At 34.7% G+C, this 134,735-nt stretch overlaps 14 protein-coding genes, 3 long non-coding RNA genes, 1 other non-coding gene and 1 pseudogene across 19 annotated transcripts; 9 read left to right on the plus strand and 10 right to left on the minus strand.

The window, feature by feature from the left end:
- Positions 1-9,231: 9,231 nt before the first annotated feature.
- On the plus strand, positions 9,232-12,797 carry LOC111007766 (Protein kinase superfamily protein). Its single transcript, XM_088123502.1, has 6 exons — positions 9,232-10,015; positions 10,880-10,984; positions 11,083-11,205; positions 11,333-11,633; positions 11,717-11,926; positions 12,378-12,797. The coding sequence occupies exons 1-6, from the start codon at positions 9,444-9,446 to the stop codon at positions 12,486-12,488; spliced, it is 1,422 nt and encodes a 473-aa protein (XP_087979628.1). The 5' UTR covers positions 9,232-9,443; the 3' UTR covers positions 12,489-12,797.
- A 2,804-nt stretch (positions 12,798-15,601) lies between these two features.
- Positions 15,602-19,646, plus strand: LOC111007511 (cyclase-associated protein 1). The gene is made up of 10 exons (XM_022279898.2): positions 15,602-16,072; positions 16,352-16,520; positions 16,608-16,672; positions 17,116-17,419; positions 17,527-17,680; positions 17,763-17,872; positions 18,159-18,214; positions 18,314-18,370; positions 18,522-18,665; positions 19,365-19,646. Exons 1-10 carry the CDS (start codon positions 15,791-15,793, stop codon positions 19,449-19,451), a joined length of 1,428 nt encoding a protein of 475 aa, XP_022135590.1. The 5' UTR covers positions 15,602-15,790; the 3' UTR covers positions 19,452-19,646.
- Positions 19,647-21,297: 1,651 nt separating this feature from the next.
- Positions 21,298-21,369, plus strand: TRNAE-UUC (transfer RNA glutamic acid (anticodon UUC)). Its single transcript has one exon. It is a non-coding gene; the product is annotated as a tRNA-Glu (tRNA).
- Positions 21,370-22,005: 636 nt separating this feature from the next.
- Positions 22,006-25,967, plus strand: AGB1 (GTP binding protein beta 1). The gene is made up of 7 exons (XM_088123503.1): positions 22,006-22,087; positions 22,171-22,348; positions 22,446-22,540; positions 23,091-23,515; positions 23,817-24,174; positions 24,388-24,501; positions 25,645-25,967. The coding sequence occupies exons 2-7, from the start codon at positions 22,243-22,245 to the stop codon at positions 25,678-25,680; spliced, it is 1,134 nt and encodes a 377-aa protein (XP_087979629.1). The 5' UTR covers positions 22,006-22,087; positions 22,171-22,242; the 3' UTR covers positions 25,681-25,967.
- A 949-nt stretch (positions 25,968-26,916) lies between these two features.
- LOC111007649 (coatomer gamma-2 subunit, putative / gamma-2 coat protein, putative / gamma-2 COP) lies at positions 26,917-33,656 on the minus strand. Its single transcript, XM_022280077.2, has 18 exons — positions 33,496-33,656; positions 32,992-33,089; positions 32,828-32,878; positions 32,522-32,635; positions 32,236-32,436; positions 32,043-32,144; positions 30,869-30,976; positions 30,561-30,794; positions 30,220-30,470; positions 29,905-30,076; positions 29,643-29,798; positions 29,497-29,547; positions 29,227-29,367; positions 28,958-29,155; positions 28,731-28,862; positions 28,465-28,638; positions 27,846-28,085; positions 26,917-27,494 (listed from the first exon to the last, which is right to left on the minus strand). The coding sequence occupies exons 1-18, from the start codon at positions 33,539-33,541 to the stop codon at positions 27,300-27,302; spliced, it is 2,664 nt and encodes an 887-aa protein (XP_022135769.1). The 5' UTR covers positions 33,542-33,656; the 3' UTR covers positions 26,917-27,299.
- A 6,818-nt stretch (positions 33,657-40,474) lies between these two features.
- LOC111007902 (ras-related protein Rab7) lies at positions 40,475-43,391 on the plus strand. Its single transcript, XM_022280442.2, has 7 exons — positions 40,475-40,676; positions 41,207-41,233; positions 41,390-41,489; positions 41,992-42,138; positions 42,261-42,341; positions 42,473-42,618; positions 42,996-43,391. The coding sequence occupies exons 1-7, from the start codon at positions 40,624-40,626 to the stop codon at positions 43,060-43,062; spliced, it is 621 nt and encodes a 206-aa protein (XP_022136134.1). The 5' UTR covers positions 40,475-40,623; the 3' UTR covers positions 43,063-43,391.
- Positions 43,392-44,222: 831 nt separating this feature from the next.
- Positions 44,223-58,448, minus strand: CHB3 (DNA-binding family protein). The gene is made up of 8 exons (XM_022280081.2): positions 58,310-58,448; positions 55,010-55,551; positions 53,218-53,738; positions 51,948-52,583; positions 50,954-51,120; positions 50,159-50,880; positions 44,864-45,051; positions 44,223-44,769 (listed from the first exon to the last, which is right to left on the minus strand). Exons 2-8 carry the CDS (start codon positions 55,482-55,484, stop codon positions 44,377-44,379), a joined length of 3,102 nt encoding a protein of 1,033 aa, XP_022135773.2. The 5' UTR covers positions 55,485-55,551; positions 58,310-58,448; the 3' UTR covers positions 44,223-44,376.
- On the minus strand, positions 56,924-58,301 carry LOC148211661 (uncharacterized; annotated as a pseudogene). Its single transcript, XR_015790268.1, has 2 exons — positions 58,098-58,301; positions 56,924-57,780 (listed from the first exon to the last, which is right to left on the minus strand). The product of XR_015790268.1 is annotated as an uncharacterized LOC148211661 (transcript).
- Positions 58,449-66,082: 7,634 nt separating the features above from the next.
- On the minus strand, positions 66,083-67,958 carry LOC148211662 (uncharacterized). Its single transcript, XM_088122436.1, has 2 exons — positions 67,811-67,958; positions 66,083-67,202 (listed from the first exon to the last, which is right to left on the minus strand). Exons 1-2 carry the CDS (start codon positions 67,856-67,858, stop codon positions 66,294-66,296), a joined length of 957 nt encoding a protein of 318 aa, XP_087978562.1. The 5' UTR covers positions 67,859-67,958; the 3' UTR covers positions 66,083-66,293.
- A 7,199-nt stretch (positions 67,959-75,157) lies between these two features.
- LOC111007863 (uncharacterized) lies at positions 75,158-77,543 on the minus strand. Its single transcript, XR_015790510.1, has 2 exons — positions 75,984-77,543; positions 75,158-75,707 (listed from the first exon to the last, which is right to left on the minus strand). It is a non-coding gene; the product is annotated as an uncharacterized LOC111007863 (long non-coding RNA).
- A 1,562-nt stretch (positions 77,544-79,105) lies between these two features.
- On the minus strand, positions 79,106-80,021 carry LOC148211663 (uncharacterized). Its single transcript, XR_015790511.1, has 2 exons — positions 79,836-80,021; positions 79,106-79,615 (listed from the first exon to the last, which is right to left on the minus strand). It is a non-coding gene; the product is annotated as an uncharacterized LOC148211663 (long non-coding RNA).
- Positions 80,022-83,020: 2,999 nt separating this feature from the next.
- LOC148211664 (uncharacterized) lies at positions 83,021-83,938 on the minus strand. Its single transcript, XR_015790509.1, has 2 exons — positions 83,759-83,938; positions 83,021-83,567 (listed from the first exon to the last, which is right to left on the minus strand). It is a non-coding gene; the product is annotated as an uncharacterized LOC148211664 (long non-coding RNA).
- A 6,178-nt stretch (positions 83,939-90,116) lies between these two features.
- On the plus strand, positions 90,117-91,523 carry LOC148211665 (BURP domain protein USPL1-like). Its single transcript, XM_088122338.1, has 2 exons — positions 90,117-90,276; positions 90,409-91,523. The coding sequence occupies exons 1-2, from the start codon at positions 90,220-90,222 to the stop codon at positions 91,231-91,233; spliced, it is 882 nt and encodes a 293-aa protein (XP_087978464.1). The 5' UTR covers positions 90,117-90,219; the 3' UTR covers positions 91,234-91,523.
- Positions 91,524-96,400: 4,877 nt separating this feature from the next.
- On the plus strand, positions 96,401-100,945 carry LOC111007767 (putative mitochondrial protein AtMg00810). The gene is given in 3 exon segments (XM_088122380.1): positions 96,401-97,461; positions 97,637-100,153; positions 100,155-100,945. Coding segments are annotated over 2 exon segments (1,158 nt in total). The 5' UTR covers positions 96,401-97,461; positions 97,637-99,623; the 3' UTR covers positions 100,783-100,945.
- Positions 100,946-103,533: 2,588 nt separating this feature from the next.
- Positions 103,534-104,958, minus strand: LOC111007615 (uncharacterized). Its single transcript, XM_022280031.2, has 2 exons — positions 104,799-104,958; positions 103,534-104,565 (listed from the first exon to the last, which is right to left on the minus strand). Exons 1-2 carry the CDS (start codon positions 104,838-104,840, stop codon positions 103,810-103,812), a joined length of 798 nt encoding a protein of 265 aa, XP_022135723.2. The 5' UTR covers positions 104,841-104,958; the 3' UTR covers positions 103,534-103,809.
- Positions 104,959-107,416: 2,458 nt separating this feature from the next.
- LOC111007856 (BURP domain-containing protein BNM2A) lies at positions 107,417-108,660 on the plus strand. Its single transcript, XM_022280381.2, has 2 exons — positions 107,417-107,572; positions 107,692-108,660. Exons 1-2 carry the CDS (start codon positions 107,519-107,521, stop codon positions 108,544-108,546), a joined length of 909 nt encoding a protein of 302 aa, XP_022136073.1. The 5' UTR covers positions 107,417-107,518; the 3' UTR covers positions 108,547-108,660.
- A 2,970-nt stretch (positions 108,661-111,630) lies between these two features.
- On the minus strand, positions 111,631-113,529 carry LOC111007568 (uncharacterized). The gene is made up of 2 exons (XM_022279976.2): positions 113,380-113,529; positions 111,631-113,147 (listed from the first exon to the last, which is right to left on the minus strand). The coding sequence occupies exons 1-2, from the start codon at positions 113,419-113,421 to the stop codon at positions 112,344-112,346; spliced, it is 846 nt and encodes a 281-aa protein (XP_022135668.2). The 5' UTR covers positions 113,422-113,529; the 3' UTR covers positions 111,631-112,343.
- Positions 113,530-117,976: 4,447 nt separating this feature from the next.
- Positions 117,977-119,452, plus strand: LOC111007610 (BURP domain-containing protein BNM2C). Its single transcript, XM_022280025.2, has 2 exons — positions 117,977-118,136; positions 118,290-119,452. Exons 1-2 carry the CDS (start codon positions 118,083-118,085, stop codon positions 119,115-119,117), a joined length of 882 nt encoding a protein of 293 aa, XP_022135717.1. The 5' UTR covers positions 117,977-118,082; the 3' UTR covers positions 119,118-119,452.
- Positions 119,453-123,090: 3,638 nt separating this feature from the next.
- On the minus strand, positions 123,091-130,149 carry LOC111007806 (uncharacterized). The gene is made up of 3 exons (XM_088123211.1): positions 129,981-130,149; positions 125,611-125,737; positions 123,091-125,422 (listed from the first exon to the last, which is right to left on the minus strand). The coding sequence occupies exons 2-3, from the start codon at positions 125,650-125,652 to the stop codon at positions 123,212-123,214; spliced, it is 2,253 nt and encodes a 750-aa protein (XP_087979337.1). The 5' UTR covers positions 125,653-125,737; positions 129,981-130,149; the 3' UTR covers positions 123,091-123,211.
- Positions 130,150-134,735: the final 4,586 nt, after the last annotated feature.

Consider the following 134,735-nt stretch of genomic DNA (forward strand, 5'->3'; position numbering starts at 1 on the left):
AACGAGATGATACTAGCTGCAGGCGCAGGGTCCCGATCTGAAAATCGAATGACGCGCATTGACATACGCGAGCAAAGGGGTTCCCACCTCGGCCCAGTCGAGGAGGAACATCCCGAAGACAACGAGAGCGAGGGACACACTCGCCGGAGGGGAGACCTCCGTGAGCATCTCAACAGAAAGAGAGGCTCATCTCTCCGAAAAGGACAGTCACCATCCCGCTCACACCGGAGCTCCAACCAGCAGGCTGAATCCTCTCACAACCCAGCAACTCCCGCAGGAGTGATTACAAGGGAGGAGTTCGACCGACTGAGGGGCCAGCTCGACGCTCAGGTGGAGGCCTTAAAGGCCAAATGTGAGCAGAAAGAAGGTTCACTGAACGATGGCGACTTGGGGGAATCGCCCTTCACCTCAGACGTTTTGGAAGCACCGATCCCTCCGAAGTTCAAAGCTCCTACCGTGAAGCCTTATGATGGGTCGAAGGACCCCAAGGATTATGTTGAGGTCTTTGAAGGCCTCATGGATTTCCAAGCGGCATCAGACGCAATCAAATGCCGCGCCTTTCAGATAGCGCTTACTGGCAGCGCGTGATTGTGGTATCGGAGACTGCCAGCCAGGTCGATGTCGGCCTACTCTCAGCTGAGAAGGGAGTTCCTCGCCCAGTTCTCTTCTCGGCATTATGACAAAAAGACAGCGACCCATCTCGCCACCATCAGACAGAAGGAGGGTGAGACGCTGCGAGAATATGTCACCAGATTCCAGGAGGAGCAATTGAAGGTCGCACACTGCTCCGATGACTCGGCCATGTGCTATTTTCTCACCGGTCTAGCCGACGAAGCCCTCAGGTGAAACTTGGAGAGGAGGCCCCGGCCACCTTCGCCGAGGTGCTTCAGAAGGCGAAGAAAGTCATCGATGGACAGGAGCTCCTCCGAACCAAAACCGACCGACCAGAACGAAAGATCGGCCGGGGCAAAAGTGGAAAATATATAGAAAAGGCAGATCCCAAGTCCAAGGACAAGGGATCCTTTTCCAGCGGCCGAGCTGAGTATCGAAAGGCGGAGAACGGACCTACCAGGAGCCGACCTTACGAACGCTTCACCCCGACCACGATTCCAATTTCCGAGATCCTAACGAACATCGAGGAGTCTGGAATGGAAAAACTACTCAAGCGTCCTGAGAAGCTTCAGGGAGCCCCGGAGAGGCGCAACAAGGACAAGTATTGCCGCTTCCATCGGGAGCACGACCATAACACGTCGGACTGCTGGGAGTTGAAGCGCCAAGTTGAGGATCTTATTCAAGATGGCTACTTCAAGAAATTTGTGGGAAAGCCCAGGACCAGGTGTCCCGCATCTTGTGTTAAGATCTTCAGCGACTCCCAGCTGGTTGTGAGCCAGATCACGGAAGAGTACCAAGCCAGGGACTCCCGAATGGAGAAGTATTTGGGCAAGGTCAGATCGTACCTCGTCCAATTTCGAACTTACGAAGTAAGCCGGGTTCCCCGAGCAGAAAATTCTAATGTCGACGCCTTGGCCAAGTTAGCATCAGCATACGAGACCGACCTGGCCAGGTCGGTCCCCGTCGAGATCTTAGATAATCCCTCGATCTCAGAGCCAGATCTGATGGAGATCGGCGCTCCAGAGTCTTCATGGATGGACCCGATTGCAGACTTCATTAGGGGCAATTCACCACAAGACCCCAAGGAGCGCAGAAAGTTGGCAAGGTGAGCAGCTCGGTTCGTGGTCCGAGGTGGAGCATTGTACCGACGTGGCTTTTTCCTGCCTCTATTGAGATGCCTAACCCCTGAAGAGGGCCTGTACGTCCTCAGAGAAATCCACGAAGGAGTGTGCGGCAATCACTCAGGCGCCCGGTCGCTGTCAGCCAAAGTGATCCGACAAGGATACTATTGGCCGACCCTCAGCCAGGACGCCAAAAAGTTCGTTAGAACTTGCGACAATTGCCAACGCTACGGAAACATAATCCACCAACCTCCCGAGCTACTCACCCCCATCTCGGCCCCGTGGCCATTCGCGCAGTAGGGGGTAGATATCATTGGTCCTTTCCCTTTGGGCAAATGCCAGACCAAATTCGCTGTGGTTGCTGTGGATTACTTCACAAAGTGGGCCGAGGCCGAGGCGCTCTCCCACATAACGGAATCCAGAGTCACGTCCTTCGTATGGACAAATATCATATGTCGCTTTGGTATACCGCAGGCCATTGTGACAGACAATGGGAAACAGTTTGACAACGCCAAGTTTAAAGACTTTTGCAGCAAGCTTGGCATAAGTCACCTTAGCTCGTCCCCCGCACATCCGCAAGCAAATGGGCAGGTGGAGGCAGTGAACAAGATCATCAAGCGAGGCATCAAACTTAGACTGGACTCCAAGAAAGGCAGGTGAGCCGAGGAGCTACCAGAGGTTCTATGGTCGTACCTGACCACCCAAAGAGAATCGACGGGTGAGACCCCGTTCTCCCTGGCCTTCGGCTCCGAAGCTGTAGTCCCGGTTGAGATCGGCATGCCATCTGACAGAGTAGAGCATTACGAGCCTACAGCAAATGAGGAAGAGCTCCTCCTCAACCTCGACTTGTTGGAAAAAAGAAGAGCAATGGCCCAGCTACGCCTGGCGGAATATCAGGGCAGAATGGCCAGACATTACAACGCCCGCGTTCGACCTCGGACCTTCCAGGTCGGACATCTGGTCTTAAGGAGGCTCCAAACCCATGTGGGTGCCCTTGACCCGACCTGGAAGGGGCCGTTTGAGGTCAAGGGCATAGTCCGACCTGGGACGTACATATTGGCCGATCTGAAAGGAGACGTCCTCGCGCACACATGGAACGCGGAGCACCTGAAGCGTTATTATCCTTGAAATGCCGAAATGGTTTTCAATGGATTTGTAAAAACTGTTTCAATCGGAAATGTGATGATTTAATTTCATGATTCCGAGTTCGACCAGAAATTAAATGGGGGCCACGGACTCCCACACGGTCACATTCCAGCAGTCGGTTAAAATCCAATCCTCCAAAACCTAAGGGTACGAGGTGCGATGCCAAAACCACTGACGAACTTAACATTCAAACCTTCAAGGTAAAGGGGCGATGTGAAAAGTTCAAAATGATCAAGCCTTTGAACTTGAGGGTACGAGGTGCGATATGAAGAACAGCTACGAACTTAGGATTTTAGCCTTTTAACGTTTTTTAAGTTGAGGGTGCGATGTTAAAAAATCCAGAGTTGGTACAATGTATTGAATACTAGACAGAGATTCGAATTCAAAATTTCAAGTATTTTTGAAGGCGTGACCTCAAAAGTACGAGGTACGAGGTGACATTGGCTTTAGCTTAAAGAAAAAGCAAAGAAAGGAAGGCAATAAAGTAAAAACAAATGGGAGCTTCTTTATTGAATGGAGAGCAGAGCCAAGGCTTATAGATCTTGCAGCTCTGCCCTGACACTTACAAACAAAGGAGAAGAGAAGAAAGACAGAGAAAGGTCTCATGAAGGATGATCGCCTAAGAGCCTGCCTGAGGAGCGCCCTCCTGAGTGGTGCCGACCTGGTCCTCTTCGAGATCGGAGTAGTCAGAGTCCAGATCTCTGACATACTTATCCACCAACGCTTGGGGGCCAGGGGTGCCGCCAGGCCCAGACGCCCACTGCTCGGCATACCTCTTTTTCAGACCACTGAGATCGATCTGAAGGTCAGGCATGTCGGAAGCAATGCCCTTCATGAGGAACTTGACGCCCGCGTCAGAGAAGTCTTTGGCAAATCCATCGAAGTCAGAATGTTGCCTAAGCGATTCCTCCAATAGGACTCCATTGCTGAGACGCTCCTTCGCCGTCTCCAGCTCGACAGTCGCATGCTTCAGCTCCTCGTCCTTCGCTTCAAGCGCCTGGAGCATGTCGTCCTTCTCCTTTAGGAGTTGGAACTTCTCCTTCTCCAAGCCCCTGGTGATAGCATGGGCAGCTCGGAGCTGGACCTTGCGTCTGTCCTCTTCCTTTTTCAGCAGCTCGGCCTTGGTCTCCACCTCGGCCTTCAAAATTTCCACCTCAGAGTGAGCCTTCAGCAGCTCATCCTTCATGGTGGAGGAAGCAGCCTCCAAGGCAGCAGAGAACTCCTCTTTCTCCCTCGCTGCCAGAACTTCCCTCCCATCCAGCTCGGCCTTTACAGCCAGAGCCGATTGAATGGAAGCAACAAACGCCTGAGGAAAAACACCAAGAAGAAAATTAGACCGAGCTACCTGTTAGGTAAATTGAGCAAAAATGGAGACACCAATCTTACCTCAGCGGCGTAGTCGATGGTCCTCTGCAGAACGGACCCTGGGTCACTTACAAATTTGGACGCCCTCCTTAGGCAGCGGTCCAAACTTGCAGCCGAGATACGGGACACCTGGTCCCTCACCCCAGAACTTGACGGCTCAACTCTGAACCGTGCCGTCACGTCGGACGTCCCGCCCATCCTGGCTTCAGGATCGTCCACCCGATCTGCGAAGCTCGCAGGCAGGACCCCACGAGCTCTGACCTCCAAGGGGGAGGTGGTCTTCTTCTTCTTCCTCCTTCGCTTCAGAGGGACTTCCTCCCTTACCTCCTCGCCCAAGGGCGAGACGTCCACCGCCTCGGTCTGATCCCTGGGGCGCTTCTCCCTCGAAGGACCCCCAGAAGACTCCAGCTCGATCACTGGGGCTGGATCTTCTGAGGCTGGCCCTACCACAGCAGGAGTGGGAGGTTTCGAACTCTGGGCGGCCTCAAGAGCATGGGCTCGGCCCTTGGACTTGCGTTTCACGTTACTCGCGAACCCGCAAACCATGGCTGCAAAACAAAGGGAAAAAAAATCAGCACAAAGTTAGAGGAAAGGGAGGGGGCAGCAAGCTCGGCATACCTAATTCGGAGTTCGGCCTTGAGGATTCAATAGGACGAACTGCAGGGTTGTAATCTAGCAGCCCGGACTCAAGCAGCAGCTTGTCGGTCACCAAGGTTCCGACCTTCCTACCCCTCGGAAAATGTTCCTTGTAATATTTCAACGTGTCGAAGGAGGCTTGCGTAAGCTCGGGGACTGGTCGGATTGAAACTGCGCGAAGACAAAATCCGAGTTAGACCTGAATGACAAGAAAGAAGATCACAAAAAGTAAGAACTACTCCGTACCTAGGTTCCCAAACCTAGTGGGAACGTCAAAGAAGGAACGACCTGACTCGTCCTTTGCAAGCCATTCCCCAGAAGCGTAGAACCACTTCCTCACCCATCCCTTGATGGAGGTCGGCCCCTTAACTATACCGCCTGCGCCTTTCCTTGCGCACATATAGAACCGACCGGGCTTCTTAGCTATCCTTTTCGCTTCGAAGCACACGAGGAGCTGGTCTACGTCCAACAGCTCGGCCTCTTCACTATCCCGAGCTCGTAGCCAAAAAAGGATGGCCAAAGCGAAAATGACACCCCACCAATTGGGGGCCATTTGAGCTGGAGCCAACCCAGTCCGGAAGAGAAATTCTTGGACAAAAGGGTGAAGGGGAAGCCTGAGGCCGTACTCAAACATTTTGAAGTAGAGAGTGACCCATCCCTCTAGAGGATTGTCAGCTCTCTCCCCCTCCTCCAGAATCCTAAGGAGGATGTTCTCAGGGATAGCGAACCCCCTACGAAGGGATCCGAGGTAGTGCTAAGGTATCCTAGAAGGGTATTCCAGACCCTGACCCGAGGTGGAGGCATCACTATCATCCCCGTCATCGGAGAACCTAAAGTTTTCTATCTCCTCGAGCTCGGACTCTAACCTACGAGCTAAATCCTCATCGGACCCTAAGTCGCTACTAAAAGAGGACGACATGGCAACTACGTTCGAAAGAGAAAGTGAGGGAAGAGACCGACCTACCAAGGGTTCGAGCTGCCTTTAGATCGAACTCCAAGAATTCAGGGAACGTAAGGTATGACCTGAAGGATTGGAGGTATTTATAGCTCGTCGGAAAAATTTTCCTACCGTACATGTGTAATCAACGAGCGGCTAGGATCCTCCCTAAGATCCGAAGCGTCGGAATATTTGAATATTCCGACGATAAATCCACCACAACGGTTATATTTTCCCACGAATAGAAAGTCGCCACGCGTCCAAAGCAAGTCGAATGAACTTTTCTGCCAGGTCGAGATCGGACCAGACAGAGAGGGGGCCAATGTTTGGGGGAAAGAATACCCTGGACACGTGGAGGACAGCCATTGGTGCCCCAAGGTGACCCATGAGTCATGCCCCAGCTCGGACCGCCGAGATCACCACCACTAGCGTTGACAGATACTAAGTATGAGGGCCGAGGTGAACCTGGCCGAGGTCCGACCTACCGGGAAGCTCGGTGGGGGCCGATGTGAGGTACTGTCAGCGGCGTGATTATCGGGTGTAACCGTCGGTCCCGAGATTACCGGGTGTAACCGACGGTCCCGAGATTACCGGGTGTAACCGTCGCGAGATTAGCGGGACTACCACCCATAAGTAGAGGACCTCACTCCGCGATCAGGTACAATGATTTCTGACCTCGAACTAAACTGGGAATCCGATCTATACTGATTTGATCGTCGGAGTGCTCACCTTTTTGTGCAGGTCCGCCCAAGTATTCAGATCGGTCCGGAGGCCGAGTTCGAGCTGCAATCTAAAATACACTGTTGTGCATATCCTTGTATAAACAAGGTTAATCAATTTTATGATCTGGATCGCACCTGAACATAAAATAGGTAAGTAAGGTAAAAAAATAATAATGAACAAGTATGCTCGGAAGATTTAACTAAACCATATATAAACTATAATATAATAAGACTTTTTTATAGAATTCAAATTGAAAGAGAGGTTGAATTATATAAAGATTAAAATGATCATTTAAGCTACAAGTACAGACACATTATTGTCTATGCTACACACATAAGTTATAAGTATTTAGTAGGCTCATTGAAATTTTTTCTACACTACCAATGTAATTTTTAGATTATAATTTGAACAATTTCTCAAATCCCAATTAAAATTTCTGCCCCTAAATTATTTTGCGTAAAAAAGTTCAAGGATGAGAAAAGAATTATCAACTTTATTTACTGTAATATGAAATTAATATAGTGCTGATTGGGGGTGCATATCGATTGGTCGATATAAATTTTGCACTTAAATCAACGTTGACTATATCGACAAGTTTATTTTTTTCGGTTGGAATGTGACGGTTTTAGAAGATTCTACAACACCAACCAATCGATCACACTGACGGTGGGTTTAGTTTTGACTAAAACTAAGGCAAGATCGAATTTATGTGAGATAAAAGGAAAAAATAAAGAAAAAAGATGAAGACACAAGAAGGAGAGACGGAAGAGAAGTGAGGAAAGGAGACGAAAAAGAGAATGAAAGAAGAAAAGAGAGAAAAGATATGAAAGAAAGAAGGGAAGAGGTAAAAAATGGAGAAGGGATATAACAAAATAAAAAAGAAAAGAAGTAATGGAGAGGATGGAAGAGGAAAGAAAATGTTTTTTTTTTTTTAAAGAGAATTTAATCCATCAGTTGAGAAAATTAGTGGTACAGTTGATGTTTTCAAGTTACTTTGCAAATTATAAATGTTGTCGCAGATGGTGTTCTTTTTTAGTTATAAATTAATCTCGATCGATTCATCGATTTTCATTTGTAGAAAATCGACGTCACTCGAACCTTTTATTAAATCAACCAACTGATGTTGACTCGATCAATTTTTTCAAAATTATTTATTTACCACTAGCTTTAATATGTACTGAATGTCGAACATAAGATTTATATATCATTTTAATGATAATAAATTTTCACTTATTAATATCAAAATCACTATAACTAGTCAATTGAAGTAGAGAGATGCATTAAAACTTTTGTCATAGGGATGAAAATTAAATAGGCGTTTTATATTGGGCTTGTTAGCAATTATTCCTTTCTTGATTGAAAAAAAAAAAGACCCACCAAAAATATTTCATAGCCAAAAACCTCATAATTGAACAACAAAAGTTTAAATTTCACAAAAACAGTAAAAAAGAATATAATGAACAAAGGAAAATTATAACATAAGGTAATCACAATTCTTATGCTTTATTTTGAAAATCCAACCATAGGGTAACATGATTAGAATCTTTACTTTATACCATAGGAGATATATTTTTTTGATGGGCATATTGGGAACAATCATAATCATTTTTTTTTTTATAAAAGTTGAAGGTAGGGGAAAACTTTAAATATATTGTGATGGTGAGTATATATATATAAAACTATATTTCTTTTTGTTTATTCAATGGCATTTCTTACTTTATTTTCCATGGTGCCACATTTTTCCACTCAATTGGAAGGGAAACTTTCATAATCTGATCTATCCCTTCAATTCTACATTTTCAATATTTCCCGCAAGAACCCTAAATCAGAAATATAATATTTGGGTTTTCAATTTGTTGTTTAATATGGTTTTAAAAAGTTTTATTATAGCCTTATAATTGGATTAAATCTATACATATATAACAAAGGTGTAAATGAGGATTTGAATATTTAATCGAGATCAGAACGAGTAGATGACTTAAATTGATTTGCTTTCAAAATATTTATGTCATTAAATATTAATAATATTACATGACACGCCTTTTTTTTTTTTTAATGTGATGGAGAGACAATGAATTGTGGTTAGTATAAAATATGCAACTTTAAATTGAAAGACCTTGTTAGGGTTTGGGTTGGACTACTAATTGAAAAACAAGCAACTTTTTGAAGGCAAAGATAAAATGAATTACCTACAATATAGATGTTTAAGAGATTTTTAGCGGTAATTGGTATATATCTCCAACCAATATGTTGTAAGTTCGATCCTCACCTCTGTATGTTGTGCTAGAATAGTAAATTAAGAATTGACTCTTCAAATAAAGCTAAGAGATTTATTAGATACACCAAAGCTAAGATTTATTAGATACACCAAAACTTTACGATTAATGAGACAGCTTCGAAATTTCAGGGATAAAATTGTAATTTAATATAATTTAATGGAATATCTAATATTTATGAGGTAAATTTGATTGGATTATTTTACAATTTATTTATTAAAAAAAAAACGAAGGGCGTTTGAAAGTAAGTTATATAGGGTGGTCAATCCATGTCCCACAGTCCTCTTAATGGCCGTTGCCACCGTCACTATTCAGTGGCAATTTCGTAATAACACACTTTCACGAACCCCAAAATTTAACCAACGTTCGCTCTCTTTTCCCCGTCGCTTTGTTTCTTTGTTTTTTTTTTTTTTTTTTTTAACTTTGTATCCGTTGAATCCCCACTCCTTTTCACTCGTCCCTCCGTCCCAGAGAAATACAAATCTCTTAAATTTTCCCGATTCTGAGAAATTTTCCTGTCAATTTTCCCGGAATCCAAACACCCCAGAACGTATCTCTTTCCCACGTCGGAGTCGGAGGTACTGCTTCCTGCTTTGCTCCAAATTGCTCGTCGTCTCGCCGGAAACAATGGCGGTTTCCGGGAACAGTTCGACGGAGATTCGAGGAGCTTCCGACGACTCTCCTTCCACTGCTTCCAAGGCTTCCTTATCCAACTTGAAAATCTACGCCGCGATCGGCATCGTGGCTGCATGTGTGATTGCGGCCCTCGCTCTGATATTCCTCTGTGTGCGCAGGAGTAGAGACTCGCGGAAGCATAAAATGCGAGTGAAGCACAGTTCCGGATTGATTCCGTTGGTGTCAAAGGAGATCGCGGAGATCAAAGAGCCCGATCGTACCGGGGATTGCGAGAAAGGGGAGGTCAGGGTTGAGAATGTGGTTGCGAAGAAGGAGATTCATTTCGAGAGTGGAGTAGGGCAAAAGAGCCAAGAGAGTGACGTGTCCGCCGGCGGCCGGAGCGACGTGTCAGTGGAGGAGCACAACTTGGGGTGGGGCCGGTGGTACAGCTTGAAGGAACTGGAGATGGCGACGGATGGATTTCTGGAACAAAATGTGATCGGAGAAGGAGGCTACGGCATCGTGTATAGAGGAGTTTCGCCGGACGGCTCTGTCGTAGCCGTGAAGAATCTTCTGAACAATAAGTATGTTAAAAATTATCGAAATATGACATTCGCTGGCAACTACTAGCATTTCAGAAAAATCCTGCCCTATTTTGGCCATTACTTGCTCTATACTTTATTTGAAATGGAAGAATTTCACGGCACTTATCCTTTCCAAACTTTTTTTTTTTTTGGTTACCATCTTGGTGGGTGGATAGTGGATACAAATTCAACCATTTCTTAATTGTTTATTTAATTTCATGTTCTTGGAAAGCCGCGTTGAATATCATATCATATCATTCTATTGTTTATTTTATTTCCTGTTCTGCAACTGGGTTCACTCTTCTTCATTTTCTTTTTTAAAAAATCCCCATGAAATTCTAAGTTTGACTGCTGAAACTTCGATCCGAACTTAGTGGTTCTTTGTCGGTAGTAGGCTTCCTTTGTTGTTGAACACTGGCTAAAGCTAAACTGTCACTTTGTTCTTTACTGCTTTAGCTCGTTCTGATGCATTATCACCAATTTTTTCAAATTCATATTACACAACTTTACCTTATCTTGTAATTATTACCTTATTTCTTTTCCGGGTTCAGTGTAGATTCTCCCTCAGAAACTAATATGGCCTACAGGATGGTGCATGCTATATTTAAAGTTAATTATTTCCACTTTTTCTGTTAATTTGGCGTTTTTTTATTAGAATTTAGTAAAACAATTGGTGGGAATGTGACATCTGTCCTTTTTAGTACCAAATTCCTTTTTTCCATTCTAGGCTTAAATCAGCAAGGATTTGATTGTTTTGTATTTGAAAAAAAAAATCTCTATTATATGCTCCTGATCTGCTATAATAGATTTAGCACATATCCCGTGAGAATATAGTTCACCTCTGTCTTCATAATTTTCTTACAGGGGTCAGGCAGAGAAAGAGTTCAAGGTTGAAGTAGAGGCCATTGGAAAAGTGAGGCACAAGAACTTGGTGGGTCTGATAGGTTATTGTGCAGATGGAGTACAGAGGTACATTATTTTGAATTCCCTTAAAATTTTAATACATGAACAATCTCGTTGGACTTTACTGTAATAAATTTAACTCTGGGATTTTATGGCAATTTTAGGATGCTTGTGTATGAATTTGTTGATAATGGTAACTTGGAGCAATGGCTACATGGTGATGTTGGACCTGTTAGTCCTCTAACATGGGATATTAGGATGAAGATTGCTCTTGGGACTGCAAAGGGGTAAACTGTTCAATACTTGTTCTATATATGAGATTTCATCTTTTACTGTGACATATAACATCTGGCTATAAATGAATTTGACTGTAAATATGTTATTTTGTTGCTGATTGCCTCATTTCAATTACAGTTTGGCCTATTTGCATGAGGGTTTAGAACCTAAAGTTGTGCACCGTGATGTAAAGTCGAGCAACATTCTCTTAGATAGAAAATGGAATGCAAAAGTGTCCGACTTTGGACTTGCAAAGCTCTTACAACCTGAAGCCACTTACGTAACTACTCGTGTAATGGGGACCTTTGGATACGTCTCGCCCGAGTATGCAAGTACTGGCATGCTTAACGAGGGAAGTGATGTATATAGTTTTGGAGTTCTACTTATGGAGATCATTACTGGCAGAAGCCCAATTGACTATTCCAGACCCCCTGGAGAGGTAAGATTGTTCAACTCTTAGCACCATGTTCAGTGTCTCACTGGCTTCATACATAATTTTGTTTTCTGATGGGCATGTTTCAGATGAACTTGGTGGACTGGTTTAAAGGAATGGTGGCAAATCGACGTGGTGAAGAGGTTGTAGATCCGTTGATTGAGGTTCCGCCCTCTCCAAGAGCTTTAAAGCGAGTTTTGCTTGTTTGTCTACGCTGCATCGATTTGGATGCCAATAAAAGGCCAAAGATGGGGCAGATAGTCCATATGCTGGAGGCAGACGACTTCCCTTATCGTTCGGTAAGCACTGGTGTTCACCTATGCTCTTTAAATTTTGACTCGAAATTCGCTGATAGTGTCATCCTAGTTCATCTGCCCCAGCTGTTCTGTTTACCCCCCCCCCCCCCCCCCCCCCCCCCCCCCCATTTTCCAAAGTTTCAATAAAATGAGGACTATGCTTGAAAATTTTGAATAAATTATCAGTTCTCGTCATCTCCACAATTCATGCAATATCAAATTCGATAACGAGTTATTTATTTAGACCATTCTGTAATATGAGCGAATTCTATCATACTATGGCAACTCTGATGTACTTGGACAGCAATCACTCTTCCATAAAAGAAATGTTTGGATGAGTTTCAAATTCAAACAATATGATCAATTAAAAGTGAGTGTGTCATAAACTCCTCTCTCTTTAATTCTCCATTCTTCTGCATAACTTATCTTCTCTTATCTCTGGCTGATCTTCCAGGAGCTTCGATCCGTGCGGGAGAAAGATAACCAACCATCTCGTTTAGAAGTGCCCAGTAAACTTCCATTGAAGCATGCTGGTATGGATGACATGGAATCAAGCAAGAGATAAATCTCCCTGCTGTAAGAAAAGAAGCCATTTCCTAGAGGTCAGATTATTTTGTACTATATAATTTTTATCTATCAGTTTTCGAAGATCTAATACGAGGCAGCGTGTATATCGATTATTTCCATTACGTTTATGTCGTTGTATTGGTGTTTATGGTTCCCTACAAACATAAGAAGTGAGCTCTGTGTATAGAATATCCCATTTTTGATATGTGAAATTTGTAGTTCTTGCAATAATTCAGTCTGTGTCTGTCTCTGTACTTGTGAAATTTTGAAAGTTTATTCAAGAATCCTTAGGTTCAGTTAAATTCAATCAGATGTGAGCTTCTCCAACAGTTTGTAATTTTTGGTGTTAGGTTTTCCTATTTCTTGTCAAATGATTTGTGAATGCATTGCTTTGCTTCATACGTGAAAGTTTTAGCTTACTTAGGATAGATTTGTGGGTTATCGGTGATTTAACATATTTAAGATGGTATTAGAGTCGGAGGTCCTATGTTCGAACTCATGTCTTGTTAAAAAGAGTAAACTAGATGGGCAAGAAAATCGAGTTTCTGATGTATTTCGCCTACTCATCTCATTGAATTATTTTAGCCCACCCGTCTTTATTTTATATAATTGTTCTGTTTTCTTAAATCATATTCTGTTAAATCATCTCATCAATTTAATCAATATATCACGTCAATATTTACGCAATCGCATCGGTCAAAATTCAAAAACTAGGGATGAAATTGTTAACTAGAAGATGATACTTCCACCAACAAAATCCACTTCCCAACAAAACAATGGGCCATCCAACTTTTGGAAGAACTTCTAGGAGTCAGTTTGATGTTGTTTTCACTCAAGTTGGAAAATTCATCACCATTTTGTTAAGTAGTCTTTGTTTGTTGCTTTCCATCTTTTCCTTTGACATCATCATTCATCACACAAATTTGTTTGTTGCTTTCCCTCTATTTGTCCTTTGCTTCATCTCACTTTTTTTAAACCTCCATCACTCAAGCTTGGCTCATATTTGATTACTACGCACAATTTATTTCATCATCTTTGTCCTAACAAATTCAGTTACGTTCAAATTCAGTTACGTTCGGATTGGTGATCTTCAAATTTTTCTGTGTGCTTACAATTCATAAATTACGTGATGTCTTTTTCATTTTCATATTAATGTTAATTAATAACAGGATGTCTAATAATTAATGTTAATCTAATTTTTGTATGGAAACTTCCAAGCTTACTCTAAAGTCTCTAAACGATATATATATATCCAAGCTTACTTTAAAGTCTTTAAATGTTTTTCATATATAATTAGCACCCGAGAAGTAGAACTAGATGCATCGATCTTCATACTTTGCAAAAATAATAAAGTATTTAGAACTTTTAAATTTGATTCAAAAGCACTAAAAAAGAACAATTAAATTCATTTTCCCATTTGTTTTAATGAAAAATATTAATTTATTTTTTGTTTTTGAAAAAATACGATGTGATAGTTGAAATATAAAATACCCTATGGTTTTCTTTTCTTTCTTTTTTTTTTTAACTACAAATGCCCTTTGGTTATACCACGGCTTGGATGTCTAATTGTCCAGACGGTAATTATAATATATTGTACCTGAATCGGTGGCTCACTTTTTCTAAGTAATGGGGAAGATGACCGAAACATGCCACTGAAAGACTCTACTAAGACGAAGATGAGCTGTCGAGAAGGTAGGAAGTTGACCCTTGCGAACAGTTTGATGCACTATCTCCTTTCAACCCTTTGAGCGAAATGCAGCAAAAGGAAGGAAAATCCTTGGACTGACCCCATTGTCTCCACCCCGTAGGAACTACGAGATCACCCCAAGGATGCCTTCGGTATCTAGGGGTCGTGGACCGACCATAGAACCGTGTTCAATAAGTGGAACGCATTAGCTGTCCATTCTCCGGTTGGACAGTAAGGGTCGGAAAAGGACAATCAATCATTCTTAAAACCAACATTCTTAAGACCAAAGAGGGGAGCGGAAAAGGGGGCTTGCATGGTATTTTAATTTAAGGGGCAGTTGCAAATATGACAAATTTTTTTTTTAGTAAAATTAGCAAAATAACAACTATATTTAGTTTTTTCAAATATAAAACTTTTTTAGAAAAGGAAATGGACGTCCAATTTTTTAAAATGACAATTTTACCCAAATGATATATCTCTAATATATATGACTACTGATATATGTATGTGATATATATCTGATATACTACTGATATGATTATTTAATATATTTGCAATATGTATGTGATATATATCTAATATACTACTGATATGACTTATGAGTGTGTATGTGCAATATGTATATGATATACATATAATATACTATTGATAGAACTTTTTTGTTATATTTGAAAATTTTAAAAACATGTGACATATTTTGAAATACATAAAAGATTTTTGTCTTAATTTAAATTGAATAGAGGCAAGTTGCATTAATATTTATCATAAAAAAAGGTAGGCTAAATTACCAAAAAAAAACCCCTTTAAAAAATATCAATACTACCTTTTGATCTTTCTAAAATACTTTTGTACAAATATTCATTAAAATTAACGTCTCAATTTTACCCTATAAATTTTATTCTCTATCGTCGAGAGAACTTACTTTTCCTCTGTCTACTCAAGTTAGCCTTAATCCCCTTTCTAAAAACGATAGTTTATTTCGTATTTTCTCTTTTTCCATATTTAATCTCGATAACATTTCACGTTAATTGTGATGCTGCTCAATATTATGTTATGTCGACTACTTTCTACTTAAAATATCAACCGTTGTGCTTAGTATTTTTAAAACTTCTATAAAAATTAAAGAGTAGTATTGAAACTTTTGAAAGGATAATATTATTTTTTAAATGAAAGATAAAGTTTAAGGATATTTTTTATAATTTAGTCAAATATTAGTTTTAATAATTACACTCTCGAGAGATTGACCAATGGACTTTAACACGGTAATAAATTTCTTAGTTTGAAAACTGAAAATGTTGTGTAAATTAATGAATTAAACAATCACACGTGGCAAGCAACCATTCGAGAGAGTCAGAATAATCGTGCTTAAAAAATTGCAGAATTGACACGTGTAATTTCAGGCTTCTGAAACCAAACCAACGACCCCGCGCATGGTTGCAGGCTCTTCATCATTGGAACCGCCAAAAAGAAAATCAAGGAAGAAGAAAGAACAACAACAAAATCCGAAGCGAACGCGATGATTCGGAATCATTGAAATGGAATAGCCACTTCTCCACTACATTTCTCCGTAGAGATCTGATCTGAGAGTGAGCGTTACGGTTGCTGTTCTGGATATGGAGGAGAAATTGGTGCAACGCCTTGAATTCGCTGTGTCTCGGCTCGAGGCATTGTCGGTAGGGTTCACCACTGGCGGTGGCGGCGTCTCCTCGAGAAGTGTTGACAATGCGGCGTCGGACCCTTCGATTTTGGCTTTCCAGGATCTGATGAGGAATTACGTTCAGAAGGTTTCGGATGCTGCGGAGAAGATTGGAGGTCAGGTCCTGGAGGCCTCGAGGATTGTGGAAGAAGCTTTTTCCGTTCAGAAGGAGCTTCTTGTCAAGATCAAGCAAACGCAGGTAATCGGTTTGAAATATCTTTAAGGAAGGCTTCATGAGTTCGTTGATCGATATCATCATTTCCATGTAATTTTAATCGTCGTCGTAGGTTTTATTGAGATTCATCGAAATGTAATGTACTTCTGCGATTGGAGGTCGCGTAGTCTATGAATTTACAGATTAGAGAGTAATGCTGATGTTAATTGTTTGGTGGAAAAAATAGCGTCTCTGTCGTTAGTTTGAAATTTCTCTCTGAACGAATTGCTTTGTTTTGTTGAATGCGTTCACTGTGATTTGTAGAAACCTGATATGGCGGGGTTGGCTGAATTTCTCAAGCCGTTGAACGAAGTGATTCTGAAGGCAAACACATTGACTGCAGGGAGAAGATCTGAGTTTTTTAACCATTTGAAGACTATTGCTGATGCTCTCTCAGCCCTAGCCTGGATTGCATATACGGGCAAAGGGTGTGGTATGGAGATATTTTTAGTTATTTCTTCTGATAGAAATGTGTAGCTTCACTCCAAGACTTATAATTCCCTTTTAATACTATTTGAAGGTATGAGCATGCCCATAGCTCATGTAGAGGAAAGCTGGCAAACGGCTGAGTTTTACGGCAACAAGGTACGTTAAATTTGGCATAAGAGTTGATATACTCATGATTCGAGCAAGAACACTAACTAATATCTATATAAACATGTAAAAAAGAACTTTTAAGAAGCAATGTAATAATGTTTAAAACGAACCTGTGGCCTGTGGACAATGCTACTTTAGTCCTGTCTGTGAATTTGTGAACACTTAATTTATCAGCTTCTTTTAATGTTTTTGCTTGCGTAATTTTAGCCAATCAATGATTCAACATAAAGAAATAGATTGGGGAATAGGAAAAATGTTAAACTTTAAAGTATGATTTTGAAGCATGCTACTTTATGAAGATCGGATGTTGGATATCCTACACGTAGACTTGTCGAAATATGATGCTTGTGCTTGTTTATAGTTGATATTGGTGCTGATTAGCTGGACAGAGTAAATTAAGGCTGTGTTCATCTTTTGCTTTCTAATTTTAGATTCTTGTGGAGTTCAAAAACAAAGATCAAAACCATGTTGAGTGGGCCAAGGCTGTGAAGGAACTATTCTCTCAAGGTTTGAGGGATTATATTAAAAATTTTTATCCTTTGGGACCAGTTTGGAACCCTGCTTGCAAAAGAACTCCAGATACTTCAACGAAATCTTCTGCCCCAAGTGCTCCCGCTCCCCCACCTCCCTCAGCTCCCCTCTTTAGCACTGATTCTTCTCAAGCATCACCACGACCAAAAGAAGGGATGGCTGCTGTGTTTCAGGAAATTAGCTCAGGGAAATCTGTAACTCAAGGTACAATTGATTCTGTTTATAAAATTTTTTTCTTTATCTAAGGGCTAATTGATCTGTATCCAATTAGTTATGTTGCGTTAGTTTTTACATTTTTTTATGCTTTTTAGGCTTGAGGAAAGTTACTGATGATATGAAGACGAAAAACCGTGCCGAGAGAACTGGCATTGTCAATGCCACTGAAATAAGTCATAGAAATTTGCGTTCTCCATCGAAGTCAGTTGCTGCTCCCAAACCCAAATTCGAGCTTCAAATGGGTCGGAAGTATGTCTGCTTAATTATTGTCCCTAATGAAGGTAACGATATCCATGTGATTCATACACATTTTCCCCCTGTATCCTTGCAGGTGGGCCGTTGAGAACCAAATTGGAAAAAAGGACTTGGTTATATCAGACTGTGATGCAAAACAGTCGGTGTACATTTTTGGATGTAAAGATTCTGTTTTGCAGGTTCAAGGTGATTTGGTTTCAACTCTGTCTTCTCTAAATCGAATCATTTACATCACTAGCATGATATTGTGCTGCTATTTAACTCAATAACCTGAAATTCTTGTTGTGTTCCGGAGCTGATTTGGGGTAAGCAAAGCTTGCACATGGATTAGTGGGGATAAGTCATAATTATGATGCAAGGAGTGGGTCCCTAATTCCCGGTTACCAAAAAATATGTTGTGCTGCATTTAAAAAATATTCGTATGTTAAGCTTATTCCGTGAGCTACTTATCATCCCTTTCAACTATGTGCAGGAAAGGTCAATAACATAACAGTTGACAAATGCACTAAGACCGGGGTTGTATTCACTGTAAGTGCAAAATAAGGAAGAAGCACACCATTTCAGTTCATTTAAGTCAAGCTCATGTGAAATAATTTTGTCTTGTTTGTTTGTGGCAAACAATAACAGGATGTTGTGGCTGCATGTGAGGTTGTAAACTGCAACGGCATTGAGATTCAATGTCAGGTAACTTTTACGAACGATATGCTCCCATTACACGTGCCCTATGATAATGTTTTATAGGACATAAAGGATATAATAAGAAGACAGAATTATAATCTCCATGGTTAAGTTGTTTTGATTTCTGCTGTAATATAGTAGTTTCTGGTTATTCTAGGGATCGGCCCCAACTATTTCGGTGGATAATACGGCTGGCTGTCAATTGTATTTAAGCAACAATTCTCTGAAGTCATCTATAACGACTGCCAAATCAAGTGAAACCAATGTTTTGGTGCGAGGAAATGATCCAGATGGTGATTGGGTATATCTCTATCTTATAGATACATTATGCATTGTTTTTAGTTGGATCTTCCAGATTTCTTTTTCTTCATTTAGGCAAGTTGGCGTTAGTGGTACATACAAAAAGATAAGGGCTAAGGCTTCATCTGATAATATTTTTACATTCTTAGCCCAAATTTGAAAACTTTGTCTGAGGATTTAGAAATGGTTTTGAAAATAGGTTACAAAAGAAACAAGATTGTTTGTGACTGTATAAAAACATTATTTTTAAAAGAACAGAAAACAAACAACAAAAACATTATAAAATGCATGACATTTCATCTAAACAATAATTTAGAACTCATAAAAAATGTTCAGGCGTATAAATTTTTAAAGATACTTGATGATAGAGAGACCTATTAAAAAGAAAAATTCATTATGCGAAAAATATTACCATTACAGAATCTCTCCTACCCTAATTACACAAACAAATTACACAAACAACAATCGCTCAAAACTTTATACCACATACACAACTAGAGTTAGTATACCAAATAGGATGAATAAAACTCAAAAGTCACGGGCCTCGTTTACAATACTTGGAGCTCAAAACTTACCGTAACTTTCAGATGTGGAATTGTTTATCTTCTTATATTTTGCAAAAGACCCAACACTTGGTTGTGATAAAGATTGAAGAGTCCATTAATTTTTTCTGGATGACCTCCATGGTTTATATTCACAGGTGGAGCATGCGTTACCCCAGCAGTACATTCACATAGTAAAGGATGGTCATATTGAAACAACTCCAGTTTCTCACTCTGGTGCCTAATTTAGTTTGACTTCTGGTGATCAACACATATCTGAGCCATTAATTTTTGCTTCATAATCATTATTTAATTTTTTATACAGTTGATTGAGATGGCAATGGCATTTCTTTCAATTTCTTCTTTTGACACTTGATTGTGACTTCTAGATATCTTCTACCTTTCTTTTATAAAATATTTCTGCTGCAGTTTGACAACTAGTTCTTTGTATATGAATTTTGACAACTTCCCTTTAAACTTTTTCATTAATTTATTATTCATTTTTTATAATGTTATGACCATCTCATATAGTTCTTCAACATTTGGTTGGGATTTCAATATCGCAGGGTAGGTGACTGATATTGCCGTTCTTTTGTTTTGTTTTTTCATGTTATAATGGAACAAGTGAGATGAGGAATTTTATTCATGTTTGGTTAGTGAAAGAATTGAACAAAAAATTTCATGTTTGGTTTATAGATAAAAAAAAAATTGAGGTTGAAAAATTCATTTGGGTGCTGTAATTTTATCAAAGTAAAATTTTAGTTTGTAACGATAATTTATGTAGTTTCAAATTGGTATAAACTTAGCACATGATCAGTATGTAATAATTTAGTCTTCATAATTTAAAATTTATAACAATTTGGTCCATACAATGAAAGATCTTAAAAGTTGGTTTTTATAATATAATAATTAGTCTTTGTAGTTTATACACACGTTTGATCCCTCGTCATTTTATCGAACTACATATGTAAGAAATCTTAACAAAAATTTTTACGATAGAGATTAAATAGGTACAAACTTTAAATTAAGAGGTTATATTGTTACATATTAAAATTCATATACTAAATTGTTGTCAATGTGAAAATAGAGAGATTAAATTGTTATAAACTAAAGTTAAAAGACTAAATCGTTACTTCAACTACAGTTTAGGTCAAAAAATATTTTTTTTAAATGATATTTAAATAAGAACTAAGAAATAGTATTCTATGCATGGTTGGATTTGACGCCTGTTTTGATTAAAATACAATGTTATTTTGTTTCTATTTAGAAGTCACGTTTAAGAACAATCGTCATTGTTAAAAGTTTTAAAAGATTAAAATATAAACCGCTTTAAAATAGAGTTTTTATAAAATATACCTAATAATCATCTTGAGCATAACTCAACTCTATCTGCGATCAAGAGGTCGTAAGTTCGAATCCTCACCCTACATGTTGTAGGTTAAAAAAAACAAAATACACTTACTACTTTTTGGTGCATATAGTTAGTTTAGATACACAAGGTAAAATAGTATAATTTTAAATCAATAAATAGATAAAAATATTTAACAACATAAATTATATATTTTTTTGAACGACAACATAAATTATATCAATTAATATTAAGCCAACAATAAAGATATTGTTGGAATAATCGACCACTTTAACATATTTTAGACAAATACTTTAAATGAACAACGATGTGTAATGTTGGAAAGAAAAATATTACCCTAAACAATTTTTCTTTTTTGATAAATTAAAAAATACAAATATAATTTATTTTTATGCATTAAAATTCAGTATAATAACTTCTAGTAATTTGTTTATATTTTTAGTGCAAAAAATAAGGAATATGAGAGATTGAACTTCCAATCTCAAGAAAAAGAATAGATATCAATGACTATTGAGTAATGTTCGTGTTGGAACTTGTAAGCAATTTGCCGATGTTACTAAATACATAGTGTGTTCATATAAACATGATTTAATTAAAGAGTTAAAAAATAAATATTTATGAAAAATTTTCAATTGAAACAAAATAAATTAGGATATTAAAAAGTTGTATGGAATATATTATAAGATGTACTTATATTTACAAGTTAGATTACTAAATAAAAATCCGTTGTCGTCCAGCGGTTAGGATATCTGGCTTTCACCCAGGAGACCCGGGTTCGATTCCCGGCAACGGAAATTTTTTATCTTTTTTTCATTTGTTTTATTTACTTTTAATTCTCTCCTTTTTTTAATCTTCTTTTATTTTGAAATTTCTCCTTTTCTCCTTTATTTCATTTTTAAATTTTTCATTATTTTATTTTTAAATTTCTCCTTTTTATTATTTTTATTTTTAAATTTTACTGTAAAAATCATTATTATTTTTAATTTATCGACTTAAATCACCATCATTACTAACCGTTTTAATTGAAAATTTTCCTCCAAGTGTGGGGTCTCATAGGATTCCAACTTTAATGGAGTGGAGAATTCTCCATTTAATTATAGGTGAAAAGAAAAATCTTTAATTTGAATTAAAAACTTATAAGATAAGGATAACGACCAAGACTAAAGAAGAGGATAATTATTATTTTTTCTATTAAAAAAATGAGGATAATTATTTTGCGGCCAATTAATTAATCAGCACAATTATTATAACAATAAAAAAAAGTAGAAAAAATTAACTAATTATTACTTGTTAGAGCCTGAAAATTGATGACCGGTGGGCCCCACATGACACGGTGTCCAGCACCCATCATCAGCTCAACACGTGGTACAGTGTGGGCCCCGGCGGCTTCAGGAGAAGAAAAAGAAAAAAAATTATAAAAATAATTCTCCATTTTTCGGCTTCGCTTCGTCTCTTTCGTCCCGATCGGGCCAAAATCAATATTTTTCTTCTTCAGAGAGACGATCTTCGACGGTTCCTGCTTCTGCAAACCCTAGTTAAACCCTAGATTTTGCGTCGATTTCGCCCTAATTTCTCCCCTCATTGTGCTGTTTCAGTGTTTAGGAGTTGAGTGAAGTTCCAGTTGGGCGTGTGGATGGCGTTTCTTGGTTGAAATTTCTGTAGTAAAAATGTCTGTTTCCGAGCTCAAGGAGCGGCATGTGGCGGCCATTGAAACGGTCAACTCTCTCAGAGAGCGATTGAAGGAGAAGAGGCGTTCGTTGCTAGACACCGATGGTGAGCTTCTTGATCACTCTTGAGGTTTTTTCTGATTAATGTTTTCGGTTGTGCTCCTTGGTCTAGATCTCATCAGTTTTGGTGGTTGCTTCCGCAGTAGCTGGGTTTGCGAGGTCTCTGGGGAAGAATCCCGTCTGCTTCGGAGCCACGGATCTCGTGTGCTGTAGAACTCTGCAGGGTCATACTGGAAAGGTATGTTTTGTTGGATATCTGCGAGGACGGCCTTGTTCTCTGTACTAGGCTGCGAAGAAGATTTGAGATTGTCGCTTTAGCGTAAACGAAGGTTGGAAATTTTAGTTAAGATTTTAAATTACTCTACGAGATCAGTTGACTTACAAATAATTTTGGGTTCTCTAGTTGAGAGGACACGATTTGGAAGCCAAGTCCTTCGAGAGATTTTAAGAACTTGACTAACAAACGTACGTGGTGGTGGGGAAAGGTCTAGTGTAGGGAGGCCTATAAGCAAAATGATAAAAAGACAGTATCTTCAAGAGATAGCTTACTGTGGTCTGGTTTATGCTATGGTATATGTTTTATTCTCATCAAACTATTTATCTCATTTACTGGTACTTGATTTGACTCATTGTTGGAACACAGAGCCTGGATATCAAAAATAATTTCCAATCCTGTGATCGAGTGTTTCTTATTCAGTGGTCATGCTCTGAAGCAAGTCACTGTTTCTCTACAACTTGACCCTCGATTCTTAACTGGGGTTGGAAAATAATTGTTGAAACTACTGCAGGTGTATTCCTTGGATTGGACTTCAGAGAGAAATCGAATTGTCAGTGCATCTCAAGATGGGCGTTTGATAGTGTGGAATGCTCTAACAAGCCAGAAGACTCATGCCATAAAGCTACCCTGTCCTTGGGTCATGACTTGTGCTTTCTCACCTTCTGGTCAATCTGTAGCGTGTGGTGGTCTTGACAGCGTTTGTTCTATCTTCAACCTCAACTCTCCAACTGACAAGGATGGGACCCTACCAGTGTCCAGAACGCTTAGCGGGCATAAAGGGTATGTTTCCTCTTGTCAGTATGTTCCAGATGAGGATACTCACCTCATTACTGGCTCTGGGGATCAGACGTGTGTCTTATGGGATATTACTACTGGACTTCGGACGTCTGTTTTTGGAGGTGAATTTCAGTCAGGACATGCAGCGGATGTATTGAGGTATAACTGATTGCTGGTTTTTGTTCTCATTACATTTGTAAGGATTTGGTTTACAGATGAACAATCCAGTTCATTGGAGTTCCATTGCGTGATCTAATTATGATCTAAACTTTCAATATGAATATGCAATTTGTTTCATTAACTCGTTTTCTTGCTTATATTACATTTTCCCTTCTGTAAGCCCTTCTGACTTATAACGTGAAGATGGATGATTTTTAATTGTCTAATGCTACATGGATATTTTATTTATTAATATTGCCTTTGTAAGTGTTTGACTATTTTGTTATTCTGCATGTTTTAGTGTCTCTATTAGTGGATCCAATTCCAGAACGTTTATTTCTGGTTCGTGTGATGCAACTGCTCGCTTGTGGGACACTCGGGTTGCTAGTCGAGCAGTGCGGACGTTTCATGGGCATGAAGGGGATGTTAATGCTGTGAAGTTCTTTCCAGATGGTAATCGATTTGGAACTGGTTCTGATGACGGCACTTGCAGATTATTTGATATCAGAACTGGGCATGAACTCCAAGTTTATCATCAGCTGCACAATGATAATACCACCCCGCATGTAACTTCCATTGCATTCTCCATATCCGGAAGGCTTCTGTTTGCTGGATACAAAAATGGCGATTGCTATGTGTGGGACACTTTACTTGCAAAGGTATTGCATGTTCTAATGTCAAGAAGAATACGTGGATATCCAGTTTGTTCAAAATAAGTCCTTTCATTAAGACAGAGATGTTGTCCAATAATACTTTTGATAGCATACTTCAGTAGAAGTAGAACAAAATTTTCCATGCGTATATAACTGGATCCTTTAGCAGACTATCTTTTTGGGTGAAATGAGACGTGTTGTTAATTTTTATGACTGCAGATGGTTTTGAACTTGGGATCACTTCAGAACTCACATGAAGGGCGGATTAGTTGCTTGGGTTTGTCTGCTGATGGAAGTGCTTTATGTACAGGAAGTTCGGATTCAAACCTGAAGGTAAGTGTGCTTTTTAACCTGGTATTTCTACTTCATTTTCACATGCTCCTGCATCCTCCTCGAACATCTTTGAGATTTGTGGGACCGTTTATATTGCATAAGCATTGAAAAACAATAAATAAGGTGTGATAGGGTGGTAGAGGAATAAGATCATCTTCTTTTGATGGTTATATAATATCATTTTATTCATTATAACCATAGCGAAGAGATTTTTTAACATTCCATGATTCCATTTTTGTTCTAAAAATTGTTTGGGAAAAATTCTCAGTTTGTCAATTTTAACATTGAACTTTCAAGTTTATCAAATTAAATGTGATACAATTATACCTCCTTGATACTAAATTAAAAAATTACTCACTAACCAACCTATAAATCACACAATATTCAACCAACAAAACACTCAAGATGAAGCCACATAAATGCCTAACCTAAACCATGAAAATACCCAAACCTTGAACAAATTGTCCAAACCAAGCTAAAAAGCATTTAGCATGATCAAAAGTATCAATTTCTACAAACATAGTCTTGTTTAGCTATAAGAGTGTTCACAAGTAGCCACAAATCTTTAAAAAAATATATGCAAACTTAACTAATCAATCGATATTAATTGCATCCATTATTCAAGGTTAGAATTTAATTTGATAAATTTAATTTAAGGGGTTAAATTGACAAATTAAGTGAAGCATGCCTGAAAAATGAATAATTCCTTGAAATTTTTTTTAAGAACTATGATCGAGTGGCTTGTAAAGATTAATATTATTGTACATATTGAGACCACTGTTCACAACTCGTGATCTTGGATGGAAGAACAAATTAATTTGGTTTAAAAGAAAAATTAGAATTTTTTTTAAAGGAGTGTTTTTTAAACACGTAGCAAAACAGTTCCTAAAGAACCTGTAAAGCTCCTAGTTTCCACTGAGGATTGAGAACTTAATTATTGTTTGAGGCTCAAACTACATGTTAATTATACTTTGTGGCATTGGAACTATATTTGTATCGTGATTAGAAGCATTTGAGTTTTGCTGCTGATTGTGATGAATGACAAACAATAGGCTGTGGATAAGTGCTCAAAATATAGTTTGGGTAATATGTAGCTACTTCTTAACCCAAAAAGTCATGGAATTTATTTTTGTTTGCATGTAGATATGGGCTTTCGGAGGTCACCGGAAGGTAAACTAAGCATGGGAAGGGAAGGGAAGGGGAAGAGTTTTAAAGGGATGTGTGTGGGGTGTATTCATTCTCTGTAATGCCTTCAGTTTCACTGCAAGCCGCCTGTGTTTTGTGTATGCATGCCATTGCCAGCCAAACCCATTGTTCTTGCTTCTTAAAATCCTTCATATTCTTGGTAAGTAAAATCCATGCTCTGTTCTTGTCTTGTAAGTTGTAGTCTTGAAAATAGACAATCTGAACATTTCCAAAAGGAAAAAATGGAAAATGGCTTTCTTGATCTGGACAGCTTTTCGTTATCTGTTGTCTGTTTCTTTTCTTTCTTTTTGTTAATCTAATATATTTTTTCACTTATGATAAATGTGACATTGTCAAGCCTTGTTTGTAATTTTGCATTCTGTTACTTTTTGTATTTTTTAAAATGAGCGCCAAATATATATGTTAGTTTTAGTCTCTAATGCTTGGCTTTTTTTTTTCTTTTTCTCCTTTTAGTTCTTATTGTTTAAAAATTTTTAATTTTCATACTTTACATGTTAACATTTTATGATTATATCATTTTTGTTAGAAAATGTTTAAAGTGGCTAATAATAAATTTACAAGGCATGATAATTTAATTGAGAAATTAGGCTATCTAAGAGAGTATAAGTCAAAGTTTTTATCTTTGATAAAGTAAAAAATTGGAAGGCAAATTAGAAACAGCATTAGTGACTTTTCATCCTCCAAAATTTTGTCAACTCACAAAATGTGTAAGTTTGTTGTACTTGTACTAAAAAAAAAAATTATGTTTTAACATTTACAATTGGAAAATGTTAAACAATAAAAGGCTAAATTGAAACTTTTAAAGCTATTAATCAAACATCACAAATTATAACATGTATTAGACATTTTAGTTAGTCTACAAATTTTTGTCATTTTCAGTATTATTTATTTAACATCTAAGCTTAGCTTTTAATTACATTTTTAGTTTTAGATTATGCTTTGATTGATTTACTTATTTCATAAATTTTGACTGAAATGTTGAAGTGTTTCATTAATGATGTCAATAACATGTTACTAAGCAGGCTAGTCATAACCTACTTTTTTTTATTTAATCTTCATATCAATTCTAATAAAAGAGAATTCTTTTATCACCTGCAACCGTCATCATTAATATTACACCACAAAAACATGCACTGGTTTGCCAACAGCTACAAATTAGACCCCTTTAGCCACAACCACTCATCAATCAACTGGCAGCAAAATCCATCCTAAGCCCTCACTCGGAATCAATATTCCGAGAAAAACGCATCACATTCACATATTAATAGGCAGAGTGAGTAATGAGGACAACCATTTCAGTCTTTTTTCCCGAAGGGCGGGATGAGACGGGAGGCACCAAACAGCTATGAGGAAACCACTCTCCAAATTAACCATTTAAAAAGGGACGAGCAAATAGAGACTTAAACTAATGAAACAAACTCTCCTCAACATGATGCCCCATCCCACTACTACTAGTCCCGAATGAAGCTTGGTTCAAACTTCAAAATTCTTTCTACAAAGATTCCTGTTTTTGTAGCCCATCCCACCACCTGTGACCTAATTTTTTGCTCACAAACAAAAATCAATAACATTAAATTTCCTTACAATTCGGACTAGCCGCTGGCAACTATCTCATGGATCGCATCGCTAACGACTTCATCATCTGATCTAACGGCCAGCTTCATTGCAACCTCTCTTGAAGAATCGATTCCAAACGATAATCGCACAAGTACCTTCACGTTGCCAATGTATACGCCAGATAATATGCAGGTGTGTGACCTTGAGTTGCTTGGGACAACCTCTGTACCCTGAAATGGACAGCAAAAATGTCTTGAATGGGAAGAAAGACCAATGTGATTTAGTAAAAAGTTGCTAATCCATGAATCAAATATATCTAAACTAAACTACATAAACGCAAATTTCTAGAAACCAACTCACACAATAAACACTTTTTTTTACTATTCACAAATCTATCCAACCATAAATCTGAGTTTCTTTAACTCGTTCTGTTGCACAATGCAAATAAAGACTATACCAAGCCTTTGAATCCCAAACTACAGAAATTTAAGCTTTTGATAAAACCGCAAGTCAACCATTATTTTCCCTTAATGATATTCCCTTAATGATATGCAAGATCGATCACACTATAAACGACTAACCTCACAGGGCTGCATGCCGAGAAGATTTATGACAGCACCTACAGCTTCAGCCAAGCTCTCCCTTGGTCCGAGGCCATATTCGTCGACTCGCTCACAATCTGGACCCAAGCTTTCCCAGGCGTTTTTAAAGTTAGAGACCCCCACTTTCAACATGTAATCAGCTGCAACAACCTCCATGTCCTCCAGTTGATATTCATCTTCCACACCATCTTCTTCTGCCTCCCCAGTGCTTGTGTCAACCTGGTATAACCAAAGAAGTGAAATGTGAAATCAAAATCAAGCATTTGGATGCTAAGCAATGAGCTTGTATGAGAAATGTATGGGATCCTCGTAAACCAATTTTAGCTTCTAAATAGAATTTTCTAGGAGGCCAAATTTAATGAGAATTTCTGTTAGAATTAGACCAATGAGTAACTATAGAACTAGATCAGAAATTGTCAATTCCTCACGCTGGCCCATGTTCTTCCTGTTCTATCAAATCTCTAATCCCAAGTTTTCTCACTAAATGATAATATGGAGCCGAGATATGCTGCCATAAAATTGTGACACTCGCAAACTCAATGATTAACACTTCAGATCCAATTCACCATCCTTGTCTAGTAAAATTTTGCCGAATTACCTCTTTGACAATAAATCTCAACATGTTTGAAAATTTCCCAACGGCAGGGACCCCTTCAGGCTTCTCAAATGCCACAAAGGTTTGTCCGGGTGAATCATAGGGAAGTGATCGGAGAGGCCTGGATGTCACTTCAGAGAATTCCTCTGCTTCAGAGGCATCAACAACAACAGTGACCTGGCAGTAGGCAGAAATAATTATAACATGCTTGATGCAGTTTAAAATAAAAAACAAAAAAAATAGGTCATTTTCCTTGAATCGGTCAATACATTTTCAAGCAGTTGCTCTGGAATTGTATTCGTGCAGTTGTACTGAAACACAACATGGCTATCAAAAATATGCTTAACAACATTAACTGCATATTCCGTTTCTGCTTCCGTAAGCTCCACAGGTGCTGAAGACTGAGAAGATGAATACAATCAAAATTTTAACATTGAAGTATTATTAAAACACAAAATACACCACCATGCATGATTAAAAATAGTAACAATAGAACCTTGAAAAGCTTCCCAAAGTCTGCAAATTCTGGAATCGAGGAAAGTAGCTTTTCATATGCATCAACAGTGGCTATCGGGCCACTTGGAGGAGCACCAAGGCCAGCTGGCTTTTTACCTGCTGCTTTCTTCTCAGCAAGTGGCTGAGACTTGATTTCCTTGGGCACGGAATCAATGTCAAAAGGTTCCTCGGAAGGCTCCTACAACCGTATGCAGAACACATGAGAGACGATCTCTACCGGTACATAATAAACTCACTCAGAAAACTTACATAATTCCTCAAACTTGTTTCTAGATTGATCAGTGGGACATCCAGAGACCCAAAGAGAAAGTCACGGGCATCCTTCTCAGTTTCAGTAACTGTATCATCACCTCCAAGTGTTTTCAAGTATAGGGTGGCCCTATCTCGAACCTGGACAATAAATTCAGCACACAATTTCAAACTGGAACCATTACAAAAAGGCATCAAATTTAAATCACTTCCAGAATTCTTAAAACAATCTAGGCATGGAAAGATCAACAAGTGTAACTAATAAAATACCTCATCGTCATTGTCAAAAAGACATCGTCTCAACAGAACAAATATTCGGGGCTGTAACAGATACTCATAATAACACCACCGTTAGTTGAGTGATAAAAAACAATTTGAGTTTATCCAACTTCAATAAAGGAGAAAGGAATTGGCACCTGCAATGAATCAACTGTAGCACCAAATTTTGCTAATGTGCTCACAGCACTGGCACGAACAGTTGCATTTTCAAGATGTACTCGGTTGTATATGTATCGTATATATTTGCTAGGGTCAGAGGTTTTGGGACCCTCAATCCCCAGAAAATGAAGTATCTACGTTATGTGAAATAAAACAACTAAGTAAAGGTTATGTAACATGAAGATAATAAGATATTAGAGCTTAACAGATGCTAGAATTATTTTAAAATGCATAAATAACCTGTGTCGAAAGATAGGTGAATTCACAGTCTTCAATAAACTCACACAAATGAAGCAACCCGCTCTCTTTTGCATCAGGAATATCTCTGATCAGAATCACAATTGAATCCACAATAGCTTTTTTATAATCAAAGCCCCCTTCTTCTCTGAGAATGTTGCTGAGGAAATTCATCCTGAAAAAGTGACAAAAAATGTGTCCCACACTTGTAATCTAATATATATTGCCCAAAATAATGCAACAAATAAATGTCGAATAATCACAAAATCTTGTACGATATTGTTTTAGATAAGAAATAAATTGTAAGAAATCACTTACAGAGATCTATATTTCAATGGGAACTTCAAACACAAAGATCTTATAGCTTCTACCACAACAATTTTAAACTCATCCGCAATATCTGACATAAAATTTGTTATCTGCTTCATTAGACGATCCACACTTGATTCATTTCCTGTTTTTAAAAGCGTGGTTATTGCAAGAGTTGCAATGCTTCTGTTTTGATCAGATATCAAGCTCTCCATATCAATATTGCAGTTCGTGACAGCCATTGGATGAGTCATTGCCACCTGCAAGATTTTCAAATATATTTTCAAAATATCAAAGGGAAAGTCAAGAGAAAGAATCATGTTTGCAAAAATGAATAGTTGAGATGAAACCTTATTCAAAGTGCGGACGGCAGCAAATCTTAGCACTGGTTTTGAAGAGCTTAGAAACAGCTGAAGAACAGTTATGGCTGGAGTCAATTCTCTACTTGTCACACCATTCAGCTCAGTGATTGCTTTGGCAGCCTCAAAGATCACCATCTCTGCTTTGTGGCGTAGACAACCCTCAAGAAAATCATAGAAGGGCCGATCACCAGTTTGAGTACTAGTAGCTGATTCACGAATGACCTGCTTGAACAACCCTAAGATAACGAACAAGACGCAAAGCCTGGTCGTGTGTATGAACAAGGAAATATACATACCTGACTGGTATAGCGAATCAAGAGGCATTGGGCCAATGGAGACCTAACAGTACCCCTTGTCAGGCTGGTAACCAGTTTGCTAACAGCTAGACGATCATTTTGGCGTATCTGCAAGTAGAAAACAAATTATAATTTAATCGGATTTTGCATAAGCATAATCTTTCTTTTATAAAAGAGACAAAATTCCACTGACATGGGAAGGAAAAAAAAAGTGTGTGTGCAGGGGGCCACACAAGTGCAAAGGAGCTCATAAAAAAGTACTCCAGTTGGCATTAATAAAAAAGGAGTGAGAACAAACATGTATGCTTAAGAAGATAACTACAGAGGCAGAAATATTGAACCACATTGGCAAATGGTAGGGATGGATGGATTCCCAAAGGGAAGCCCAGTTGACAAGGACTTGGGGTCTCTTGGTCATACTGGTTTAGAGGTCTCAAGTTCGAATATTTCAGTGAGCTTAATACCAAAAACCTTGATATCTCCTGGGTCCCAGTTATAAAAAGAATGGTAGGGATGGATGGAAAATGATAATAACATCAAATATGTCAATGATTGGATTACGACCATCAACATTGAATATTAAGGATGGAAAATGATAATGACACCAAATATGTCAATGACTGGATCATCCACACTGAAAATTACTAGTAGTCAGTAGAAACTTTTGAAATTTGGAATACAAAATTCTATATTATACACTAATCATCTTTATTTACTTGGTATGATATCTCTTCCCATGTATTAGATAAAATTAGTTAAAAAGATAATAATTTAAAAGGTTAAAATTAAATCAATATTGGAAATGACTACTTTTATCTATTGATATCACCACTGAACCCTGAGATTACAAAATTTATCAAGGAAATATTATAGAAATCTATAAATACTCCAGTAGAAACATAATGGTTAGTATTTGCTGTTTTTATAAATTAAAAAAACAAAGAAAAAACCCTACCGACTTCCTCTTTCCATTAGAAAAGTCACAAAATATAAAATGCACGTTTCTCAGAACTTGATTGCACAAATTAAGTCAGATTCAATAGACAGAACATCTAACCTTTTAGATTGCTATATAATAGAATGCAACCATAAAATGAGAGAGTTCAATTCAATGATCTCCTCCAGCATTCAACATAACACCAAAAGACTGACACAAAAGGATAATCTAACATACTTGATGAAGCAAGGCAAGAGCATGAAATTGAACAAGTGCTGCCCTCGACTGAACAGCTTCCTGAACCTCATTACTCCACCGCTTGACAATTTCTGGATTTGTCTGATTAAAAGTTGCAAGGAGAAAAGGTAAGAGGAAAATGACAGAAAAAGTTGCTCAATGATGCATATTGTTAAGTATATATAATAAGTACCTGGAGCAAATGAACACCACTAACTAGGGCAGCACTAGCTACCACAGGATTCTTATCTACAATTGCTTGTTTCAGATACCTCTCAATCTGGGTGAGAAGGGTTCCATCTGTAATCCGACAAAGCACACGAATAGCATTTGCCCGATACATATCAGTCTTACTATTCATGTCCTTCATTAGGGAGCTAGTCACAATAATAACCTTAAAAAATGAAATTAGATGTGTCAGTCCATATTTTTTAATGTTTAACCACAGAAATTCAAGTTAACCTGATTATGGTGTTAACCTCATCAGCAGATGGAGACAGCTCCTTTATCATCAAATAAACCATTCTTCTCAACCCTATATCTCTTGACTGGAAAAGCTTTGTCACAGCAAAGAAAACTTCGGTGGCTTCAATCTATAAAAAAAGAGTATTGTACATTGTCAACATTTGAACAAACCATGCAAACATACATCAGCATGCCCAATGTCCCTGTAACCCCATACGTAGAAAATTCTTTGGCTAGTACAGTAAAACTAATGCCTATGATGGGTGGAGTATTAAATGGAAAAGGAAAAACTGAGACAACAAGATAAAGTTAAACTTGACCTTTGTGAAGATTTCACCCTGGTTCAGAAGGTATAAAAGCTTCGTGATAACCTAAACGTAAGACATGCACCAGGCAGAAATATTAATTACCGAACAATTAAGTATGAGGGGCAGTTCAGGTGGGGGAGCAATCACAAATAATTCCATAACACAAAAGCCCATACCTGAGAGCATCTTCTAGAATCTAACTGAGGATCATTAAAAACCCTAGCTTCCTGAAGAACAGCACCCTTCTCAATCCCCAAAAACGGCGAATACTCAGCTGTCAATGCCACAAACCAAAAGTTAACATCATACTGCCTCCATAAAATGAGCCAATAAAAAATTGTAATTTGCAAACAGAACACAAGATCCAAATGGCTGCACTATCCATCCCAGTCATCAAATCAACAAAAGCATGGCGGAACTGGAAAATGTAATCCGTTGGATTGGATCAAAGAGAAATTAGAGAGTAATCCCTTCCTAGTTAGAACATAACCCAACAACGCTACACATCAACAACTGAATCCAAACGACGAAGACAAATAGATCTAGCATCTTGGAGACTGATCCAGCAATCCGGAAAGACGAAATCGAGGAATTAAGTAAAATTGAAACGAGAAGAGAAGAAATTGAGTAGTTGTGGGCGTAAATGAAAGGCATTCGAGGCAGTGGGAAGAGTAGCGGACCTTCGTCATCGCGGTCGTCGTCCTTCTTTATGAGAGGCTGAGCCATGGCCGAAGAATTCGAATCTCAGAGATCTAGAGAGGAGCAGCAGAGCGAGGTTCCACTGCCGGTGTACGAAAACGAGATGCTCGAAGTTCGATCTTGAAAAAAACTGAAGTCTCATCAGAAATTGAAATGGGCCCCGCTTCTTCAACTAACACATTGGGCTTCAATTAGGCCTGGCCCATATTCCAGAAGGCCTGTTAGGGCTAAAACGGTAAATTTCATCTCTAAACTCTTTATTTATTTCTTTTTTGTTTTTATATACTTAGAAAAAGTGAGGGTAAATACTTTGACCTGTCAGAGCTATGTTCATTTCAGTATTTAATCTCTAAATTTTGATTATTGTGTCTCTTTTATTCTCAAAACTTTTAATTTGAACGTTGTTATTTATATGTTGTAGTGACACATCATTTTTACGTGATGTGGGATAAACAAGTAGGGCAATGAGATAAACGTGTTAGAAACTTTTGTGGGAATTGGTGAGTAGTACACATTTTAAGCATTTTTTTTTCGTTTACTCATTTTTAGTTTATTGAGCTATTTGATCAATGACTTGTCACTTAAAAAGAGTAGGTCAACTTCATTCGCCACTTATGCATGATGTTGACTTTCGTGCGACAGTCACTAAACTATTTCAGTTGGGTTAAGTTTCGAGAGGTCCTATCATTTAAGAAAATACAATGTATTGTGATTATCCATATACGCGACAAAATTGTTTGAATTTTATTTAATACATTAGTAAAAACTTTATCTAGATTAAATAATTGATGTTCTAGTGTTTCAAAAAGTTATATCATGCCCTTCATATTTGAGGAAAAGCTTTTAAATTGTTAATTTGTGGGTAACCTTAATTATTCTATCCAAACATTAATTTAGCTTCTTTTTAATATTACAATCCAAATAAACGATGCCAACAAAAATTTAGTTTAAAGCACCTATTTCATCGAAATTCAAATATATCAATCTAAAGGTGTCTTCTCATTCGATGAAATATAGTTCACTTTATTTATTCAGTTTTTAATTTTATATTTTATTCATCATAATTAATTTTTATATTTTTTTCGCACCCCTTAAAAGGTATATATGGTTATATATATATATATATATTTTTTTTTTTCTTAGACAAATTTCGAAAACAAAAATGAATTAGCCCCCTCGAGTTGTCTACCATACAACAAAGAAAAAAAGATCTGTTAACTTTTGGAGGAATATTTCAAATTCCATGGCAACTACATAACATATATAAAAAAGAAAAAAAAATTAATTAAATACTAGGAGAAAAAAAATTTGAATTTAAAAATTTTTCAACAACGAAGCCTAAGATAAAAAATTACGCGAACATTAAAACTAAACTGTTGAAGTATATATAATCAACTAACTAAATTAAAAATTCGAATTCGAATTTAAAAAAAGAAACTTAATGGGTAGAAAATATAAAAAAAAAAACAGTCTCCATCATAGTCACTTGCCAGCCAAGAAGTCCATACAAATAATAATAATAATAATAATTATTATTATTATTTACAATTATTTGTATTTTTGGAAAGTAAAATAAAAATAAAACGGCAAATAAATTAGAAATATTTCGGGAAAATGACTCATATGACCCTCTTAAGTTTCCAATGTGCTCAAATAACCCACCCCTCAAAAATTGTTTTGAATGACCCAAATATGCTTTTTCAGAATTGTCAGTGGAAGTAAATGTACCCAACTACCCCTCAATTATAGCGTCAATTCTCGGGCTTAAACGTGATTTTCCCGGCCGTAAGCGTGATAATGATAACTAATTCTCGGGCAGAATCGCATGTTTCCCGCCCGAGAATTGGCCAAAATGCTAATTTTGGGTTGTTTATGGGCGAGAATTGGCGAGAAGTTAGGTTGACTTACAATGAATTCTCGGCCATTAACTGGTATTATTTCGCCCGAGAATTTAAGGTTTTCCAATTAATCAAACAACCACTTCTCATCTGTGCACTTCAGCAAACCAGTCTTCTTCATCTGTGCACTTCGTACTCAGCTTTGCAGATAACAAAAAGAATATTGTACATTGAAAGTAACTCTTCCATCTGACCACATAGTTTGTTTGTAGCTGAGTAAGATTTCTACACAAATGAGGTAGGTGAAATGTCATTTACAAAGAATGGTCTTTTTTTGTGTTTTTCGTCTCTGAAGTCTCACATTTATATGTCTACCCTTTTGTTTTTTGTTTATTTGGAAACGTTTGAGTGCATCTTTGTGGTTTTTATTCTTCCTTAGAGAACGACATGTTTGGGGCATGTACTCTGTATTTTTCCATGATTCTCGGGCGAAGTTAGGGTTATTCATGGTCGAAAATGACAATATAATATGAGTTTCTCGGGCGAGAATCATATTGTATACGGGCGTGAATTCTCGCCCGAAAGACAATAACTTCCGCCCGAGAACGTCGAAAATTTCGAATTTCGAATTTCGAATTTTGAATTCTTCTCTTTCCACATGCAGGATGCCTCACCTATTTGTTAGCTATGGTGGTAGTTGGAATGAGTCACAATTTCTATATGAAGGTGGAATTATGGGAGGTTTGGATGTGGACGATTCTATAACTTATGAGGAGCTCCTTAGTGCTATGTTCAGCCTTACCCGAATAGATCCGGATCGGTTCAAAATCTTGATACACTGTGTATATAAGTTCAATCTGCAGTACCAGGTTCCGAAGTATTACATCTTTGATGACCATAGCCTTAGATTTTTTTTAAGAGGCCCTCCACATCCCTCCGAAGTTCCATTGTATGTATCTGTCGTACCGAAGGAAATACATGGCAGTGGAAGCAGTTCAATGAATCATAACATTCCAGAAGCAGAAACATTCCAATCATTTCCCCACCAGTTAGGGCAGACCGTTCCGTATTATGCTCCATCGTTTCCTTTTGATTCCATGCTCCCAGGCCCATCATGTTTTGTCCCATCAATGACGCCGCTGACGGACAATGTAATCTCATGTAACTTGGGTGACGATGAAACAAACTATTGCGGTCAATGGGACGATAACGATGAGAACGACGTGGAGTACGAGTACGAGGCCGAGGATGATGACAACCACGATACTGAATTCGAGGATGATGTTGATTTTGACAACGAGGATGAAGTAGACCCAGTGGATGTAGCCGGTCCATCATCGGACCCCTCGACCGAAGTGCACGTGGTCAGTACGAATGCACCGTGCGCAATCGGTCAAGCTTCTTGCTCAAGGGAAATTGTTAGGACAGGTGATAAAGTTTGTTTGTCAACGGAGGACATTGCGGTAGGGAATACTTTTCGATCGAAAGAAGATTTGCAGTTCAAACTCTCGGTGTACGCAATGAAGATGAATTTTGAATATCGCGTGAAGAAGTCGACAAAAAGTTTGTACACTGTCGGATGCACCGAGGATGGGTGCAAATGGAGCCTACGTTCAAGGAAAATTAAAGGTTCAGATACTTTTCTTATCTCTACATTCTATGAGGTTCACAGTTGCACTCGTGAGGTAATGAAACATGACCACCGGCAAGCTCGAAGTCGTGTGGTGGGTCAGATTATAAAGTCCACATTTGAGGATGTAAGTCGACGTTATAGACCGAAGGATATTGTTAATGACATGAGGAAAAATTACGGTGTTAACATTCGATATGAAAAGGTGTGGCGTGCGAGAGAGAGGGCTTTGGAACTACTAATGGGATCGCCAAAAAAGTCGTACACTCTTTTGCGTAAATACGGTGAGGCATTGAAATCGGTGAACCCGGGCACGGTATTTTCATTGAAGTTGGAGGACGATAAATATTTCCAATATGCATTCATGGCCCTAGACTGCTCTATCCGGGGTTTTAGAAGTTGCATTCGCGCCGTACTTGTCATCGACGGTGTACATCTGAAGGGAAAATATAAAGGTGTGATATTGATAGCCTCCTCTGTTGATGGTAATAATCAGATATATCTACTTGCATTTGGAATCGTAGACAGGGAAACGGACGAGTCTTGGACTTGGTTCTTGGAGCGAGTGAAGAGTTGTATTGGAGATGTTGAAGGATTGGTGTTCGTGTCTGACCGGCACCGAACCATTAATAACTCTGTAACTTCTGTTTTCCCCACTGCTGAACACGTCAGTTGCATGCATCACGTGCAGATGAACTTGAATGATAAGTTCAAGATTCAGAGCGAAGGCGTGGAATGACTATACCTCCTAGCAGCTAAGGCATTCAAGAAGTCTACCTTCAGGTATTATTGGAATCAGCTTGCGGGATTCCCAGAACTGCACCAGTACTTGGAGGAACTCGGGTTCGATAAATGGTCACGCACATATCAACCTGGATTGAGGTACAATCAGATGACAACTAACATTGCAGAGTCCATGAATGCAGTTCTAGTTCACGCACGATATTTGCCGGTCACTACACTATTAGAACATTGTAGGGCTCTTCTGCAAAGATGGTATTACGAACGACGGACGTACGCATCGACCAGAGCATCCATTCTAACTGATTATGCTGAGGGGATTGATCCGTTTCTCAACTTTCCTCAGACGCACACTAGACATGCGTACCTTCTTACCACGTCCATTCTCCTCTTTCTCCTCAGCCTCTTCATGGACGTCTTCTTTGACACCTTCGTCGACATTCCCTCCTTGTCTCCCGTCGTCCTTCTCTGGTCCTGCACATGCACTTGATGGTTCAGTAGCATTGTTCTCGCGCGGGACTTCGTCCTCATCTTCGGGCTCCGGTGGTTCGAACGTCCTATCTAGGAAGGTCGTCTCAGCATCCGTTGCTTCTATTGATCGAGTTCTTCCCTACGCCAAAGGTAATGAATGTGTCCGCATAAATATGGAAATTAAAGAAACTTATAAGTATAAACAAGATTGAACTTACTGTGCTAGATCGAAAAATCTCTCTGTCAAGCACATGTCATGCAGTTGAATGGTCGCACCTCCACCGAAGAATCCGTGGCACGGCGTCCGGATTTACCTTATTGGCCACACGTCCAGATAAGGAAGATATAGTCTCGTAGGCCCATACCTGTAAGTATATAAGTGCTCGACGTTATTGATTGGTTAAAAGGAACGAAAACTGTAAACAAGTATATAGGCTCATACCTGGAACGCCCAAGGGAAACCGTAGAGACTGTACGATTTCCTGAACCCGCCATCCTTCGACCTTTTTGTCGGGCCGCGCTTCAGACTATATATAGTCTTATCAAAGGACAACATCCCCCAGTCGTGGTTGCAGCACGTTTCCCAATCATCGACTATTCCCAGCAATGTATAGTCGTACTTCAGGGTCCTCTCCCTCCCCAACAGAACTAGCTCTACTAAGTATACAATAGACACCTTGACCGCGTTAGAGTCATCCTCGAACCGTGCGGCTAAATAAATCTTCTCAAATTCACTCAACAGAACGTCGTTGCTATCATTAAAGTAAAGAGCCCTAAGTCTATGGGGAGATGTGTCTTTTCTAACTAGACCCCTATCATACTTAAGCCCAGAAATAATGTCGAACTCCCTCCGCCCAAATGACACCTTACTCCCAAATAGGTTGAAGCTAATGGTGTCAGGTGTACTATCCTCGATCTCCCTAAGTAGGATGTTGTGTATCAGTGGCCCGTTAAATACGAGGTCTAAGTCAAGGAGATGGCCGAATATAGTTTTCCTAAACATCCTAAGCTGTGGTGGGGTCAATTTACTCTTAATGGCTGCGGTAGTCTTCACTAAGTGCGATAGACATGTCAAATTGGCGGAGGCATAGGATGAGGAAGGGATTTTAGCTACCATTTCCATTTTGAATTAACTTGTAGATGAGTAAATAAATGATCCTATGATCAGAGAAAATTACAAACCATACATATAAATATATACCAATAACCAACCAATCCTTAAACGAAACCGAAAAAAAAAACTATTTCTGTCAACTTTCTCGGGGTAATTTTCGGGCGAGGTCGTGCACGAGAATTTTGGCAGTATTAATGAACTCGAACCTTTCGCTCAGGAATCATTAATCCTGTAAAAATTCTCGTGGACTTTCACGGGCGAGAACGGGCCCCGAGAAAGTTGACAGATCCTACATCTCCAACAATTTCAATTTATTTCGCCCGAAATGCCCCGGGAATTTAGAGTGTTATTTATCGTCTGTAAAAATTCTCGGGGCATTTCGGGCGAAATAAATAAAAGAGGATTTCCAACACACCATGGCCGAAATGCCCCGAGAATTTATCCAACCGATAACTAATACTCCAACTGCATATCCACCACGCCTGAAAGACCCCAAGAATTCATAAATTCCCAAATCCGTAACCTAATTTGCCCGAAAACCACCGAGAAATCATCAAATTCCTAAGAACAAACTCCAAAACCTTGGCAATCCTAAACTATTTCGCACGAAACCCACCGAGAATTCTCCAGATTCTAAACAATCGAAGCCCTAACCCACTTCCTACGAAATAACCCCGAGAATACCTCCCATTCGAAAAACCAACAACGACAGTCATCTTCAACCTCCCATACACCTCAAACAACCAGAATACTCGCCGGAAACTAAAACCCCTAAAAATATAAGATGAAATCGATGGAAAAAGACGAGATCGAAAAGGAAAACAAGAAATAAACAAAATGAAATCGAACCTTCAATGTCCACGCTACTTTCAAAACGAAATGGAACGTCTAATCGAAGCTTTCTGTGTTGAAGGAAACGGAGGGAATCGAAGAGGATAAGAAGAAGAAGACGAAGGAAAAACGAATGGGAAAAGAAAGAGGGGGAAAGACCAACGGTTGGTTTTTTTGACTTCAGGGGTACAAATGTAATTTTATTCTTTTTTAAATTAATTAAAATAATAAAGTAGGTCATTGAAAATAATTTTAAAGGACAGGGTTATTTGAGCAAAATAGAAACCGGGAGGGTTATATGAGTCATTTTCCCAAATATTTCATAGTTTTCCCATTCACAGATCACTCCAGCTTGGCCTTCGTCTGACCAGAGAGAGAGAGACCAGAAACCTCTCTTCTTCGACAATTCTCTCTCTCTCTTCCTCTTTCTCTCTCTCTCTCTCTCTCTCCTTCTGTAGATTGAATTGATCCCACTTCCCATACGATGCCTTCCCGAAGAAGGACGCTCTTGAAGGTCATCATCCTTGGGGATAGCGGGTGAGAATCACTGTCGCTCCTCTCTGTTTCTGTTTGGGGTTATTGGGTTTTCTTTCCAATAATCGACGGATCGAGACAGATCGTTGGTTTCGGAACTTTGGGAATTTTATTGTGTGGGTTCTTGAATTTGGTGGCCTTTGATCTGGGAAGGGGATTCAAATGGGGTTTAAAGATCGGTGTAGTCGGATTTTAGATTTTTTTTTTATGCTTTGGGTTTTTGGGTTATTGTCAGGAGTGATTCTTAGTTTGTTGAGGAGCACTTGTTTTGTGAGTGATCTTTTTTCGCCTTTCTTTCTTTCTATTTTTGGGCTCTGTTGGTTTACTTTTTGGGATGTGAATTTGTCTTGTTTGGTCAATAGTACTCGATAAAACTGAAACGAAGGAGTTTGTTTCAATCAATGCGGCATTTCTTTGGCTGTTATTGAAGGTTCTGATGCGGGGAACTGAAATGTTTGGATCAGTTTGTTATATTTTGCTTAGCTTGTTTCATTTCTAATGTAGTAATTTGAAACTTGTCTGTGAATTTGCAGGGTGGGGAAGACCTCTTTGATGAACCAGTATCCTGTTTGATTGTTAAATTAACAATGTTAAAATGCACCATTTTGCCATCGAAGATTCCAATTCCAGTTTCTCTTTTTGATACAGTTCTTACATTTCACAGAGTATCTGTTACTTGATTCTCCGTATGGTTTTACTTTAACATTGAAAAATAGATATGTGAATAAGAAGTTTAGTAATCAATACAAGGCCACCATTGGAGCTGACTTTTTGACTAAGGAGGTGCAATTCGAAGATAGACTTTTCACTTTGCAGGTAAGTGATGCGGATACTTCTTGTTGCCACGTGTTTTTTATTAGTTTAATTAGGTGAATTGGCTTGAATATGAATTGAAGTGATCGAAAAGTACTTTAGCACTTCACCTCAATCGACTGTGTGGTGTTTCAAACTTGCATAATTTGAAAACTCAAACTATGCAATTTCCTACGCCCGGTCTGTTATAGGGAAAATGATATAACTCAATCAATGGATCAGGGACAATAAAAATTTATTTGATGATCTTTTGAAAATAATTATCATTTCTTAAATATTTGTGTTGCATTGCATCTTATCATGTAACTATGTAAGGGACGCAGTTGAACCTTGAACTTTTAGATCCCATTTAGTTACATCCCATTGCTGTCTGTCATCAACATCCCTTCGTACCTGGGATCTATGGGTTTAATGTAAACCCACGAAGCCAACAAACAACAATGAGAGTCGGTACATCCTGTTGCTCAATGGCTAGAAATATAATTTATTATTTTATGACTTACAGATATGGGATACAGCAGGCCAGGAGCGATTCCAAAGTCTTGGTGTTGCTTTTTACAGAGGTGCTGATTGCTGTGTTCTGGTGTATGATGTCAATTCAATGAAATCATTTGACAACCTTAACAACTGGCGGGAAGAATTCCTTATTCAGGTTCTATCATCAGTGTTTATGAACTATAATTTTGTTACCAGGAAGGCATTTACAAAGAATCCAAATAAGTTGAAAAGATAAAACCCTTAACTCCTTTCATGCTTTGGCAAAACCATCTGCAGGCAAGCCCTTCGGATCCGGAAAATTTTCCCTTCGTCGTTTTAGGAAACAAAGTTGATGTTGATGGTGGAAACAGTAGAGTTGTAAGTATTACCTAAACTTCTATATTGTATCTTTCCCTCTTTGTATCTATTCCTTTAGTTAAAATACAAACTCTTCATGGCGTAACATTAGAAGATAGTAAATTGAACATTTCTGTGTCTGAATACTTCAGGTTTCAGAGAAAAAGGCACGAGCTTGGTGTGCATCAAAAGGAAATATCCCATACTTCGAGACTTCTGCCAAAGAAGGCATTAACGTAGAAGAAGCATTCCAGTGCATCGCAAAAAACGCCCTCAAGAGTGGGGAAGAGGAAGAAATGTAAGTTCATATCTTAAACCATCATTACTGAGGATCAAATATATAATTAAATCTCAGTCTCTCAGAACTCTATTCTCAACTATTTGATGTACGTATACATAAAATATGAAGCAACCCTGGATACCTTATCATGCAGTTGACCAAGTAATAATTTCTCAATTTTCTTCTTCATACTGACAACACAATTTGATATGGGTGTTGGTTAGGGAAACTTGACCTAGTTTTGTTGTTCCCGAGGTTAGCATGTCATGTTGCTCGATGTAGAAGTGCAACACGTGCGGAGAATCTGGACCCAATATGAATTATAGTTTAGCTATACCTGGCTATGAATTTTCTCTTTCATAAAACCTTTATTGATGGTTGCCATGGTATTGCAGATACTTACCCGACACCATTGATGTCGGGAGCAACAATCAGCCAAGATCATCTGGATGCGACTGCTGAGTTCAATACACCAAATCACTTTTTATTCTATTCCATTCTCCAGTAAAGCATAAGGCATCTATAAAGGTCCCCACAGACTCGGCTTTTTTATGCGTTCCTATTTGTACATTTGGCTTTGCATTCGAACGAGTCCCGTCATTATCAGTTCAGTTGTGTTTGGTCTATGCAAGTTGTGTTTACTGTCTTAGGTTATATTCATTATCCGTCTGGTGATTGATTGACTGTGACTGAGCCTCATTTGCTCAGTTTGTCGCATAAGTTTGTAATTCTTCTTAGTGAACGTTTATGTGATTCTTGTTTATTTGATAGGATGTTGGTTCTTCTGTTCATATGCTTTGATCCTTGCTTCAGTGTATCTTAAATCTGGCAAGGATTGGTTACCATTACCATGGTTGCAATTTTAATTCTTTATGTTAAATTATTGTCATTTGTGAGAAAGAAATGACCAGAAAAGCAATGGAAAAAGCTATACAAAACAACACAAATTTGTTTTTGTATGGTATGCTAATGGAAACTAGTAAAATTAATTCAATAATTAAGGGTAGATTACAATAATACTCCATTAACTGCTTCAAATAATTGTTTTTCACTTATGGTGGGAAAAGTATGATTTCAAAGAATTGGTTGGTAAAAGAAGGATGGTTTCCATTTAAAGGATTTAATTCGATCCTTAAAAGGTTTAAAAGGTAGAAACAAAGTAGTTTAGGACTAGTTTAAATCTAAGAATTTTACTTAAACTTTGGTTCTTGGTTTTCCTTTTTTTTTGGGAACATTTTCACAATTGTATGTAAATATTATTTTATTGAATTCTTGGAAATTGGAACTGTGCAATATATTTTTTTTCGTTAAAAATAAAAAAAACTAAAAAATAAAAATGTTACCAGACGAGTCTTTAGATAACAATTTTTGGAATTTCATTCTCCCTTTGGTGTGAAAATATGAATGATATTTTTTAAAAGAGCATAGATTAGTAGCCATCTATTACCATCTATGATTCAATTTCAAACTTTTCTAAATAGATATGTTAACCATAATTATAATGAGAATTAAGAAATACAATTTAATTAAAAGATCCCCATTGAAACCCATTAAAGTAAGGCCAGGGAAGCAATAAACTTTCAAAATAGAGACCAAGAAGCCTGCAGTGAATACGAAAAGACTAGCAGCTGAAGTAGATATTTTCATTTCTCAGAATTCGAAATCTGCTTGTTGGATATAATACAACATTAAAAATAAACAGGTTACACAGTAAACTTGAAGTGAATTCTACTGTATTAAAAGGGTTGCAATCTCTACCAGCAAGCTAATAATGATTTACTTGGTCCCAACAGAAGAAATTGTGTCCTGATTTGCTGGGCGAAATGAGCTCCCAGAAATTGTGGTACTGGTGGTTGCATATTGGGGTTGGGGTTGGAGGTTAGGATTAGTAGCAGCCATACCCACCGGTCCCGATGTCGGTGGCCTTTGGGAAGTCATGCCCATTGGAGGCCTTGGAACTGAGTTTGCAAAGTTCATGGCCATTCTGTTAGCAGGCAACGATGGTGCCATGACTCGTGACGATGTAGCGGGTAAGCCGAGTCGAGCAGCAATTATCTGAGCACGTTCCTGGAAAAGCCTCTGCTTTGACCTGTCTAGTTGCTCCCTCACTCTCATTGTCACGTTATCCATCTCGTTGAAAAATGCCAACTTGCTTTCCAACTTATGGAGCTGCAAAAACAGAGGGTAGTTTAACGAAAATGTCAGTCAAAAGCGTGGACGGAGAACAATGGTGAAAACTGAAGACCAACTTCGATTGAGATACCTGTTTTTCAATTAATATCATGGCAAGTTGACGGATTTGGTCCTCTTCCTGATTAGCCAGAACTTTTGCCTTCACAGCTGCTGCTGAGAGTGTTGTAACTGCAGCACGCTTCAACTTATCGATTTTATCCTCTTTTTTACTTGTACAACTGGATTTTTCTTCTTTATTGTCCTTGCTTTGATTATCACCTGTTAAGAACAAATACATAGGTAAAATAAAGAATACAGACAGTCAGTTTATAAAGATAAAATAACTCAACAGTTCTAGATCTCCAATAACTTCTCGCCCAACGGTTCCTAATCACATAAATGAAAGAAGATTCATTATATAACATATAACTGAGTGTTCTCAGGACTCCTAAAGTTCAGCAAATCACAATATGACTACTGTTTCCCACACGTTTAAAGATTCAGCAAAGCAGATCAAACATGGTTTGCACGGGACATAATATAATGATTACGAGAAACAAAGGATGAGAAATCCTCTAAAAACGAAAGCAAGAAAGAAAACCACAAGAAATCATACCATCTCGTGCACAAGAACCAGACGTAGTTCCAATGGTCAAATAGTTTGTCCTTTCTATAAAGACTAAGCCATAAAACTGATCGTCTAGAAGTCCTTCACTCTGCCAAAATTTTCTTTCTTGGGAGTAGGTAGATGAAGATCTTATTCATAGTAGGATCATCAATAGTACTTCTTTCAAAGAAGTCTACACCTTTATAAAATCGAAATTTAATAGTCTCCAAACACTCTTGAAACAAGGTCATCAAGTCTTAATTGGGCCCCAACGACCATTAAAACTAAACACTACCTGCTTAATAAAAATAAAGGGCCTTTCTAAACTATGCCTTCTCTGTATTACTTTTATAGGACGCCAATCTAACCCATCCACAAAATGCCTAGAAACTTGAGGTGGTGCAAACAAAAGGTTAAAAAATTAATCACCTCTCTTTCCACCTCCCTGCCCCTTGAGTGGTTACTCCATTATCATTCACGAGAGACAAAACTAAGTTTTTGCATCTCCTGAAAGTGGCAATTCTATGAAAGAAATGAAGGGTTACAATCTGGTTTCTTCCCACGAAACTCTTGATATCTGGCTCTAACTTGTTTCCTCTATCTGCACTAGCAACTCATACACATTTAGAAGTTTACTTCTCTCCTCCCTCTGAATTTAGGCTATTGCTTTCTTCAAGAGAATTCAAGTCCTTTTATGTATCAAATTTCCTGTTTCTTTATCACTAAAGACAGAGACACATTCCAATCCCAGAATAACGACCCAAGGGAAGAAAGGCTTTGTTGTATGTTTCAGGATTACCATGGATTTTTCATCATGCACTAAAAAGGAAATGTGGAACAATTATTAGGGGGATTGTTTTTTTTTCAAGGGAAGAGCTAAAAGGTTGTGGAGTAATGCGGTGAAGTCAATATTATGAGAACTAGCAGGATATCTGAGGCTTGGTGGTGGTGGTGGTGGGGTGTTACAGAACTTGGGTTGTTCAAAACTTAGCAGTTCGTTTGTTTGGAAAGCTATGATTCAGCTTACCTTTGGTTCTTAAAAGTGTTTGAATTTGAAATTTTTAGGACTTATATTGCATTTTAACGTGTTTAATTAGGGGAGGGTCATTTCATCTTTGTATCAAGAAGTAGGGGGCTTTCTCATCCTGCCTCTAGGCTGTTCTTTTGTTTCTTGTATTAATACAAATCGTCTTTTGTCTAAAGAAAGATTGTCCGAGATGAATATCTCTAGATAAAGATTCAAGGTTGCTATTTTCCTTCCCTATTTTGAATGTTTCCTGTAGGGAGTATTTAGGATTGTGTGATTACAAATGGGGGTTCGAGGGGTTTGAGTTTTGGGTTAGGGTGGTTTGTGTGACTAGTATTCAGGGAGGTTTCTGTAATTCTTTTGTTGTTTCACTTTGATGTCATCTTTAGCAACTATTGTAACTTTTTACTTGTCTGTCCCGAGGGGAAAAAGTCTTCCCACTTTCCTCTCACATCACTTAACCACCACTGAGGAATAGAATATTAACCACAATTTTTTGTCTAAGAGGACAAGGATCCCACCTGATATACACGCAGAAGAAAGGGAAATAGACTAACGATCAGAATTAATTCTGGGATAGATAGATTGCCTAAACCACTGAAAGAACTCCACTCACCCTTTGATAACAGGGGCATGTCCAACTACAGCAGACTGCAATGAAACGCATGATAAAACACGTGAAATTCTCATTTACAAAAGGGGGATCCAACAAGCCAAACTCGTCAATCGAAGTATTTAAAGCCTAGGTAGATCTAGAGAATCTGCCTTCATTGGACTTTTCAGTGGGGAACCTTGGTCACAGAACAAGGAGACACATGTAATCCAATTCGACTGATTATCCCGATTATGAAAGTGAATGGATAAAGTAAATGATCCAGATCCATGCACCACTCCCAGGCTAGAAAGGCTACCATTTCTGCACAATCAAGATGCCTCCAGAAGACCCTATTGAGTTGAGGGACTATCACTCCAAAAGAAACAAGCTTTCCAAATACTATGAATCAGATTTCCAAGAAACCTAGGACACTTCGTCTATTAAAGAAGTCATGCTTCTCTTGAGACAATTTCTCAAACAAGTCTCCGCTACACTTTCCCCCCTCAACTTCTCACATCCCATGAATTCGAAGAAGGATTTGAAAGAAAAAATATTGGATGACTCAGAGCACCAAAAACACCTATCCTGAAACACGAAGTTAAGTTAACATCATGGATGAGGAAAAGATGTCAAGCAGGTTTTTTCCATTTGATCCATTTAATTTCTCAAGAGTCACAATAATCTTATGCTAGAAGGCAAATCAAGCTGCAAGGAAAAATGTCATAACCCCATAGAAAAGAGCACAATGTTCTTCAGCTCTGAATTTCCAACCCCTAGACCCAACTCTCCCCACCCCCTCCCAACAAGAAATCTGTCATAATTTTCTCTAGACAGGGTATTTTCAAGGACAAGAAATAAAGCGAGATCTTCACTTAAAACTGATTGGTTTTGTGGATTGTGGTAAGCTTCCCCCTAGAAAATTACACTTTCTTCCAAGAAGAAAAATGCTGCTTCTAAACCTTTTTTACCGCTTGATCAACAATTTATATCTCATTATAATAGCTGATAGATTCTTTGAAATAGTCACTAATTACCTTCTAAAATCTAGTTGCAAGTACCTTAACGTCGAACACTAAGGTACAAGAGAATCCCCTAGAAGGGTTGGGAGCCCAAAAACGAATATCCCTCCTCCCCGAACACACCTGAACATTACCCTGAAGAGAAAGAAGGGTAGACACTTCCACGATCTCCCTGTCCAATAAAGGATGATGGAAGCCTAACGATAAAGAAAAGTTAGAACTTCTATTTTAATTATTTTTTTATTTTCAATAAGAAAAGTGTGTATGCATTACTCACAAAAAAGAGGTACAGCAGTAGGGGCAGGGGCAGAGGGAGCCCCCTCCCGCACAAAAAACTAATTCAAGAAAGAACTCCAGTGCAAGAAAGAAAAGTTAGGACTTGAGGAAGGCATAACTGAGGCCATCAGCAACTTCTTATCAGAAAGATGATATTAACGAGGGAACAAAGCACAAAGAGGCTTATCTCCCACCCAACAATCCTCTCAAAAAATAATGATCTGTACCATCCCAAGAAAGCATTTTAAAAATTGAGAGAACAAGTGGAAACCAGAATGCTGAACGGCCTTACACCCACAAGTTGAGACCCACTCAAAAGGGTGCCCACCGTATTTACTCACGATGATCAAGCCATAAAGCATCTGGTTCCTTAAAGAAACATCACAACTATTTGGCCAACAGGGCCCCATTATGCAACCTTAGGTTACCAATACTCGAACCCAGTGAGCCAGAGGACGTGAGATGATCTCCCACCTAATCAAATGCGAGCCACCCCTTCATTAACCCTTTCCCATAAGAAGTCCCTCATGGATTCCCTGATGCCTTTTACTCACCAAAATGGGAACTCGAAACAGGAAAATGGAGTAAGTTGGAAAATGGTTGGGTCTTATTAAGTTGCTGGATGTGGTTCACTTAGGGGAAGGGAAAGACAAAGTCTACTGGTTGTTAGGATAAGGTGTTTTCTCCACATGGTCTGTTTTTTTGAAGCTGTCAAAGTCGACTCCATGCTGAAATACTCCCTCATCCCTGCTATTTGGAAGTTCAGAGATCTGAAGAAAGTTAAAGTCTTCTTATGGTCCTTGGCTCATAAGAGTTTAAACACTCAGGACATCCTTCAAAATATGTGTAATTCTTGGGCCATTTCCCCTTCGCTGTGCAGCCTCTGCCTAAAAAGTAATGAGTCCATTAACCATATCTTTATTCACTGCCCATTTGCTGCTCAAGGTTGGTCATTTCTGATGTAGTTGTTTAGTTGTTTGGTCTTTCCATTTGCTTACCCAAGCAAATCGATGACTGGTTGCAAGAGGTCTTAGTGATCTGGTCGCTTCCTTTAAAGGCAAAGTTTCTTTGGCATTGTGCTGCTAGAACTCTCCTTTGCCACATTTGGTTGAAAAAAAACCGCCGCAACTTTGAAGATAAGTTTTCTTCTTTCGAGATTTTTTTCTTTTGTAGGAGTGTGACGCACCTCCTCCGGGTGCTGTCTTAATTATAGGAAATTCTTTTGTAACTACGGCAGTTCCATGTTTATGAACAGCTGGAAAGTCATCTTATAGCTCCAGCCGGGTGGGGGATCACTCTTCCCCCAGCCCTTAGGTTGTTTTGTTTGCCTTTTTGTGATTAATATACCTTCAGGTTTCTTATCAATAAAAAAAAAAAAGTCAGAATCGCACTTCGGACTGATTGGATGAGAGTAAATCACAACTAGCAGACAATGATCAAATATAGCTTAACCTCTTGTCTAATTTGAAGGAAAGAATTTTCCTATTTGCAGGTGAAAAGAAATTTATCGAACCATTAAGAAACAAGATTTTCTCTAAGATTAGGCATTTTATCATTGGACAATCCCAAGTTCAAAATTCATAGCAAACTTAACAACGAAGTCCTTCATTCCTTTTGCGGTTCTTTTCTTGATGATTCCTTCTTTACAGAAACATACACCACAGTACACGAGAAACTTCCTAAAAACAAGTCAAAGTCAATATTATTCAAAAGAAAATAACTTGTATTCTCCATCCCCGTAAAACATGCAAAGCTTTGGAAAGCATTGAACAAATTTCTTCACAAAACAGCAAAATGTAACTGAAACTGGTGGGAAGTCCAAAAACTACAATGTTACATCTAGAGGGAAAGAAAACACGTACCTGCTCCACTTTCAATCACCGAATTCGGGTTAACTGGTTGTGGCATTGCATTGTCTGCTGAGAGCAAAGAATCAGAGACCGTGCTTGCTCCCTGGTCAACCACAGAATTAGATGTTTCAGTTTGTGAAGTTTCATATTTTTTGTGAGAATCAAGCACCACAGCTCCATCATTCGAGGCTTCTTTCACTGAATTGGCAGCAATTAGTGGCTGAGGCTCATTCACAGAGGGTAAAGGATTTGGTACATCATCTAAATCTTTTGAAGTTTTGGCAGAATGAGATGGAACTTGTTTCTGATCAGTTCTTTCAGCATGCTCCAAATCTGACATATGTACATCCTCTGACGACAATATTGGTTGTGATGGCTTTTCAACATGAGTTCCTTCTCCCAACTTTTCAACCGGATTTGTAGTTAAATTTGATTCTAGATTTTCAGATTCCTTCACAATGCCTGTTCTTTCATCCTTCAGCAATTCTGGTTCTCTCAATTCATTCAAATTACTTGTTCCATCTGAACCGTGAATAATGACTGGATCATGTTCTCTAATAGCATCTGAAGAATTTCCATTATCCACTGTTGTTTCTTTTGTCACAGATTCACCATTTTTGTTATTACTTTTATTAGTTGATAAGGCTCTGTCATCTAAGACTGAAGTAGAATCGTCTTGTCTCTGTTTTTCACACTGTTCATTGTCATTTTTCTGAGCTTCCACATTTACAACACTGCAAAAGTATTGGTGTGATCAAAGAATAGAACCAATCTGAAACAAACATGTCAAGTCTTAACGTCAAGTACCTCTCTGAATTAGATTGTGCATTCTTGTCATCTGGTGGATCTTCTAAAATAAAGCAGTGCCTTGTAGCCAGTTCTAAACTGGGAGATTTCTGAGATATGCTTTTCAAAGAAAAATGCGCTGATGCACTAGCAACATCTGATCCAACTAAGCGTGCAAGGAATGCAGCCTGCAAAAGAAATATTTAAATAGTTAAACAATCAGAACTGAAATTTATGGTTATAAGGAGTGCTTATTCCTGGGAAGGGACAAAGAGTATAAGCTTCAGCATTGCACTCCATCTATAAATATGATAAACATGATAATAACTAAACTGAAGGTAAGTCTGAGTGATGTTAACAGCCACTGAATGAGAACTTGTAAAGATAACTGCCAGAACTTGGATAGTGTACAAACACAGATCACTTAGCAAAATTCTAGAAGGCTAAGGCAGGTTCAAGATAAACCTATGTTTTATAGCGTAGAGAGTTATTTGAACTGAAATATATAATGATTAAAGGAAAGGGAAAATATTGCAAGAAGCTTGCAAAAGCTACGTAGTTGACATACATCTCCAAGCAAAGTAGTAAAGTTCATACAAAGTGAACATCAAACTGCTCCATCTTATAGGCTAACAAGAATTAAGATGCCTGCCATGTCATCCAAAGTATCCATCTTTGGGACTAAGAATATTGATGAAAATTCCAGAAACCAAGTTCAACAGACACAAGTAACCAACTTAAGGGATGACTCTAAGTTTTGGTTCACTGCACAAATCTAAATAGTGGTTTTAATTTTAGATGCTTTTAATGAAAAACAAGGAAATTCAAAATCAAGAGACCTAGTCCTAACCTGACTCGGAATAACAATGAAATCACCCTATATTGATCTGACAAATGACAAATCTACTATAGTTGATTTGGGATCTACTAATGAATAGAAAGTTATTCAAGATTGATAAAAAAATTAGGAGGACTACCTATTTAATTAGTTCTTATGTTCAAACTTTCAACTTACCAATGCCACGACGGGGTTCCCTACATCAGCAAATGACAGTCGGCGCTCAGGTGTTGATACATAACCAATGGCTTCGAATGCCTCCCTCAAAGCATTCAAGGCAATGTCTTCAGAAACCTTCTGACCACCATCATCTGATTTGGACTTATCTAAAGCAGCCTTATCTCCAACATCCTCTGATTTTGAATTCTCCTGCCCAACTTTTACCTCACCTGTATCGTCTTTGTTCGCATTTTCTACATTCAAAGCCTCTTTTCCAGTGGGCTTATTATCCATTGGTTCAGTGATATCAGCAGGAACTGACGAATCATTTTCGCTTGAAGGTGGAACAGCAGTTTCTTTTGGACTGACCTCAACATTGTCCTCAGATTCAAGAAAGGTATCCTCAATTGGCATTTGAATGAAGTGCAATATACATTGAGCTTTAGTTTTGGTGGCCACATGTTCTGCAATCTCATTCCAGTTTTCCTTGTAAAGCTCTAAAGCCTCAAGGAGGAGGAGAGTCTCCTGATCTGTCCACTTACCTCCACTAGCACCAGGAACCTCAGCAGGCTCCATGAGAATAAAATCTGATGAAGACATATCAGAATCGAATTTCCCATTGTTAAAGCACTCCATACACAAATCAAAATCTGCCTGTCAAAGATGAATATTATCAGTTGATATGGAATTGTGTGTGTGTGTATATATATATATTATGTAACTTCTGACTTGACAACTCATGATATTTAAATATCCCTAGTAGCATTAGAGCTATTTTTTAAATAGCATCAAATAGTGCACCAATCTTGTTATTCAAAAAGAAAATTGGTTTGAACTTCAATTCAAATCTTGCTTTTTCCAAAGCTACATTCAGGCATGTATCAAAAGATGGACTAAAAGTTCAGCCTAATGAAACACAGCCAATAACTACACAGATTCTAGATAACTCCAAGTAATTTAAACATTCATCCTCAACAATATTGACATAGTCATTTCAACTCAAACTCGGAAAGTATTTAGTATTTAATAATATGGTTTACAAATGCAAGTGACATGAGTGGTGAAGAAAAAACACTAAGATACAAAATTTTGTTTCCATTTCCTCACCTCACGCCCCTCTCTTATAGCCCAGAGTAAACTAAAGAACCTAGCCCCCTAAGTAAGTAAAAAGTATATAAATACACACAAATTTAACCAAATGACATGGTTTTGCAGCCACGTTATCTAAAATACAAGTTTGATATTCCAACAATAAACTGTTTAAGGGAGTTTTGAATTGAAAACCAACCTGCTTCTGGCAGTGGTACCGTTTCCTAGAGCAATCAGCAGAGCACGAGTTACAGTGGTACTCAACAGATGGACCCTCAGGCCTCACCATCTCCTCAGGAATTGCAGATTCTCGGAGCAATCTAGGTGGGGCTGTGGTGGTAACATTAGTCTTTGGAACAATAGATGGGCAGGATTCTAATGTTTCAAACTGAAATAACTTCTCAACCAAAGATTCCTTCAGATTTTCATCGTCAACGTCACTTGTTGAAGTGGAATCGGTGGGTATGAAAGGATGAAAATTAATCAAACCCCAGTGGTCTAGAAACTCCATCACCTCCTGTCTAGCTTCCAGTTCTCCAACTTCCAGCTCTGATAAATCTTTTGATTCAATTTGCATACTAGGATTTGCATGGAATTTCTTCATAATCCAATTACGTATGTCAATATACATATCAGGACTTCGAGTGCCAGACTTTCCACTGAAAAAAGAAGACATCGTGCGTTCCTCAATAGGATGGACTTTTGTCCATGAAAACCAACCTGAAAACAAATATCAAGCAACAATTAATAAACTTGTGGATCTCTCTTTACTAATAAAGGAAAGAAAACCTCAGATTAAGCTTGATCTAGGGATCAGAAAGGAAAAACTTGTCAAGCATGGAAGGATTAAATTTATTGCAGGGTTAAATTCTAAGGTAGCAAGCAATCCGCTAACTAGGTCAATTTAAACTCACTACATATTCTAGCTAATTGAGAAGCTGTAAGAGGCAAACCATGCACACAAGAAATAGAGGCCAAAAAAGGGAACAGAAACTATTGATCGAAACTCCTTCATGTCCATGAAACATACAACAGACACCTATTGCTTACTACCTTAGAATGTCCAATCCAAGACAGCATAGATCATCCTTCATAAAAGTAGCCAGATAAAGAAGATTTGGTGCACTGCCATGAACCTTTTATTTTAGGCTGCTGCTGATGCAGAAATCACTCACTCACGACCAAAAAATTAACCAGGTTTAGAGTTTACATCTTGAGGCCAATTCAAAAATGCATTGAACTTCAATGGAAATAGACAATTGAAGCCTAATCCAATTCGTCATTGAGTCACAAAATAAAATCACACACACATGCACACAATAAAAAAGATTAAATAATTGGAGAGTTTTTCTGTTTAGGTATTGACACAAGGCCCCAAACCCCGAATTTTCTCCAACCTACAATGCGATAATCTACAAGATGACAAGATAATATTTTCACTTACTCATTAGAAGTGCCCTGTATTTTTGAAACCCTTTGAGGTTTTCTACAAAATGAAGCATGGAACAAAGCCACAACAAATAAGCTAGAAAGTTATGAAGGGGATCCAATTTCCTGTTGCTTAAACCATCCTTATTCACAATTCACCCGAACACCATTAACTTTAAAGAGGGCTAAAAAATTTTCTCATTTTCTTGCATTCTACCACAGTTTTAGAAAAGCAAACGGAGCCCAACATGTAACTACTCTTTCTTCCACCATTTCCTTATACACATTTTCTCTTTAAACTACTCTCGTTCGTGCATTGAACTTCCATTGAAACAGACAAACGAAGCCAAAAATGTACATTCTAGATATTCGCCATTGAGATGCTGAATTTATAATCACAAGAAAGAAAATTGGGGAGCTTTTCTTCACGGTACTTAAACACCAAGGTCTCACTTCTAAATTTCTCCTTTACCCCCCATTTCTCAACAGGGAGGTCATTTTGACAAACCCCTATCATAAATTGCATAAATCAGGATCTCGCACAACAATACACCAAAACTCACCGCAGTGATTCGGAACGGCATGAACATCCGCACCCCGAGATTTAATAGCTTCAAAATCAGCTTCGAACGACGCCTCCAAATTCGCCAATCTACTCACCTTGTTCAATTCCTCCGCCGCGGCGACTATCGCCTCTCCACGCTGAACTTCCGAATGAAGAACAGAGCCCTCCAGCTTAACCGATCCCGCGGCGGCGGCGGCCAGACCTCCAGCCGCATTACCCGATGCTGTTCCAGCGACATTGTTAGGGCCCAGTCGAGCTCGGGTGAAGGGGCCGCTATGATTTTGAGGATGCGAGAGCGCAGACTTGTCCCGAGTAACACGTTTGGAGGGCGCGGAGGAGGTGTTAGAGACGCCAAGAGCGCTGGCCTTCCGCTTCTGAGCTCCGGCTCGACGACGCGACGAAGGCGGCTCCGATGAGGGAGAATCGGTGCTGTTCACCGGCAAATTTGCGGCGTCGCGGCGCTTCTCCTCCATCTAAGGACGCTCCTTCGATGTTGGATTCAGCCGTAGACGATAGTGTTTGCTTTTGAGAACTCCATTGCTGATTCATTATATTGTTATTCAGAACCATCATTGAAGTTACAATTCTAATTTTTTGCTTCCAAAGACAGAGGGAAAAGAGAAAAAAAAAATCTAATTTTTACAAAGCTCTATTCATTTATATTTATTTTTTTGACATGTTATTTATATTGATTTGGTATTTATTATATTAACAAATTAATACAACCAGTGAAAAAAACAAGTTTTGAATTTCACTTCAAATTTATGTTGCAATTTTTATGTTAGAAGAATTATTTAAAAAGACAATTTTGATGGCTAAATGCTTCGTTGATTTGTTTTTTGTTTTTTTTTAATATACAGTAATTGAGAATTCGAACTCACAATTTTTTTTTTATCAAAAATTAGTGGTTTAATCAAATTGTTAATAATTTTATAGATAATTTTATGATGTGATGTTATATTACCGATTGATTTTAGATTGTCTTTTATGCAATATTTTGATCGAACAAACTCTTAGTTTTAAAAAAAAAAAGTCTATTTTGGAGTTAGTAGTGTATGAAGGGTGGGAATGGGTCATTCACCTCTCCTAGGAAATTTCTCATTTAAATTTGTAGGGTTTGGAGCAAGGATTCCAAACTCACATGGTTCGGGTCGGTTCTGGTCTTGAGAATGCTTTATCGTCTACTTCTATTTTTTTTTTCTTTAGATACTATCATTTTAAAAGGTTGATTAATTATCCGCTAGCATCCTCATTTAAATAGACAATTTTTAGATATTCTCTATCTTATATGTGTATATATATAATGGAAAAAATATTTCGACCAACTCTAATGGGAAATTCTGACCTACTGATTTGTGGCGAGTCTTCATCAGGGAAAGCGACACCCTGATACCCTAACTACTTTTGGAGTGCTCAAGTCCTTATATAGACTTGGTTGGGTCAAGTAACAAAAAATATCTAATAAGAATTGTTATGTAATTTTCCTACTTCTGGATTCTTTTAATGAATAAAATAAAACTTGACAACTATTTCTTATTTATTATTATTTTTTTATTGAAAAAGAAACGGAGCAGGTTTTGGTAACTATTTCTTATTTTTGGTTTTCTAAAATTTTAAATTAAATATTAATTTTTTAAAAATATTTATCATACATTTTATAAGTTGAAAATGATAAAATAACGATTTTATTTATGTTTTGAAGAAAACTAAGAAACGGGAACCAAAAAACAAGAATTTTGGAAACATTCTATAAAGAAATGAAAAATAAAAGCAGTTACCAAACATTTATGTTTTTAAAAAACTGAAAATGAAAAACAAGAAATGAATAATGTTACCGATGTCAATTTTGATTTTGTGTAAAATCATTAACCAATTCCATATTTTATAAAGATTAAAACTACATGCATAAAATTGAATTTTATGTTTAAAAGGATCACAACGTTCAATTTTGTGTCAATTTTAAAAATGTCTATAAATTTCATAATTACATAAAATTTTCTGTTAAAAATGAATTTCCATAATTCAAACAATTTTCATAAAAGAATTAAAAATGAATTTTAAAAAATCACTAACAATTGTTTTTTTTTAAAAAAAAAGGAGCAAACAAATATTGGGTAATATAATATTCTTTTTAAAATTTATTAAACATGAAATTTCTCACGAAGATCTATCGATGGAGATTATAAAGTGACTTGCCTTTTGACATCATTAGGATAAAATGCGGCACTTGTTCGTGGCTGATCTATATTTTGACAAAAAGTTTTGTCTTGACATCATTTGGATAAAACGTGAAAATTGGTCGTGACTCTATATCTTTGATGAAAAGCTTTGTTTTGACATCATTGGAATAAAATGTGGCACTTGGTTGTGGCTCTATATCTTTGTCAAAATGCTCTGTCTTGATATCATCGTATAAAATGTGACACTTGGTCGTGGTTCTATATCTTTGACAACAAATTTTATCTTCTCATCATTTGGATAAATTGTGACACTTGGTCGTGGCTCTACATCTTTTTTGACGAAAAATTTTGTTTTGACAATATCGGGATAAAGCATGGCACTTGGTGGTGGTTCTATATCTTTCATGAAAAACTTTATTTTGACGTCATTGGGATAAAACATGACACTCGGCCGTGGCTCGATATCCCTAACGAAAGACTTTTTATTTTCAAGCTGTGTATGATCAAGGCAATCTTTCTTCGCTGGTAATGGCTCGTCTTCCATCACCTTTCTCCAGTGTTCATATCTTGATTCTATGCTGCTGACAAGCTAATTAAATGCCCCACCATGAAATGAAAGAAATAAGAAAAGAGTAAATGATCGAGATATCACCATTTACAAGCTTAGGTTCTCGTAATAATGCCCAATTTCTTTTGAAAACTTCAAAGGTTTCTCAATGGAGAATGAAATTAAAAGTTTAAGAAGAAAAAGAAAGTGGGGTTTAACGACAAATATTGTAGGAACTCGGACAAAAAAAGCCCTAAAATTATCTTCAAAAATCACACAAAGGTTGAAATTGTTTAGTTTAAAACTCCTAAACCCTACATCTGGTGGATAAAAAAAAAAATTATCTTTGAGAAACACACCAAGAAGGGAGGTGATTGGGTTGGAAACGGAATGTCTTCCCCATCCTCGTCGTCCATGCGGGGACGTTTAGGTCCCCATTCCTGCTATTTGAGAGAGGGGTAGGGAACGAGAAGTCCCTAGTAAGGGATGGGTTACTCGCGAGGAATCCGTCCCCGATCGACGACGAACTTAACAAGCAGCAAAAAGGAGTAAGAGTAAAGAAATTGCATACCAAAAGAAGCAAAAAGAGAGTGATGCCAAAGGTTGGACTGATCTTCATATCTTTCAACACTGAGCCTCTCCTTGCTTTTTAAGTTTCTCTATGTATAGAATGCTCAAAACCTTTACTATATATTTATACACAATTTTCAACGAGGAATCAAATCATAAAATCTTAAAAATTTTTGGATAAAATAAATTTTTAATCCATGAGAGTTGAGTTTGGTGTCTATTTGATTATATTGTTCTTGGTGTCTATTTATAAAATAAGTGGTTGAGATTTAAAAAATGATTCTAAATAATTATGCCCTTAAGTGGACCTTTAATTGACTAATAAAAAAGTGACTTGGCATTTTTAAGCCACAATTTTAATAATTTGACAACTTTTATTAATTTTAGTTTACATAACATTTTCTCTTTCATTATTTTTTCAAATAATATTTAGGTGGTTTGTTTTTCAAAAAAAAAAAACAAAAAAAAGTTTAGGTGGTTTAAATATTTCCTACTACCACTATTAAAAAATTAACAGCCAAGAGATAAATATATATAAAGGAAGATATAGAAAATAGATTTTTTTTCCTCTAAAAAAAATAAATAGAATTAGAAGATACCTATTTACGAAAGCACCCACAAATCAACCTTGGAGTTGCAGTAGGTCCAAAGACACGAACCTTGGAGATTCATATATCTTCAACCATTTGCATCCGCAAGCACACACATGGAATGGTAGAGAGAAATGGGAGAATATTGTGATGGAAACTCTGAATCTGATCATGTCTTAGAATACCCAAAAATCAAGAAGAGAGATTGTCAAAGCGAACATAGTTCACAAAAAAGAGTCCCCTTCTTCGATGGTATAATTGACGTATACCTTTAATCAAAAGGGTGTGAGTTCGATCTCCCACTCTCACATGATGTACTAAAAAAATAAAAAAGGAAGAGAGAGTAGCACGATGAATGAGAAGGAGGACAGGTTGGCCAAGTGGCTACTGGGAGATCGACGATGGACACTTGACAGAGAAGTTTTCTACATTTCCCTCCTCTACTTGTAAAAAATTTAATGATGGTGAACAAAAGATGAGTGCTGGCAATTAATATTTATGGAGTTCATTTCAAAACATGTTAGCAATAAGATGAGTAATTCATGTCTATTACAAATCTTTGTTAAATCTCTTATCTTTTTAATATGAGATCTTTAACATATTTACTCAATATGATGATTATTTTTTGACTCACCAATCTCGTCGGATTCTATCTTTTGAACTTTGATACCATAAAACAAATGACGTAACTATGGAAAGAAATTGAATGAATTGCTCTAGACTTGATTGATTTGAAAAGATGTTACATGGCTAGTTTATACTAAAAACACAAAAGACATGAAAAAGGAGAAAAAAATGACAGCAAAGTATTTGCAAAAGATAGGCTCTTAAGGAAAAGTATTGGATATCAAAACTTTCCTAACTGAGCCCAAAAGATATGCTGTCATATGGAAAAGTTTTGGATATCAAAACTTTCCTAAATAAGCTCAAAATAAAAGACTAGTTGTTGGACCAGCTGTGGAAAAGGAAAGAAAGCCAGCTGGGCTTTTAATGAATTTCTTGGTCTAGGATAGTTCGACACCATTTGATGTTTTTCATCATCCTTCAACTTGGAGTGGGGGCAAAGATTGAACTCCAAGTTTGTCTCGAATATGAAAAAGTTTGCCTAGGCTAAAGGCTCGGTAATTATGTCTGCAATTTGGTTAGTAGAAGGAATAAATGGGAGAACCAAAGATTAAGATCAGTATGACAAACCTATGACAAACCTAGAAAGAGTGAGTAAGATTTAATGAAACTTTATAAATTTTTTAATACGATAAGTAAACTTTTTTTACAAAAATAATTTTAACATAAATTAATAAAAATACATTTCGAGCACTTTAATTATCCTGTATAACGATTGGCCATAAATATGAAGAATAAATTATAACAACTAATTTCATGCAAATTATGATAAAGAAAATTAATGGTAAAAATTAAGTAGGGGATGATTAAAGAAATTTGATACTAAAATCAGCTTTCTTGAAAGTCATTGCATTGATAAACCTTCATTTTTTGGGTAGAAAATATGCTATAATTCTTCTCCATATTGCCAAAATATATACTTTTTCCTTATTTTTATAAGGTTGTAAAGAAGAAATCTGACCTCTTTCAAAAGGATAAAAAAAAGGGAAGAAATCTTACCAGGATCTCTTAAGACATGTGCGGTACACCTTAAAGAGATTCGAGAATAATTGATTTTCCAAAATCGCCTTCTAAGTGATACCTTAAAAATCAATTTTAATAGATTTTATATTTTTCTAAAATCAAAATTTTAATTTGTTAAGCACGATGAATGACAAAGTGATTTTGACAATGACAAAAGTGATTTTGTCATACCAAAATCACTCCCAAACATACTCCGAGCCTACATAAATTGAGGTCTCATCTTTCAATGAGAGTTAGAGAAGGAATGGCAGCATCAAATACCAGTGTGATTTTATTTTCCACATATTTATCACATAATTTCTGGTTTGGGGTTTGAATTGTAGTTGGAGTTTTAAGTGACTTGATGTACTGCATGCTGTGAATGGATCTATCACTTGCATCATATTTGAGCTAAAATTGTGACTCGGATTGGCGGGAGTTTGAGGTCTGTTGGAGTAAAATCCTCTGTCTGTTCACGAGCCTTGAAAGAGCAAGCAAAAATTGATTGTAAGTAGGATAAGGTGGTTTGGACAACATGGCTGTCCTAAATTCCTCGTATTTTATACCTAGACCACAAGCTAAATTGAAAACTTTGGTAATGTCATATGAAGGCTTTTTCATCGAGGCAGTGAGTTTATCACTCAAGCCCTTTGAATCTTTTGACACATTCATCGTCTATAAAGACATACCTCTATTTTTTAAGAGATAATAGGAACTTACGAAAAGAAATTCATATAATTTGTGATTTCTTTCAAAATTTCTTCAGACGGCCAAGATTGAAACTACAATTACTATTCAAAATTTTCATCAAGCTTCTAGTTTGATTTCATAAAGCTAAAACTCAACAAACCATATTCTGTGGGAATTCCCAAATTCTTCCTCAAATTCGAAGTATGGGATTGAGCATCACATAATTGAGATTATCTTCTTGCAGAAGACCTCACTAATCAAGATTACAGTATCATATATATTAATATTTATAGAGTTCCATATCAAAATCAAGTGACAATGAGATGAGTAATTCATATCTATTATAAAATTTATGTTAAGTCTCTTTATCTTTTTAACGTGGGGTCGTTAACACTCGTTGATAAATACTTAAGCATTGTTAAAAAAATTAAGGCAGAAGAAAAATACTTAGGCGTAAGGTGCTTACTAGTTAGCACTTATCTTTGTGCTGATCACCAATAAAAATGTAATTGCTTATCTTTTAGTTGCCACATAAGCTAATAATTAATAAAAGTTGTCACATCAATTTGTTTACTTTCACTTTTTTAAATGGTTAAGGCAACGATGTTAACGTGAGCTGATATATATTTTCAACTAAAAGATCGTGTATTTGAAGTCCACTCGCACGTATTGTTATACTTAATACTAAAAAAACTCAAATTTCAAACACCAAAAAGGATATTTTACTAAAAATATTTTGTCTTTGTGTCTTGTGACCCTAATTGGGAATCTCTATTATTAACCCCAATAAAAGATATTTGTACTTCTTACGTCATAACATGAATAAAAAACTATCAAAATCTTTAAAAAGATAAAAGATTTTGTTGTCTATTTTTGTTTTTAGAGGGTGACCTAACAAGATCTTCGTCTATATATCATATTATTGCCACACCCCACATAAAAAGATAAGTCACTATTAATTCTTTCATAATTGCTCCTTTATATATTGTTATATGAATGAGATAATCAAAATCTTAAGACAACTTACGTTGTTTGTTTTATATTTTAAAAATTGGCACAAAACTTTAATTTACATCACAATTTTGATGCTTAGTTTGATATTATGGGATTATATCTTCATCAATTCACTTCTTTTTAATTACTATTTGAAATCCAACGCATCACAAAAAAGAGAGAAAGTAATGGTATAGAGTATATCAATCATACGATAATGATTTAATTTAGGCGTAGTTGAAAATATGACAAAAAAAAATTTAGTAAAATTAGAAAATAGTAACTACATTTAGTTTTTTCAAATATAACACTTAAAAAAAGGGAGGTCCAATTTTAAATAACAACTTTACTCAAGATACACATCTGTATTATATCTGTAATATATCTGACTACTGATATATCTATGTAATATACATTTGAAATACTGCTGATATGAGTGTTTGATATATTTGTAATATGTATGTGATATACCTATGGTATATTGCTAATATGAGTGTTTGTGCAATATATATATATCTAATATACTACTGATACGAGTGTTTGATGTACTACTGATATGAGTGTTTGATATAAATGAAAATTTTAAACGCAGGTGACATATTTTGAAATACGTAAAAGATTTTTGTTATCCATTATAATTTTCCTTTAATTTAGTGGTATACACACTATGGGTTACACCAAAGTATGGAGTTTAGACCTATGTTTGTATATGTTTATATCTTGGTTTTAGACAATATTAAAAAAAAAAAAACCTACTGTGGTAATTAATTACCAGTTAGCATATTATTATTATTATTTTTTAGAAATTGTGGTGTCCATACTCCATAGTAGAGCTTTATATATCTATGGTTAACATGAACGCCCTATATTTATTGTACCAAAAAGAGCTTTATATTTAATTAATGGTGGAAAAATGTAATTTTGCCTCTAATATCTATGTTATTTTTCATTTACATCCTTGATTTTTGAAAAATTTTAAATTTATCCCATGTGTGTTGATTTTTCATTAAGTGAGTTTAAAATACCTAATATTTTAATAAAATAAACACTCCACTTGTAAAATAAAAGATCTATCCACTTTTGGCCAAATCTATCTAACATGTAATAACTATATCCAAGATGGTCTATAAATATAGAAAAAAGGACGAATAATATATATTTTTATATAGCAATAGATTTAAAATTTTATAAAAAGTAGGTAAATGGCAAACTTGTACATGAGACCTTTTGTGACATTTAAGGAAAAAAGGGGCAAAAAGTAATGAAATTTTTGTAAATACATATTTGTTTTATGTCATTTATTATAGTTTTTCTTTAAAAATTATGCTAGCTAGCCAGACGCACACTTTACTAAAAAAATTTATGTTTCACTAAAAACATCTATGTTTCTTAATTTGTCTTGGCACTATTCTTGTAATATTTATCAACTTTAAATACTTCATACGATAATATTGAATCTTACAAAATTAGTAACAAAATTGAAAAACTTTATATTAAAGAATAAATTATATATTCAACCAAAAAGATTGATCAGTCATTTGGTTGTAGCAACGAGAAGACACCAAATTTCTTAGCTGATCTTTTAGGGCTGGTTTAGTAACATTTCTATTTCTTGTTTCTGTTTCTTCATTTTTAATAAAGAAAAATGGATTGCATGATCGCAACATCCATGAATTCAAGTATGATAAAATAATCTTTCTATTTGTGTTTTGGAACAAATTAGAAATTGGAACAGAAGAATTTGTTTTAATTGTTTCCAAAATTTCTATACAATTTTGAGAATGTTTCTAAAACTGAGGAATAAGAAACGTATATTAGTTACAAAATGCTTAGATTTCTTAAGAAAATTAGAAACGAGAAACGAGAAACGAGAACGTTACCAAATGAGCCCTTAATGTTTTTGTTTCAAGTATTTGTGATTCACCCTCCCAAAATTTTCTTTTAAAATCCTTAGCTGATCTTTTAATGTTTTTCTTTCAAATATTTGTGATTCACACTACCAAATTTTCTTTTAAAACATTACATTATAAAATGGATAAAAAATTCGAATCTACGATCTATGAGGAGAGGTATTGGTGTATGACCACCCAAGTTATATAGTACTGAAAAGAAAAAAAAAATCATTAATTAAGCTCCTCCATTTTGATAACAATAACATTTTTGTTTTTAAAATTTTATATTTTTTTTAGTACAATATTTGAGAATGGAGATTCAAACTCACGACTTTTTAATCATAAATAAATATTTTAACTAGTTGAACTATGCTCATATTGATTTAAAATTTTATACTTATCTCAGCCATTTTTTTACTCATGTGAGGCAAAAAGACACCCTTACGAAAACAAAGCAAAAGCACCATTAGAACAAAACATTTTTCACTTTTACCGTATTGAAAAAATATATATTAATATGAGTACGGCTAAGTGGTAAATGGCGTATCTGGTTTCATCGTAGTAAAATATAAATATATATTTTCATTTACTTACCTAAAAGAGGAATGATAAGACTGATAATATTTGAATATTACAAAAGGCAATATTTTTTTGCCAGATCCTGTCTGCTACTTAATCCAATGAACTCTTTTGGAACTTATGAATTCAAATAAAAATTATTGAAGCAATAAATACAAGTATGGATTATCTAATAAAGAAAGGATGGATTTTAGCTTTTTATATAAATTTTTTTTTCCCAAATTTAGTAAAGAGAATCTAATTTATTAAAAACGAGGGAATTACAGAAAAATAGCACAAAAGGGAAATATGAGTTCATATATTATAAAAATTACATAAATTGCGCTCTTATATACAATTACATGAGACGGCCAACCAAAATTTACTTTTTTGACCCTTTTGAAAATAAAATAATACTTTTGCATAAATGCAATATATATTTTTCCTGTTATTTAGTGTAATTTTCATATTAAGAATAATTATGAATTATTATTAATATTCATGATTCTATCGACTTAAAGTTAATTGGAAATTGAAAATGAGAGAAGTGGTCCATGTATATTACAAATCGTGGCTTTTTGTTGGGTCTTGTTTTACTAAACTTAAATATTCAAAATAACCAAAAATCTATAGTACACATAATGTAAATTTAAAGAAAAAACGTACTTTAGACAATTAATTTTCAAATTATCGATTTTTTTTTATTTTGTTAAAATTAAATTAAAAATTATATAAAAGAAAAACCATTGATCCAAAAAATCTGATAATTTATTAGATAAGAAAAAAAAAAGTTACCAGTACAAAAATTTAAAGGAAAAAAATCTTTATATAATGAGAACGTATAAATTAAAAAGAAAATAAACTTTGAAATTGCTGTCGAGAATTAGATTAAAGAGCCGAAAAAATGTGTATATATAAATTAAAAAGAATTCTCTTTTGAGTTAAAATCAGCAGGATAGTGGCACCATTTAAAACTGTTAGAAGAAAAATATTATACTCAGAAAATTATAATTTGAATACCCCACCAATATATATACATATACATATATATATATATATATTAATTTTTAATTTTTAATTTATTGGCAATGACTCGAATAATTTATTTATGCAAACTTTAGAAAGTAGAATAAAACTATTGAAAGTCGAGGAATTAAAATAGAAAATAATTTCTTAGAATTACATTTAAAACGAGAGAGTTAGAATTCAACTGTACGACCATTAAGAAAGGCTATTAAAATTTTAATAAGATGAATTATGTTCCAGTGGGATAAATGGTTTGCAGATTTTTATATTTTTTTTTATATGTTTTATATAGAGTAGGATCACCATATTACTATTTAATTTTGATTATTATCCGTGTTTGTTTTACCCCAATTAAAGAGTGTCTTGCATTTGATTTGAAAAGGAAAGTTCAAACAGAGATTCACTATCCCAACCAGACAGCAGCTTCCTCATAATCATTCATAAACACAACTTATTTTTTTCACAAGTTACACCATAAATTACAAACCATAACTAGCTAGTTGGATCATAGCTTAATTAGGGATTTCTTAATAGACTCCATAAATTTTCTTGTCATCATAACCTTCACTCTCTTCTTCTTCTGCTTCCTCTGGCTGTTCTTGACGTAACATTAAGCTTGTGCAATCTGTATGTCAGCTTCTTCTCCATGGTGAGCATCAGCAAATGACTCTTTCGTTTTGAGAGCATTGGGATAAGACGTGACATTGGGTCGTGGTTCAATATCTTTAGTGAGTGTGGCTTGGACATCATCCGGGTAAAATGTGGTACTTGGTCGTGGTTCAATATATTTTGCAAGTTCGGCTTTGACATCATTCGGGTAAAATGTGACACTTGGTCGTGGATCAATATCTTTGGTGAAAAGTTTGGCTTTCACATCATCTGGGTAAAATGTGGTACTTGGTCGTGGTTCAATATATTTTGCAAGTTCGGCTTTCACATCATCTGGGTAAAATGTGGTACTTGGTCGTGGTTCAATATCTTTGACAAGTTGGACTTTGACATCATCTGGATAAAATGTGGTACTTGGTCGTGGTTTAATATCTTTGACAAGTTGGACTTTGACATCATTTGGGTAAAATGTGACACTTGGTCGTGGATCAATATCTTTGGTGAAAAGTTTGGCTTTCACATCATCAGGATAAAACGTGACACTTGGTCTTGGTTCAATATCTTCGGCAAGTTTGGCCTTGGCATGATCATTTGGGTAAATTGTTACACTGGGTCGTGGATCAATATCTTGGGTGAAAATTTTGGTTTTGACATCATCGGGGTAAAATGTGGCACTTGTTTGTGGCTCAATATCTACCACAAAATTAGAACCCTTTTTAGCATTATTCGGATAAAACGAAATACTTGGTCGTGGTTCTATATCTTTGACAAAAGACTTCTCATTTTCAAGCTCGGTATGTTGTTCAAGGCAATCTTCCTTCTCTTTAGTTGCTTCTGGTAATGGCTTATCTTCCATCCCATTTCTCCAGTGTCCTCCTGGTTCATATCTTGATTCTATACAGCTGACAAGCTACAATGCCCCACCAGGAAAGAAAGAAAGAAAGAAAAAAAAGAATAAGAGAATGTATAGTTACTATTTACTTTCTCATATATATTGGAGAAGAGGGTTTTAACAACTCTAAATCTAAATCTAGTACATTAAAAGAAAAAAAAAGCCATAAAATTATCTTTAAAACACATACAAAGTAGGGGGTTTCAAGTGGTTGTAAACGTTAAACCCTAAATCTCATAGATTTAGGAAAAAAAAAATCCTAAGATTATCTTTCAACACAGGAGAATGAGATTCTTTAACATGTCCCTCAAGATGACGACTCTTTGATTGTGGCACTTTTGGACTAACTAATTTTGATCCGATCCCATTTTTGAACTAGAAGCTCGTTTGACTGATATCGTATCAATATTTATGGTATTCTATTTTTAAATCACTTGGTAATTAGAAGGGTAGCACCACCCTTTATATTATAAATCATTTGTTAGGTTCTTTATCTTTTTATTGTCGTGCGATCCCGATTGAAATTGTTCAGTTGATTTCTAAGAGCAAAGTTGCAAAAAGAGTGAAAGAAAATGAATTGCATACCAAAAAGAAGCAAAAAGAGTGAAGGAAAATGAATTGCATACCAAAAGAAGCAAAAAGAGAGCGATTTCAAAGATTGGACTGATCTTCATGTCTGTCAACACTAAGCTGATCTTGTTTTTCTCTATACATGAAATGCTCAAAACCTTCACTATTTATAGATAATTTTCAACGAGGAACCAAATAGAAAATCATAAAAAACTCTACTCTTTTTGTTCTTAAAATGGTGGCCTAATCGAGACCCTCTATTATTTGTTTTCATGAATGAAACAATCAAATTTAAAGAAAAAAAAAAAGAACTTTGTCTTTTTATTCTTAAAGGATGATATAATTGAGATCCTTTATTATATTATATTGTCACCTTGGGAAAGATGGTCAATCTTGTTCATAACCACTCCCAATTTACGTGGTAACGTAGGGTTTTCGAGAAATCGTGGTTTGTATTAATATTTATGGGTTACACCTCAAAATTAATTGGCAATGAGAGGAGTAGCCTACTTTGTTAGGTCCATTTTCCTTTCAACTTGAGATCCTTAACTTGTCCCTTCAACATGGTGGTTTTTTTGGCTCATCGATCTTGGTCGGATCCCATTTTTGGACCGGATGTCCGTTTGAGCTTTTAGGCTCTGATACCATATTAATTTTCAATGTGAGATCCTTAACATGACTCCTCAAGATCGTGGCTCTTTTGGCTCATTGATCTTGGTCGGATCCAATTTTTGGACCGGATGCTCGTTTGAGCTTTTGGTCTCTAATACATACCATGTTAATATTCATTCATGGGATTCCATCTCAAAACCAATTGGTTCGTTTGAGTCGAGTGGCGGTTTATTCTTCGTATTTTTTTAAATAAGTTAAAAATTAATAATAATAATATCAAATCCATATCAGTGATATTTTAATTTATATATTTTGTACAATTTTTTATACAATTACTTCTTGTTCCAATATTGAATCCATAGACATATGAAAACGTCAATAGAAATGTCTACGGATGGACTCAAAGTTAATAGCTTGATGTTCATGTTCCCTTATAAAATAAAAATCTATTCACGTTTGCCCCTAATACTTATTACCTGATCCAAGGCGGACTATCATTAACATAGAAAGTATATTTGGTCCACTAATATATAAATAGATTTATATTTAATAAGACACTATTACGAGCAACTTCACCCTTCATTTCCAACCTAAATTTAGTTCAACTATTTAAGACATCTATTTCCAACCATTAAATCATGAGTTTAAATTTCCACCCTCATAGGTTGTATTAAAAAAACAGACACTTCTCATTAAAAAAACTATTATTTCATAAATGTCGCAACATTAGTTTTTAACATTTATTAACTATAAATACTTGATTGGAAATAGTCAATTTGAATGTGCTCAAGTGGTTAAGATACGGCTTATTCTCCGACTAAAATATTGTGAGCTCGAATCTTCACTCCACAGGATATACTAAAAAAAATTTGATCGGAAATATATAATACATAAGGATAAAATTTACCTCACTATATATATATGGGCATAAGATTTTTGTTTTTTTTTTTGTTTTTGTTTTTAATTATTCTATTTATCTTATAGCTCCGAATCAGAATGGGCTTTCTTTTTTAGACAGAATTTTTTTTTTATTTTTTTAGAATATTACATTAAAAAATATGGAGAAAAGATTTAAACTTACAGCTCATGGGAAGAGATTTCAAAACTTGTCTAGAAAAACAAAGCAAAAGCACCATTAAAAACAATGCACTTTCTTTTACTTTCTTTGTCACAAAATTTTTTTCCATTAAAAACCTACTGATTTAATTAAGTTTATTTACTACCTAAAACGACCTGAATGATAAGACTTTAATATTTGAATAACAAAAGGCAATATTTTTGCCAGATCTTGTCTGCCAAAATAATCCAATCAACTCTTTGGGAGCATATGAATTAAATTGCAAATTAATGTACCATTTTATAAAACAAAAAGAAGATACGATCAACTACACCAAAAATTTACAAAAGTTTAATCAACATACAAAAATTCTAATAGGAAAAAGTTGAATATGACCTTTTGAACCAAAAAAATTGCTTTAAGATGCTCTTATCCAGCGAGGGACCAAGGGCACGTACCTAAATTTTTGTTAAGTATTATATTTTACATTTCTTATTTTCAAATTACCCTTTGGCTTGCTAGTTCTTATTCTTTAAAAATTTGAAAGTGATACTGTAGTATATAAAAATTACAAAAAGGTGTTTTTTTAAGACAAGTTTTTAGTTAGTGATGTTTAAAAAATATTTAAATCTTATTTTAATTAGTTTTGTTTAGAAAATGTTTAAATCTTATTTTAGTTTTGTTCTTTAGAAAATATTTTGGCCTATTTTAGTTTTTTAAAATATATTTTTGTGATAAGTAATTTTAAGTTTGATTAACTTTTCTTTTGACAAAATATGTGTAATTAAGTTTGTACCTTAAACCAAATTTCTTTTAATAAATTTAAATTCATAACTTTGTGATAATTTTTTATCCATTGCTATATAATTTCATTATATATAAAAAAAATCCACAAAAAATTCACTAATTTAATTAAAATATAGTTTCTCAAAATCTCAAATTAAGTGGATTAATCAGGAAAATCCATAATTAACTAACTCTGCCAAAAACTTTTTTTTTTTTTTAAAACCAACTTTAGTGCCATTTTTGTCTAAACCATATCAATTTCATACCAAAATAGTTTTCTATCTCACTTGATACGTAGAATATTTTTTCAACCAAATTTCAAATGAAGATATATTGAAGGGTAAATTTTGCAACATTTTTTAACTTTAAGATGAAGATTACAACAGTTATCCAAGTGTAAGATGCAACTTGATACGCATTTGTTTATAGTTGATATTTCATTTGTTTATAGGCATTTATGCCTTCTTCATGCAAAATCATAGATCCGTCACTGTTTAGTAGATGGATGGCGCAATGGTGCAGGAAATGGCTGAAACTTTAGTCAATTATGTTGTAGAGGAAAACAAACACACGAGTGTTGCCTACTTTGTTCAAAATGTTGGCGGGAATTGCTTGGTGCAAGAAGAAGAAAAAATAAAGGAAAATAAATGTATGGGAACTACATTTTTTTTTGAAAGTGATTAAAACAGGTAGGTAAGGAACATAAAAAAAAACGCTCAAATGAATGCACTCCAGTTGAGAAATGTACGACCGTTGCTTGGTCTATGGAGAAGAAAAAAGAATGAGGAAAGAGAGAGTTAGGGTTTTATTTTACCTTCCCTTAAAATATATATATTTTTTAAATTTATTATTAGTAGAATGTTATGTAGCCCAATGCTATTTGGGAAGATAGAAACAGGAAAAATCACTTCCCTATAAAGTTTGCCTTTTTTTTTCCCACTCACTCGCTTCTATTATTTTTCTTCAACATTTTATACTCAATTTAGTTAGTTTTTGTTTGTTTATTTATTGTTTTTTCAATCAATTAAATAAATATAGATTTTTAAAATGAAATAAAATATAATTGCTTCAACATTTTATACTTTATCAATTTTATTTTTTAAGATTATTTATTTTTTGAGTTCAATAATTACGGACTAAGAGATCAAACTATCGGTCTCTAGAATGATAATGGGTATCTTACCATTATTCCGTTTACAAAATTACAAGCTAGTTTTTAAAATAAATATGTTTACATATTTCAATTTTTTTAAAAAAATAATTTTTTAATAGCTTCATCAACAAAAATGAATAGTGTTTTATTTGTTCAATACAATCATAAAATAAATTGCATTAAATTTATTATTGCAATACTTTTAAACAATGAAAAACATGATGTTATTAATAAGAATTTAGTATATAATATTAAACTCTAGCTTTTGATAATTAATACGTAAACTATCATATTTTTAATATAAAAAATGCAAATTAAATTCAAGTTTTTTAAGACCTTTTCACAACCCACACATGTTTACCTCAAATTAAATTAATCTTTATATATATATATATATATTTCAGTTGTTAGAAAATTTATTTGGTAAAAAAACCAAATGCACATACAATTAATTATTAATAAATAAAGGAAATATAAAATGGTACAGTATGAATAGTCTGACTTCATTTATAAAAATTTAAAGTCATGGAATTTAAAAATGGGTTGGAATACCAAAAATAATGGAACTCCTCCCTTTCTTAGACTATAAAAGTGATTGATTTTCCATTCATTTATAATACAACATAAAGTTTATCTTCTTTCTTTGAAAATTTGTTAATCTTAATTTTGTCATATTTTGAAAACACATATTTATTTTATGTTATTTATATAAATGCTTCATTTTTTTTATTTGGTAAACAAATTGACAAATTTCACGTGCATGTGTTAATTAGCAATTAGTATGGTTAAAGTATCTTTTAAATTTTTTAAAAACACTATTGTTGATTTTGATTTATAGGTGTACTCCACGTAGGCGTCATGCAGGTGACACGTATGTCTTCGTCTCCAAGCTCTTGTTGTCTGCACGTAGAAATTTAGTACCATTGTGGTGGTTTGTTGAATGCAACTCCGATGCTCAAGTTGGGAGCAAACGGGTATGAAGCAAAAAGAGTAAGAGGGCAGTTATCTCGAGGATGAGAATCTGAAATGTGTGTCGAATCTTAATTGTGTAGGGAGAGATGATTAACCTTAGTTAGGGATGTTATTTCCTTATATATGGAGGGTGCGCAAATCGAATGGAACAGAATGGACAATCCATTGGGAGTGTATAAGGATCCTTCCTAACATTCAGTGTCCTTTTATCCTACCATTGCATAATGGTGTGGCAGCATTGGGAGTACGCACTTGACACTATGCTAGATGCTTTCTAGGTGAGTTTGTCGGTACCTCTAACTGCGTTTGAGGTGCTCATACGGTGTGGCTCGACTTCCCTTTCCATTACGCTCAACATTCCTCTTTTGGTGTGCTCGGCATGCTCACTTTGCGAGTTATGAAGAAGGTATGACGTGTTTCAGTGAGACATTCACACGTGGCACCTAACTAGTGGCTTCCCCTCAATAACTATAATTTTAGAAGAAACATTATTTATTATGATCAACTTATAGAAAAAATGTTTCACTCACTATTTAAAAAAAGAAAATTATGAAAAAGAAAACAAATTTAAAATAGATTTATGATTTTCAAAATCTCGCTTTAATTTGTTAATAAACATATAGAGTCTGAGAAATCGACTTGGAGACTCTGAGAAAAAAGATTCAAATTTCATGGTGGCTCACCTACATAGTTAAAATTCGATTGTTTCTCGGGGGAGTTTGTTACTAATATTTCTATTGATATTTAGGGGACATTAATTAAAAAAACATGATTTATCTTACTTATTCATTTATTTTTTATAATCTTAGTATATTTAGTCCATTCGATTATAGCTCCACTAGATAAATACCAAATCAGCCTACTATAACGGTTAAAAGGATCGATCCTCTACCTCAAAATGGTTGAACTAAAAAAACGTAGCAATATTTTTTAACAACTATCTTTGGTAAACAACATAAAATTGAAGATTCACGTGATAAAGTATCAACTCATCTTTTTAAGAACGAAAAGTTAGGTACTTTTAGAACTAATATAAATATTATTTTAAATTCGTCATAATATTTGGCTACATAGCCACAAAATAAGAGACTTAATTTGTACTAATTTCCAAAAATAGTGGGAGTTCGACTTCCAACCTAGGAAAGAGATTTACCAATGTCATTTTTATTTTATTTATTTTCTTTTCTGTCTCTGTCTTTTCTAAAACAGACACCACTTCATTGATAGGTATGTGAGGAATCTACAGAAAGAAGAAGCTAAGGCTAAGTAAGAGTAGGGATTTGGATGAACTATGAAGCATTGATTTTGAATGTCATCCCAAAGATGAAGCTGATGTCTGGATACTTGACGATGCGTTGTTTCTTTTGAGCCAAATATTTCAAATGGTATAGCAAACAAATTGCACCTGAGGATATTTCTGCTACTGGAAAGAGGGAATGAACATATTTTCCTTTATAAAATCTTCGATATGTCTCGGTAGCGAGAGCGAAATGTTGAAAGCGCTGAAGGGACCATGTAATAAAAATGGTCCAAAAATTCCCTCAGACTTATTACATAAAACGCACCAGTTGGGATTATTTTGCATTGCGTGGGAAGTCTAGCCTGTAATTTGTCAAGGATATTTATGCCTCGATGCAAAAATACACCAAACGAAGAACTTACATTTTTTTGGAAGCTCCATATCTCATAATTTTGCCAAAAAGTCTAGAGAGGTTGTATCGCTAAATTGATTTATCAGTTCAGATTTCATGGATTTAAAGGTGAAATTACCATAACTGGATGAGTGCGCGCCAAATTAAACCCCGAGTTCCTCTTATCTTCAAAGGAGGTAGGGATTGCAAGGGGTGCAAACAAAATCTCATTTATTAGTTAGGGAAAAGAGAGTGAATCTATGGTATATAGATGAACACAATTATTTCCACTGGTACGAGGCATTTTAGGTGGAACAAAAAATAAAGTCGTGGAGTTATGTCCATTATATTTGAGAGTACATGAGATAGCGTTGTCTCTAACAAATGATCGATATCGAAGAGATAATGAAGTAATATTTTGTTTTATGATGAAAAAGATCCCATTATCTTTCGTTTACTTCCTTGCTTGGTGTTGCGAAAAAAATGCACCCGACACTTAAAAGGATTAGATAAAATAATCTAAAACTTCTAAATAACAAGAAAGATAAATAAATGTTAGGAGGAAGAAAATTAAATGCCTGATTTATACTGGTTCACTCGGTGTGGGCTACGTCCAGTTCTCTAAGTTGGAGATTCTACTAAAATATCAGGAAGAATCTCCTAAGAGTTTAATTATAAACCCCTTCTCTCAATTTTCGCTCACACAGAAAACATTCATCAATCACTCTACAAGTTTTTCAAACTCTCAAATAGGTACAACAAGTTTTTCAAACTCTCAAATAGGTACATAAGTATTTAGCTCTCAAACTCTCTGAAGAATTTCTCACAACTCTTTATTTGTGCATCCCAATCAAATGACTCATCTATCTCTATTTATAATAGATGGTACGATAAAAACTAAAAGGGAAAGAGAAAATAAAAAAGGCGCAAATTAAATAGGACAAGTAAAAATTTAAATGAATATTTTTCTATAGGAAAAAATTAATTTTCTTCTCTTTGGCTCCATAATCCCAATAATTCTCTGTTTAAATAGAGTTCTCCAAATCTCAATCCTTTAAAATTTAGAAAAACTTCCCCTATTTTATAGTCTTTATAATGTTCGTAAGTTAGAAAAGCTGCCAGTTAAAAGTATATATTTTCGACAAAAACAGCATAAATTATAACGGCATGAAATAGTAATGGAGGAATGAAATTCACAGAGAGTTCCCTTTATTCTGCATGAACTTGGAAGACAATCATACAAACATCTCAAAAGCTGCACTAAATAAGAGATAGATTTCCCATCTCCCTTGACCAAACTCACTATACACACAACTTATTATCCATAGCAATCCAGAAACAGATATTACATCTCACACACAAGAGAAAGATAAACATTACAAAGCAAGAACTCTCCAAGCAACACAGGCTATAAATTAATTATCTTATTTTGGCTTCCATTATAATTAGTTGTTGTAGATAGACAGATTAGATCTTGGCTCAAAATCTTCAGCAAATGGCTTCTCATTTCTGCCAGACTCTTTTGTTTTGATGTCGTTTGGATAAAACGTGGCTTGCGGTCGAGGCTCGATATCCTTAACGAAAAGCTTTTCATCTTCAGGCTTCAAAGTTTCATTACAATCCATGTTCTTCTCAGAATGACTAAGAAGACCTTTAATTGCTTCGAGCAATGCCTCGTCTTTGATCAGATTTCTCCCTTGCTGATCTCCTGGCTCGGGTCTTGATTCTATTCTACTTGCAAACTAATTAAATACCCCACAGAGCAAGAAAGAAAATAAATTAGAGAATTGCATGGTTTTTTACTTAATCGACGGTTAAGGATCTACGTCAAAAAGAAAATAGACTTTAAAAAGGTTTATAATCGACATAAACTACTCATCTCTTACCAATTAATTTTGAGATGGAACTTCATGAATATTATAATGGTATCAGAACCCCAAAAACATCGAATAGTCATGATATCGATTTCGTATCATTTGGCACCATGAATATTTAAGGAGGGGAATGGAATTGCTTACCAACAGAAGTGAGAAAAAAGTGATGAAGATCACAAAGCCTTTCATATCTCTCAATCTGACCAAAAAACCAAGTTCCTGATCCTTTGATTGATGAGTTTGCTCACAGAACTCTTACATTTATAGACAGCCAGTAACCAAAGGACGAATTTTTTTTTTACAGTTCTCAAACTTAAATTAATCTTTTGTGAAATATTTAATCTTTACCAGCTTCTTCTAAAAGGAATCTTCCTATTTTTGAAATAATAGCTTATCTTAAAATCAACTCAGTGAATGTCCCACAAACATGCATTAAGGAAGAAGTTTGCTTTAATATATGTCACGTTCACCCAGCTCAATTGCCTCAGATTTAAAGTACGTGATGGTGATTTCTCAAAAATAGAGAAAAAAAATTGGTCGATGATGTTTAATTAACGCCAAAGCGAGCATAACTTAGTAGTAATAGACATACGTGTCCAATCAAGAGGTTGTGAGTTCCATCCCCACCCCACATTTTGTACTAAAAAAAATCATGGTGACTAATGTAACTTTGAAAAAAAATACTTTTAATTTATGCATAACTTAGCAGTAATTGACATATACCTTTAAACTGAGAGGTCGTGAGTTCGATCTCTCACCCCACATGTTGTAATAAAAAAAGATTATGCATTTGCTAAGCCTAATCATAGTTATATTTTTTTTTTCTTACCACTGATTTCAATGAAACCATTTTAAATTGACTTTTTGAACAACCATCGCTAGAGTACCGTTTCTTCCCAAAAAAAAAAAAAAAAAGAAGTTTTGAAATCCATTTGATTCCATAGAATATTTTAAAGTTTTAAATACTTTTTATGAGATTGTGCTCAAGGCAGGTGATCAGTTAGTATGCAGTCACACGACATAAAATTCGAAATATATATATATATATAATGAAACATTTTTAATGATCTAAACGTTAAGGATCCCAACCACTAAAAAGAGAAGAGACCGTTTATAATAGACATAACTACTTCTCTTATGGCCGAATGTATCAGGTCCAATAAGGTCAAACCATTTTTTGTTCTGAGATGGAACATGAATATTAATACTGAAATTATTTAAAAAGCTATACTAAACATAATTTACTAAGGAATTATTTCCAAAAGGTCCTTATAGATCTTTTATTTAAAATGTTTTTTCTTTTTCTTTTTTCAAAAGTCATACCAAGAAAAGAGCAATAGAGAATCTCACTTAAGTAAAGCTCTAATACTACTCTCTAAAACTGCTTTTCATTGCTCACACACTTAGAGAGAGAATTAAAAAATTATTGCTTAGAAGACATCAATGGCTAAGTTTGAAATTGAGTCCCCACACCTCACATATGTTAAAAAGGAAAAATAAACCTATTTGAATTATGATTTGAGATTATGTTAGATAAAGTTATTGGAATTATATTTAGATTTGGATTAAGATATAGTTTAAAATTAGATTTTCTATTTGAATTATGATTTGAGATTATATTAATATAAACAACCTTTAAATTTGTATCGATAATTAAATGAAATCCTATTTGTTATTTTCTCTATTTTACCTCCTCCTCTAAGATTAACCGTACATAAAAGTTGTTACCCATCACGTATGCCCTAAAATAATAGAGAGCATCTGCAAACAAACAAACAAAAAACTTTATTTTTTATTTTTTTTTTTTTTTAACTTTTCTAGAAAATGAAAAAAAAAAATTTCTTTCTTTAACCTCATTTTCTTAGAATAAAAAATTTACAACCTCAATTTATTTTTCTTTCTTAAAACTAAATTTTACATATAAAAATATAAAAGAAATTGAAAGGGAATAAGGTTGATTATATTGTAATTTACAAAATTATAAGTCAAATCTAAAATTTTTGATCCAGATTAGTTATGAAATCGAGATTTATTGATCTCAATTTTATTCAGCAACTCGAAATAAAAAAAAATTACGGCTAAACTCGATTGTCGATTGGAGGTATATGCCGTTGAGCTATACTCATTTTGACAGGGAAAGAAATCTGATCAGAGGTAAGTTATAAAGATTTGTCAATAAATCTAGAACGAATTAAAAACATAAATTCTCATAAATTTGAGTTTAATTAATAAATCATAGATTTGAATAAATAAAAATGAAAAATTTATGTTAAGGAACTTATTTTTATTACCTTGGAGTTCATTATGTTCCTACCCTGAGTTCATTTGGTGAAAGTTGCGTTCCATATTGTTTGAATCTTCAAGGTCAAAAAATTGAATTAAAAAAATATAGTAACAAAGAAACAAAGACAAGGAGAGGAAATAATTTAATAAAACTGAAGTTTTTATTTATTATTTATTTATTTAATAGAGTTTTTTAAATTCGGCTGAGATTTCGACTAAACTAGACCCCACAAAACTACGATTGTTTGGGGTGAAAATCATGATGCCAATGGGAGTGACACCAAGGGAAGGACTCAGACAGGTCCACCTGGACTAACTTGCATCCAGGTCTACCTTGAACCTGTCCGAGGTGACATACTTAATAAAAATGGAGTGACTTCCACCATTATGTGATATGACCTACTTTAGGCCCGACAATCAATATGAAACATGTCTGACCTGACCTCCAACATCGATAATTGCATGTCAGATCTCCAACCTATAAATAGATGGCACCATCTCTCAAGAAAGGTATTGCATTCTATCTCGAACTTGATATTGAGTCTGAACTTATTACTGACATGAGCGTCACGTCGGAGAGCTTGCCTTCTTGTACAAGTCATCCCTCGACGAAACAAGTCAACTATTTCTATGTGGTTCGACCTTGATCAGATCAGACCTCGTCTAATTTTTTCAATTATAAACTTAGTAAGGCCCCTTGCTCCTTCCGAGATTGGACACTAATTTGAAGAAAAATCCAGTTGTCCTAACTTGGCTATAATAGGCTGATTATCTCTCTAAATAGGCTTCTGTCTCCATCCAATTATTGAAACTTCAAAAAACTTTTCCCCATTTCATCGTCCTTTGTAATGCTCAAGAGCTGATTGCATCATATAATTAATAAATGAGCATAAATATTATAATTGCATGATCAAATAGTTATGGAGAAATGAAATTCATAGATAATTCCCTTTATTTTGCATGAAGAAGAAACACAATAATCATACAAACATCACAAAAGCTAGCATTAAATAAGAGTTTTATTTCTTTGACCAAACTCACTACACAACTTATTATCCAAAGCAAGAGCATGAAAAAAACATCACACACAAGAGAGAGAAAACATTACAAGCAAGAACTTGGAAGCACCAGGCTACACATTATATATATATTCTTTTGGCTTCCATTATAATTAATTGTTGTAGATAGAGGCATTAGGTCTTGGCTCAAAATCTTCAGCAAATGGCTTTTCAATGGTGGCAGCTGACTCTTGGGTTTTGATGTCATTTGGATAAAATGTGGCTTGTGGTCGGGGCTCGATATCTTTAACGAAAAGCTTTTCATCTTTCGATTTCAAAGTTTCGTTACAATCCATTTCTTTCTCAGAATGGAGTGAGTTTGGATCCGAATGCATAAAAAGGATTTTAATTGCTTCGGGTAATGACTCTTCTTTTGTTACATTTCTCGAATGATGATCTCTTGGCTCGGTGTCTTGATTCTATAATACTTACAAACTAAATATAACCCCACAAAGAGCGCAAGAAAAGAAAAAAATGGATTAGTGATAAATTGCATGATCTTTTACTTAATCGACTTGATAATCTAGTTTTATCAATGTACAATAATCTTCCATATATCAATTTCGAATAATTTCACCATAAAATGATCAAACAAATGCTTCTCAAAATGAAAATATGTGCTTAAGCAATGCAAGAGAGCAATAGCATTGCGTACCGATAGAAGTAATAAGATAGCGATGAAGACAAATCCCTTCATAACTTTCAATTAATTCACTAAAAATTGAGTTCCTCCTTTGATGAGTTTGCTCAGAACATCCACAAACTCATACTCTATATACCCAGCTTATAAGTAACAATTAAAAGGATGAAATTTTACAGTTCTCAAAATAATCTTTTGTGATTTTAATCTTCACCCTTCTCTTAATTAATGGAATCTTTCATTCTTTCCATTTTTTGCAGTAAAAGCAAACTCATTATTGCCCCACATCCCCCAAATGTACAAGTTTGTTTTAAATACTTCTGTAATTTCATTCAGTTCAATTATTGAGTGCCTTATTTGCCTCATATCCAAAATGAGTGATGGTGTTTAATTCTGTGCAAGCTGACAATAATTTTAATTGTCATTACTGATTCAGTTTCAATGGTGTAATCTAGAATGAGCTATTTGCTCTAAGATTTGAAAAAATTACTAAATGAAGTCATCACAATACGAATCTGATTATCATTTGAGGTAAACTATGCCCTTTAATTAATCATTGGGATATAAATTTGAAATACATTTTATATTTTTTGTCTCATACATCCAACGGTGGAGAACTATCAATCACATTGTGACGGTCTCTTCAAATAAGTTGTTCATTTGTTTATCAATTATTGCCTTCCAATTGTCCGAATTTCTTACCTTATCAAAAGTTAGGTAAATAAATGAATGATACATCAGAGACCGTTTAAAATTTTTAAACGCGAATTTTCACCCCATTTTGTTAAACTCATAAAAGAAAAAGAAAAGAGCGTCCAAATTGAACTACAAACTTACTACAAGTGTTGGTGTTGCAAGAAGTGCAAATAAAGATCTCACATTAACTAATAAAGAGAATGTCCATAGCATATAGATGAGAATAATTATCTTCATCAGTATCAGATATTTTAGGTGAAACAAAAAACAAATCCGTTACGTCCAAAACGGAAAATATCATAACAATTGTTGGAGATACTTGGGAGCACTGTTTTGATCCTTAACAAATAGTATCACACTCATGAATCATTTCAATTGTTTATTCGAACCTCTGACCTTTAGAAAAAAATAAGTAATTCTTTGACTAATCGAGCTATGTTTACGTCGATTAAGACTCCATAAATATATAAAAAACCTAATTATATTCATAATGTTATTTAAATTTGAGGAAACCCCAATTTCCTTCCTAATATTATTTAAAGATGAAGAAGGTTAATATCCAATAACGATGACACAACCGAGAAGGAAAACTAGCTGAACTCAAAAAAAAAAAGGAAAGGTTAGTTAATTATTTGAAATTTTCATCCAACATTCAAACTTCCTAAAAGAGAGCTATGTAACTTTTAACCTTAGATGATCATGTCAGTTGTCCCTATCTGAAAAGCAAATCTTTTAAAGATATTGATTCCCAAACAGTACCTGTCAGCTCTATAAACGCAACCAATTATATGAGCAATGGCCTCCAGTACAAATTATATGAGCAATGGCCTCCAGTACAAAAGCTAAATGCCCAAAACCTGATTGAATACAAAACTTTCTTTCATTCTACTTTTCATTTTCATGCGACCATACTTGGCCATTTAAACATACCAAAGAATTAAAAGGAAACAGATGGAAGTTGCCAGATCAGATTCACAAGGGTGTGATCAGCTTACGAGTTACGACGATACAAACGAATGAACTCTCGCTCTCGAAAAAGAAATACATCTAAAGTTCATTTAGCATTTATCGAAGATTGTGGGCCTATTGGGGGGCGTCAATTTTAATCCCATAACTTTTAATTTGACGTTTTACTTTTGGTTTCACCGAAAAAACTTCATATCAACGAAGATAATGGTTTCCATCTATATGCCATGATCTTCCCTTTATTTAGGGAGCGAGAGGTCTTTGATTGCATTCCCAAACACTATATACTTTTTTCTGTGAGTTTGCTTTTAACTCTAGCATAGAATATTTTTAAATGTTTAAATAACACCGGCTTAAAATCTGCGAATGTGAGTATTGCTCACGAACTTATTAAAACATGTATCGCTAAGTAAAATATTGAGTGCTCGGACCTCGATCCCAACGTGAGAGTTCGACTACCAACTAAGAAAGATTTATTAATGTCTTACCTAAAATGTTGTATGTTCGAACCTCGACTCCCACGTGAGAGTTCGACTACCAACTAGGAAAGATTTATTAATGTCTTACCTAAAAGATATGCAGTAGGCGATTGTATACTTCACTCTAGAATAGTCTTGAATAGACACACACAAACCACCTTAACTCAAATTGCAGTATTTTTGTAATTTGAGTTACATTTAGAAAGTATCGAACTATTATAACTTTGGTTAGGTTATTATATTTTCAATGTGAGATATCTCTAAAATGTTCCTCAACATTGTGCCTCTTGGATTTAATAATCTTGGTCAAATTCCATTTTTGGACTGAATGCTTGTTTGAGCTCAGTCTCTAATACAACCAAGTTTGGTCTTATCTTTAAATGTGGGATCCTTAACATGCCATTTAAAGATGGTTGCTATTTTGAGTTCATCAATGTTAGAATCCATATAAATGAATTAAATTTACCCAGCCCATCAGCTTAAGCTTTTGGGTTGAGTGGTGGTTTATTCATCCTTAACATCGAGTAATCGATCCAAAAATGAGATTCGGTCAAGATCGATGAGCCAAAAGAGCCACACAATTGGTTTTGAATATTAATATGGTAACAAAGCCCAAAACGCTCAAACGAGCAACCGATCCAAAAATGAGATCCGGCCAAGATCGATGAGCCAAAAGAGCCACGATATCTTGAGGGGGCATGTCAAAGATCCCACATTGAAAAGAGGAGGGATCTTACAATGGTTTATAATAAACATGGACTACTCCTCTCATTGCTAATTGGTTTTGAGATGAAACCCCATAAATATTAATAATCAATATTAAACAGATTCCATTTTTTCGACTTGAGGTGAGATCCTTGACAAAAAGATTCCACTATCTTTATTTACTTCCCTACTTGGGTGTAAGCTGGATTTAGAAAAAGGTTCTCTCTTTCTCTAAATCCAATCATTTAAAACTTTAGAAATTTTTTTTTCCATTTTTATCCTCTTTGTTCCTAAGCTATGCATCATAAAAGAGCATACATTATAGCTGCATCAAATAGTAATGGAGGAATAAAATTTACACACAGAATTTCCTTTTACTCTGCAGGAAGAAGAAACAACAATATCCCAAAAGCTGCATTAAACAAGAGCTAGATCTCTTTGGCCAAACTCACCATACACACAACTTATTATCCATAGCATCTGCAAACCAGAAATAAGTTACATCTCACACACAAGATAAAGATAAACATTACAAGAAAGAACTCCAAGCAACGCAGGCTATAAATTAATTATCTTATTTTGGCTTCCATTATAATTAGTTGTTATAGATAGACAGATTAGGTCTTGGCTCAAAATCTTCAGCAAATGGCTTCTCATTGGTGTCACTGCCAGACTCTTTCGTTTTGATGTCGTTTGGATAAAATGAGGCTTGCGGTCGAGGCTCGATATCCTTAACGAAAGGCTTTTCATCTTTAGGCTTTAAAGTTTCATTACAATCCATTTCCTTTTCAGAATGAATAGGAAGTAGGCTTTTAATTGCTTCAGGTAATGACTCGTCTTCGATCACATTTCTCCATTGACGATCTCCTGGCTCATGTCTTGATTCTATAGTACTTGCAAACTAAATGCCACACAAAGAGCGCAAAGCAAGAAAAAACAAATTAAAGAATTGCATGATGTAGTTTTATCAATATACAATAATCTCGATATCGATCGTTTCATATTATTTCACAATAAAATGGCCACATAAATGCTACTCAAAATTAAAACATGAGTTGAATTGTAGTGTAGGAGTGGAATAGAATTGCGTACCAACAGAAGTGTGATGAAAGTGAGGAAGAGAAGCCCCTTCATATCTTTCAATATCTTTCCTAAAATTCAAGTCCCTCCTTTGATGAGTTTGCTGAGAATAAGCACAAATTGTTACTATAAATAGACAGCTAGTAACCACAGGATGGAATTTTTTACAGTCCTCAAATAACCTTTAGTGATTTAAATCTTTACCTGCTTGGCAATGGAATCTTTCATTCTTTCTATTTTTGCAATAATAGCTTATCTAACGTTCATTTCATATCAATTATTGAGTGCCTTATTACCTTAGATTCCAAATGTGTGATGGTGCTTAATTGTAAGCAAGTAGACAAGAACTTCAACTTAATTAATTGCAGGAAGATATCATTACGAGATGTTTAGGCCATGACTCTGATACCATTTGTTAAGGATGACGGTACCCCAAGTACCTCACTTATCTCCACAATGATATGATATTGTTTGTTTTGGACATAACTTTCAGGACTTTGCTTTTGGTTTCACCCATAATGCCTCGTACCAATAGAGATGATTATCTTTTCTATACCCACGATGATTCTTCCTTCTCCTAACCAATGTGGGATATTGTTTGCATCGACCTTCCAAATCCAATAGGTCTCTTCTGATTAAGTCTCCATATATTCGTTTACATATCAATATTATTGCCTTCTAGTAATCCAAATTTCTTACTGAACAAAGGGGTGAAGGCAAATGAATGATTGATTGAGACCTGGTTGTACTATTAAACATCTATTCTCGAAATATAGAATCTTTGAATTTTCATCCCATATTGTTAAACTAAAAAAAAAAAGAGAAAAAAAAAAGAAAGAAAGAAGGATGGATAGAAAAGAGTGTCCTGATTGGAACGGAGACTTGTTACAAGAAAACGGGGTGAGGAACAATAAATAATAATAGAAAACCATTAATACATAGATTTGTGTGAGAAACAACCATTAATACATAGATTTGTGTGAGTGGACAAGAAGAGATCCACGATATTAACCATCATGAATGATTCATTTGTCAAAATAATGTAGGGTCAGACGACTGCCCCTAAGATTAATCGTGCACGTAAGTTGACATGGACACTCACGGATATCAAAAAAGAAAGAGAAGAAAGAAGATCCACGATATTCAAATTGATAATGAAAGACTTTCTAGATCAGCTTATGAAAATTCAAAAGGAACCAAACATCGGACTATTGGATTGTAAGGAAAATACAAATAAAGTCTCACATTGATTAGGGAAGAGCATGATCCTTGATCTATGAGAGGACAGACAAGTAAAGATATAAGCAACAAAATAACAAAAATAATTACTCCATTTATTTTCTTCAATAAAAATAAAATGAGGAAAATCTGTGGTTTTATTCATTCGACCAACTTGCCATTTAAACATACCAAAGAATGCACGGTACATTATTAGAGTTTTTTCTGCGTATTTTCTTCCCTCTCTAACTCTCCATCGCTCTTTCAAATGTAATTGAGAACATTAATAGATTCAACAACGGTACCATGAGGTCCTCATCCCGTTCTTTTCCTTATTTAGTTAATGTGAGACTTTGGTCGCATTACCAACACTAATATACGTTTTTTTTGTGAGTTTTATTTTAACTTTAACATATGATATTTTTAAATGGTTAAATTATTAATATTCGTGGGTTCCATCTTTTCAGCAATGAGATAAAAGAGCCACAATGAGTGAAGGGAGTGTTAGATATCATATGTATTGAATTAAATTTTCCCAACCCATAAGCTTAAGCTTTTGAGTTGAGTGGTGGTTTATTTAATATCCTATTAAAGTGGGAGACCATGTGTTTGAGCTCATGCATTGTTATTTCCTCTCGATTTATAATGATTTCCACAAATGAGGAGTGTTAGATCCAACCAATAACTTAACCTTTTAGGTTGAATGATGGACATAATAAGAGTTTATAAAATAAAAATATACCAATTTAAACCTAGCTCGACTTGTTAAGGCATATGTATCGCTAACCAAAAGATCGTGTGTTCAAGCTCCGCTCCATGTGGGAGTTCGATTGCCAACCTAGCTTGGAAAGATTTATTAATGTCTTACATGCAAGCTATGAAGTAGGCGATTGTATACTTCACTTTAGAATAGTCTTGAAAGAGACAATTTTCCTATTGAATCAAGTGTACTAAACATGCATTTATTTCTTCTCCATATACAGATAAACCACCCTATTTTTGTCCTAATGGCAATATTCTTCTAATTTTAGGTACACCAGAAAGTATCAATTTATTACAAATCTGGGTTAGATTCTTATCTTTTCAAGGTGGGACCATCCTTAACATGATTGTATCTCTTGGATTCACTAATCTTAGTCGGATCCCATTTTTGGACCGGATGTCATTTGAGCTTTTGAGCTCTCATATAAATAAGTTGTTTTATATTCTTCAATGTAGGATCCTTAACTTGCTACGTACTTTAAGACTGTGGCTTTTTGAGCTCACCAATTTTGACTAGATCCTATTTTTGGACCGAATGTTCATTGATGTTGTTGGGCTCTATTACCTATATCAATATTCATCCAATTTCATTTCAAAATCAATTAGTAAAGAGAGGACTAACCCACTTATATTAAAATTCATGGTTGGTCTCTCATCTTTTCAAGGGATGAGATCCTCGACAAAAATATCTCATTATCTTTCTTTACTTTCCCTACTTGGGTGTAAGCTGTATTTAGAAAAACTTCTATCTTTAAATAGAGTTCTCTAAATCCCAACCATTAAAATTTAGAAAATTTTCACATTTTTATTCCCTTTCTAAATGTTTCTTTCTGAGCCTAGAAAAACTTTGCATCATAAATGAGTATAAATGATAACGGCATGAAATAGTAATAATAAAATTTACAGAGAATTTCCTTTTATTCTGCAGGAAGAAGAAACAACAATCATACAAACATCCCAAAAGCTGCATTAAACAAGAGCTACATTTCTTTGACCAAGCTCACGAGACACACAACTTATTATCCATAGCAAGAGAAGATCAAAGAAACATCACACACAACAGAAAATATAAACATTACAAGCCAAGAACTGGAAACAACTGGCTAATATACACATTATTTCTTCTTTTGGCTTCCATTATAATTAGTTGTTGTAGATAGAGATATTAGGTCTTGGCTCAAAATCTTCAGCAAATGGCTTCTCATTGGTGCCACTGCCAGACTCTTTCGTTTTGATGTCGTTTGGATAAAATGAGATTTGTGGTCGAGGCTCGATATCCTTAGCGAAAAGCTTTTCATGATCTTCAGGCTTCAAAGTTTCATTACAATCCATTTCCTTCTCGGAAGGAATAAGAAGGCTTTTAATTGCTTCAGGAAATGACTCGTCTTTCATCACATTTCTCCATTGACGATCTCCTGGCTCGTGTCTCGACTCTATTGTACTTGCAAACTAAATACCAAATAAAGAGGACAAAACAAGAAAAAAAAAAAATCAAAGAATTGCCTGATCTAGTTTTATCAATGTACAACAATCTCGACATCGATCTTGATATCGATCGTTTCATATTATTTCACAATAGAATGATCAAACAAATGTTACTCAAAATTAAAACATGAGTTGAAGTAGTGTATGAGAGGAATAGAATTGCGTGTTAAGAAAGTGAGGAAGAGAAGCCCCTTCATATCTTTCAATATCTTTCCTAAAATTCAAGTCCCTCCTTTGATGAGTTTGCTGAGAATAAGCACAAATTTTGGCTATAAATAGAAAGCTAGTAACCAAAGGATGGAATTTTTTACAGTCATCAAAATATATTTTTTGTGATTTTAATCTTCACCTTCTCTTAATGGAATCTTTCAGTCTTTTCAGTTTTGCAAATAATACCTTATCTCAAAACTCAATGCCCCATGTTCCACAAAGGTACAAGTTTGCTTTAATATGTCACTGTGTAAATTCAATTATTGAGTGCCTTATTGCCTTAGATGGTGTTTAATTGTATGCAAGCAGACAAGAATTTTAGTAGCAGGAAGATATCATTACGCTGATCTTGAATTTCAATGGCACAATCGAAAATCTGTACTGAATTATTGAATGAAGTCACCACAATATCATTAGACATAAGTTATGGCCCTTTATAGTCTTTGGATATATGAATTTTAAATACGTTTTATAATTTCGTTCTTATACATCCAATAATGTAAAACTATCAACTACATTGTGGCGGTCTCTTCCTATGTATCTCCATATTGGGTTATATATTAATTATACTGCCTTCTGATGATCCAAATTTCTTACTGAACCAGGACCAATGACTGATTGGGCACCTGGTTACAGTATTAAGCATACAAATGAAAGTTCCTAAAGGAAAATAACACAAGAGGCTTTTGGATCAGCTTTTGAAAATTTCAAGATGATCCAGACAACGGACTATTAAAGATATAAACAATGTCTAAACCAATTCAACTGTACAAATGATATCCCTCAGGAATTCATAGATTTGATATAAATTTGATAATAGTAGTGAAAGGTGCTTTAAGCTTAAAAGAAATACTTTTTAAATTTATCATAAAATTTGGCTACATATCCAAAAATAAGAAACTTAATTAGTACTAATTTTCCAAAAGTACTTACTACCTTTGTTTTAATATAAGTAGTACTAAAACGCTTTTTATAGATTTGATATAAATTTTATAATAGTAGTGAAAGGTGATTTAGCTTTAAAGAGATATTTTTTAAATCTATCATAATATTTGGCCACATGGCCGAAAATAAGAAACTTAATTAGTAGTAATTTAAAAAAAATACTTACTATACTTGTCTTAATATAAGTATTATAAATGTCAACCAACCTAAATATAACTCAATTAGTTAAGACACTAATCATGAATTTTAAGAAAAAAAAGTATTATAAATATGATGAAATTCAGATTTATCAATTATTGCCCAAAAGACTTTGAAGAAGTAGATGGAAGAATAAATAATAATAAAGAACAATTAATAAATATATTTACGTGGAAAACTCCTTAACTAATTGAGCTAACTGAGTATATTCATGACAATTATCAGAAGTAAATAATTCTTTGACCCATTGATTTATGGATGTTGTTAGAGTTTACAAACTTAAATGGCATAGAAAAAAAACCTAAATTTATTCATAATATTATTTTAAAATGATGAAAACCTAATTTAATTCCTAATATTATTTAAAGATGAAGAAGGTTATCTTCTATCAGCGATGACTCAACCAAGCAAGACTAGTTGAAATAAAAGAAAAATAAACAGGATGTCTAGTTATTTGAACCTTTTGTCCAAAACCAAATTCTTCATTCAATAATTATACCACCAAAGTTTTAAACCTTAATGTCAATAAAAATATCAACGTCCCAATTTTTGTTAATGTCAATGAAAATGTTAAGGTCTCAATTTAAAAAAAAAGTCAGGTATTTATAAAACTAAAAAATTCGTTAAAATTATTAATATATTAGTATATTATTATATGTCTATATTAGTGATATTTTGGTTAATTATATATATATATATATATATATATATTTTTTTTTTTTCTCTCTATATTTTATCACTTTTCTTTTTGCAACACTTTATTCGATCTCTCGAACTCATGTGTACATATGGAAATATTAACCTATAGTCGGAAATTTAATACTTTGGTTATAAAAGAGAGCTATATCATTAATACATATGGATCCATTGTCCCTATCCGAAAAGCAAATCTTTTAAAGATCTTCATTCCTAAATCATACGTGATCTGGCTCTTTGGAAGCATATAAACGCAATCAATAAAGAGGAGACATAAGCAAATGGCCTACACATAAAACCATAGATGAAATAATAATAATAAAACAAAATAATATATCATCAACTACTCCTAATTTTTTTTTGACATTTTTTTTTGTCAAACCGAACATAGCTCAAGTAGTTAAGGCACATATCATATTATACTAAAAAAAACTACTCCTAATTTTTTTTGAAAGAAAAACACAATTAATTCAAAAAGGGTGCGTGAGAAATATACAATAAAGAGACACTAAACAAATGTACTTCAATTTAAAGAAATAATGGAGATGACATAATTATGAAAGAACTTAGATTTAGATGACTAAGAAGAAGCCGTTGTTCGCTTATATCCATTTCATAGAAGAGTTGCAGGTCTATATTTATCTGAAAAAATACGGTTGTTTTGCAGTATAAAGCCAAAACTGCCCCTAGTTTTAAAAATCTTGCCATACCACTTTTTATATCCCATCCAATTTGAATAAAGACGAAACGTAAGCAATTATTTATGGCCTACACAAAAGCATAGACAAAAAAATAATTACAATAATTATAATAAAAAAACAAAATAATATATCATCAACTACTCCCAATTTTAAAAATTTTACCACACCACTTTTTATATATCCCATCCCATTTTATTGCACTGAGTAGAGGAAGTTGAAGAAAAAAAAACTTGAATCTGTTTCAACCAAGGAAAAACCATGGGTGGCAGAGTGGCTTCTTCCCTAATAATCTTGCTTCATCTACTCCTTCTCATGGTGAAGTTCAACCAAAAAAATAAAAATTGCTTCTAATTCTTCAAACTCAAGATCTCATTCTAAATTATTTCTAAAATTTTAATGTCTATTTTTGAAGTTGTCCTTACTTGGTAAATTTTGTGTGTTTTTCAGTTTGCAGAAGCCCTGGCTGCGGTTGGTGAAAAGAGCAAGCAAATGGAGAACTTGAATGACCATATTGAAGCTTCAGTCATAAAAATGGTGACCCAAATGGAAGATAATTTTCACAGCTCTCATATGGAGCACACAAACCCTCAACTCATAGTTTTTTTCACCATAAATGACCTGAAACAAGGCCAAAAACTGCCCATTTACTTCCCCAAAAGAGACCCTTCAAAATCTCCTCCATTTTTGCCCAAAGAAAAGGCAGATCCAATCCCATTTTCACTGAAAAAACTCCCCCAAATCCTCTCTTTCTTCTCCTTCCCCTTGAACTCCCCACAATCCCAAGCTGTGAAAGAGACACTGCAACAGTGCGAGCTCAAACCCATCAAAGGGGAGACCAAATTCTGCGCCACGTCCATGGAATCCATGGTGGATTTTGTAGGCACTGCATTGGGCACAAAACCCTCCTCTTTCCAGCTTCTGACCACTTCCCATCTCACAAAATCCCTTGTCCATTTCCAGAACTACACCATCTCCGGCGCCCCCGAGGTGATCGCGGCGCCGAAGCTCGTAGCCTGCCACGCCATGCCCTATCCCTACGCGGTTTACTATTGCCATTACCAAGAGGGGGACAACAGCGTGTTGAAGATTCCGTTGGAAGGCGACAACAGCGACCGAGTCCAGGCTATGGCGGTCTGCCATATGGATACGTCGCAATGGAGCCCGAGCCATCCCGCGTTTCGGGTGCTCAAGACCGAGCCAGGAGCGAACCCGGTTTGCCATTTCTTCCCTGCGGATGATTTTGTGTGGATTCCAACTCCGATGCCTGCTTGAGTTTGGATTAGGAAAATACTTACCTGCGAGTAGAAGCGCTCCTACTGACTTTTTGATGTAACGTATTATTATTGGTTCAAAAGGTTTTATCGAGTTTTAGAAGTTAATCAATAAAAATACCGCAATATTAGAAAGTTAGTAGGAACTTTTATAGCCAGCTTAGGTTAAAGTATTGTTGGGATTGGAGCAAGGAAATATTAGGACTCATTTGGATTCTAATAAATGTAACCTATTTCGTACAAAAATAACTTAATGATAAAAGTATGCTAGGGTTTGGTTGGGTGTTCGAATCTCGTATCTTTTATTTATAATGTAAAATTTCGTTTTTGTCTTTGAATTATTATATTTTATTTTATTTCAATTTTTGAACTTTCAAGATGTCTATTGTAGTTCAAGAATTTTTAAATTTATGCTATTTTACTCCTTCAAAATAGAAAAGAGTTTAAGCTGGGTTTAGGTAGTTTAAGTTTTAGGAAAATTGAGAAACTTCCTCCTTAATACTATTAAATATTTGACAACTTATTATTTTTTGGAAAATATTTGGTTCTTTAACGGTGAAGACCAAATCTTTTACCCACTTTACAACTCATTAATTTTTAATAAAAATGTGTATTTTTACATTTATCTCTCTTAGTTGTCAAAGGTAGTGAGGGCAAGATAATTTCTCAGGAGCTAAGTATTTTCCTTATTTTTTTAATTAATTTTTTTTTATTTGCATTAATTGTCAAAGGGTATTAATTAGGAAGTTCCTCCATAATTTTAAGGAATTTTTTTGTTTAGCGGGAGTTTGAATTTGAGGGGCAAGTTTAGAAAAGCATGAGTTTATGAGATATATATCTAATTGTATCAAGTACAATATTGCATTTTAGATTTATTTAAGTTATTTAATTTTGTTAATTTAAAATACTTTAAGTTAAAAGATAAAACAGCTATTATTTAACTAATTTAAATTTATTTTATACTTTTTGTTATTTTAATTTGATTAATTAAGAAAATGAAATACTGATGATTTTAAAATTGCTAAGTTGAAATTAAACTACTATATGTTTATGTTATATTAATATGACTGTCAAAAAATGTGATACATATGTTACTTTATTTAATGTCCATTGATAATTGGTATGTACCTCAAACTAAGAGGGTGTGAGTTTCGAATTCTCTCCCCAACATATTGTACTAAAAAAAGAAAAAATGTTATCATACATATATTCTTGTTATATTATATTACCTCCCAATTATCCCAATGCTGCTGCCAATAATCGAGCGTACGTCTGCAATTGCAATTTGCCACACGACAATCACAACAATGCCACAATGTCGTCCCTAGCGCCACGACGCTGTCTCCTCGACCCCATAGCCTGCAGCCCACTTCTTCAACTCTTTTTCATTCCTTCTTTGTCCTGGTTTGATTCCGACTCGTCCCTTACTCATTCCGACGTGGATTTGACTCTACCAATCCTAACGAGATGTCTTTAACTGTACTATGTTTAACGTATTTGTGTGTCTTAGAAATAGCACCATACTATTAAACCCGTGGCAAATCAAAGTCAAATTGTATAAAACTAAAAATATATATTTGATTACTGACATTTTTTTTTATTTGTCTGACATCTAAAAACAATTTTAAGGTTCTTGTCAAAATTTTAAAAATAGTGTTTGGCCTTTTCAAAATAATAATAATCAGGATGAAATACACATCTAGCCATTTAAGAGTAAGTTTCTATTTGATCTCTAAATTAATTTGTCCCTAACCTTTAAGAAATTGTTCTAAAAAAATCCTTAAGAGTCAAACTTAAACTAGTATCCAAAAATGTTGATGTGGCAATGACAATTTTCAAGTGATGTAGAAATAGTTATTAATTTTATATTATTTTTCTCTTACTTTCACGATCTTTTAGAAACATTTCTTAAAGCGAGTGACCAATAGCTTTGAGACTTTTTTCGACTCCCAAAAATCATGTCTTCAAATTAGGATATCAAGGTATTGAGTTGGTCTGATCATCAAAATCAAACCTCTTTTGTAACTATGATATCTCTACCATTTCTGATTTCAATTGGAGCTTTTTCCTCTAACCTCCCTTTTGTAATCTTTATGTTGCTCACGTACCTTTTTTGAAATGAAATGGTTCCAATATCTTTTACCAAAAAAAATAAAGCCAATGACAAATACTATAAGTTTCTATTTAAGTTTTTTAACTTATGGACCAAATAAAAACTTACTCTCAAACTCATAGACCAAAAGTCTATTTTATCCTAATAATAATCTCTTGTTAATTTAATATGCCAGCATTACAACTATGCCCCTTAGAAAATTTTGATACACCCATTTGGGTCCTTAGTGCTACTAACCCTCGTGTTGCCTAACAATATGTAAACATGTGTTCGCTTTTTGAATTTTTTTTTTAAACTTAATATCTCATCAAAGTAATTAAATTAATCGTTTATCCTCGATTATGAAATGTCTTTCTCGGGATGTTGCTCTGGACCTCCCAATCTAATTAAACAGTTGAAAATAGATGGCAGTAGAAGATGAGATGATAAATGGTAAGGAAGAAATAAAAAGCAACAAATGTTGTTGTACCTTTAAATTGTGGAGAGGTATTTGTGGTGATGTAAACTTGAGTACAAGTTATAGGGAGGAGAGAAAACCAAAATATTGATGAGATATTGAGTCTTAATTAAATAAAACAAAAAACAAAAAACCAACACACATATTTATGTGTCGATTGAGCTGTGAGAGTCAAGAGCACAATGCTCCGAGCAAAGTTTTTTCCTCAATAAAATGTATTTCTTCCAATAACATGCTCACAAGTCTAACCATACGAATAAAATAATTATTTTGTGATGCATAAATTTTATGGTAAAAAAATTTCATGGTCAACAGTACTCTAATTTATATAAATCTAAGTGCACTTGGCACTATAAGTAATTTGAGGGCACTACAAAAATTTTGAGAGCACTGACCGTATAAAATAAGTGTTTTTAGCTTTTTACTCATTTTAAATTTAGGGTGAGATCAATTCAAACTTTGGACCTAAGGAACTAATTAATAATGTATTATACTAATGAAAAGATTTTAATTATAAACAATTTAGTAAAAAATACTTAATAAAAATAACTTAGGTTTGGTTTCACACTCTTAAGAAGCCTTCACATGCATGTGTTTCCAAAATGCTTGAGCAATAATTACTATACAAAAGCATTTTCTATAACCACTTTAAGTATTTTGAATTTTCTTTTAAAAAAATCCCATTTAAACGAGTGAAAGTTTTTTTTTATAATAATTCACTAATCAAATAAAACAACAGTCTTTATTGGCCAAAGAGACCAGCCATGGCACCAGGGATACTAAGCTCCCAATTCTCACTTTCCTACCTTACGGGCAACTGAGGGGACGCCCACCTATACAAACGAAATCACCCCATAAGATTCTTTCAGAATCTGAATATCGTTAATTACCTAAATGATTTCGGAAAGATCGAGATTTTCTCCATGCAAAAGTATGAACACTTCTATCAAATCGTTTCCACTCTAATCGGACAGGCCACCCTGTGAAGATAGCTCACTGAAGATTAATGACGTGGCTTGTCTATGTGGATTTATTGACTTAGTCTCTTTGTTAATCTGTTATTAGTATCTTTAACTGTTTTATTATTCTGATATAGTTTTTCCATTCAAATTAAATGTTGAGGAGTTTTTATGCCTTTTATATAAACTAGTGTATTACCACGTGCAATGCACGTATAAATTTTTTTAATTATAAGGTAACTTAAATTTTATATAATTTCACGTAAAATATTTTAAGTATAATTATTTTAAAAAATAATTAAGATTAATTTTTATATATATTTATTATTATTGACAGCTAATTACTAATAATAAAATGTACTATTTATAATTATTTTTAAAATATACTATTATATAGTTAATTGTTAATCATATATTTTGTAAATAAAGGAAAAAATTATATATTAATAAAAAAGTAAATAGGTATTTTAATATTTTTATTTTAAAATTATTTCAACCTAATATGGGTCCTTTATTTTATTTTTTTTAATATTTTGTTTGTTTATTAAATATTTGTTTAGGGCTGACGTTTTGTTGTATATGTTGAAAACTAAAACTAAATTATTTTATTGATTTAATTTTATATTATAATTAAAATTATTAAAGAAAAATTCTTCAAATTATATTATTAGAAAATAAAATGACCAAAAGTTTTATATTCCACATTTTACGATTCTATACAAGTTATTGTTTATAATTAATTTATTAATTAAACATTTTTTTATATACTGACTTCTATGATTGTTTTTTTTCAACAATAAGAACATGAGTTTGTAATTATCTATATTTTAAACAAATATTCTAAATAAAATTGCTAAAAAAATACACTAAACAATAAAAAACATTAGTAACAAAAAAAAAAGTCCAAATCCTAAACTAAATCAAATTGCTAAAAAAAGAAACATTCCAAATAAAAAACACACTAATTAGAAAAATAACAATAGTAACAAAAAAAATCCAAGTACTCACTATACACTCATCTTTTAGAGTAAATATGTTCATTCTTGAAGATTGCTTGACAGATACTATTATTCAACTTTGTAAAATTGTGGAATAGTAATGTTACAAACTTAGTAATTCGAGATATGTAGATTCAACATATGCCTCTCTTGCAACTTGATGAATATGTCACAAATATCTCGAGATGTTCTCAAGATTGAATCATGTTTGAGAGATGTTTCAAGGAACTAATAATAAAAAAGTATTGAAACTTGTGAAAAACATTTAGAAGAAAACCTATTTTTATAGTAGTAGAGGATAAAACGTTACAAAAACTTTTCAAATTCTAAAACTCTTTAAAATTCTAGTATGAATTTTAATTAAAGAAAAAATTAATTTTATGTTGTTGGAAAACTTTTTGCATTCTAACCTTTTATATTCCATGCAGTATTGATCATTAATAATTAATAATTAATTTAATATTTGTAATAATATATTAATGACGTAATTTGTAAATTTGTAAATTTAGTAAAGGGTAAAAGTGTCCAAAAATGTTTTTCCTACTTCCTATCTTTTTAATATAGTATAGATAAGGCAGAAGGTTTCTCTGTTACCAATGAGAAGTTGGCTATTCCCCTGGAATTAGGACTTTAACTTGGTATTAGAGCTCAAGTCTTACGACAGAGGTGATATTGATTGACACTTCTTTTCCTTGATTTTTCAATGGAAACTTCGACAAACATGGAAGCTGATTCCACCGACACCGATGCAATGTCCGTCAGTCAATTAATTAATCCAGGAAACAAGATTTCGATCGTGAAGCTTACGGATGATTATTTCCTTTCGTGGAAATTTCAAGTACTCACTACTTTGGAAGGTCACGGATTAGAGTCGTACATTGAAGATGAAATTGATCCTCCTCTGCAATTTATTCAGGTCATTAATGGAACCTCTACTAGTTCGAAATTGAACCCGATTTTTACTAAGTGGAAACGACAGGATAAATTGATTTCATCTTGGTTGCTCGGCTCCATGTCTGAGGATTTTCTTGAACAAATGCTACATTGCAAGTCTGCTAGAGAAATTTGGACCTGTTTATTACAGATTTTTATTTCTCGCAATCTTGCACAAGTAATGAAAATTAAATCGAAGTTGCATAATCTCCAAAAAAGGTAGTTCTTCTCTGAAAGAATATTTCTCGCAAGTTAAGAAGTGTATTGATGCTTTAGCGGCGTTTCAATCTATGATACCAGTGCAAAATTCGGTCCTCAAACCGTTCAAGAGGTTATGGCTCTACTCTTGACACTTGACACAAGAAAATAGGAATGACAGCAAAAAGGTTGTGGTGAATTCGGATGGCACTCCTCCATCGGCTAATCTCCTTACTCATGCTCCTACTATGGGAAAGGAGAATGAGAATCCTATATATTCTAATGTTCCTCAGTATACTTCTGGTTCTAATAATAGGACTCGCGGTCGACATAATAGAGGCGGAAAACAGTGGAATAATTGAGGTCGTGTTCAATGTCAGTTATGTGGTCGGTTTAGACATACATTTTTCCAGTGGCTCCTCTCAAATGTCTGCTTTACTTACTGCCAATCAGGATATGAATTGGTATCCGGATTCAGGTGCTACTAATCATTTGAGGAACAATCTTACCAATCTGTCTATTGGTACAGAATACACTGGAGGAAACCAGGTGCAAGTCGAGAATGGTGCAGGTCTGAAAATTTTTCACTTTGGCCATACATCTTTTCAAACTTCAAATAATCATATCCTTCATCTCAATAACTTACTTCATGTCCCTCATATTACCAAAAACTTGATAAGTGTTAATCAGTTTGTTAGAGATAACTTAGTCTTTTTTGAATTTCTCCTATTTTTTGCTATGTGAAGGACCACCGTACTACCATTCTTCTCCAAGGGACTCTGCATGATGGACTGTACCGGTTTCATCTTTCTCCTCTTTCTTCTGCTCCTATGTCTACCGCTAGCCCTTCTTCTCAAGTCTTGTCTCCAACACCAGCTGCTCTGTTTTCGTCTTCTACCTCCTTGTCCCCTGCTGTGTCTCCTTCTCCTATTGATTTGTGGCATAGGCAACTTGGGTACCCTGCCTTTCCTATTGTTAGAAAAATAATAAATGTGTTCAAACGATTTAAATCTTCTTCTATGGCATTTCATTTTTGTAATGTTTGTGCTATGTGTAAATCTCATGCTCTTCCGTTCCGTTTACTCCTACTGCGGTTTATACTGCTCCATTGCAATTAATTGTCTTTGATTTGTGGGGTCTTGCATTTACACCCTCTAATGGCTTTAAATATTACATTAGTTTTGTTGATGCTTTTTCACGTTATACTTAGATTTATTTTCTTCGATCCAAGTCGGATGCCTTCTCTGTTTTTCTTCAATTTAAAACTATTGGTTGAGAAACATCTGAGATGCTCTATTATTTGTTCTCAATCTGACGGGGGTGGTGAATTTAAGCTCTTTACTTATTTTCTTCAAAAACATGGCATTATTCATCACCTTACATGTCCTCACACGTCTAAACAAAATGGGATTCTTGAGCGCAAGAATCGTCACATTGTTGATACTTGGTTAACTTTGTTATCTCAGTCTTCTATGGATGATGCCTTTTCTACATCTGTCTATCTCATTAACCAGTTACCTTCCACAATCCTTGGTGATGTGATTTCTTTGGAGAAGCTATTATGTCACAAACCTAACCATGCTTGGTTAAAGGTTTTTAGATGTCAACGTTTTCCTTGTTTGCGTTCTTTTAATGCTCACAAGCTCGATTTTCGTTCTCAACCTTGCACTTTTAATTTATTGGTTATAGTAACACATATAAAGGCTATAAGTTTGTCGTCTACCGGTAAGGTCTTTGTGTTTCGAAATGTTATTTTTTATGAGCATTCTTTCCCTTTTGCTAACCTTTCTATTCAGTCTATTCAGACTTATTTTTCTCCTCCTTTTTCGAACATCTCTTCGACTGCCTCTACAGATTTCCCTATTCCTCTGTTGTCCAACTCACCATCACCTACTTTAGCTGTTTCTTTCCCCCAATCGCTGCACCTATCCCCTCTGTATCTGGTTCTTCTCCAGCTATTCCTGTATCAGCTGACAATCGTCCGACTTTTGCCGTTCGTACTGTTGCTTGTTCTATACCTGCTGCTGTCAGTTCTATTTCGGCTCCTCGTGTACCGTCTATGCCTCTTGATGGGTCACATCTGGTGCCTAGTGATTCTCCATCTTTGCCTGTTGGTTCTTTGACTGTTGGTACCGAGGCCGTTGTCCCCACTGGTTCTTTAAATGTGTCCTTATCTGATGGTTCTCTCACTGTGCCTGTCCATGAAGTTGGCACTTCGTCTCAGCGGTTTGTTCTGATCTTCCTCCTTCGGCTCCCACTGTTTCGGTTCCCTCTTCTTCTTATGTACAAAATTCTCATTCGATGGTGACACGAGGCAAGAATTGAATTTTTAAGCCTAAGACCTTTGTTATTGATTATCAAGAGGTTGATGTTAAAGAGGCTTATGTCATGATCATTGGCAACGGGCAATGTCTGAGGAGTATGATACTCTTATGCAAAATCATACTTGGGATCTTATTCCTCAACCCTTACATCCAGAAAATAGTAAGATGTAAGTGGATATTCAAGATCAAGAGGAACTCTAATGGCTCAATTTCTCGATAAAAAGCTCATTTGGTGGTAAAGGGGTTTCATCAGTCCCCTGATATTAATTACTCAGAGACATTTAGTCCCGTTGTTAAACCCACTACTATTCGTGTTCTCTTGACATTAGCCTTAGCTCATAGTTGGCCAATTCGTCAGATTGATATAAATAATGCCTTTCTTCATGACCTTCTTTTTTAGACTGTTTATATGGAGCAGCCTGCTGGTTTTTCTTCCTCGAGCTCTCATCCTCTTGTTTGTCATTTACGTAAGGCTCCCCATGCCTGGTTTGATCGGTTAGGTGTATTTTTACACTCTATGGGTTTTGTGCACTCTAAAGCAGACTCTTCTTTACTCCTTCGGCATAAATCTTCGCATTGTTGCTATATTTTGATGTATGTTGATGATATTCTGAGTACAAGCAGTTCAATGACTATGATTTCTCGGTTGATTTCTATGCTTCATCGTCAGTTTTCGTTAAAAGATTTGGAGCGCCTCAACTATTTTCTTGGCATTGAGGTTTCATATCCTCCTCAAGGTGGTCTGTTTTTGTTGCTGTCGAAATATATTATGGATCTTCTTTTTAAAGCTCGTATGGGTGAGGCTCGTGCTATTGCCACTTTGATGGTTAGTGGTCCTCTGTTGTATGCTAGACAGAGTAAAACGTTTTCTGATGTTCATAATTATAGGAATATTGTCGGTGCTTTGCAATATGCCACTTCGACTCGTCCTGAGATATCGTCTAGTTAACAAAGCATGTCAATTCATGCACTCTCCTACATTAGTCCATTGGCAATTGGTGAAGCGGATTCTTCGGTATCTCAAGGGTACGGTGGATCATGGTCTTTTGTTATCTAAAGCATCTCATTTTTCTTTTCATGGTTATGTTGATGCTGGTTGGGCATCGGATCCGGATGACCGGAAGTCTACGTCTGGATTTTGTGTGTTTTTTGGTGGGAATCTTGTTACCTGGGGTTCCAAGAAACAGTCTATTATATCTCGTTCGAGTATGGAGGTTGAATATCGTTGTCTAGCCACTGCTGCTACTGAGTTGATTTGGTTGTCTTCTCTGTTTTTTGATTTGCATATTTCTGTACCACTGCCTATTTTGTGGTGTGATAATCTTAGTGCAGTCCATCTTAGTGCGAATCTGATTTTGCATACGAAGACTAAGCGTGTGGAGTTTGACATATATTTTGTTCGTGATTTGGTTCTTAATAAGAAGTCTTTGGTTTATCATCTTCCTACTACTGCTCAAGTTGCTGATGTTCTTACTAAACCTTTAGTTGCTGTGAATTTTACTCGTTTGAAGCTCAAGCTCAATGTTCGAGATCCATACTCCATTGACTTGCGGGATATGAAGATATAGCTCACTGAAGATTAATGACGTGGCTTGCCTCTGTGGATTTATTGACTTAGTCTCTTTGTTAATATGTTATTAGTATCTTTTAACTGTTTTATTATTCCGATATAGTTTTTCCATTCAAATGTTCAGGAGTTTTTATGACTTTTATATAAATAAGGCTTCTCTATACTTTTGAAGTTGGCTTTTCTCCTAAAAATTAGGACTTTTAAGTCACTCCAATGAAAGTTATAATAATATATGCAGAGTATATTTGCAATATTTCCCCTACATTTTTAAGAAATTTGAGGTGACCCAACTAGAAATCTAAGCTCATCCTGCTTAACGAGGATAATAATGGGAGAAGAGTTGAAAGGAAAAAGATGGAAATAAAAGATTGTAGAATTCAAATAAAAAATTTTAAATTACAGTTCATTTATGCTGCTTATTAATATAATTAGATCAAAGTTAAATTAATAAGGAGTTCACAACAAAATTCGAGAGAAAAAAAAAAACCAAAGAATTGCAAAACTTTTTAAAAGATTCTAAATATCTTTTATACCCTCCATTTTACTCAATGTTTCTACTTTCACTCTTGCTTTTCTCAAAGCTCGATGCATGTCCCTCAATCTTAATTATGTTAATTAGGCAATATATTATATTTGTGGTCACATCCCTGCAATATCATTTTCGCATAAAATAAAGTCCTTCCTATCATAATCTCTATTCAGCCTCTAGATCTTCGGTTTGAATCTCATGAATCAAATTTGTATCTTTAATTCTTGTCCACCTAAGTTAGTTTTTAGGTCAGATAGTAATTTAACATGCCTTTGTATTGGTCAATGATGAGACTTGATTTAGTTGACTTATTTGAGATGAAAAATGTATGTTAATGCATATAATTTAGGAAAAATGTACATATTTTGTGATTAAGGACTTTGAAATTCAGTTATAGATAAATGAAAAGACTAATTTGTGTAAATATTCTTATTTTGTAAGGAGAAGTGAAGATTGATGATCACAATGCGTGAGTCACATCGCAGGACCATAATTTCTCAGGTTACTTAGAGAATGAGTAGCCAAGTTACTTTGAAAGTTTTAGCTTCACAATGCTTCCGCTATATTCGATGTTTAAGATTTGTTATTAGTTCCTAAAATCTCTACAACCTCATTTGGTTCCAGCCTTTCATGCATTTCTCACATCTTGTTACCTTCATGGCCTATAAAAGGAGCTTCCAAGCATCACTTAAAAGACATCTCATTTTTCCATGCTTTTGTTCTCCTTTCTACTTCGTTATCAACTTTAGTTTTTTAAGTTTTGTTCTTCAATTAATTTTACTGCGATTACTCTTGTTTATTTTATTGCAGTTCAATTTGTTCCATTTTGTACTTTCTTTCTACCTTAAATTAAAATGCATTCTTTTGTTATCTTCTCTTGCATTTTCATTACTTTCACTTCCATGAGTAGCTAAATTACTTCTTCAACGATCCTATGAATGGTTTAGTTTATTTATTTAAAATTACATCATCAGTGAGCACGACGTATTACGCTCCCTTTGCTTATCTTGATTGATACAATTTATCCAATTGATTTTCTTATTGGCCACTTGTTTAAATCACATTAGTTTGAATTTAATTCTGAGAAAGTTAGAGTCAAACGGATCTCATCCATGTAATTTAACAGGTCCACTGTTCTACCTTCCGCTTTCAAATGCTCTTTCTAGAGAGCCTCTCAAAGCCTCTCAATTGCAAGATTAATATTAGATGGAGCAATGTCATTAGCTCAATTCTGTAGGATGTGTGGATGGAAAGGAACAATTGTATTTTTTTTTTTCAGGTTTCTAGATCTCGCTCTTCACTTTGGGAGGACATTGTCAATGCCTCTACTTGCTCTTCTGAATCCAATCCCTTTTGTAATTACGATATACCTACCATTTCTCTCAATTGGAATGCTTTCATCCAGGTATCTCCGTTTTTATGTACGTTCTCACATTCTTTTAAATGAATGGTACCTTTTCTACTATTGTATTGCCTTAAATATTATTAGGGATAATTTCTTTTTTGAGAATATTATTAGGGATAATTAGAGTTATGCAAGTAGACAGAAAAATATCATTGCATGAAGACCTTATATTGATCTTCTTCATTATCAGGTTGATTAAGCTGTCAAATGAGATCCCTCGAAGCATGCCTATCACCAATCTTTGAAATATTAGAAAACTTTCCCCTGTTTTATGCCATGTGTAATAATGTTCAAAAGCTAGAAAAAAGAATGCATTATCATAAATGATTGTTTTAGCCAGAAAAATTGATTTAACCAATACGATCTTCGAGAACACTCGAAGAATCTTGCAAAAATGAGTTTGCACTCTGAAAGTCTTGTCTTGTCAGTACATGATATAATTTGCTCAAGAAATCTCAATATCAAGGTTTGCGTATACCTTTCCCTTTTAATTTGAGGGTATTTATAGAGAGTCAAGATAACCATCATTGTAAAGAATTCAAATTGACAGTTATTTTCGAGATTTTAGGTGTGAGATACGTATTAAAGACGAGATACGGTTGCACGGTTATTCATTTGAATGTTGGAACCAAGTTCACAAAGTCCTGTAAATAAACAATTGAGTTCGGCAATTCTATTGCACAAGTTTTCCGAACTCTTGCCTAGTTTCGTACATGTGTGCGGCTTCCTATTGAAATGTCGATGACGTGTCCTTTTGGCGAAATTTTATCTTTATCAATATCAATGAGCATAAATCATAACCGAAAGATAAGCAGTGGAAAGTGAAACTTTGAGAGAGTTCTTTTATTATAATTCTACATGGATTTGGAAGAAAAACATATCATACAAACATCACACAAGTTGCGTAATTAAGATCGGCTAGGAACATCACACACAAGATAAAACGAACATTATGCAAGCCTAGATGTACAATGTACTATTCCACCAATCTCACGGTTAAATCTTCTTCATTTGCTTGCAGCATTTAAGGTACTCTTCACTCAATGTGTCTTCAGGCTTCACTTTGAAGATTCTCATTCCCATCCTTATCCTTAAATGACTTGTTTTGGTAAATTTGGTTGAGGCTTTATATCCAGCTTAAAGAGAGGTTTTTGTTGATCACGGGAGGACGACTCTTCTGGTTTAACATCATGTGTGAACCAGAAGTTTGGTTGAGGTTTTACATCTTCAAAGAGAGGCTCTCCACTTTCACGAGTGTACCAGAAGTTTGGTTGAGGCTTTACATCTTTAAAGAGAGGCTCTATACTTTCATGAGTATTCCAGAAGTTTGGTTGAGGCTTTACATCTTTAAAGAAAAGCTCTTGATTTTCATGAGTATTCCATAAGTTTGGTTGAGGCTTTACATATTTAAAGAGAGGCTCTCCACTGACACGAATGTTCCAAAAGTTTGGTTGAGACTTTACATCTTTAAAGAGAGGCTCTCTAAGGGCACGAGTGTACCAGAAGTTTGGTTGAAGCTTTACATCTTTAAAGAGAGACTCTCCACTTTCACGAGTGTTCCAGAAGTTTGGTTGAGGCTTTACATCTTTAAAGAGTGGCTCTCTACTTTCACGAGTATACCAGAAATTTGGTTGAGACTTTACATCCTTAAAGAGAGGCTCCCCACTTTCACGAGTGTTCCAGAAGTTTGATTGAAGTTTTACATCTTTAAAAAGAGGCTCTCCACTCTCCAGATGAGGCTTTGAATCATCATAGTTATTTGCTTGAGGCAATATCGACTCATCTTTTATCACATTTCTCCACTTACGATCTCCTGGCTCACGTCTTGACTCTATGGTACTTCCAATCTAAATACCCCATAAAGAGAGCAACAGAGAAAGGGATGAGAAGATTTTGCACTGTAAAATATGTTTCTAAATCCATTATATCATGGTCTAGATTCACATATGTTTCAATGTACAATAATTTTCATATCATTCCACATAAAAATGGTGAATTAGAACATATCAAGCAAATGCCCTTCAAAAATCAAAATGTGTTTTTAGCTCAATGCATGCAAGAGATTAATGGAATTGCTCACCAATAGAAGTGAGAGGAAAGCGATGAAGACAAGCCCCTTCATGTCTTTGAATATCTTCACTAAAATTCAAGTCCCTCCTTTGATGTGTTTTCTTAGAACAACCACAAATTGTTACTATGTATAAATAGACATCGGAGGATGGAATTTACTTTTTTACGTACAGTCCTCAAATAACCTTTTGTGATTTTAATCTTTACCCTGCTTCAAAATGGAATCATCCAATTATTGCAATAAACGTTATCTTTCCCTCCTTTTAAACTGGATGCACGTTTGAACTTTCGAGCTCTGTCAATATTCATGGAGTTACATCTTAAAACTAATTGACAATGAGAGAGGTAGCTCACTTGTATTATGTTGATGCAGATATCCGCCGAGCTAAGGTCAGTCACACGAGATAACCAGAGCGAGTTGCCAAAGTGCGACCTCAAACCACCGTGGGACTTGTACAGGGAACAAACATTCCAACGCCCAAGTTAGAGTGAGTTCGAGCTGTAGTAAGTCGGTCTCGAACAAAATTGCGTACTTGATTTGTGGCACGGAATGTCCCTTTTATAGGCAGGCAGAGGAGACAAGACCATTGGAACTGTTCCGACCAACGATTATAGTTGTGGAGCCCGAGGTCGGTGGTCGGACTTTAGGTCGGATGATATTATTTATTCATCTCAGCTCAGTGCGAATCAGCGGTCGGTGGGTATGAAGGGTTTGTTTTGTGACTTCTAGTGACTCCGAACTGAGTTGGAACGTAAACGTGTCGATTTTTGAATTTGACCACCATCATATTATAAATTATTAGGTCCTTTCACTCAGATGCCTCAGATTCAAAATGTGTGGTGGTGTTTAATTGTATGCAAATGCAAACAGATGAATTATTTATTAGTCTCGAAATATCTTATGAGGAGTCTGAGTTTCAATGGCCCAATCGATGAATTATTAAAGCAATGGTTGGTGCTGTACACTACAAGAGTGAATTATATCGGCATTTGTCGACTATTGCCTTCCCAGTGCCTCAAATTTAAACGTGCAGGAAAATGATTGAATGTTTGGAGACCCACAAATAATTGACTGGCCAGAAATAAGTGTCCCTCAAGTCTCTAAATGACCCCTGATTTTACCTTCCTCTTCATCAGGACAACATTCCTATTTACTAATTCCTATTTAACTCATACATTTGCGGTAAGTAATTTTTGCTACTACAGTATTTAAAAGAAAGTCTCACAATAAGCTCTTAAAACAACTAAAAGAGAGCATCTACTAATTTACGACCTACCTGCTCGGTGCCATAAAATGTTGTAGCACTAGTACTCTCGAGTTTGCATGCATGGTCGAGAATAACTTTTACGCCTTTGATGTTGAGGTACCCTTAAAACTTCACGATTCCTCCTAATTTATTGATTTATCTACGAGTGTCTAGGCAGCTTGCACGCATGCACCTCAACTATACACTTGAAACCAACCTTCTATAGAACATTATTTTTGTTGCCAAATAATTACATAAGATATATTAAATTTTAGACAGGTGGCCACCATGTTTCTTTATTATTATTATTATTATTATTATTATCATCATCATCATCGAGAGGTCGGTCGCCCTTTGGCCTTTACGCCAGGATATTCCTTGATGTCCCAAGCCCCTCAAGCTATCCCTTGGAGATAAGTGGATACCATACTTTGAACTCATTTCCTTCAGGTCATTTACTTTTTCTCGTAATCCCAATGACCATTATTATATATAGGTCAACTTAGTACCTCTAGAATTTTTATAATTAGACTCCACAAACTATGATTATAAATTTGTAATTATAGTTTGTGAAGCCAACTGAGGCCAAACTGGTGGATTCTTTGCAAAAAGGAGCGCTATGAATCATTGGACCATCTTCTACTTCATTGCCCTTTTTCATCTTCCATCTGGCATTCTCTTTGACACTTTATCTCCTTCCTTTCCAGGATATGTTGAAGATTTTATAAAGGAAAGCTTTTGTACTTCTAGATCAAATGGCAGGAACATTTTATAGTGTAATGCAGTTGGTTGAATTCTTTAAAATATTTGGTAGTTGGAGAGAAATAATCGATCCTCTTCTGTGGGGAGTTCACAGATCCAACTCGCGGCTCTAAGACAATATCAGAACAAAGGTCTCCTTGTGGTCGAACAAAATCCCCCTTTTTTTTAAAAAAAAAAATGATGATATCTCTACCATTTCTTTTAATTGGAAAACTTTTCTTTAGCTTTAGTTTTTTCTATTTTGTGTGTATATTCCTCACCTACTTCGTTCTTTTTTTTGAATGAAACGGCTTCGATTTCTCTTTTAATTCAAAAACAAACTATGATTATAAATTTCAAGAAAAATGATATAATATAGAGTAAAGTGACCTAAGTTTATTTATAATTTTATTTAAAAAATGAGAGAAACCCAAATTCATTAATAACACTAATTAAAAGCTTAGGAAGGTTTATCCACTAATGATAACTCAACCAATTATAAGAATAGATATTGAATATTTTCATCCAATAACATCAAAGTTCCTTCAATTGTAATAATACAAAGGAAAACATAAGCAAGGGCCCACATGAAAGCATAGACAAATGAAAAATCAACACATCATCAATTACTTCCAAGAGTAAAAGTTAACCACACCACTTTTTTTTTAATCTCAATGTCATCTTATATTGCAGTCAGCAGAAATTGAAGAAAACTTGAATCTGTTTCAACCAAGCAAGAGAGATGGGTGGCAGAGTGGCTTCTTGTCTAATCTTGCTTCTTCTATTCCTTGTTATGGTGAAGTTCAACAGAAAATGCTACTAATTCAAACTCAAGATCTCATTCTAAGTTCTTTCTATGATCTTAATTATGTCTATTTCTGAAGTTTTTTTCTACTTGTTTTGCATATTTTGCAGTTTGATGAAGCCTCAGCTGAGGTTGGTGAAAAGAGCAAGCAAATGGAGGCTGAATCTGCAGATAATGGTGTCATAAAAATGGTGACCAAAATGGCATACAATTCCCAAGAACTGAACTCCATGGCTGACCAACAACATCATGCTGATGATTCTTCATCATCCCATATGGAGCACATGAACGACCCTGCACAGATTTTCTTCACCATAAATGACCTGAAATTAGGCAAAAAACTGCCTCTCTACTTAGCCCCAAAAGACCCTTCAACCTCTCCTCCCATGGTGGCCAAAGAAATTGCTGATTCAATCCCTTTCTCGCTCGAACAACTCCCTGAAATCCTTAGATTCTTCTCTTTCTCCCCAGGCTCCCGCCAAGCCCGAGCCGTGGAAACTACACTCCATCAATGCGAACACAAACGCGTCGAAGGAGAGACCAAGTTCTGCAGTACCTCCATGGAATCCATGGCGGATTTCGCCCGCTTAGCGTTAGGCTTGGCCTCCAAGTCCTCTCTCAAACATTTGGTAACAACCCATCTCACCAAACCCCGTCCCCCTTATCTCCAAAACTACACTCTCCTCCAAATGCCGAACGCAGTGACCAAGTTCTTGGCTTGCCACTTAATGACGTATCCCTATGCGGTTCACTATTGTCATTACCTACACGGTGGCGACAAGGCGCTGCAAATTCTATTGGAAGGCGATAACGGAAATGTGGTAATGGCTGCAGCCGTTTGCCACATGGATACGTCGGGTTGGACGCCGGACCATGTGTCGTTTCGAGTGCTCAAAACCAAACCAGGGATCGTCCCGATCTGCCATATCTTCCCACCCAACGATCTTATATTGATTCCTATGTGAATCGTAATCGTCCTGTAATTATGACATTTCTATCGTTAAAAGTGCACTTCTTTCCTCTAAGTTAGAGGTAGATGGAGCTATAATCTCGCTTTTAGCAAGATTGTATTATTATTATTACTACTACTATTTTATTATTATTATTTATTATTATTATTATTATATATTTTTAAAGAATCTCAACAGTCACTAAGATTCTTTTCCTCGCCACGTCATTTCTTCTTCATTCTTCTATTCCTTCCCACGCACTAATAATTTCTGCCCTTCGTCCGTTGCCGTCTGCGATCACTCCCTCTCTTTGCAATTTCTCCGACGATTTCTCCAATATCACAGAAACAACACCAAAACACTAACCCCTCCTTGGAAGCCTGGATTTGTCAGGATTTGATTTTTAAATCATTTCCGATGTTTGGTTGGAATAAAAAAAAATAGAATTTGAAATCTCCTTTTATCCCAAAACATTTTCCATCAAAACGGATTTGATAGGATTTTAATTAAAAGTTGATTACATTATAATTTTACCCTCAAACTGAATAAAAAAAAAACTCTAAAATGGAGGTGGTGCTAGTATTTCAAATAATGATGCGAGATAAAAAGAGAGAGAAATAATGATATGAGATAAAAAGGAAAGAAAATTGAGAATGAGATGAAATAAAAAAAGAGACGAAATAAAATGGGGGAGGAGATGAGATGGAAAGAGAATAAAGAAAATATGGAAGGAAGTATAAAAAGAAAGAGAAAATAGAGAAAGAAAGAGAAATGGAGAAAGAGATGAGATAAGAATAGAAAAAGAAAATGGAGAAGAAGTATAAAGAAGGGAGATAAAGAAAGAGGAGGGTGACGAAAAAAATGGAGGCAATCAAATACGTCTGGAAACGAGGGTTCATACAAAAATAAAATTATAGTTTATTTTCTGATATAGAGGAATACTTTATGATTTTGTTTAATTTACAAGGATATAATGGTAAAATAAATACTTTCTTTTCATTTTCTGCAATCATTCCAACAAAAAATAAAATTTTTTTATTGATTTAAAATCCGTTAAAAATTGTTGCTTTCCAAAATCAATTACGAATTTGAAATCATTTCCATAATTTAAAATTTTGGAATTTGAAATCATTTCATTCGAACTCTTAACGTCAAACGGAGCATAATAGGTATTGTCGAACCATTTTAAGATTTCATTTCGAACCTACTATTTTAGGAACCATTTTAAGATCGTTTTCCTGTAATTTGATATAGCATTGACTCTTTATGCTGAAAGGTTTTTTTTAATTTTTAATTTTTTTCTAAAACGTTTTTGAACTTACTTTTATATGTTATGTTATATGTGTGTATATATTCATGTCCACGACTAATGTGATGCACGTGCAAGTGTACCATATTCTGGTCGATTATGGTATAAACAAGGTCGGAATCCACAGGAATAAGGATATTACTCTCTACTCAAAAATACCAAAAAGGAATGCAAATAAAAGATAATCAATGGTTGTATAACTAGAAGTAAAATACTATAAAAACATAAAAATACATTCCAAGAGAGAAATAATGTAATTACATATGCTGAGACAAATAATGTAATTACAAAACGAACGTAGAAAACAGACAATGATATGAGTACGGGGATCACTATATGCTTTCACTTGCTACAGAAGATGCTCTGGCATAAAATCGTATGTTGATGGTCAAACCGACGTGGTTCCCTTATTCCAAGACACCCAAAATTAATACCTACAACTTTCGTTACTAAATACCCAAGCATAAATAACAATTTATAAGCATGGTTAGGCAAACATTATCCTTAAGAATCCACAAATTTACTAAAAAAAAATAACTAACCACGAAAAGAGTCAAACACGCTACCTATATACCCTTCCGAGTCATACAAGAACAAACAAAGTTATAAATGTGGCCAGCATAGATAAATAAGATGAAAATATTATATCAACTCTATTCAACAGTAGCAAAATACAATGGGTATAGAGAGAAACAACTCATTTGGTAAAAAAAAAAATTTTGAGAGAAATCCTCTGAAACCTCCAAGTCAGTGAGAAACCAGCAGTTCCGATCCAGCTTCCTTCCGTCGACTTCTTCTCAAAATGGGGGTAACTTTCCTTGTCTTCAGCATGTTTTTTAGAATCATTTCCTCTCTTGGGATCTTTTCCCCCTTGTGATTGATGATGAGACAACTCCATTTTGTTGCTTTTGTAACTCTCCCAAAAATTAGGGCAAAATTCAGTAAAACGCACATTGTACATACATAAGTAAAATCCCACATGTTACTACTCTGCTCAGGAATTTCTGCAGCAAGCGATGCTCCAGCACGACATCTCTAGCCTAGCAACGCTCTGACACTTCTACTCTAATTCTGTTGTTTCTCATTAACTTCTTCAAATTCAGCACAATTAAACCAAAAAAGAGGAAATAAGCAGACACTTGCGTAAATTCAGCAACATGAGGATTTAGAACGTGGTAATAAGTTTTTTCACTCAATTCCACACTTAAGCATGCGATTTATACAAAGACACTCCATTAACGTACCAATTAACTCAATTATTTACTAAAATAACTCTCTTCGAGGTAGTTATATTATATATATTGAAAAATATCATGTGCGATTTTTGGGCCTCGCATTTATTTTTTGCACCTAGAAAAGTGGACTACTCTCAGAAGTGAGACCTATGGCGTATGAACATGACATGCTTTTTCTAACGTGCTATCCAACAATCATATGATATTGAGAAGACGGCTTTTGGCACTTTCAAATGAGAGATCAATTTCATCACCATAGGCATCTTGGGCGATGAAACATAGTTTTCATTGTCAAAGACATGGCAACAAAATCTAAAATTCGTGGTCAAAAGTTCACCGGGACAATATCTGCCAACAAACTTGACAATGAAAAAAAATCGTCGATAAATAATTTAATCAATGAAATATTGAACTATGACGATGATTTTTCGAGTGGAGAAGACTCATATATATATATATATATATATATATATATATATCTTTTTTTCTTTCTGTAGTTTATTGATGTTTTCATTAACGAGTTGATTAAGCTGTCAGAAACTGAAAAAATAATAGTGGAGAACTGAAACTTCATAGAGTTATTTTATTACATTCTACATGGATTTGAAAGAAAAACATGATCATACAAACATCACCAAAGCTGGGTAATTAAAAGCTACATTTGTTAGACCTAACTTACCACACAGCTACACAGGAAGAATATCTCACAAAACATAATGTGGATGGTACTATTATTCCACCAATCTCACAGTTACACATTTTCTTATTTGCTTGCATTATATTAGTCAAGGTATTCGCTCAATGGCTTCACTCAAAAGATTCTCATTCCTTAATGAAGGCTCTTGTGGATCATTGGAAGATGACTCTTTTGGTTTAACATTACGTGTATAGTGAAATACGAATGATTGAGGCTTTATGTCCCTAAGGAGAGGTTTTTGTGGATTTATGGGAGGACGACTTTTTTGGTTTAACATGGTGTGCATAGTCAAATACGAATGATTGAGGTTTTATATCTTTGAGAGGCTTTTGTGGATAGGGGAGGATGACTCTTTTGGTTTAACATCATGTGCGTAATCAAATACGAATGATTGAGACTTTATATCTTTGAGAGGCTTTTGTGGGGACGACTCTTTTGATTTAACATGATGTGCGTAGTCAAATACAAATGACTGAGGCTTTATATAATTAAGGAGAGGCTTTTGTTGGTCATTCGAGGATGACTCTTTTGGTTTAACATGATGTGCATAGTCAAATACAAATGACTGAGGTCATATATCCTTGAGGAGATGCTTTTGTTGGTCATTGGAGGATGACTCTTTTGGTTTAACATTACGTGCGTAATCAAATACAAATGACTGAGGCTTTATATCCTTAAGGAGAGGCTTTTGTGGATCATTGGAGGAAGATTCTTTTGGTTTAACACCATGTGCATAGTCAAATACAAACGATTGAGGCTCTAAGTCTTGAAAGAAAGGCTTTCGTGGATCATTGGATGACGACTCTTTTGGTTTAGCACCATGTGCGTAGTCAAATACAAATGACTTAGGATTTATATCCTTAAGGAGAGACTTTTGTGGATCATTGGAGGACGTCTCTTTTGGTTTAACATCATGTGCATAGTCAAATACAAACGATTGGGGCTTTAAATCCTGAAGGAGAGGTTTTCGTGGATCATTGGAGGACGACTCTTTTGGTTTAGCACCATGTGCATAGTCAAATACAAATGACTGAGGCTTTATATCCTTAAGGAGAGGCTTTTGTGGATCATTGAAGGACGACTCTTTTGGTTTAACACCATGTGCATAGTCAAATACAAACACTTGAGGATTTATATCCTGAAGGCCGAGAGGCTTTCGTGGATCATTCGATGACGACTCTTGTTGTTTAGCACCATGTGCGTAGTCAAATACGAATGATTGAGGCTTTATATCCTTAAGAAGAGGCCCTTCACTTTCCAAAGATGGCTTTGAATCGTCACAATGATCTGCTTGAGGCAACAAATCATCTTTTAACACATTTATCCTCCTTTGATGATCTCCTGGCTCATGTCTTGATTCTGTAGTGATTACAATCTAAACACCCCATAAAAAGAGGGCAAGAGAAAATTAGATTGCACCATATGTTACTAAATCCACTAGATGATCTAGTTTCAGATATATATGTACGTAAATATCAATGTACAATAATTTTCATATCATTTCGCATGCATTAAAATTGGTTTAATTTAGAATGTGTCAAGCAAATGCTTTTTCAAAACCAAAATGTGTTCTTAGCTCAATGCAAGAGATGAATGAAATTGCTCACCAATATAAGCGAGAAGAAAGTGATGAAAACAACCCCCTTCATATCATTCAATATCTTCACTAAAATTCAAGTCCCTCCTTTGATGAGTTTGCTGAGAACAAGCACAAATTGTTACTATAAATAGACAGCTAGTAACCAAAAGATGGAGTTTTTTACAGTCCTCACAGTAACTTAAACACTTACCTGGTTGAAAATGGAATCTTTAAATTATTGCAATTATTGAGTACATGGCATGTCCCACAGACGTACAATTAAGTTTGATTTGATATATCTCCGTTCACTCAGTACAATTATTGAGTGTCCTATTGCCTCTCATATTCAAAATGTGTGTTAGTTGTATGCAAATGCAAGCAGAGAAGAATTATTGAGTTGCAAAATCTCGTGCTGAGGGTCAGAGTTTCAATGGCCCAATGATGAATTATTAAAGCACTGGTTGTGATGCTCCACTACAAGAATGAATTATTTCTTTGCTTTTTTTTGTTTTTTTTATTAAAGCACTGTAGTACTCTTATACGTTCAAGTATCTCCATAATGGTATGATATTCTCCGCTTTGGACATAATCCTCAATGGTTTTACTTTTGGTTTCACCTAAACTGCCTCATTTAATGGAGATAATTGACCTCTCTTATATACTATGGATTACTTCATTTCCCTAACCAATATGAGATTTTGTTTACACTCTTTTTACAAACCCAACAATATCATTTCATTAATACGGGTACGTGAACAACATACAAAAGAGAGGAGACTGGATGAAAGCGCTGCAATGGAGAGAAATGATAGCTATATCGTAATTAAAAAAGAGAGATCATTTAGAAGATTAAGAAGAGATTAGAATCATCCCAAAGATGAGCACAAAATATTGAAGAATCTGAGAAGATATGATCGTTGTGGCCCATCCAAATGTTCCAAAGAGCTAAGATAATAGGATTATCAATATTCATGGAGTTTCATCTCAAAATCAACTGATCGTAAGAGGAGTAGCCCACTTATATTATAAACCCTTATTAAATCCCTTATCTTAATCAATGTGGATCCTTAACAAGAGTTACTTCATATAGAAGGTCCCTGCGGCTTTTTAAGGGGATATATAATGCTTCCTTAATGAAATCATCCATCAAGTAGGGAGAGAGGCAAGCAAATATTGAAATGGCCGAAAAATAACAGATCAAAACAACCTAAATAATGGGAATACAGTAATAGATGGTCCAATGATCCAGAATGACGAAAGCATGAGACCCACCTGCTCGGATTAATGGCTAAAGTTGGGAACCTTGTATGTAATTTGTCATGGATATTGAGGCCTCCCTGGATAATGCAACAGATATCCATCAAACAGATGAAGAATTTTGTATCTTTTTGGAAAAAAACATCCCAATATTTGGAGAAAAAAACAGGGGGTTTCCATTGGGTTTTCAATTATTGCCTTCCAGTGGCTCAAATTCATTACCTTTACCAAAGGTGCAGAAAAATGAGTTGGCTGGGCAGACCTTCAAATCAATTGACTGGACAGAAATAAGTGTCCCTCAGCTTCATGAACATTCAAAAGATATATTGACAAGCCCTAATTTCACCGTATGTTTATATTTACTTACCACTTGATACATACACTTGCGGTAAAGAATTTTTGTTATCAAAATATTGAAAAAATTATCTCAATGGTTTCCCATCACATATGATCTAAAATAAAAGAGAGCATCTACTTGTTACAACCCTATCTGCTTAGTGCCATAAAATGTGGTAGTACCAATTCTCTCGAGTAGTTTGCATTCATGTCAGACAATAACTTTTATGCCTTTGAGGTCGAGAGTGTCCTTCAACCTTCACGATTCATCCCTTTAATTTATCTTCAACTCTCTCGACAGTTTGTACGTACCTCGACTATATACACATAACAATTATTAATCTCACCTTGACCTTTTCGCTGCTTCTAAGAGTGAAGATTATCCGTACGGACCCAATACGAGTCCTTTCAGCATGCTTTATCCTCATTCACATTGTTCCAAGTCAAGCACACTTTACCTTGTTGGTATAAGTTGCTGTCAATTCTTTTAAGTCTTTCTTAATCATGTTTCCATGGATCTCAGGATCATTTTCATTCGGGTATGGTTTTGCTTCATTCATGTACCCCTTCTCCCTACTCAGATGTCGCAATAGTACCTATTCCCTCTAGACTTTTGATTTCTACTGGCCTAATTAAACAACCATTAAGGCCAACTAATGGTAGTTCTTGAATTTTTGTAATATTAGACTCCACAAACTATGATTATAAATTTCATGAGAAAATTGATATAACATAGAGAAAAGTGGATTCGTGGGTGCATATCGTCTGTTTCTTATTCAGTATTGTTGAATGGGAAGCCGCGCGGTAAAATCCTTGCTTCCCGTGGCATAAGCCAAGGTGATCCTCTTTCACCCTTCCTCTTTGTTTTGGCTATGGATTATCTGAGCCGTCTTCTAACAGAAGCTACTAAAAAGAGTTATTGAAGGATTTCAAATCGGACAGCAGGATTTAAATATCTCACCACACTTGTTTGCCGATGACATTCTACTTTTTACAAGCCCAAATGTCGTGAAGCTACAGAATCTTCAAAGTCTCATAAAATCTTTTGAACTTGCTTCGGGTTTGAGCTTCAATCTCCACAAGTCATCCTTTTCTGGGATTAATATCACATCAGAAGAATTGGAGGCATTGGCTCTGTCATGGCAAATTCCGGCTGCCCCCCTCCCAATCATTTATCTCGGCATGCCCTTAGGAGGTAATCCAAAATCGGACTCTTTTTGGCTTCCTATTATAGAGAGGATTCACAGAAAATTTGAAAGCTGGAAATTTTCGTATGTATCAAAAGGGGGAAGATTAACTCTGATACAATCGGTATTGAGTAGCCTCCCAACTTATTATCTTTCAGTCTTTAGGGCTCCTAAAAAAGCTTGCAAAAGCATAGAAAGATTAATGCGAAATTTCCTTTGGGAGGGCTGTCAAAACGATAAAAGTGCTCACTTAGTACGTTGGGATCATGTTTCATTGCCTAAAGACTGTGGTGGCTTGGATATTGGCAATATTGAATACACCAACTCGGCTCTTCTTAGTAAATGGATTTGGCGTTTTCTCATTGAAAAAGACAGTCTCTGGGCTTCACTGATTACGGCTAAATACACAACAAGACCCTTCGAATTGTTGCCTTCACATAACAAATATGGTAGCTCCAAATCCCCCTGGTATCATATTTTGAAATTAAAGGATATATTCTGCAACAATCTCATTTGGCAAATAGGCAGTGGCTGTGAGATTCTCTTTTGGCATCATAACTGGACTGGTAATGGCTCATTATGTCAACTTCTTCCCCGATTCTATGCTTTAACAAGTAGAAAAGATATGACAGTCTATGAAGCTTGGGATATGGACTTTGGTTGTTGGAATTTCGCTCTGAGAATACCGTTATTCGAGAGGGAACAAGCACAATGGTCTCTCTGATCCTCTACTTTTCCCGTTCCGGCGAATTTTCATGGGAAAGATTCTCCCAAATGGACTCTTTCCACTGATGGTCTTTTTTCAGTGAAGTCAATTAAACGCTGCCTTCGACCCAGGATTATCTCTCATTCCCACCACCAGAACTTCTTCTCCACCTTATGGAATTTACTCATCTCGAAGAAGTATAAATTTTTTCTTTGGTGTATTCTTCATCAAGCTCTAAACACACAGGACAAGCTTCAGAATCGTCTTCCACATATATACATCAGTCCCAGTTGGTGTCCACTATGCAAATCGGCATCTGAAACTTTGGACCATATTTTCCTTCATTGCCCTTTTACTGCAAGTTTATGGCATCGTCTCTTCTACATTTTTCAGGTCCAAAGTGCGATTCCTTGCCAAGTCGATTTATTCATCACAGAAAATCTTAGCATTCCTCCCTCTAACCAGAAGTCTGTATTATGAAGCAATGTTATAAGTACTATTCTTTGGCATACTTGGTTAGAAAGAAATCACCAAACATTTACAGATTTTTCGAAGACTACAACCAACATTTGGGAGGACATCACAGTCACTGCTTCTCTTTGGTCTACAAAATCTAATCTTTTTTGTACTTACAATACATCTACTATATCTCTTAATTGGAGTGCTTTTATATAGGTTTCCTTTTTTTGTGTATGTTTCTCACATACATCAATGAAGTCTCTTTTTCCCAAAAAAAAAAAAAAAAACATATAGAAAAGGAACTAAGTTTATTCATAATTTTATTTAAAGATAAGAAAATCCAATTTTTTTCATAACACTAATTAAAGATCTAGAAAAGGTTATCCACTAATGATAACTCAACCAAGAAGGTTACATATTGAAGATTTTCATCCAACATTAAACTTCCTTGAGGTTGTAACCATACAAAGGAAACCATAGAGCTATCTTAAACCATATGATCATGGTGTCTACTGTCTACCTAAAAAGCATATCTTTTCAAGATTCTTAATTCCCAAATCGTACATTGAGCTATTTGGAAGCATATAAACGCAACCAATAAAGAGGAAACATAAGCAATGTCCCACATGAAAGCATAGACAACTGAAAAAGCAATATCTCATCAATTACTTCACATGTAGAAAAAGAAAAAAATTTACCACACCACTTTTTATATCTCATCTCACCTTATATTACAGTGAGCAGAAGTCGAAGAAAACTTGAATCTTTTTCAACCAAGGAAAAGAGATGGGTGGCAGAGTGACTTCTTATCTAATCTTGCTTCATCTACTCCTTGTCATGGTGAAGTTTGACAAAATATGAAAAAGAAAAATTGCTACTTAATTTCAAAATCTGTGCTTTATATTAAACTTCTCCAAACTCAACGCCTCATATTCTAAGATCTTAACATGTCTATTTTTGAAGTTTCTTTACTTGGTTTTACATATTTTGCAGTTTGCTGAAGCCTCTGCTGAGGTTGGTGAAAAGAGCAAGCAAATGGAGGCTGCATCTTCAGACAGTAGTGTCCTAAGAATGGTGACCAAAATGACAGCTAATTCCCAAGAACTGAACTCCATGGAGTACATGAACGACCCATCAAACATGATTTTCTTCACCACAGATGACCTGAAACTTGGCAAGAAACTGCCTTTAAACTTACCCCCAAAAGACCCTTCAACCACCCCTCCTATGTGGCCCAAAGAAATGGCTGATTCAATCCCTTTCTCGCTCGAACAACTCCCTCAAATCCTCAACTTCTTCTCCTTCTCCCTGGGCTCGCCCCAAGCCCAAGCCGTGGAAAGCGCGCTCCATCGATGCGATATCGAACCCAACAAAGGAGAGACCAAGTTCTGCGGTACCTCCATGGAATCCATGGCGGATTCCGCCCGCTCAGCCTTTGGCTTGGGCTCCAAGTCATCTGTCAAATATCTGGCAACATCGGCCCATTCCACAAGATCACGTCCCCCTTATCTCCAGAACTACACTCTCCTCCAAATGCCTAATGAAATCGCAGCGCCAAAGTTCTTGGCCTGCCATGCCATTCCCTATCCCTATGCGGTCCACTATTGCCATTACCTCGAGGGAGACAATAAGGTGCTGCAAATTCCATTGGAGGGTGAGAATGGAAATGTGGTTATGGCTGCAGCCGTTTGCCACGTGGATACGTCCGAGTGGAGCCCTGAGCATGTGTCTTTTAAAGTGCTCAAAAGCAAACCGGGGATGACCCCGGTCTGCCATGTCTTCCCTCCCAACGATCTTATATGGATTCCCATGGATACTTGAGAATGGTTTTCCACAGGCCCCAGCCATGAAGATTGTGACTTTTCCTTTGGATTCCGCTAGTAATAACATAATTTAACCTCTTTGTTCTTAGATTTTTCTTGGGTGTCACTAGTTTTGTTTTAGTTCATTAGTCGTGGCTCTACTTTGTATGTTACCACGTATGTGAAAGAGTGAGCATTAAAGAAGGTAATTAGTGATTCACATGGCTATGGTGGGATTGACTGTTTTGTATAAGATAGATACGTTGTGAAAAAGGAAAAAAAAAAAAAAAAAGAAGGATAAATAGTGTGTTGTATTTATTTGCATTCATTTTAAAAAAGAAGGTTGCATTTTAAGCTGTTGATGTCGATTTCTGGATAAGTGTTTGCGTCGATGTCACGTAGGTGCCACGAACAAATGCTTTGGCTCCAAGGTCTTGGTTACCTATATAAAGAAATCAAGCACTTATGTGGTGTTACAACGATGATGTTTAAGTTAATTTCGAGGAAGAGAGCAAATGGGTATTGAACAAATAGAGTAAGAGAGCAAGAATTTCGAGAGCGAGAGTCAGTTGGAGAGTATGTGCAGGTTACTGATCACAAAGTGTTGTGTAAGGGGAAAAACAACTTACTTCTATTTGGGTTGCTCTTTCTTCTTATATATATGAAGAGAGAAAAAAGTTTTCATGTGTGAGGCACACAGGGGTGATATGTCGCACCGTGCGTCTATGGAGACCACTGACATCCTCTTTTTCCCTCGAATGGGGTCGTGGCAGCGCTCTGAGTAATCCCGTAAGACATATCGCAGTTTGGGTACAGAATGTCAGCACCCTACTTGTTATTATCTTCTATATAGGATATCTAGATGCACTCGACTTTGTAGCCGGTGTGCTTGAAAATTGGTCCAGTGCACGGGCCTGTGTGGTTGGATGGGCTTTCAAAGCATGGCTTCTTGATTTTATCGAACGAGAGAAGTGTATATTTGATCCTTGAGTTTCTTAAAATTATGATTTAATTCATGAATTTTGGAAATAGTTTTATTGGTACCCTTTTTAAAAAATAAAAAAGGGGCTAATTTCAGTCCTCACATTTTCTCCTATTGTACATTTTATATAATAGTATATAGATAAATTATTAAAAAATAACAACTAAAAATTATAAATATAGCAATAATCAAAATACGTAGACGAGTAATTACAACTAATCAATATATATCTTAATCAGTGATTCTTATGAATTATATTTAATCAATATAAAGTTAATCATTATTTGATGTTTTTTTTTACAACAATCATAATTTGATGTTAATCAATAATTATAACATAAAATAAATTTATATAGGTTACCATTATGAACAATTTTAAAGTTTTAAACAGATTTTTAATTATTTAAAAGAAGATGCATATTTATAAAGATTTTAAAAATAAAGCTTCCTATTTACATTGAAAAAGTTCCCTAGAAACATAAATATATAAATATATTGAAAGTTCATTAACCGTTTTTCCTTGAAAAAAGAAGAAATTGCAGAGGAAGTTAACATGGAGAGAGAGGAATATGTTAAAAGTGAGAAATATGGCATTAAAGAAGAAAAAAAATGAGGTTTTTTTTTTTAATACAACATATTGGAGAGATGATTCGAACTCACACTTGGAGGTATATGTCAATTACCACCAAACTATGCTGGTTTTGATAGGAAGAAAAAAAGAATTCCTGAAAAGAAAAAGGATAATCCATTGAATGAGCTACATTTTGTGACCAAAATATATTTCTTCTTCATCTCCCCTATTTTAGTTCCATTCTTCATCTCTGCAGTCGAAGGCCACTGTCGATGATTTGCACGACCGATCACCACCAGCCAGGGATCTATAAAATTAAGTGTGACTATTTTTTTAAATATGAGCTCGTAGTTGATACAAGAATTAACAAAAAAGAAAAAAAAAAGAGGGACAAATTCGAAAAATTCAAATATGGTGTTGTTGATTAATTAGGCCGGAGACTTCAAGCAACAATCACTTGAATTCAATTGCTAAAATTTAGGCCGTGGAATTGGTTGGGGATGTGAAATCCTAAATCCCTTTGTCATTGCTATATCATCGATATCACTCATTCGACTCTATCATAGCATAACTGTCGCTATATCGATCTCGATATTACTCGTTCTTATTTTTCACTTTCGGTCTTATAGTTGAAATTGAAGGAATTGGAAGCTCGATTATTATGGAGGATAGGCTAGGCACAATTTTACGAATTTGTCAATTCAAAACAAAAAAATTGTAATTTTTTTTATTTGAAAAGCCATAATCTTAACCTCTTTCAGTGAAATCTGAGATTAAAAAAAAATTCTATTAAAAAAATATATATTAGAATTAACTAGAAAGAAAATCTTGAATGAGGGTTCTGACTCGAGACCTAACTATCGTGACAAGTTGAAAAATGGTGATGAAGGAAAGGTGTTTAAGAATGTAATTTCGCAGGTCAGTTTTTAAAAAGAAAATATCAAATTTTAAAATTCCAACAATAAATCCACTATTTAACTTCTCCTGTCTATCTCGTTCAATCTTCCTGCTTCTTACTTTATTTTATTCTATTTATTTTCTCTTTTTTCAAGTCCACCCCGTATCAAATCATATATTCTTTTTCCCTTATCTATCTTCTCATAATGTGGCCACATCATCTCCAATTTGGTAGGTCCCATCATATTTTTCCATTTTTTTCTTTTCTTTTTAAAAATTTTTTTGGTGACATTTCTCTTTGTTATATATATATATTTTTTACCATCCTTCTTTTATTTCATTTCTCTTCTTCTAATTTCTAATTATTCAATTTTTTTTACAATTTAATTGTTTCGGTTTCACTTACCTCCATATTCACAATTATACTTATTGAAGTTTTCTAAATTGTAATCCAAATATATTTTTTTTAATTCATATATATATAGATAATTTTCAATTATCATAGATTATATAAATAATAATTTAATTTTATGTATAAGTAATTTTTTTTTAAGATATTTATATGCTATGTCAAAGAAATTTTAAAATGTCAAACATAAATAATTAAATTTAAACATTTGATGAAATAAATACTTAAATAATCTTAATTCTTGTTCTCTTATGCATGTTTAAATAATTATAGTCTGTAAAAATATAAAATTTTAAACGAATGTCTTAAAATAATAATAATAGTTTATTTTGAATTTATAAAGATATAGATAATTAATTTCAAGCAAACAAATATTAAAATAGAATCATTTTAAAAAATTATAATAAAATAATATACCTTAATATTTAAATTTTAGAATTGACATAAACCAATTTTAAATGAAAATTTATTATAATCTAACTCTAATGGTAATTTTAACAAAAATAATAATAATAATAATAACAACATAAATCTAATTTACATAACTCCAGACTTAATACCTCTACAACTTAACACAACATAATCTTAGAATTCTAGACTAAGAAACTCTACAACTTAAACACAGATTAAACAACTTCAGACTAATTAATTCACCATATTTAATAATTCTAGGTTTAATAACTCCACTATGCGGCTTGAAACTCTAACATTTTTAGCTCAAAATATATATATATATATATATATATATATATATATCTTTTAACTAATTTAATCATGCTCTAGTGGGCCTACGAGACATCATTCTAGCAGCTTACATGACAAAAAATTGATTTCACTGACAATTTAATATGTATTTAAAAAAATGTCACAACCTTTCTTTCTTGTATATATTTTTTTTAATATGGCATATAATTTTAGCTTTTCACAATATGTTTAACATGAATTTAAATGGGTTATTTTTAAAGTTTTTAAACAATCTACTCTTTTTAAAATACGTACCTATTTATTTTATTATATGCTATTTATATAATTTTCACATTATTTATATATGATAACATATTTTTATTTTTCCATATTTGTCGCAATTACCAACGAGTAAAAACTCCTTAAATTTTAAAACAAATTCCAACAAATACACAACATACTTTTTTTTTAATATTACGATGATAACTTGATAAGATTAAAGATACATGACTGCTTGAGCTGTGCTCATATTATTTATTTCCACAAAGACACATGGTAACGTGATAAAACTCAAGGAGACATCCACAGAAAATCAGTTTCAGCAAAAACATGGCAGACGGGGGTCCCTGGTTTGGTTTTGAGCACACGGAACGAGGGATGATTAGATCTCCAATCAGACGTATCCATGTGGCAAACGGCGATAGCCTCGACACGGTCGCCATTGTCGCCTTCCAACGGAAGCTGCATCACCTTGGCGTCTCCCCCGGGGGAATGGCATAAGTAAACTGCATAAGGATAGGGCAGTGAGTGGCAGGCGAAGAACTTAGGCACAGCGATTTCCTTTGGCATTTGGGAGAGAGTGTAGTTTTGGAATATGGTGTGGGGATTTGAGAGATGGGAAGTGGTGAGATTTTTCATAGGGGAGTTTTTGGGCAAGCCCAAGATGGAGCGTGCTGAATCCAACATGGATTTTGAGGAGGTGCGGCATAATTTGATCTCTCCTTTCATGGGGTGCTGCTCACAAAGCCACAGTGTGTCTTCCACAGCTTGGGCTTGGGGGGACCCTGAGGGGAGGGAAAACAAGCTGAGGATTTGAGGGAGTTGTTTGAGTGAGAAGGGGATTGAATCTGCTATTTCTTTTGGAAAATAGTGTGGAAAGCTGTCTTTCGTGGGGAAGTAGAATGGGAGTTTTTTGCCTAGTTTCAAGTCTTCCATGGTGAAGAAAATCATTTCTGTAGGGTTGTTGTTGTTCATGTGCTCCGAAGAGTAATGATCAGCATTATGTTGCTCATCCATCGAGTTATTCTCTTCAGAGTTGTGTGTTGTTTCAGTTACCATTTTAATCTTTTCATCCTTACTATACCAATAGAGGTCGCGAATGTTTGGTTGAGGCTTTACATCCTTACCATACCAATAGAGATCACGAGTGTTTGGTTGAGGCTTTGCATCCTTACCATACCAGTAGAGGTCGCGAGTGTTTTGTTGAGGCTTCGCATCATTGCCATACCAGTAGAGATCACGACTACTTGGTTGAGCCTTTGTATCTTTACCATACCAATAGAGGTCGCGAGTGTTTTGTTGAGGCTTTGCATCCTTACCATACCAGTAGAGATCGAGAGTGTTTGGTTGAGGCTTTGCATCATTACCGTACCAATAGAGGTCACGACTGCTTGCTTGAGCCTTTGTATATTTACCATACCAATAGAGGTCGCGAGTGTTTTGTTGAGTCTTTGCATCCTTACCATACCAATAGAGGTCGCGGGTGTTTGGTTGAGCCTTTGCATCCTTACCATACCAATAGAGATCGCGGGCATTTGGTTGAGGCTTTGTATCCTTACCATACCAATAGAGATCGCCAGTGTTTGGTTGGGTCTTTACATCGTCACCATACCAATAGAGGTCGCGGGTGTTTGGTTGAGGCTTTGCATCGTCCTTACCATACCAGTAGAGGCCGCGACTGCTTGGTTGAGCCTTTGTATCCTTACCATACCAATAGAGGTCGCGAGTGTTTTGTTGAGTCTTTGCATCCTTACCATACCAATAGAGGTCGCGGGTGTTTGGTTGAGCCTTTGCATCCTTACCATACCAATAGAGATCGCGGGCATTTGGTTGAGGCTTTGTATCCTTACCATACCAATAGCGATCGCCAGTGTTTGGTTGGGTCTTTACATCGTCACCATACCAATAGAGGTCGCGGGTGTTTGGTTGAGGCTTTGCATCGTCCTTACCATACCAGTAGAGGCCGCGACTGCTTGGTTGAGCCTTTGTATCCTTACCATACCAATAGAGGTCGCGAGTGTTTTGTTGAGGCTTTGCATCTTTACTATACCAGTAGAGGTCACGGATGTTTGGTTGAGGCTTTGCATCTTTACCATACCAATAGAGGTCGCGGGTGTTTGGTTGAGCCTTTGCATCCTTACCATACCAGTAGAGGTCACGGTTGCTTGGTTGAGGCTTCACATTCTTACCATACCAGTAGAGGTTGCGGGCGTTTGATTGAAGCTTTGCATCCTTACCATACCAGTAGAGATCGCGAGTGTTTGGCTGTAACTTTACATCGTCACCATACCAGTAAAGATCATGGATGTTTGGTTGAGATTTTACATTATCACCATACCAATACAGATCACGAGTGTTTGGTTGAGGCTTTATATCCTCAATAAAAGGCTTTTCCCCTTCAGCATGAAGTGGCTTTGAATCGAAATGAGTTGCTTCTGGAAATGGCTCTTCTTTTACCTCGTTTCTCCCCGGCTCTCGACTTGCCTCTATGATACTTGCAAGCTAGATACCAGAAAGGGGGATAGAAAGAAATATCAAAGGATTTCAAAAATGATATAACTTAATATATGTATATATTAATGTAGAAAAATGTATAATTGAGTGTATCTTTTCACATGGATATGGTTAGATGTGTATCCACCAAATGATCTTGTAAGTAAAATGCAGGAGTGAGGAATGGAATTGCTTACCAACAGAAGTGAGAGGAAAGTGATGAAGACAGGCCCCTTCATATCTTTCACTGATTTCCTTCAAAATTCTTTTGATGAGTTTGCTCCAAACATCCCAAACTTTGCACTATATATGGAGAGCTTGCAACTGAAACGTGGATTTTTATAATCCCAAAATTATAATCTCGTGTGAATTATTTTAATGTTACTCCCCTTATCTTTCATTTTTAAAGTATCTTATCTCAAAATAAAAAGTCCATAAGGATATAGAAAGCTTCCTCGATCGCTTCGCGATATTTCTATTGTGATGATGCTTAAATATGTAGAGATCACGAGACACACAATAAATGACTTCAATTCGTGTAGTAATTAGGAAACTTATGTAAAAAAAAAATCTTTTTTTGGAAGGAAAATACTTGGCGCTCCTCAACTATGAAGAGAAACTTTGTCCTCTTCATCATTAAATATTTGACAATTAGAAGAGAAAAATACAAAAACATAAACTTTTTAAAATAATATAATAATGAAATATGAAATATTTAATGAATGTGGAGTAACTAGAACTCACATGATTTTGCAAAGGTCCTACTTATGAGAAAGGAATGGTTGATGTGAATTATTCACATAAAAAATTATGCATTTAAATAATATAATATAATAATGAAATATGAAATATTTCATGTTTATTGTTTAGGGTTTATGTAAATATATATTATCTCTGATCTGATTTCTTTCTATTCTAATCTTAACAAATTATGCATTCTATCATATTTCTCTAAAGCATTTTAAGGTTCAAATATTTCCATCTTTATTGGACTAGGAAAAATAAGGATTAATTTGGTTAGTGATCTGAGAACAAAAATCATATTTTCAGTGCTATAGTAGATTTAAAAATTAAATATTTTCAGTTTAAAATATTGTTTAAGTTGTTTATTATATTTGTAAAATATTTAGTTGAATCTAAAATAATATTAATTAACTTATTAACCTTGTGTTATAAATATTGAAGCTAAAATTATTATTTTACAATATTCTATAATTTAAAATATATTATATTATTTTACATGTTTTAATTTTAACAAAAATGAAATCAGTTTAGAACATGAAATAACATATTTATCCAATCTTTTATATTTTTAATATAATTCTATATTTTAAAGTTTCAATTTCAAAATCTAAAAATACTAGAAGCATACAAATTTTGTTTTAAGAAATTCCACTATTTAGATGAAAAAATTCCGAAAAAAAAATTTGAAAAACAATCTTAATAAATCTAAAAACAATAAACAGAATCCGGATACATAAACCCTAAATTATTTTTATAATTAATTTAGAAATCGAATACCAACACCTTGTTAACTTTTGGAACCTTTTTTTCTAGATGGATCAATTAATATAAACATGTTTTTCCTTCAAAAATTGGTATTAGACTGGTTGGGTGGGATTTTTAAACCTTGAGCTATAATTAAGGTTAATGTTTTTAACTATGTGGATAATATAAAATTTATTTGAATTTTTACTCCAAGAAAAAAAAATATGCATAATAGCTAGCACAATAATGATATAATAGGCTTTTTTATAGCATTTTTTCTAAAATCTTGACATCACATGTTTACTACACAACAAATATTATAATAAATTGAAACTATAGCTTATTTACCTTGCTATGAAAATATATTACAGCATTAGTTCTTAAACTTATAATAAGTATCTATAGCCAACAAAGCACACTACCGTAAACTTATCACATCACAATATATGAGAAGGCATGCGACTTTTTACCGGAAGTATAAATATATATTAATTGCTGAGTTACGCTTATATTAATATAGCATCACATATTTAAAGTCAAATTTATAGTAAAGCATAAATCTAATCTCGCAAAATATATATTTTTTTAAATATTACATAAATTTTATTTTTCTGGATATATTTTACCTTACAGTGGAATTTGACTTTGATTTAGACTATGTTATTTCTATAAAATTTTAAATATTTATGTATTACATATTTATTTTATATTATTTATGAGATTGCCTCCATTTTAAATATTTAAAATAAAACACTCAATAATTGACACTCAATAATTGACTTGAATGATTGAACGTAGGGACATATGTAAAATTATTTATTATTATTATTAGGGGAAGAACCATGGAAGAAGAAAGAGAAGGTGGAGAGAGGAAACGAGAAAATAATAATGAGAAGAAAAAAAGAGAGAGAAATTAAAAGTTTTGATGAGAAATAACGGCTGCTAGAGAGCCACGTAGGTGGGAAAGGACAGGAGGGGTAAAAAGGAAAATGACAATAATAAATAAATATATATAGAAATTATTTCACGTGAAACAACTTTTTCTTCTTTAATCTTTATAATCCTCCACCTACGTGGCTATTTATTAGCAATTATCTTCTTTTATTTTATTATTATTATTTTTTTCTTTTTAATATCCTCTTGTTTAACTTGTTTCTCCCTCTCGTTTTCTTCTCCCACTTTAGATGTTTTTTCCTTCTGTTTTTTTCACTGATTAAACACTACGTGAAAATGCATAGAGTATTTTTAATTTAACTTAAATTTATAATAACATAAATAAATGAGAAAAATAATACTACTAATACTAAAATAATAACAATAATAACAAAAAAGAAAATTAAGATATATATAAGCAAACTTCATATATATGTATTTTACTAATTTAATCATTTAATCTTTATGAGTGTATTTAAATTGCATTATTTTGACTCGAACGAGCATAGTTCAGTATAATTGATATATATCTGAGTTTAATCCCTCACCCACACATGTTGTACTTAAATTTTATTTTTTTTTGAAAATGTTATTTTATCTAATTTTGGACCATCATTTTTTAAAAATATTTTGTTTGTTTATTAGAAATTCTAAACAAAATTCAAGCTAACATTTTATTATATGTTAAATATTTTAATTCATACTAATTTAACTTCCCATTATAATAAAAAAATTATTAAAATTATTTAAAAAAATCTTTATATTATGTTATTGGAAAATGAAGAAATAAAAGGTTATATATCCCAAATCTTTAGATTTCATACAAATTATCGTATTAATTTTTTAATTTACTATTTATAATTAATTAAAAACTTTTTGATGTCATTGCACGATTTTTTTTTTCAACAAAATCAACATAAGCTTGTAATGGGATCAATACATTATTATTATTTTCTAAAAAAAACATTCTAAATACATGAAACACTAATTATAAAAGAACAATAAAAAAACAATAGTAACAGAAGAAAAATCAAACTTTAGCTATACATCAATCTAAAATATGCTGAAGCTTGACAATCACTATTATTTAACCTTATAAATTATGGAACGATAACGTCGCAAGCCTTGAGTTCAAGATATAGATTCGACACATGTATTATCTATCACTTGATGAATATGCCATCAACATAATTTTGAGATTAAATAATATTTGAGAGTAATGTTTTGAGAAAACTAAGTGTTGTGAAAAATTAGTGAAAGAAAATATGTTTTTTTTATAATAGTAAGAGATAAAACATTACAAAACTTTTGAAATTATCTAATATGAATTGTAACTAAAGAAAAAAAATTTAATTTTATTAGAAAACTTTTTGTATTATAACTTTTTTCATTCTAACATTATTTTGATGATATATACCTTTATTACTATTGATAATTGATAATTAATAATTAATTTAATATTTATAATAAATTATTAATCGCATGACTTGTAAATTAATAAATTAAGGAAGGGATAAAAATGTCTAAAAATGTTTTTTCGAGATCCGGTCCTCCCATTTTAATATTGTATAGATATGTCACCAACATGATTTTGAGATTGAATAATATTTAAGAGAAATGTTTTGAGAGAACTAAGTGTTGTGAAAATTCAGTGAAAAAAAAATATGTTTTTATAGTAGTAACTAAAAAAATTTTAATTTTATGGCGCAGAAAACCTTTTGTATTATAACATTTTTCCTTCTAATCTTATTTAAATCATATACGTTTATTATTATTGATAATTAATAATTAATTTAATATTTATAATAAATTATTAATGGCATAATTTGTAAATTAATAAATTAAGGAAGGGATAAAAACGTCGAAAAATGTTTTTCCAAGATCCTCCCGTTTTAATATAGTATAAGATATAGATAAGTCGGTCGGTCGGTTCCCTTCCTATTTGAATATAGTATAGATATGTCACCGACATGATTTTGAGATTGAATAATATTTGAGAGCAATGTTTTTTATGGATAATATACATGCATGCGCAGCGGAAGCGAGCAAGAATCGAAATAACAATCTAGATGCATAATACAACCTAGGATTAAACATGCATCTCATACATTATGATGCTTAGAGATAAGTAGAGAAAAATACAAACCTTTGTAGCTTTTCAAAAATCTTCAAATAGCTCCAATGAAGGACCACCAACAGATCTTCCTAGTTATTCTCAAGGCTTGGAATAGAGTGGTGGGACTCGAAGGAAAAATTTAGAGAAAAGTGGAGCTAAAATGAGTCATGTAAGCTTTTCAAAAAAATAGCCAAAGGTTCCAAGACTTTTAATGTTTGAACAAAGGCTTTCTTAAATAAGCAAATTACATGCAACTCTTGCATGTCAAAGTTCACCAAAAGCTTACAACACATATTCCACTCATGCATGACATGGCTAAGTGTCAAAATGCATGTCTAAGTTCACAAAAAGCTTACAACACACATTCCACTTATGCATGCATGGCTAAGTGTCAAAAAGTGGATTTTTGAGATTATTTAAATGTTTCACTCAACAAGTTAGTGGAATTTTCCACCAACTTGGTTAAAAACATTATTTTAATCTACTTTAGTCAATCTTTGACTTTCTCTGGTCAAAGTCAACTATTTGACTTTTTCCAAAATCCCATGTTTGATGAAATTCATGCCTCCGATTATGAATCTGCATTCATAATTTTAATATTTAAATCCTATTTAAATATTTTGTCCAAATTTCTCAAATTGATACCATATATCAATTACTTAACCTAATCCGTACGATTCGAATTATTCCTTCAAATTATTCCAAGTTTATTCCTATATGAGCTAGCCAGGAGACCTTATCGACCTACAGATTATAAACTCTTTAACCTAGTTAACCAACATTCGTTAACTACCGGGTCACTCCACTAAAGCCCGTAGCTGCACTCTCCTCACTGTAGATATATTATGTCCATTTGATATAACCATGATCGGTAAGTCGACCCTTCACAGGTTGTTCGTAATTACAGCTAGGTCAAAATACCGCTTTACCCCTGTAATTACCTTTTGTTCCTTAAGTCCCACTGATCCTCTAATGAACAATGATTTGTAGTCCAACTATCAAATCAAAAATCCTCTCAATCCTTTTGATGAGGGTGGCGCCTATTGTTCAAGACCTGGATTCAGCCCTTAAGAGAACAAACTTTCTACTATTCTCAAAATTGGGTAGAAGTGAATTCCTTCTTGCACCCTATGTCCCTAGCTATCTACCGGGTCTTACCCCTGAAATGGGAGGCTTATTGAGTCAGCGCTGTTGAGCTGCTCTCACCCATGCAGATCTAAGGGTAATCCCGAGTAAACAGAAGTTCATAATTAGCTCAAGATTAAGATCGAGTTACCTAGGTCATCAAAGTCGAGATAGTCAGTTTCAAACAGTAAACGGTGTTATAAAGTAAAAGTGACTATCTCATGGTCCGGTCTTATGCAAACTCTTTGCACGGGACACCCCCACTCGCATGTCTTCACATGAACGAATTAAGATCACATCGTTTGTACTAGCTACAAAGTGGGCCGCATCCATAGTGTCCCCAGAATAAGGCGCCCAACCTTATTCCTATACTATAGACCATTTAGACTGTTAACTCAAACTTGATCCATATTTATGTCTCTTACATAGAGTTTGAGTCTCAGGTAACAGTCTAGGATCTTTTATTTTATTGGATTTAGATCTAGTAAGAACATTTTATTGGATCAATAACTACTTATTGATTAAAACCTTCAATAACAACTTTATTGAAAGATAAAAGTATATCTGGCATTTTCAAATTATGAATTTCAGGACATAAAACCCAACAGTTTTGAGAGAACTAAGTGTGGTGAAAAATTAGTAAAAGAAAATATGTTTTTATAGTAGTAACTAAAAAAAAATAATTTTATGGCCCTAGAAAACCTTTTGTATTATAACTTTTTTGCATTCTAACCTTATTTAGATCATATATGTTTATTATTATTGATAATTCGTAATTAATTTAATATTTATAATAAATTATTAATGGTATAATTTGTAAATAAAAAAATTAAGGGATGAAAACATCGAAAATTGTTTTTCCAAGATCCTCCCATTTTAATATAGTATAGATATAGATAAGTTGGATGGTTGGTTCCTTTCCTATTTTAATATAGTATAGATATGCCACCGACATGATTTTGAGATTAAATAATATTTGAGAGCAATTTTTTGAGAGAACTAAGTGTTGTGAAAAAATAGTGAAAGAAAATATGTTTTTATAGTACTAACTAAAGAAAAAATAATAATTTTATGGCGTAGAAAACCTTTTGTATTATAACTTTTTTTGCATTCTAACCTTATTTAGATCATATATGTTTATTATTATTGATAATTTGTAGTTAATTTAATATTTATAATAAATTATTAATGGTATAATTTGTAAATTAATAAATTAAGGAAGGGATAAAAACATCAAAAATTGTTTTTCCAAGATCCTCCCAATTTAATATAGTGTAGATATAGATAATTTGATTGGTCGGTTCCTTTCCTATTTTAATATAGTATAGATATGCCACCGACATGATTTTGAGATTGAATAATATTTGAGAACAATGTTTTGAGAGAATTAAGTGTTGTGAAAAATTAATGAAAGAAAATATGTTTTTATAATAGTAACTAAAGAAAATAATATAATTTTATGGCGTAGAAAACCTTTTGTATTATAACTTTTTGCATTCTAACCTTATTTAGATCATATACGTTTATTATTATTGATAATTAATAATTAATTTAATATTCATAATAAATTATTAATTGTATAATTTGTAAATTAATAAATTAAGTAAGGGATAAAAACATCGAAAATTGTTTTTCCAATACCCTCCCATTTTAATATAGTATAGATATAGATATAGATAAGTCGGTCGATGGCTCGGAATCGACCGATCGATTCACTTCTTAAACAGACTTGAGTGCCAACACCTGAAGGTGCCCCAAATATTATTATTATTTGGTAAAAGAGTTATTAACTTTATAATTTCACTGATGTGATATAAAATCTACATATATGTGTCGTTTGAGGAAAAGACTACAATCCGAATTGCAACGAAATCCTTCATATAATCTTTATATTTTTCGAACATCCTCCAATTCCCATGATTTTCCAATTCTTGCGAAAAAGCAAGCTTGATGTGACAGCTTATCACCTTTCCGTCTAAGTCTCATTAAATAATTTTTTTTTTACCCCTAGCATAATTCGAACTTAGTTAAATTAAACATGTCTTAATCAATTGAGAAAATTTTCAAGTCTGATTAAAATTAAAATATCTCAAATAGTATTTAGTTAATTATCAAAATTTGACCTCTAATATTTTAACATTCTCAATTTAACTTTTAATATATGAAAAACATTCAATTTAGTCATTCCATAAAAAATTTTATGGACATTTGCAAATATGACAAAAATATTTAGTAAAATCAGTAAAATAGCAACCACATTTAGTTTTTTCAAATATAGCAGCTTAAAAAAAACGAATGTCCAATTTTAAAATGACAACTTTACCCAAATGATATACATCTGTAACATATTCATAATATATCTTACTACCGATATATATATATCATATACATATGATATACTACCGATATTACTGATATGAGTATCTGATATACCTACAATATGTATGTGATATATATCTGATATACTATTGATATGAGTGTTTGTGTAATATGTATGTGATATACATCTAATATATTATTGATATGAGGATCTGATATACTGCTGGTATAATTGAAAATTTAGAAAACAAGTGACATATTTTGAAATACATAAAAGATTTTTGCTAGCAATTTCCCAAATTTTATTAATAATGGTGACGTAGGAATTTTGTCATGATCTCCTGCGTCGATAACATTAATGTGACGCCCAACTAGAGAGGAGGGGTACATGAATGAAGTGATACTACATCCGAACGAGAAGGATCCTGAGACCATAGAAGAATGGTTGAAAGACTTAAAAGAATTGATAGTCATTGCCTATACCAACAAGGTGCAGCCTCCTTCTCCGTAACTCAATTGTAAGAACTCCAAAGTTAAGCATGCTTGACTTGGAGCAATCTTCGACGTTATGGTTATGTTGACAATAGGATCATTTCAATTATACTAGTGTATTACTAGATCCAATGCACCTAATAAAAAAAATTGAGTTTATTCATTACTAAAATAATTTATTTTACTAAATTAATACGTGCTTTAAAAAATAATTTAGAGTAGTTATAAAAATATTAGATTAAAAATAATTACAATCATTAATAAAATAAGTTTAAAATGAAAAAAAAAATGATAAGAATTGATATTTAAATATAAAATATGAATCAAATATGTTGGTGATGAAATATCTCATTAGATTTAAAATTAATTTATGTTTTTATAATTTATAAGATCTTCTTAATTATTGTGTTGTTTATTTTATTTTAATAGGTATAGGTTTAAGTTTTCTAAATTATATACTTTCTTAATTTTATTAACATCAAGCTTTCAAATTGTGGTGGAAATTAATTTGGAGATACAAATTTATAATCAAATGGAATTATAAAATTATAAAATTTTTAACATTCTAAAATTTTCATATTGTTCCATTAAATATAATTACATACAAATATTTAATTATATAATTAATTTAGGTATATAATATAAAACTTTTACCTTATAACTTTTAAGTACATATACATTGCTTATATCATATAACATTTTCAATGAAGCTTTAGATTGCATTTTATTACTTTTAATATATCAATTAAGTATTTTTATATTTTAATTGTCAACAAAAATATTTACCTAAATTAAGCATATTATTATTTTGGTTATATATTCTCAACTTCGATAAAGAAAAATATTTTA

The sequence above is a fragment of the Momordica charantia genome, assembly GCF_013281855.1.
Source record: "Momordica charantia cultivar OHB3-1 chromosome 4 unlocalized genomic scaffold, Mcharantia_2.0 BLBB01000004.1, whole genome shotgun sequence".
In the NCBI taxonomy this organism is placed as follows: Eukaryota; Viridiplantae; Streptophyta; class Magnoliopsida; order Cucurbitales; family Cucurbitaceae; genus Momordica; species Momordica charantia.

Bases quoted from the DNA above. Each gene is read 5' to 3' on its own strand.
- LOC111007766 (XM_088123502.1), top strand. From the start codon at position 9,444: ATGGCGGTTTCCGGGAACAGTTCGACGGAGATTCGAGGAGCTTCCGAC. The intron at 11,206-11,332 runs GTAAACTGTTCA...TTTCAATTACAG, and splicing joins GCTCTTGGGACTGCAAAGGG to TTTGGCCTATTTGCATGAGG. The intron at 11,634-11,716 runs GTAAGATTGTTC...GGCATGTTTCAG, and splicing joins ATTCCAGACCCCCTGGAGAG to ATGAACTTGGTGGACTGGTT.
- LOC111007511 (XM_022279898.2), top strand. From the start codon at position 15,791: ATGGAGGAGAAATTGGTGCAACGCCTTGAATTCGCTGTGTCTCGGCTC. The intron at 16,521-16,607 runs GTATGGAGATAT...TACTATTTGAAG, and splicing joins ATATACGGGCAAAGGGTGTG to GTATGAGCATGCCCATAGCT. The intron at 18,371-18,521 runs GTAACTTTTACG...TGGTTATTCTAG, and splicing joins GCATTGAGATTCAATGTCAG to GGATCGGCCCCAACTATTTC.
- AGB1 (XM_088123503.1), top strand. From the start codon at position 22,243: ATGTCTGTTTCCGAGCTCAAGGAGCGGCATGTGGCGGCCATTGAAACG. The intron at 23,516-23,816 runs GTATAACTGATT...TGCATGTTTTAG, and splicing joins CATGCAGCGGATGTATTGAG to TGTCTCTATTAGTGGATCCA. The intron at 24,175-24,387 runs GTATTGCATGTT...TTATGACTGCAG, and splicing joins GGGACACTTTACTTGCAAAG to ATGGTTTTGAACTTGGGATC.
- LOC111007649 (XM_022280077.2), bottom strand. From the start codon at position 33,541: ATGGCTCAGCCTCTCATAAAGAAGGACGACGACCGCGATGACGAAG. The intron at 32,437-32,521 runs GTTAACACCATA...TCATTTTTTAAG, and splicing joins TGTCTCCATCTGCTGATGAG to GTTATTATTGTGACTAGCTC. The intron at 29,548-29,642 runs GTGCCAATTCCT...TATCTGTTACAG, and splicing joins CTACAGTTGATTCATTGCAG to CCCCGAATATTTGTTCTGTT.
- LOC111007902 (XM_022280442.2), top strand. From the start codon at position 40,624: ATGCCTTCCCGAAGAAGGACGCTCTTGAAGGTCATCATCCTTGGGGAT. The intron at 40,677-41,206 runs GTGAGAATCACT...GTGAATTTGCAG, and splicing joins ATCATCCTTGGGGATAGCGG to GGTGGGGAAGACCTCTTTGA. The intron at 41,490-41,991 runs GTAAGTGATGCG...TATGACTTACAG, and splicing joins ATAGACTTTTCACTTTGCAG to ATATGGGATACAGCAGGCCA.
- CHB3 (XM_022280081.2), bottom strand. From the start codon at position 55,484: ATGGAGGAGAAGCGCCGCGACGCCGCAAATTTGCCGGTGAACAGCACC. The intron at 51,121-51,947 runs GTAAGTTGAAAG...TTTCTTTTGCAG, and splicing joins GGAACCCCGTCGTGGCATTG to GCTGCATTCCTTGCACGCTT. The intron at 45,052-50,158 runs GTACGTGTTTTC...TGTTCTTAACAG, and splicing joins GGTGATTGAAAGTGGAGCAG to GTGATAATCAAAGCAAGGAC.
- LOC148211662 (XM_088122436.1), bottom strand. From the start codon at position 67,858: ATGAAGATCAGTCCAATCTTTGAAATCGCTCTCTTTTTGCTTCTTTTG. The intron at 67,203-67,810 runs GTATGCAATTCA...GGGGCATTGTAG, and splicing joins CTCTCTTTTTGCTTCTTTTG to CTTGTCAGCTGTATAGAATC.
- LOC148211665 (XM_088122338.1), top strand. From the start codon at position 90,220: ATGGGTGGCAGAGTGGCTTCTTCCCTAATAATCTTGCTTCATCTACTC. The intron at 90,277-90,408 runs GTGAAGTTCAAC...TGTGTTTTTCAG, and splicing joins TTCATCTACTCCTTCTCATG to TTTGCAGAAGCCCTGGCTGC.
- LOC111007615 (XM_022280031.2), bottom strand. From the start codon at position 104,840: ATGAAGGGGCTTGTCTTCATCGCTTTCCTCTCACTTCTATTG. The intron at 104,566-104,798 runs GTGAGCAATTCC...TGGGGTATTTAG, and splicing joins CTTTCCTCTCACTTCTATTG to ATTGGAAGTACCATAGAGTC.
- LOC111007856 (XM_022280381.2), top strand. From the start codon at position 107,519: ATGGGTGGCAGAGTGGCTTCTTGTCTAATCTTGCTTCTTCTATTCCTT. The intron at 107,573-107,691 runs GTGAAGTTCAAC...CATATTTTGCAG, and splicing joins TTCTTCTATTCCTTGTTATG to TTTGATGAAGCCTCAGCTGA.
- LOC111007568 (XM_022279976.2), bottom strand. From the start codon at position 113,421: ATGAAGGGGGTTGTTTTCATCACTTTCTTCTCGCTTATATTG. The intron at 113,148-113,379 runs GTGAGCAATTTC...TGGGGTGTTTAG, and splicing joins CTTTCTTCTCGCTTATATTG to ATTGTAATCACTACAGAATC.
- LOC111007610 (XM_022280025.2), top strand. From the start codon at position 118,083: ATGGGTGGCAGAGTGACTTCTTATCTAATCTTGCTTCATCTACTCCTT. The intron at 118,137-118,289 runs GTGAAGTTTGAC...CATATTTTGCAG, and splicing joins TTCATCTACTCCTTGTCATG to TTTGCTGAAGCCTCTGCTGA.
- LOC111007806 (XM_088123211.1), bottom strand. From the start codon at position 125,652: ATGAAGGGGCCTGTCTTCATCACTTTCCTCTCACTTCTGTTG. The intron at 125,423-125,610 runs GTAAGCAATTCC...TCTGGTATCTAG, and splicing joins CTTTCCTCTCACTTCTGTTG to CTTGCAAGTATCATAGAGGC.